Genomic DNA, 125,284 nt, shown 5'->3' with positions numbered 1-125,284 from the left:
CCCTGCTGACTGACAAGACAGAAATGGATAGAGTTTGTATGATCGAGTTCGTTTCAAAACTGTGTATGAAGGTATCATCTAAGAAGATGTGCCTTGAAAGGATTTTTCAAGGGATAATGTGTTATGTAAAGACATTGGAAAGATCTGCCAATGGAAATTAATTTAAATGTTTCACATTGTTTTTTTCAAACTGACCAAAAAAAGCCACTAAATAGTTAGTTAAACAGAAAAAAAATTCCGTTATTGTGAGAAAATTCAACTAATTTCAAAGTAAAGAGTTGCATGATGGAATATAGTCATTGTTGTAGACCGGGGGTCCCCAAACTTTTTCCTGTGAGGGCCACATAACTTTTCCCTTCTCTGATGGGGGGCCGGGGTCAGTTTGTAACAGAACAAGTGTGACGATTGCAGGGGTGCCTAAATGTATATATTTATTGTTTTCCAGAAAGCCACACATAACTAAATAACCCTTTCCGGGTTCTTCACAGAAAAAAAAGTCAGGAAATAAACAATAACACTATTAATGAAATAAAAAATAACTAAATAACCCTCTCTGAGTTCTTCACAGAAAAAAAAAAGTATTTTCTCTATTATATTGGTCAATAACAAATGAAATCCTGTCCCTGTTCCTCTTCCTGCTCACTCAACTTTTTTTCTGAACCATAAAAAATTATGAAACTTCGGGATTAGAAAATCAGAATAATCAAAAATACGTTGTTTTCGTTGAAGTTGTTTTTATGTGTTGAATTCGCGTTTTTAATACGTTCCGGTGACGATCTGAATGTTTACGGAAGTAAAAAATTCAAAATGGCGGACGACGAGGAGTTTCGAGAGGGAACCTGCAGCCAGACACTCTTAGGAGTTTCCCCGAGGGAATCCCGGGGAATTACGCGAAGCCATCCAATCAAAATGCATGTTTTCCAGGTAAGACGCAGCGTCACTGACCTTGAATGGGGATCACGAATCGGGAAGAAAATAGCGGCCGCGATCCGCGTCAAGCGTCTTCCTCCGGCGTTCACGCGAGAATCACGTGATCGCACTCTCGGGGCGAGAAATGGCGGCGCCCTGCGGTGGCATGAACTGTTGATACCAAGGGATTTTTGCCGAAAAAAACGCAAAACTATCGCCCAAAAAAACCCCAAACAAAACAAAAACTACTAGCTTGGTAGATGATTCATTTGCCCGAGCAAAGCATTTACTACGAACGTTTGGGCGAAAGTTATGTATTGAGCTGCATGTATTGGTCATCATCCAAGGAAAAAATAGATAAGATTTTAGAATGTTTATAGCGAACCGTTTCCAAATAAATCCCCAAAATTCTGTGAAAAAAATGTCTCATACAAAGCGGATGGGAGAGGCGCCTCATGGAGGAGATCAGAGGGGAGCAGCGTCTTTTGCTGTGGACGTGGCTTTCGTAAAAACTATTCCCTCGAATTACAAGACATTTTCAGGAATGATTTGTTCCATTCAATATTGAGAGCGACTGAGTCGAAGGTCAAGGTCGAAGGTGTGTACATCTGTGTCAAACAGTGATCACATTAACCAATTCAAACGACCATGAACAAATAATGAAGGCGTGCTGTGGTGGATCAAACAACCTTGTAATCCATTGGTTTCCATGGTGACAAATGTGGCGCTCTCCCGAGTGTCCGTTCTATATTCTTGTGGAGTCTTGCTTTGGATTTCATGTGTAGATTATCTGCATTCCTACTCCCGCTTCCCAGCATTGGCTCATCCGCAGACTTTATTTCATCACATCTGTAACCAACCAGGATTCAATAGCGTGATCTTGTGTCGTCCCTCTTCTGCCTCTGTACCGCTGACTGATCACCGGTGTACCGAACCCCTGCTGCTGCTGCTGCTGCTGCTCTGTGTGTGTACTCATTAAACTTTCACTGTGATTTTTAGAGCTGACTGTTTGTTTGTTTGAACCATGTGTTAACATTTGTTCTCATGTCTGACAAAGTGAAAACAAAAATCAAAGCATTTCAACAGTGAAATGCTATTGTCACACTAGTTTTATTGATTTTCCAGTTATTTATTTAAAAAACTAAATTAATCCGATATGGACAGTAAACTCATCTGATATAAGAACTTATCAAGATGACACTGTGATACTCAGCTGAGCCTAAACCCTTTATCATCCCTGTATTCATATCTTTGGTGTAAATGTAGTGTTTTAATGTGGTTCTTTCTTTTCTTTCTTTGTAGATTTCTTTTAATTACATTTTGTCTGAATGGGGCTTTTTACCTTGCCTTACCAATCGACCTCGCACTGTTCTTGGAACAATGATATGATATAATATGTAAGGTATATTTTTCAGACCTTAGATTATAATAAAAAAAATGTGTTAGTGAATCGTTGAATATCAGATGCATAGAAGCATATGAACTGCAGTTTAATATGTTATGTGTGATTGCTAAGTTCGGGAGAATTGGAGAAAAGTTTTAAACAATCCCCATGATCTCTCACACAACAAACATGGGGTTAAAATAAAGGGGTGAAAAGTGAAGAGCATTTTGACCGACTATTAAAAGCAGTTAAACGTTTTTTTGTATTATAATTGGTTGTAATATTAATTGGGTATTGCTTTACATTTGAATCACTGTGACCTTTTTAATATTAAGAGTACATTTAAAAAACCATTCATTCATCCATCCATCCATTTTCAACGCTTCTCATCATTAGTAATAAATAGGGTACGGTGAGTTTTGTGGCATCTTTAGCATTTCCCTTTATTGCCCAACAGGCCAGCCGAATCTGAATGGGGAGAACATGCAAACTCCACACAGAGAGGCTCATACCTTCTCCTTGTGAGGCGAAAACACGAAACACAGCGAGGAAGGTGATCCGAATATGAAGAATGTGCTTCGACCTTAATGGTGGGCAGCCGCCGTTCATTTGATATTTGGAAACTACATGTATTACAAGCGTATTATCCAGTGTGCTTGATTCACAATCTTCGCAGTGGAAATAATTAAGCACCATGGTGGGTTAAGTACCCCACGCAGCACATTGCACCCTGACCTTCACCTAGAAATAACTCGCAATCTATAACAGGGATCAGCACCTGTGTGTGTGTGTGTGCGCGTGTGTGTGCGCGGCTGGAGGGTCGCAGATGTCGTTGCGTGTCTCTTTAAAACAGTGACTCCTGGAGGCTCACTGAGGATTTGTTGCGGAGAGCCGGAGTGCGCAGCTCGGCATGTGCGCCGCTTCATATCTGCTCCAACTGACGCTGCGAGCGGCCGGTCCAGAGCGGAGAGAGGGGTTTTATTTATGATCCTGAAGTTAAACCTCCTTCTTTTTTCTTTTTTCTTTTCTTTTTTTGTTATTAGTCGGATCATCTTGGAAGGTGCGCGCGTGTGTACGTGTAGGTGTGTGCGCGACCATGCGGGCTTGGAGAAGTGATGCTGCTGACTTTGGCTGTTAGGTTTCTCCTCCGGGGCGGTGCTGCTGCTGCTGCTGCCGCCGCTGCTGCTGCCGCTGCTGCTGCCTCCTCTCCTCTCACCATGGCTTTCTCAGACTCGCATCAAAGTTTTGTCGGGGCCATTTAAGTCGCATGAAATATCCCGTCTGAGATTTCTACCGCTGAGCTGATAAGAGAACGTTTGCGCGCGCCGCGACGAGGCTGCGCACTCCGGAGGGTTTTTACGCACCGGGAGAGTGGAGGAGATGAACTTTGGACATTTACTTCTTTTGGTTCTCCCATTCATCACCACCACTTCAGGTAAATTCCTCCTCTTATATATGTATATGTATGTATATATATATATATATTTATATAAAACAATGTGCTGTCTTCCTCCCGTCTGTCCGCGCGTGTTCCCTGCGCGTCTCCCACAGCCTCGCAGCCCATATGGCGCTTCTCCCTCACTGTGCGTTTCGCTCGTCTTATCGTCTCCAGATGGATGGGAATGTTGTGTTTTGCTGCGAACCTCCTGACAGCTGTGTGGGAATTGAACGCACCCCCGCGCCCCCCCCCCCCCCCCCCTCCAAAAAAATGATGTATTATTGGGGAAATGTGTTTAAATACAAGGCAGAAAGATTCACATTTTACCAGCCGTGAGCTGAGGTGGAGGAAAAAGTCAAACCACTCAACTCTCACTGTTTCACCTCCCAGTGTCATGGCCAGACCCCTGCCTCCACCATCCCCGATCAGCAACGCTTTCAGAAGCTCATCTTTGATTACCTTTCACAAAGGGGATTATGTATATTTCGACCATTGCTCTAATAACAGATTAAATTTGCTTAATCCAAAATTACAAATAAAAGCCAGGCTCAGGGAAACAATTCATGTGAGTGCAGATTGTTCTGTGCATATCTATGTTAAATGAAATTAAATCCTGTTTACAGCCCAATTGAAAAGAGTCAACTGAATTTATTTTTTTTCAGGGTCAACACAGAAACAGTTAAGAATGATCATTACAAAGGTCTAAAATAATGTGTTGAGGCAAGGATGTATAACTCATTGTAGAACATATAAAGCCCATGATCTCATCATAATGTACCTTTAACAAAAAACTCTTGGTTTTAGGACAAAGACGAACAGGACCATGTGAAAAAGTCTCGATTTGATCCCATATTCTTGTACCAGGAAAAAATAACAGAATTTTTGACACTCTGCCATTTTATTGATGCCTCCTGGTGCAAAATGCAGCCTCGTGGGAATAGCCTGCCCTACACTTGTGGCTCATATTTGCTCATTGATTTTTTTGCGGCACCTAAAAATGCAAGAAATGACTTAATGTTACACTTATTCTTGCTTTCTTGCCCTCTGGAGTACAACAAATGACTCAACTTCGTGCTTCATTTGGCAAATCTGTCACGGGATCTGAAACCCTCCCTCGCCTCAGTGATCATTTTCTGGCTAATTTTGGCAAAAGCCTGAATTTCTCAAGGTGCATGTCTTCTGCAGCCGTTTCACACCTGCATGTCCTCACACTTTGATGCTAATGCTACTTTTCTGCTAATGTCTTGCAACGCTGCATCGCTCGCTCAGGTCTGTGTGTTGCATTATGTCCGCTATACAGTAAACAAGGTACTTTGACTGATTGGTCAAAATGATTAGTTTTTCTGTCACCTCATACTGTGGATCTGATTAGACCGTCTGGCAGGCCAGCTTTGGGCCCTGGGCCTTATGTTTCACTCCTTGCTGCTCTTCTCCATGAGGTGTGGCTCTTTCTCAGACGCTCTGGTGATCGGTTTGTGGGAGTAACAGAACTTGGCTCAATGTCACAGGAAATAAGTGAGAATAGTAAGGATGTAGCAAGATTAAAGGAAGGACACACTCTTGGATTTTCATTCTGCTGGAGGTTTAATTCCTGCATCGCTTCCGACCGCGAGTTAGTTGACTGATTGCGTGCGTTGAATACCAGGGTCAATGGTCGGGTTGATGTTTCACAAAGACTACGAATAAAACACTGCAAATAGATTCGTAAAGAAGGAAAACAAATAATACTTGAATCGTTTTCCGGAAATATACAATAGTACTTTTGAAATACCAGCCCAGACCAGTGGAGGAAGGGGCTGCAGAGCTGAAGGATTGTGGAAGAAAAATCAACACAGAAACAGAAACGCAACAAGTAGGTTCCTTAAAAAAGAGGTCGCACATATAAATAGAAATACATTAAATACAAGGTGGAATTAAATACAACACACACACGCACGCACGCGCACACACACACACACACACACACACACCATTATTTACAATAAATCCATCCATCCATCTCCTGAACCCACCTCATCCGGAGTGGAGTCCACCGGGAGAGCCTGACCCAGCTGACATTGGATGGAAGGCAGGAGAGTACATACAGGACTGATTGAGCATGCAGTCCATCTCCCTAATATATTCATATTTTCACGCAGCAGACCAACAAAAGCTGCAAAAAAACAAAATACAGGAAATGGAGTGGTGAGTCAAAACTCTGCAGAATTTAAATGCATCCATCCTTGATAAGCCTTGGTTTAATGTGTCCTCCTGAGAAACACTGAGAAGAAACATGGCTTTTTTTTCATTATTATTGACATCCCTGCTGGTTTTCTTATAAAACTACATAACAGTGCGGTTGCCCTACACGTCCAGTTGCTCTTGTTGACCGCATTAGCATTACATTGCAAAAACTCCTCCGCCTCCCCTTGTATGTTTGTTTAGTTTTTCATCAATGTCTTATAAGACACGCTTGAGTCCTAACAAGGAAGATATATGTGCTTGTTTTTCCAATCTGCACCGTATATCATCATAACATTGGCAAAAAAAAAACTTAAATCGGTTGAAAATCTCATGTGGTGTAATATTTACCTTCTTTTATTTTTTGTTTTGTCTCCACCAACTCCTGGTCTCCTAAAAACTTATTTGCTGACATTATCTTGGTGCTAATTTGCGCAGGGGCAGGCTCCAAACAGCAGGACTTTAGAGGGCAGTGACAGTGAACCGAATCATTAAAGTTGTGGGTCGTAAAAACCAAAACAATGAGTGTAATAAAGCTATAAACTTCTGCAGAGGCGGACGCTGATTCTCTGCACTACGGCCACGACGTAAATGAAAGCGACTTGGTCGCCATTGCATTTTGGAAATTTTTTTTTCTTTTTTTTAATCAAATACGTCTTGACGTATGTTGCAGTGTCTTATCAGGCAAACAGTTCTAGTTGTAGGGATTTATCTGAAATGAGATCAGCTCATACCGAACTGGGGCAGTTTGTAAGCGAAGCTCCCGTTTCGCACTCTCCTCAATGGAAAACGAGAGTTTCTGAGCTCTTTGGTCCCTTTGACTCCTCTCTCCATTTGCAGCATTCTTTATCATCATAAAATTGGCACCGCCTCTCAACATTACAAGTACCTTTCAGCACCCACACCATCTGCCTACATCTATTAATCTGAAGTGGGCATTTCCTCTCACTCCCACCTCCATTAGCCTGCACAACACTCCTGTAAGGAGACGCGTACGTTCATAACACGGCGGCAGGCAAACAGGTTTCACCGCTTCAGTGTCGGATCAATCCGGCCTGCAGGACGACCTTGTGGTAAGAAGGCAAGAGACGGCATGACGGAAACATTTCAAATGAATCAAACCTTACTGCTGTTTCTACCTGGTCCACCGTCTTTGCGTAAGAGGAGAGGATGTAAGGAAATACTGAGAGTCCAAACTGAGACGACAGTGTTTGGAGTGAAGGCATTGTTTTTGCAACACTTTGAAAACGATGTCCGTTTACACGTCAAACGCATAAACATAAAAAAAAAACTATGTCGTTTTCCAGTTTGGCCATTAGTAGGTGCGGTTGTTTGTTTTTGTAATGACACGCACACGTGCAGAAAACGATACGCTGTAAACAATAACAACGGGAGCACACAGACATTCTAGTGGACGGGTGACCAAGCTGCATTGTTATTATCGTGACTGTCAAAATAAAAGTACCAAATCCCAGGAGAATATGGACCTGGTGTCATGACACCATGGAGGAAATATTTTTTCGGATTGGTTCTACTGAGCATGTGCAGAAGAGCTATTTACTACCACCACGGACCGTGTGTGCAGTTGCAGCGTTTCTCTCGACGGAGCCCATGTAAAGTTCCCCCACCCCCATTTCCAAAATGTTTTCAGAAACTTGCATTTTCCGTGCCTCCAAGCACTGTTGTTTTGTATACTGACGTGAAAAACGCAACAAAAGTTTTTTTTTCCACGTAAAAAACAGCAGAAGGTAAAGTAGTGGAGGAACCTGTGGTGCGTCAGCGAACGTTTGCTGTCCAAATAAAATTAGCATAGACGCTAATGAGGGTGAGTTTGTGATAATAAGCATGGAGGCTCTGAGAAATAGCAGGCTTTTATTGACATTATTAGGAGAGCAGATTTCAGATTGCTCCTTTTTGATGAAAGAAATTTACTTATTATTTGTAGAAATACTATTTCTTGTACCTTTTTGGAGATTAGTATCATTATTATCATTTTACTGCCCCGACTCTTCTGTATTCCAGTGGTTTTGGGTTTAAAAAGAAAAGAGAAGAGAGAGGTATTGTCGTTCCGGAGTGTTGTTTGTGTTGTTGCACCCAGCCAATGAGCTCGTCTGTGTCGGCCTTGAGAGACACGGCGGAGGTCGCGTTCATGTTTTCTCCAAACCTCTGTGTGATTGTGAGCAAAACAACAACAGGAACAGTCTGTCTGGCAAATTGCATGTAATCCGCCGCGGCCGCTCGGCCCGCTCGCACACGGACACACCACATCTCAATTAACAGACTCTTCATACATCTCATTGAAATTTCACTTATCTGGAGCTGCATTGTCAGCTGCCTCGGCGCCCACTGTGGAACTAATCGATGCTGAACAATCCTGAGCTGGTGATTTGTGTCCACTCTGTCCCCGCGGTCATTACTTTGTGACGGACGTTGGCTGGCGGCGGACTAAAGCTTCCCGCATCCCCCGCTTGATGAGGAAGACCACGGATGATGAAACGACTGCAGGAGCTGGTTGGTGGTGTTAATGTGCCGCTGCCTTGAGTCATGTTGCCGGATGCTGGTGATGTCCCACTTCTGGTACGCTGGCTGATGTCATCATTTAGAGATGAGACGGCACTCGAGGAGGACGACCGCCGAAACAAAAGGCCTGCACACTCCCAAACTAAACCCAGAAAAAAAAAAAAAAAAACAGGATCAAACCTGATTTCTTCGCTTTGAAATTTAGTTTGCTGTGTTATCGTGCTCCCGCAGAGATTTCTTGGCGGTGTCACAAGAGCTCCTCTAATGTTTTCCTCCTCTAATGGGGAGGGGGGGGGGGGGGGGGGGCTTTTTAAGTATGTAAATGAATTGAAATTGAAAAAGACACGAGTAAATGTCAGCCTTCGGCTCCAGTCTCACTCTAACGTGAAGGTTTTGGTGTGTGTGCTTCCTGCAGGTAGGAAAGGAGATAGGAGGGACTGTTAGGAGACAGGAGGGAGGATGAGGAGATAGGAGAGACTATTAAGAGATATGAAAGACTATTAGGAGATAGGAGAGACTATTAGGAGATTGGAGGAACTGTTAGGAGGTAGGACGGACTATTATGAGATAGGAGGGACTGTTAGCAGGTAGGAGGGTCTGTGAGGAGATAAGATGCACTATTAGGAGAGAGGATGCACTATTAGGAGATAGGAGGGACTGTTAGCAGGTAGGAGGATCTGTTAGGAGATAAGATGCACTATTGGGAGAGAGGATGCACTATTAGGAGATAGGAGGGACTGTTTGGAGATAGGAGGGACTATGAGGGGATAGGAGGGAGGATGAGGAGATAGGAGGGACTATTAAGAGATAGGAGGGACTATTAGGAAATAGGAGGGACTGTTAGGAGATAGGCGGGACTATTAGGAGATAGGAGGGACTGTTAGGAGATAGGAGGGACTATTAAGAGATAGAAGGGACTGTTAGGAGATAGGAGGGACTGTTAGGAGATAGGATGGACTATTAGGAGATAGGAGAGACTATTAGGAGATAGGAGGGACTATGAGGAGATTGGAGGAACTGTTAGCAGGTAGGAGGGACTGCTAGGAGATAGTAGGGACTGTTAGGAGATAGGAGGGACTATGAGGGGATAGGCGGGAGGATAAGGAGATAGGAGGGACTATTAAGAGATAGAAGGGACTGTTAGGAGATAGGAGGGACTGTTAGGAGATAGGATGGACTATTAGGAGATAGGAGAGACTATTAGGAGATAGGAGGGACTATGAGGAGATTGGAGGAACTGTTAGCAGGTAGGAGGGACTGCTAGGAGATAGTAGGGACTGTTAGGAGATAGGAGAGACTGTTAGGAGACAGGAGGGACTGTTAGGAGATAGTAGGGACTGTTAGTAGATAGGAGGGACTGTTAGGAGATATGAGAGACTGTTAGGAGACAGGAGGGACTGTTAGGAGATAGTAGGGACTGTTAGGAGATAGGAGGGACTGTTAGGAGATAGGAGAGACTATTCTGCACCCTCTGTTCATGTTTCACTCGACACACGTTTGTGACGTTTTATTCTCACGCGATCACGTCGACTTGCGCACGCCGTGGGCTGCGATCCAGCTTGTTCTCGTCGTGTATTCTGCAGACTGCGAACTTCATGTCGTCTCCAAAAAAGTTCATGAGATCCGTGTGGTACAGTGTTGCTCGCCGTGAACTTATAAGATTGTTAGACTCTCACAGTTTGTAGCCGCCGTCAGCTGTAAAGCCGTGAGCTCATGTGTTCAGGTTCATGTTCAGGTTGCAGGATAGAAGACGAGCAGATCTGAAGCAGAGCAGGACGTCGACTCTGCAGCTCTGTTGTTTTCACACATTAGCGTGACTGGCACCCCCCCCCCCCCCCCCCCCCCCCCCCCGGGGGGAGAACGCAGGGTTAATATTTGTAAATACTAATTAATATGCCCTCGCTCCTCCTCTCTTATGTAACGCTGCAGCCCGGAGCCAAGAAATGACAGACATCGCCTGAATCAACAGAGTTTTCAAGACGTGATCTTGATCTCCCCCTCAGCTTTTCACCCGCTCGCTCTGTTTGTGGGATGAGGCAGAAGCGAGGGAGACGCCGTGAGCAAACATGTGGGCGTGTGTCAGAGTTTGCAATTAGGACCGATGCAGTAACTTGTCTGTCAGAGCTGCGCGTGGCACTAATGGGCTTTCATTTAACTGTGTGATGTTTGCTTTTCTCGGGATTTGGTTTGATTTATTTTTTTCTCATTTCCTTTGTGAACAAATGAGGGAGATTTTCACACATCAGATGCGGTCGTTACAATTACTCCGATCTAATCATCGCGAGACACACAATCGGCTCCTAATGAGTTAATTCTGTGTCTGCTCGAAGAATCGGCTCTACGCCTTCTGATTCGGCCCAGAAACAAGGAAAGATTTCTGTATGTGAAACATCACTTGCAGTCACTTTCTTCATGACGATTCCTCATGTGAAGTTCGATTAAATATGGGTTTCTTTGGTCACGCTTGTATCATCTAATGTGACCCAGCACAAGCTATGAACGTTGCTGGAGATGATCATACAGCTTTTAATTGGACTTTTGGTTTTTCTTTGCTGTAGTTGTCTGTGCATAATTCTAAGATTCGTTTCCAACGTTTGGCTACAACGAAAAATACGAGACCCAGAATTATTTCACCAGCTGGCAATGACGTGATTGTGTGAAAACAGTTCCACAAAAAAAAAACGAAAGCGACAAAAGACATTTTGTATTGTGTTTCTGTCCTGTTGTACAGTTTGTCACTCATTCTGGCTTTATTCTGCTCCTTGGTTTAATTTCAAATGACACTGCACTTTATTTAATGAGTTTAATGAAGCTTTTCTGCAAATTTTAACTCATTAGTCATTTGTCCGATCTACAATTCAGGCTGTAAAATTGTAGTTTTCTTTTTTGTGTGTGTGTGTATCTGCAACAGGCTTCTGTTTTGGATGAAAAGGTAATTTAAAAACTGTGTGCACAACCACATTCAGCATATTTAGTTAAACACACAAACATCAAGGCCAATACTGCTTGGAGTAATTTCTCTCCGGAGGTGGTTCAGACCAATGACAGAGATAAAGAAGGGAATGATTAGGAAATACACACGTGTTTAATGAACTTAATAACGCTTTTCTGCTAGTTTCAGCTCATTATTCACTTGTTTGGTCTATGATTGTGATTGCAGTGACATTTTGTGTTTGTGTTAGGCTGCGATTTTTCATGGAAAGCTCTAAAAATGCACCTTGTGGACAGTATGCCCTGGAACATTCAGCATCTAAACGCCAAGTGCTTCTCCAAAGAGGTGATTAACACCGTAAACAGAGGTGAAGGAGAGTGTGGTTGAAAATGCAAATTGTTTTGCAATCCTAATATTTTACTGCAAGTTTTAGCAAAGTATTAACTTGTCTGAACCACAGTTTCTATTTGATGATAAACGCACTGACGTGTTTAATTTACTCCTTTCGTCAACAGTCAACAAATGATCGGTGCGGTTGAATTCAGTTCATTGCGTGTCCCCTCCTGAAAAGTGCGCCTCGCTTTGACATATTCATTTGTACTGCTCGCGGCCCCCAGAGTGTACCGGAGAGTGATAACCTTGCGCGAGGTCGCCGCGGTCCCATTCTCAAAGCTGCCTCCATATTGGACGACAGCTCAAGGCTGGCTGCCGTTCACCATTATGGCTTATCCGGGCTCAATTTGGCTTCCTGTGCGCGTGGAAGATATCGCATTGATCCGTCAGCACAGGAATGAAGTGTGTTTTGGACGACGTGGGGGTCGACGGTGATTAAGTTTTGTTTGTATCATTCAGAGCAAGGCTCTTGAATCAATACTCGTGTTGAATTGAACCTTTTACCCCCCATCTCGTCTCATGAAAACCTGTTTAACACTGGACTGCAGTCACTGTGGCGCCCTTTTTTTTTTTTTGCACACATTTCCTGCTGTATTTGTTCGTTGCAATATATATATATATATATATATATTTTTTTTTTTTTTTTTTTTTTTTGTGTGTGTGTGTGTTTTTATTTGCTGCTGAGAAGCCACTTGAAGCACTCTGGCAGAACTCCAGGTCCAGACTTTCATGAATATGAGTGTGGAGCACATTGAAAATACGCTCCGATATCTGTCAAAGCTGTACAACAGATTATATCAGGCACGTCCACATGTTACAGCCCCGGGTCACATTTATATATGACCTCAGATGTTATTTTGTGAAAATGTGAAATTATTATCATTATTTTTTTAACTCGTGTTGGCAGCATGACTCTTTAGCATATGTACAAGTTGTGTAATATGTGGACCATTTATATCGTTTATGAACTCAATGTGATCAAAATAGCACATTAGCAAAAATTCAACATCAATACAACATTAAGAAACTATTTTATTTATTCGTGGTCAGGGTCAGTTTTTATTTAGAAACACAGCCTGATTGACCAAATATTCAGAATAGACCATGCTAAACTGCACATTCAAATAGATAAACATGAGCAAATTACGAGTGTTTACATGAGGGTTTGTGTGCTTTAAGATCAAAATCACATGGGAATGACCTGCTGAAAAAAAACTTGGAGTGACTGAAACGCCCACCGTCACAAAACGTAGAGTTGAGTAGGTTGTTATTTTGCCTGACGGGCAAGATCCTCAGGCCCTCAGGCATCGTTTTTGTTTTAAGAAAAGTTTAATTTATACATGCTAACTGTAGTTTTCGTGGTGGGCCACTAGTGGGTGCCGATGCTTGCTTTTGTAATGAAACCACACACATGTGCACAGAGAACAATGATGAACATCAACCATGGAAGAAGGCAGACATTCCAGTGGACAGACGGATAAAGTTGGAGTCCCAGGACAATGTGGACTGGGACTCATGACACTCTGGAGGAAAACGTTGTTCTTATTGGCCATCGACTGAGCATGTGCAGAACAACTACTTACTACAGCAGTGGCACGCAGTAGCAGTGTTTTCAAAAAGTTGTGTTTTCAGTGGCTCCGAGGACCGTTGTCATGTAAACGGAAACCCAAAACTCAAGGGCAGTTTTCAGTGTTTGTGTAATTTGCTCTGAATCTCCACAGCGTGGGCCGCCGCCGTTGCCTTTCCTACTCGTCTGTCCCTTGTAAATTTGAAAGTCATTTCACAGCAGAATGCCACAGATTCCATTTTACACAAATGTAGTCACACCATATGCACTTGGATTTTCCCGCAGATGCACCGTGGGCTCTAATGGGCTGCGTTTATAATCTCACTAAACAAAACACAAAAAAAAAACCTTCACAGAGGTCCCCATTATCGCCCCTGACATTTATTTTTCCGTGACACAAACGGGTCTGACAGAGTTTCTGTTTGCTGAGAGGTGCTTTCAACTGCCGCACCACAATCTTCCTGTCATGAGGCAAACATTACAGTGAAAATATTCCTTCGCGCACAGAAATTGTGTTGCTGTCGTGCTCAAAGTGGCCGAGACTTTTCACTGATTGCACACTTGTCACAGGCTCAGGTTGCTGCTTGTCACCCCCCCTTTTTCGACAAGACTTATTTTGTCCATAATACATCAGCATGGAGGCGCATTGACTCTTCTGCAGATCGCTGGAGCTGTGGCGAGAGTCCATTGACCCTAATTAATAATTCCAGTGGCGGGTCTATGAGTGAACAAAAGCCTTTACTACTGCCCTTCCATCACTCAGCTGGAATGCGTCTGCATATTCGGGGGTGTTAAAGTGGATTTCGATATTTTACCCAGGCATTTTTTTTTTGTCTTATTCAAACATGGATTTGTCAAATAAAGCGAACACCCGCTCATAGAAAAGAAAATCTTCATGGCAACGTTCGTGCTTCTCAGTTGAGTCACACGGAGTACAAGGACGGCTGAATGTTACGCAAACAGAGAGCCTTGTTTATAGCTGCTGTACGAACAATAATACAATTATAATGGCCGCCTCTTAATGATTAATGACTTAGTTAATGGCCGATTAATAGCTTTATTGGGTGGTTAAGATGGTGTGGGTGCCACTGAGACGAGTCTGTGTCGCTGTAAGTAAATGCAGTGTTATTTGTCTGCTCTGTGGCAGCTGTGGGTCAGCTGGTTGAGCGGGTCGTCTCGTCCTGTCCTTCAATCAAGATGCCGAATCCCCGAAGTCAAGGATCTTTCATGGCATTGGTGTGTGTGTGTGTGTGTGTGTGTGTGTAGCCAAAACAGTGAAATGCTCTATATTAGAGAATTCAGTTTTCCTTTACAGATAAGATCTTGAATTATTATTATTTTTCCTTGAAGTGTTTTAGGAACCAGATTTATTCATTTCAGGCAAAAAACAACAACAACAGTTCACATTTAACATAAAATGTGAACTTGAACAGGAACCCCAGTTTTGCCTGAAAGGGAGTGGGAGGAAGAAAACTTCACAACAGATCAGAAAAACTTCATAGAGAAAACAGTTTCCTCTCCTTATGTCCATCCAGCCACACTGTAAAAACATACATATTTTTCCACATTCAGTCCCGTGACGTCCCAAAGGAGACTCATTGCATTTAACCTGCGCTGATGTTGTTTTGTGTCGTTAACAATGGAGGTGTAATGTGATCGGAGTCGCTCTTTGTGAGAACTCTGCAGAGGGTTATCGCCCAGAGAGCTCAGAGTTTACTACTGTCATGCACAGGCTAATGGTTTCACCCCCCCCCAAAAAAAAAAAAAAGCAAAAAAAACATCCTGCCCACCTGCAGAGCACTGAACGAGGTTCTCCCCTGTAAAGGTGGAGGAACCCAAAGACTGAGCTAAAAGGAGGTTTGCTAACTGACCTGAACTGACATACAAGCGAAAACATAATCTGAATAAATATGAACTAATAATCCACATTCAGATGTCAGTGTTTATTACACCAACATGTGAGTAATCCCAAATATGGTGACGATTTCAGTAAATTTCTCCATAAACTTAATGTCAAACACTTTGGTTAAGTTTTGGCCCTGAAATTACTCTCATAGGGAGTGGAAAAGACATTTTTGATGTAAATAAGACTCTTCTGGCCTCAACTTCCATCCCGATTTATCTCTTGACCCAAAGTTTTCTTTCTTCAAGGCCTCCATCGTCATCACTGACCTGAATGATCTTCTGGTCCCTGTTGGTTCACTTCATTTATGCTACCTTTACTGTGTTGTTAGTTATTTCTCCAAACACAACATGTGGCTTCACACATTCTAAATGTTTTGATTGTGACCTCTGGTTATAAAAAGGTTTTTCATTAGATGAATTTTTAAAATTTTAAAATTTCTTTTTTAATGAATTTCTTAACATCCTATATTGTTTAGTTTGTGTATCATAAACATGAAATCTTGAAATATGAAGAAAAAAAATAGATTGTTCCCACTTGATGTGTTCCTCAGTTTACGTAATAAAATCTATCTGTATTTTCAAGTACATAAACTCCCAGACAGGCAACACTAAAACTCAACTTTCTCTCTCCCAGCATTTATTTGGGTGATAAAATCCAGTTATCACTGAAGAGGAAGGAAGCTCTGAGTGATGTAACTGTATTACACGGGCTGGGATTTGAAATCCTTTTGCGTGCTTAAAAAACGTGGTTCAGCACCGGGACACGACTGGACTGCAGAGATACTCTTTATCCAAATACTTGTGTGGACAAAACGCGGTCGAATATGTCAACGCGTGCTCTCTTGCACTGTCACGCAAACTGCACAGATGTGAAGAACTATAATCTAAAGAGCCACGCGTTCTGGTGTCTTTAAGGATTATTTTGCAAGCGAAAGCATGTAGTCATTTACACTTTCTCTCTTGTCAGTGTGTTTGAGCGTCGGGAGCGAACGGAGGGAGGAGCTGCAGTGTGTTTTAATGGCCCGGTTCGTGTTTTCATCCACGCCCTGCATTAGTGAATTCAGCTGTCCTGGTTTGTGACCCAGGGGTGTTAGCCGAGAGCCGGCAGATCGCTCTTTAGATGTTTACTCCAGGTTTATGCCGTGATGGCAACTCCTGGCCCCGGCGCGGATCAAATCAATTCACGAAAAAGACATAAATCTGCTTATGGCTGAAAAACTGAAGGGTTTATCTGGATGCCCCTGATTTAAGTGTAATGTCGTAGCAGCATGTGTGCCATCAGGTTACTCCTGACTGCTCCTCCGCAGTAATGATGGGTAGGATTTTCATGCAGTCTAGATTATGTGCTGGAAATAATGCCCCAGACAGAGCAGCATGATAATCAGTGGCACAGTGACCATTTCATTTTCTTTCCATTTTTTTTTTTTTTTTTTTAAGCGAAAGACCATCTGTTCCTCAGAACCAAACTAAAAGCAGCAGCATTTTGAATTATTCATTTCTCCAACTGTACCCACATTGTTGGAGACATTTGGTCGTGCTCTAAAAGCTTACCTCGGTGGTCCTGAAGCCGTGTGCCTTTCCCTTGCAGTCAAACGAACATTGTAATGGATCCCCAGAGAGACGGATTAGGAGTTATCTATATCTCTCCGCCTCGCTCATTTTTTTTGTGTGTCCCGTCCCCCCTCCTTCAACTTGGGTCTTTCTCCCCCACGTAAATGCAAAGCATCTTTGCAGGTCTTATTCTCAGCTTGAGCGCCAACTATCATCGCCACTTGTCCAAACAATCCTGAGTGACACAGAGATTTACCATTATCACATCACACGGGTGATTGCCCCCCCCCCCGGAGCAGGTGGTGGCTTCAGTAAAATACTGTGCACTCTCCGCATGCTGTCTGCAAAATGGAGGACGAGCAAATGGAAGTGAAATTTCTTTTTATTTTTTTGGGGGGGAATGTAGCTGAAAAAGACAGGTTGTCGTTGCCGCTATGAGAAAATGTGGCGTCTTATTTGGGATTGAGTGTCAACCTTCAAAAGTAAGATTACCAATGATTTGATGCTTCGCTTCACACGCATGTATCTGGCATCTGTGACGAGAGAGAGACGTTTCTTTTTTTCGCCCGTCCTGTCCTCTCCCCCCAAAAAAAAGATTATATGTTGTGGTGAAGGGTGGCCGGAGAGGTTGATAACATCTGTCTTCACCTCCGCCTCTCTCAGGGTCGCGGGCGCGGTTTGAAGACAGCTCACCTCGGATTGTGGAGGACCCCTCAGATCTGATCGTCTCCAAGGGGGAGCCCGCCACCCTCAACTGCAAGGCGGAGGGCCGCCCCGCTCCCGGCATCGAGTGGTACAAAGATGGCGAGCGGGTGGAGACCGACAAGGACGACCCCCGCTCCCACCGCATGCTGCTGCCCAGCGGCTCCCTCTTCTTCCTGCGCATCGTCCACGGGCGGCGCAGCAAGCCGGACGAGGGCGTCTACACCTGTGTGGCCCGCAACTACCTGGGGGAGGCCATCAGCCGCAACGCTTCCCTGGAAGTTGCCAGTAAGACTTTGAGTTATTGCTCAGCATTGTCCTTGGAAATGTGTGCGTGTGTGTGTGTGTTTTTTTTCCCATTAGATCTCGATGTGTGTAAACAAATGGCGTGTCCCAGATCTTTTTGCTGTCGTCTGGCAGCTTTTTTTTTTTTTTGGGAGGTCCGTTGGAGAGCTGGCTGTGCTTAAAAATAATGACATCAAACAACCGGACTGTGGGAAGCAACCCCTGAAAGATGGTGGTGTAGGTGGAGAGTAATGTCCTGTGGATTCTCTGCTAATTTTAGGCTTCGGCCTTGACAGTGATGCAGTTTATCTCTGGCTGCGTGTGCGTGTGCGTGTGTGTGTGCGTGTGCGTGTGCGTGTGCGTGTGCGTGTGTCAACTCAGTATATTTAAATTCATTGTAGGCGTGTGAGACTTAGCTGTCTAATTGAGCAAACTATAGATATGTAAATAAACCACATGAATATGGTTACAGCTCCCTGACATGCTCCGTGAGCTTTCTTTTTCTTTTTTTTTGTACTTTGACGTCTCTTCTCATTTCATGCCGCACAATCCCGTCTATAGAAAGTGGAGCAGCTGGCACGCAGTCGCTGCTTCACATCAAGTAAACATATATTTTTTTTAAGTATCATTATAAAACTACTTTTTTTTTTTCCGTCTTAGATATAACCAGTCCAGTTGTGTTTTATCTTTTTTTTTTTTTCCTTTTCTTTTTTTTAACAACCTTGAGTTTTCCTGTACACGAGAGAGAATTTTTGCATGAATGGTATACTCATCATAAACATTGCTGCTCTACTCTGTATAAGAAATGAGAGCTTCCCGTTACTTCCCTAAAAGAAAAAAGAAAAAACAGTTTTGTTTGTCACAATAGATCTGTTTGGCTGTGTTGCTCACTACAGGGATTTTACAAGAAGCTCCTTTCTTGACAGCCGACTTTCGGTCAAACTCAGAAAGTCAGACTGACTTCAGGAGGATTCTTGTCGAACTGAAAAGCAGTGGGAGGCTCGTTCTTCATGCCCTCAGTTGCCTCTTTCGAGCGCCAGTCTCCCAATAATAACAGCCGGGTTGACAAGTGCTGGCACATCATGAGTCTGTTTTTCCTCCGGAGGTGATCAGTGCCCCTCCCTCACTCATTCATCGTCTCTCAGGCTCTCACTCCCACCGGTCCCCATTAAACACCTTAGTTTTCTTTATTCAACACACATATTCACACATCCAACACCATCAAGATGTTCACACCTAATTTAGCTATTCATTAAATAAAAAAAACAAAAAAAACAAAACGTGTTTGACTCTAACACTGGTGCTTGTCTCCTCTTGCAGTCGCTATGGCTTCTGTAGTTTTCTTTTCGCAAGAAGATTCCTGTTTGATTTCATCTCTGTTTGGGTTTCAGGTGTTATTGGGGTGTTTTGGCTGAGTTGATAAAGCGGGTCGTATTCCAATCCCAGGATTGGTGGTTCGATCTACCGACTCGTCAGAACATCAAATTGCTGCCAATTGAGCCTTCGGTGTCAAAGGGCGACTGAGACTGCACAGTGATTGCACGTTGTGAAAATGTGCTATTAAAGAGCAGTGATTTTTATTTATTTATTTATTTATTTTTTAATAATTGCTTCCTGGAGTTTGTGTGCTTGCCTGGCTCTGTGTTTGCTCTGTGAAGGTCTGGCTGCTGCTTCAGGTTGTGTCACATGGGATCGGCTGCACCTCCCCTCACACCGGAAGTTAAATAAAGTGGTAACTTTCCTGGCTCTTTGTCTGGGCTATCGAGATGTGCAGGAACGAGAAGTTGCAAACAGAGAACATAGTTATTTTTTTGTGTTTTTTCTCTCTCTCCCATAAATCAATAATTGTGAATAAATGTAAACAGTAAATTGCGCTGTAACTCAATAACTGCTTTTTAGTGTTGGTTTCGGCTAAACTGCCACAGGAGCCACAAAAACGGCAAACATGCACTTCCGAAAGTCTTTTTGAGAAGATTAAGTAGAAAATTGGCCTGAGCGAGAAGCTCATGAGCAATTTAAATTTAAGAACTAAAGCTGCAGAGCATCAGTTGATTTAAACACTTACTCACTATTTCTAGCAGTTTGTCTATTTTTTTTTCTTGACGTAAAGTTTCGTCAGAGACGTTCTACAATGTGATTTCCAGTTGTCGGAGGTCTTTAACTGTCTTCTTCCACCAGAACAAAAACTTCTGCTGTGAGAAACTGCAGTCAATGATATCCGCATAGTCTATTTTCACGGTAGAAAGCATTGACTGCTTCATGAAAATTAAGAAACAAACAGTCACACTGGAATCGGCGTGTGAAGGACGGATGTTGACGTCGGCCGAAAGTCATCTTCGCTCTGCATTAGCAGCATTATCGGCGTGTGTGTAGCCTTGTTTTATTCATCCATCCAGCCTCTATAATGCCTAATCCAACTTAGTGTTGAGGGGGGATGAAGCCAATCTCATAAACTGGATCAAAGGCAGGGTGCACCATGGGCATGCCACCACTCCTTCAAAGAGCAAAGAGATCAGAGGTCTGCAACCTGCGGCTCTCCAGCCGTATGTGGCTCTTTAGCTCCTCTGCAATGACTCCCTGTATAGGTTTATACGAGTAATGTTTAAAGTAAATATCTATCTTATTCTCATTTTATTTGCACGTGGTGTTATTTTTCAAAAGGACAGATTCTATGGCTAAAAACGGCAACAGCAAAAAAGGCGAAAACAGATAAACTGGCTTAAATGTCAAAAAATGATCAAATACTTCAAAAGTACACGAAAAAGGGAAGAACAGACAACGTTTCTAAAAGAGTGCAAATGGCTAAAACAGTAAAAATACATAAAATGGCTGGGGGGGGAAAACCGAGTTCAAATATGAAAAGAAGCAAAAGGACAAAGAATCAAAGCAGTTAAAATAGATCAAGCTGCAAAAAGAGCTATACAGAGTGAATCACTTGAACGATGAAAAAATACAAGTAAAATCAACCACAATGACTGAAATGAGTAGAAATGGCTTTAAAAAAAAAAAGAAGAAAAATGACTATAGAAATATGTCCATTGTTCTATGTTAAACATTGTGGCTCATAACAAATTTGATTTGATAGAAAGACGGCTAAAGTGGCTCTTTTAGTCAAAGAGGTTAAACACACACACACTTGGGCTGTTGGAGGAAACACTGGAGAACATATGAGTGCTAACTTTTACATCACAGCGCAGCGTTTTATCTCTCCGTCCAGCCATCTTTACAAACCAGTTGGTCCAGCTGAAGGTCTCAGGATTGCTGGAGCCCGTCAGAGCTTAGAGAGTGAAGATACACCGATTGTCTCACTCCTCCTTCTTGGTCCAGGACATATTGTCTCCTGTCCTTCAGAAGTGTGCCGGCGTGGCTCGGCCCCGTGGCTGAAACGTGCCGCGTCTTGGCACAAGTGAACGTATTAGTCAGTGGCTGATGAGGCGAACGGACCATTACAGATTAGCAAGGTCGAATGGTCCTCGTTAAAAAAAAAACGCAATTTGAGCACGACCTTATCTTCCACCATGTTGAGCTTTCTTTTCAGTGTGTGTGTGTGTGTGTGTGTGTGTGTGTGTACGCTCATGGTTGGCCGACCTCATATCCAGCTCATGTCCAAAAATAGGGACTAGTGGCATCAGATATATTTTATATTCAGAACCATAAGCAGCTACAACTAATGCTGATATCCATGCTGGGGGGGGGGTGTATATATATATATATATATTTTATGTGTATATGTTTGCTCTGCCTCTTTCGAAATGGTTGATAATGACTTTTATCTGAGTGTGCGGCTGCAGATTACTGTACCGTCATGTTAGCGGAGCGATGATTCACCTGCAGGCGCCGAGTGACTAACGGTATTAATACGTGCCTGTTTTGTTCTAATCTCGTCGCCTGCAGCTTGCCAGGGCATATGCTAAGACAGCATGGTGGTGGTCTTCAACCCCCCCCCCCCCCCCCCCACCCCCCACACACACACACACACACACACACACACCAGCCATCCACCCCCCACCTACTCACCCACTCTGTTCTGTGTGAGGGTTGTGCTGACTGAGGGGTAAATACTGACCCAATTAGCTCTGGCAGGGAGGGAAGGGGGGGGGGGGGGGGGGGGGGGGGGGTTAATGAGGGGCCAGTTTTTAAGCTGGTGGTCTTGCAGAAGTGTGTGTGTGTGTGTGTGTGTGTGGTAGGAGTCTGAGGAACAACAGGTGGGTGGAGGAAGAGATTTAAACTCCCACCGAGCAGTAATTAATACCGATGCGTCTGTTGGACAGTTGTGTTGCTCATTGCGGGGACGGCAGTGGAGCCACTAACCTGCTTTTTAGCCACATTAATTACTCGTTTACTGCCAGTGAACGAGGCGCAATGTGTTGGACGGCGTGACTAAGGCTTTTCATCGTCAGCAGCGTGCCACTCGCGGTGCTTCAGCCAGAATCATTAAATACACTACCCCCCCCCCCCCCCCCCCCTCTCTTCCACTGAGCTGCGCAGCCCTGCGTATGAGAAGTCTGTGGACCACAGCAGACTTCTGTGATGCAGCGAACTCTTCTTACGTGACGTCTCGTCCGCGCTCAGATTTGTCGTGAACTTCTCATCAGCACAGCGGCACGATAATAATCAGCCCGCTGACCTTTTTAACAGTATTAAATCATGAGACGTGTAACGCTGTCGCCCTCTTGTGCAGTGTTACTACAAGCTTGGTTCTTAAAGAGTCAAATCAATTTTAAGCTTCTTCCATATATGGTATCACATGGTTGGAGGTTGTGTTTATTCCCTTATTTCCTGCGAGCTTTTAAGTGTGCGCCACAGTCAGATTAATGGTCTGCGTGTTGTCAAGCAACCGTGGGGTGTGAGGGCCACTTCAAGAAAAAAAACAGTGAAAGAGAGAGACTTTCCTTCATGATCAAGTTGCCGAAGTAACGCACGCATTCACAACTGATGCAGAATTTTATTTTGAAACCTCAAAACCTCGCGGTGTCTGCATTGGCCAGCCTGTGGCGCCTCCGTTGACCAGACTTTGTGTTCTTTCTCTGTTGACTGTTCAGTTTGCCCTGGTTTGAATGTCCGTGTCGTAGAAACACCGTGACGTCTTGTCGGTTGTGTGCGGCGTCGGCAGAAAACGTGCCACGGACCACCCAATGTGCAAAGAAACCCAGAAATAAATAAATTTTAAAAAAAAGAAGTGCTTGGCTGGCCGGTGTGGCAGGTGAAAGTGTTTGGGTGGGACTGAGATCTACATCCATGCTGGACACACTTTGTGTCCACAGGTCGTCCTACATACACACACTTCTTTTAAACTATTTTTCGCCAAATATATGATGTTTGAACACTACATCCTTTATCTTAACTGGATTAATGTGATCATACTCTGAATGCAACATGTGTTGTTAAATATGGACTTACAGCCGAGATGCTTTTTTTTTCCGGGGGGGGGGGGGGGTTCATCCTCTGCAAGCTTCATTTCTTTTCTTTTTTTTAACTTTCTTTTTATTTATTTTTTAATAACAAACATGAACATGAGAAATCACGTTACAGAACCTTCCTCGACAGCAAGACAGCATATACATGACAATGTAAGAAGAATAACAATAATACTATGACAACAGAACCGATATGAGACAAATACGTCAAAAGCTGGGCAATTAAGACATTACCGTATCGTGTAGGTGACCATTCAGTTCGACAGGTATTTTTCTATAGGTAACCATTTTCTCATGAAGATCTCAGACGCAAGCTTCATTTCTGATGGAACTGTGAACTGTGCAATTTCTTTGTGCGGTTACCTTTTATATATGCAGCTTCATCTCCACATCAACCTTCTGTTTCTTTGTGTTCAATTCAATCTATTTCAGTGTGACGGGCTTCCAAATCTGAAGTAGTGAGAAAAGTGGAGGGGCTGTATAACGCGTAAGTGGAAGCCGTGCTAATAACTGCGACAGGAACCGATGGGAAAGAAAGAAAAAAAAAAAGGGCTTAATTGTGGCCCTTCATAAAGTGAGAGGACAGCCATTATCAGTTAATTTGCATCGTATGGCTACCACTATGTGCTGCGGTTACTTGTAATTAATAGAAATGCATCAGAAAATGATGCGATGATCAAATTGAGGCACCAAGGCAATAATTGTCAGACTATTGCTTTTTGCATTATCAGATGTCACACAGCATGCAGTAACACATGTTCCACAATAACATCATAATGTCCATTTGAATTAGCAGTCGCTCACATACGGCATGTTCTCACTGTTTTTCCAACCTTGCACGGGTCCTAATTTCTACTAGTTTTAAACTTATTTAGTTTGTTTGTTTGTTTGTTGCCTGCTGAAGGATGCCACAGTTCCACTGGATGTGTTAAACCGCTGCCCATCTGCCACGATCCCGACCGTAAGCATGTGGAATGTTGCAGCACCGTGTAGCTTCTAATGAACGCGTACGATTGCTGAAGCGCTGCAGTGCTTTAATGAGTGCTGACTTCACGTCTGAGTCATGAGCTTTTTGGCAAGACGTACTGTAATTCCTCAACATGATCCAGAAACTCAGATTAGACGTCTTTGTTCAGTGCAGACTGTCCCCATTTGCTGCATATTTGCAGTTTAAGAAATGTTTTTCTTATGCTTAGACGTGTTCCTGCGCCCCGAGGTCCAGAAGTCATGTTTTTTAGTTTTTTTTTCCTTCGCCCTTTTTTTGTGGTGAGGAACCTGCGTTGCTCAGGAATGCCAGCAGCAGTCATTATTCTGTCCTTTTCTCTTTTGTTTTTACTGTGGGCTACCAGTAACCGGCTGACTCGACTGACTTTTATTTTTTTTAAACTGAATAATGAGATGGTGGGAGTAGACAGAACTCTTTTCCTCTATTCCTCCAAACTGAGGGTTTTCTGCTTTCAAAAGAGAACAAAAAAAGGAGGGGAAAAAAACAATAGTACCCCTCTGTTTCGAAACCGTGAACGTGTGTGTCTGTGTTTCCCGGCGAGGAGACGATCACATGGCCCGGCAGGATTAGAATAAAGTAGGACAAATCAAAAATAAAACTTGCTTAACAGGCTTCAGAGCCAGATGTTCCTCTTGCTCCTGATGAGGGATTAAAAAGGAATCGACGTTCCGGCTTGTTTCTCGGCTTCTTCTGCTTCGTGGTCTCTCTTCACAGGCTGCAGGTACAGGTTGACCCTGATGGATGGATGGATGGGGGGGGGGGGGCTACCTCTCAGTATTTGGGTTTGGTGGAAGATACATTTCCGCATGTATTTGCAGCGCCGCTATAGGAGCTGCCAAGGCTCCGTCAATTCTGCAAAGTGTTTCTTCCGTGTCTGCTCGTAATTGAAACATCATTGCAGTGGTGGGAAGTGGAGGAATTTATGACAGGGACTTTTTCATAAAGGGCTATTTGGCCTGGAGTGCCTTCTCACCAGCCCCCCCCCCCCCCCATCAACACAATCAGACAATGGCTGGATTAAAGCGATCTCTCTTCTCTGTAGGCAAAAGCTCCATTAGCTATGACAGGGCAGGATCACGGCAATGGGATTAAACCACCTCCCTGACGGCTCTACTGCACTCTAGACTAAGAGGGCAGTCCGAGCCAAGGCAGCGACTCACCTCGTCCCCTGAGAAATGTGCCCCGCCGCCGGCCTTTAACCTTACTGTTTGCCCTCTTACCTGTCAACCGTGAACAAAACGCAGAGCTCGGCGTGCGCCGGCACTCCTGTCCACCCGGTGCCGTCTGTTCCCCTCACCCGCCGTCCCCCCCCGTCCCCCGTCTGTCCCGCTCGGGGGGGGGGGGGGGGGGTCGGAACCGTATTCAAACTGTACGTGTGCCGTTGATCGCACCCTTTTTGCACGCAAAGGCAGAGTGTAAAGTGCAATGCCGTGCCTCTCCCACATGATTAATCTCTTCCTCTCTCAATGTTCATTTTTCCAAACCTGCTAACAGATGGCCTCTCTTGCCGTGGTTAGCTTCCTCCGCTGAACACTATATCGCACAGATAAATATCACTTAAAAAAACCAAGTGATGAATATTCTCTAGGGTTTTTAATCTCATAATCTGTATATCCCTGGAATATTAAAGTCTTAGAAATGAATGGGTGCTCTTGCAATGGTGCCCTAAATAATAATATTAATAATAAGAATAATAAGAATAATGAAATGATCTAAAGTCATCTCTGCCCACTGTAGCGCTTTTGAGAAAATGAGGATTTGCGTCTCCAGAGAAAGAGTGAAATCTTAGCTGCCCTGCAGCGGCCGCGCTGCCTGTGCCGGTCCGGAGTTGCTCTCGGAGATTGCTTGGCAGCAGTAGTCGTGTTCCGTCTGAGGAGTTAAGTTGGGGACGTCGGCCCCTCGGGACGGAGAGAACTGGCCTCTGTTTCTGAAGGAGATGGTTCTTGATTCCGTGGTTGGATCGTCGTCACGTGCAAACATCCGTGGGAAAAGGCCGTTTGGCACGGCAGGCTTTTAAGTCAGAGGAGGGGAAGGATCACATTAACTCGGAACACGGCTTCAAAGAAAATTTCCGAGCTCGCGCCGCGGCGTGTTTGCGGGTAGCGATGTCAGGAATGTATTCTGCTCTGTGGCGTGTCTTTCAACCCCTCAAAATGTCCCACTTTTCTGAGAGTCTGCGCCCGGGGACTCCGGGATTCAAATGCTAAAGGTGTGTGTGTGTGGGATTAGCTCCCTGCCCATAACTTTTTCACTCCAGTCACCATGGCAGTGAAAGAAAGATCTCTGGGCGACCGGCTCACCAGGCCTCACAGACCGAAGGTCTAAAAATAATGCAGCGCTTTCAATTAGCCCTTCAGCTTCGCACAGCATTTTGAAGCGAGCAGCCAAGTGGACAGGGTCCCGGCGATCCGGCTGATTTGGTGAACGGACCTCTGGGAGGACTGTGAGCGCCGTTATCGGTTCCAGACCAACCGTGTCTTTGCCATTACTCCTTAGCGGCGGCATTTTGTGTGGATTTTCTCCGGGATGATCTCCTCTCCTCTCCGTGGGAAATGTGGATGACACACGCAATATCGCCGTCTGCTCCGTAGACACACAGTCACCTTCTCCGGGATGTATTACACTGACTGTGAATAATCATTGAAATATCACCGCGGCTGTAATGAGAAATTTAATAATGTCGCAGGGGTTAGGAGCGTTCGTCTCAAATGTCCCGCTCGGTAAAGAGGGCAAACTTCTCCTTAATTTCAAAAAGGTTCAGTTCAATCAGGGATTGAGTTACAGATGGAAACCACATCGAGACAGACATTCACTCTGCCGTGCCACCGGGTTTCGGAGTATGTATCTTGAGTTCGTCCAATTACACCAACGCCTTTTCAAACGGGAGTGAGAGATGAGATTATCTGTCTTCAGAAGTGATATGAAGGATCTGAACAGTGAGGCTGTATTAAAGGCCGGGGCTGAACCCGGTAGGCTAATCAGTGGATAAATGACGTGCCACAGATTTACTTGTTTACTCAGAGTAATTGGGCGAGAAAGTAAGAGGTGCAAGTCGATTTAGGGCGGATTACACACGTGTCACTGAAGACTGAGTCAGATTACAACACTTTGTGTGTTTAGTGTGACAGAGTAGCATCACAGAAGCAGCTATACTCGGTGTTTCTATAATATCACACTTGATTTTCTTTTATCAATCAGAAGACTCTTGAAATACACTGACTATTGACTCATTTAATATAGCTTCTCTTTTCATTCATGACTTAAAATGAACTGTTCAGAAATCAATCCAACCTGCCAAAATCACCCCGATGCAGCCGGCTGCCATCTATTGGTCCTGTCCAGTTCTTAACATTTGTAATCTGCAGCAAAACTACCCAATGACCATGTGATGATGCACAATTGAGCTGCATTTAAGTCAACTGTTGATCCATTTGCTCAATATTTTTATCGATTGCATGTCAACACTTTTGTTTTGGAAATAAATCCAAACATTGAAAGTCTTTTGGTAGAGTGTGATGCGTTTAGTAATGTGTTAAAACTCTTCTTGCCATCTCGTCTGCCGCATAAAAAAAATTGTTGTTTTTTTAACTTGTTGCAGCTTATTTTCACCCGAGGCAGCCTGCAGGTTGCTTCCTTTGAGTTTGAAGCTGATACACATTTGAGAAAAATTAATTGCGCAGGTGATCAAGACACAAGTTTGTGTGGGGGAAAAAAACAAACACCTTCAGCATCTGATGTCAACAAGGAACAAACTGGTTAATTATGTGTTGCCAAATATGTCAATAGGAGGATGAGTCATGAATAGTGGCTGTTCTCATCAAAGTGAGTCACATTAAATCATCCTGATCTCTGATCTGACGGCCCATCTGTCCACCGCGGGCTCGAAATCTTTCATCCCTTCCGTTCCCAGACTTTGGGGGGGGGGGGACTCTCACAGGACATCCGACATGTCGACTTACCTTCGAGACCCGTCTTAAAGCCCACCTGTTCAGACGGACTTATGCCACCTAATCTCCCCCTCCCCTCTGTCACTGGCACTTCGCTCTGCTTTCACGTTGTCAACTCTCTCCATTGTGTGTTTTCTCGTCAGTGTTTGTCTGATGCCGGGACGTTTTTCCTGTATCATGTGGGATGACCTTGACAGTTTTGAAAAGAGGCTGTTATTACAATTGTTGTTGTGTATTTCTCGAGTATTCATCATCATTCATTTTTTTTTTCCTCCCTCACTACCTATGGAGATAACTGTTGCAGTGTTGAATGTCTCCACAATGTGAGATGGAGACACATTCACATTTGCCGTCAACAGGATCTAAACTTGTTTGCACAAAGGCGTTTGTGTTCCAAATACATCTTTGAAAGGATAATTCATGATTCTGACATACAGTATACAATTTCTCATAATAAGCAGGTCTGCCTGTATAGGACCATGCATCCAGCGAACCCACAGAGACCGAGGCATGGGAATTCTAGAGCCACCAATTGATCTAAAACACGTGTCTTTGCACTGTGGGAGGAAACCGGAGAAAACATGTGACCTCTGCACACAAAAAAAAAACCTCCTTGAATCGGGGGCTAGTCGTACAGCGCTAACTGCTCCTCCACTGTGCGCCAGGTACAAATACAGAGCCATTAAAGTCAGATATGTTGGCTTGTTTCTCATGTAATCTTCCACAAGAAAATGCACTATTAACCTTTAATGTGATAACTCTCAGGACGCCGTGTCCATTGTGGGGGAAAGTGCTTTACCAGCGCGTGTCTGTGCGCCGCTCACCGCCGTACACGTGCTCTCAGAAAGGTTTTTGGAACGACTAGAAAAGGATGCGCTGCCACCCTCTGAACACTGGACCTCGCTGACGGAGAGGGGTGAACGTGGGGCTAATGTTTAGTTCCCTGCCACAGATTGCGGATTGGTAGACGAACAGAGGATCTTTCATCTTTGTATCTGTGAAAGATGCTTAAATATTCATGAAAGCGTAAAGGGAAACTGTACTGATTGATTGTGTCGAATTAATAATATTTGAGTCACGGGGGGGGGGGGGGGGGGGGAGGAACATTTTGGGTTTTTTTTGTTAGTTTTTTTTACCGGATGTGGTTCAATATAATGATTTTTTTTTTTTCTCCCCGTTGTTTGAGGCGTCGGTTCACAGTTCACGCCGAGGCTTTCATCTGTCACTCACAGCCAAAGATTAGAAGATAGCAAAGGTCGGCGTGTCAAATTTCTCACGGCGTTGGCACCCGCCGGGTGGCCGGAGCTCAGTTCAGGGTCGGAACCACACAGGCCAGCTTTTTTTTTGCTGCTCCAGCACTGATTCTGCTGGACTCGGAGCTCCGCTGCACATTTGGTGAGATCGCAGATTTGAGCCAGAGACGGCGCTTTCATTAATGCAGAGGCCATCTTTTTTTTTTTTTTTTCCCCCCTCCCTCACACATCGTCTAAATTATGAATGCGCTGTTATTTGTTTACTCCGTGTTGGACTGAGAGATGTGCATTATTCATCTGCTCCGACAGGAGAGACAGTGGCGGCAGGACGCAGGCTGGGGAAAACATTAAAACCAAGTACGCTGGAATAAAGGCATTTCTGGGGATTTGAAGCAGCCGTGCACTCGCGAGCCTCTCTTTCAATGAGCTAATTTTCAGCCCACCCTCAGCAAAAAAAAGATGGTTCATGGAAAGAGCAGCGTGAATCATTTCCAGGACAAATTGCGCTCCCCTCTGTGGCTTCACAGTGCGTCTGCGCTTCCGCTCGCTGATCTGTGGGTCTGATTTCCAGACTCTGTTTTAAGCACATCAGACAGTCCCGGGCCTCCGAACCTAATTGGATTTCTTTGTGTTTTCTCCTCAGTCCTGAGAGACGATTTCCGTCAGGCCCCGAGCGACGTGGTGGTGGCTGCCGGTGAGCCCGCCGTGCTGGAGTGCGTGCCCCCGCGTGGCCACCCCGAGCCCGCCGTGTCCTGGAAACGCAACAACGCGCGCGTCAGCACCAAGGATGAACGCATCTCGGTGAGTACGCCGCCGGAACGCCGCCGGACGGATCAACTCGTCGGTGCTGCAGTGTTTTAATTGTTTTGCTCTGCGATCGTAGGCGGAACAACACCGGCCTGCCGCTGATTAAAAACACACGTAGACATTGAAAATCTAACTGACAAGTTGGAGTCATTTTGGAAAAAAAGTCACACAAGCACGCAATTGAAGTGGAGCCTGTCAGTTCAAAATGGCTGACTCTTCCTGGCCATATTTGTACTTGCTCACGTTTGATTTGCCAGGTATGTGCATGAGTGAACTTGTATGTCAGTTTTAGGGGTTTGGGGAAGGTGGATCAGTTTTACTTCTGGTTTTGGTTAGTGCCTGGTCGACTATGACTATAAAGCATATAAAATATCTGTCATATCTGTCTGAATGTCTGTGGCGTTTGTTATCTTTGTTAGTTTTTTGTGTGTTTTTATTTTATTCTGTTTTTCTCAAATCGCTCATATGGAGTACTTTTCTTTCTTTGTATTGCCTGTTTAGTTATTTTATTGGGTTTTGCGTGTGTCAGTGGTGAAGAATAGGAGGAGGACTTGACAAGCCAAGGCTTCTCCCTGGCCCTTTTCGAACAAGTCGAATGTGTATTATATTGAAATAACCTTTTTCAAATAATACTTTTTATTCCTTCTTTTCCATTTGGCTTGTCTAAATGTTATTGTTCCTTCGTTCGAAATAAATAAATAGAATTTCTCGGAACTTGTCCTGAGCAAACAAATGAGCTCCGACAAGAGTTAGAAAACACATATAGTAAATACACGTCGACTGTTCTTTTGCTCTCACTGCAGATCCATTACATGTTTGGTTTCTCTTTATTGTTTTTTGTTGAAACCTGAGAAGTAAACTTCCAATTATGAGCTAAACCTCCACCAGGTTTTTTCGAAGTGTTGTGGAAATTTCCAGTTACCCATTGGAATATGCAGTATGGTAAACAAACAAATGCACAAAGCAACTACATCTTGTGTAATTTCAGGTTATTTCATTTTTAAGAGCAAACATTCAGCGGCCATTTCTCTTAAATTTTTTGTTTTTTTTAGCCACAAATGACTGAACTCAGACTCCTTGCACATCGTCATGATATCACATTCAATAGATTCCTGTATTTTATGCGTTTGAAAACATGCAGTCCACTCCAGGACTTGCCGGGGGATTTTAGTGACAATACCTGTTGTTTTTTTCTTTTATACGTTTCTCGTTGACAATAAAAGTGGAAGCTTCAAAGCCAACAATGAACCAAGGCCAGTAATGAATAATGTCATTATTGTTATTCTTCTGCGCCTCCGGCCCACATGCACCTTGCTGATGTAAATACTTACCGGTGCATTAAATGTGTATGAACACACAGCTGTAAATAGTCCACAGTGAAGCACAATACACTCACTAAAGGCTACAACGCATCACTCAGCTGTAATGGAACATAAAACGTGTTTATCGCTGGTTTATCTGCAAGTATTTCACACTGGATTCTAATGAAATATTCAAAGTATGTACAAGTTTTTTTAATTTCTTTTAATTCTCGTGGTTTTGCCCAACAAAGGCATAATAGTGTTTATAAATGTACCATAGAATCTCTGTGTTTTGTACTTGTTTTCTTGGGATCCATAAATGTTGCGAGATTCAACAGAACTGCGCGGCACAAAGTGGGAGAGGAACCGATTCAGACTGACAATAGTTTCAGTGGGTCTGAATGCAGACTTGTCAGGATGCTACGAACCGAGAAATATCTGAGAGTTTGCTGTCACTTCACCGGTTTTGTTCTCAAGTGTATAAAAAACAACATCTGGACAGTCTGTGATTGTTGAAGTCAATCAATCAAACTTTATTTTTGCATTTTTATGCAGATCAGCTTGAAGTCGTTGGCAGACGGGAACAAGAAAACAAAACAACCAGACAGAAAAATATCAAGAAATTAAATGAAATAGAACTGTGTTTTTGTGATTACGGGATGTCAGAGCCTGACATATTACGCAATCGTGGTTTTGCATATGTTGACCTCTCCTAAATGCTAAAGGTTTAACCTCAAAGGGTTCATCCTGATCATTAAAGTTGTTTCTGTCTGCAGTCGGAGATAAAAAACTGTTCTTTTCTCCATTTTCAAGTTATAAGCATTCACTGCAATCTTTACATATTATAAGATTATGTGCAAAGTATCCCATCTACATGCACGGTAAACCACTTCCTCCAATAAATATCCCACAATAGCTGTTACGGTGCTTCGGACGTGGAGGGTTAATGATTATCTTTCTGCAGAGCCTATTCCAAATGTGCTGTTTTGCATGAAAGCCTGAGACAGCAGTGGGATCTGTCAATTTGTGTGTCTTTATTCAGGACATTTTTTTGGGATTAATCGTGCTGTTTTTCAGATGCGCGGGGGCAAACTGATGATCTCTCACACCAGGAAGAGCGACGCTGGCATGTACGTTTGCGTGGGCACTAATATGGTCGGAGAGAGGGACAGCGATCCCGCGGAGCTGGTGGTGTACGGTGAGCACAACGCGCTGCATGCAGGCGCCAGGCGCCTCGGGAGGAGCGTGAAACCGTACGTGGTGGTCAAAGCCGTTTTTTTTCCCCTCTTCCGCTCTGCAGAGCGCCCCGTGTTGGTCCGCAGGCCGGTGAACCAGGTGGTGATGGAGGAAGAGACGGTGGACTTCCTGTGTGAAGTCCACGGGGATCCCGCCCCGACTGTGCGATGGCGGCGGGAGGAAGGCGAGCTGCCCCGCGGGAGGTGAGCGTGACAGACGTGAGGCGGGACCAATGGAGAGGCAGAGCGCTGACGCACACTCACCGAGGCCCGGCTGGGAGCTTTCTCAGCTCGTGACCCAGAAAACATATGCAGAGCAACTGCTCATTAATTCATGCCTTTTTTATTAGTCTGCTAATATAAATACATTAATGGAAACGACCAAAGAGGATTCATTAGCGGGCTGAGTCGTCCTGGGTTATTTAAACTCATTGTAAGGTACTTTTAGTTAAGCTTATTAAATAATTACATTTAAATTATACTTTTTTTTTTCCATTTCACAAATTTATACTAAATAAATTAGTTTCTTTCACAGGCAATATTTTTATTAACATAATACGTATATTATGTTATTGGATTTTGTGTTAAATGAATCACAAGTTGTTAAACGTAGTTTAATGCAAACATTCAAATTGACACATTTTAGTTGCTTCAAGTGAAAAATATGTAGTTTTCATGTCGGGCCACTAGTGGACCCTTGTTGTTGTTTGTTTTGCAATGACACACACACACAAACAAAATGCTATAAACATTTAACAATGGGAGAACATTGGCTTTCTAGTGGACAGATGGCGACATTGGATTGTTATTACGGTGACTGTCAAAATAAAATGACCAAGCCCCAAGAGAAAATGGACTGGGAGTCTTGACACTCTGGAGGTGATTATTTTTGTTATTGTCCATCTCAATTATGGTGTCCATGGTGTCCATGGTGACCCTGCACAGTAGCCGCTTTTCAGAAAAGTTGCGATTTTCATGGGTTTCAACCGTGTCTAAGCCATTTTCAAAAAGTTCCCGGCACCGATGTCGTATAAACCGACGCCCAAAACACAACAAATGTTTTAAGTTTCCACGTGAAAATCTTATGTCACAAGCAACAATCATTTTAATTGACATGTTATGGAAATCTAAAATACCAAAATCTCATAAATCTGAATGAATAATTGGTGTTTTCGGCTCATTTGTACCAACAGGAAGCAGAAGGCACCGTCTCGCGTCGGCAACGATGACGATTGAAGCAATATAGAGAGGCAGACCATGTAGTAATTAAAAAGGTTGTGGGTTTGAAGCCGAGTCCAAAAACATACATTTGAAGTTGACTTGTTTTCCTTCAGTATGAATGTGAGTGTCTTTGTGTTTGTCCTGTGGTGGACCGGTGACCTCTGCTCCTCCTCTGCTTTCACTCGACACTCCGCTGGGATCTGCAGCTCCCTGCAAGCCTTTGTTAACATCGGGCAGAAGACGGATGGACTTTATTCTAGTTGTTTACTAAATTCATGCACATGCATTGTGGTGCGTTTCCTCAAGGACTTCGAAGTGCGAGGCTTGGCTGTGAACGGACAACAGAGGAAGTCCGACAGGCGAGGTTTTTTTTTTTTTTTTTAGAAATACTTGAAGCGAAACACAATACAGCAACAACAATATCTCCTGTAAGTTCAGCCAGACTAATAAAATAAACACACATTCATCCATCCAACGATCATTAATTCCTGCAAACTTGTAGCTCTTTTTTCAATTTTTATTCATGTAGAGAGGGAAGTCCTGGGACCTTGGGAGCGTCAGTCTTTGTTCCTCCAACACGTCAGATTGTCATGAGTTGTAATTATCAGGAAGACGCTGAAAAACATGTAAAGGCCGCGGCCTTCAAGGACCCGAACTGCCAACCTCTGATGTTGGCTAAAACAGCAGGGTGAGGTATTCCAAGGGAACAGACCAGACTGAAGCAGTGAAGGAATCCAGATCAAAACCAATCCTGGGGTCCAAGACTCCCTTTGGTGGCGTCAGAGATCACCGGGGGTCCGGCTCTGAGGTCGTTACATAACCACGAGTTTGCACCACAGTTCTAAAAGTGCAGGTCTTAACGAACCAGTTCAGGTTGACCTTTTCTGCTCGTTTTATATTTCAGTGTTTATCAAGAGGCCATTAAGCATTTATTTTAAATCTACACCGAATACTGCAGTTCTTTTTTCTTTCTTGTTACGCATATTGAGTGAACGTTGTGTATTATCTCCAGTGTTGCAAAGTGTTAGTTTTTTTTCTATCAGGAAATCAAACTATGGTCACCTCAGGGCAGCTGCAATCGGCTCAAAGGAAACGGAACAGAGAGAAGACTTGAAACAGGAGGAGAGTTAGTACACATTGCAGACTAGACACAAATAAACCAGAATAATGAATCTACAACATAGACGAGGCCAGAAGAATATCTCAAGGATGTTAAAACGAGGGATGAATGCATTAACATGGATTAATCTGTCATGTTGCTTACTCTGAGTTCTTCCTCCTACACTAAAGGTGTTCAGTAAACATGCTAAGTGCAGATATATTCCCTTCTTTCTTGAGCCTGATTGCAAAATGAAACACAATTCATATAGATTAAAAATGTGCTGTATTCAATCTTTATTAATCAAACTTGATCTTCAGCAACATTGTGATTAATCTGATTAAAAATTGTAATCATTTAACACCAGTTAAAACACAAGAATAAAGATCCGCTGACCAGACAAGACAAGAGCTGCTGAAAACAGAGAAATTGTTCCTTAGCAGATTGTTGTTTTACACCAGCCGTCCAATGTAAACCAAGTTCACTGAGTAGACGACTGTCCACACCTTGCAGGTTCAGTTCAGGGGAACTAAACCTGGCTGCGGTTGCTCTGGTTTGCTTGAACACTCTGTCATCCAAACCTGGGCGCACACCAAACAAACTGACGGAGAGCACCTCAAACATCAGGTCCTGGTCCACTTCCAGAGTCGCTTCGCTGTGTTTTTGTGAAGTACGAATGCATCACGGGGAAAAAAAACCCAAAACAAAACATCCAAACAAAGCACACATACGATGTACCAGCCTTCAAAACCATGAAGGATGCTTTTATGATCCCTCAGCGGCTTCAACTAAATCCACAATAAACCCACAAACGTTGTTTAGCCCGACACAAAGAATTGCTGGTGAAATTAGGAAGGTTTTGCGGCGTATTATGTGTTTTAAAAGTATCTAACACCCTCTTTATCGGCAGCTTTTGCTTGATGTCAGTGTTTATGTGTGACAGTGAAACACATCGTGACAGATATTTAATAAACATTGTTGAATGTTTCTGTAGAGACATGGTGTCGTTCTAAGGCTGCGGTGCAGATGGAGTCGGGGCCCCTGCAGTAAATATGCAGCTACAAACACGATAGTTTAACTCCGTTTGAAGGATCACACTGAATGTATTGTTTGATTATACGTGCAAAATAAAACATTTTTAAAAAGTGTAAATTGGGACAATTAACAGTTACTGTAAGGTGTATTTTTCTAATTTCCGGAAGAGCAGAGCTGCTAAAAAAAACAAAGCTGGCAGAAGACTTTCGTTTCATGTTTCTTTAATAAATGTTCCTTGTTTCTCGCTATGAAGAAGGTGAAGCAACAACAAAAAACACACGTCTGCTTTAGTTTACACACCAACGTTTTCAAGTGGAAGGGCAAAACTTTTAATGTCTTTTTGGGTGTCCCTTTACAAGATAGTGAAGGTCAGAGCCACTGACAACGCCACTCATTTGAGTAGGTCTCCAAAGGTAGAGCTTTTTGAAAACGGTCAGACTCCGTCTCTATATATACAGCAGAGATGCTGCTACTGCGCACCATAAGAAGTAGTTTTTACGATGAAGTTTATAAACAATGTTTATATCTAGAGTGTCATGACTCTCAGTCCATTTTCTCCTGGAACCTGGTGCATTTATAGCAGACAGTCACTGTCATCATTACAAAAACAAACAGCAGCACCCACTAGTGGCCCGAGATGAAAACTACAGCGTTCAGCGTTTTTACAGTTTTCATGTAAACTGACATTGTTTTCAAAATGTTGCTTTGGGAACATGAAACTTTTCTTAAGCGAAAACGCAGAAATGATGCGTTTTGACTTGAATAGTTGCGTAGGCCGGGCTTCAAGCCGACAAGGAGGTTCGCTTGAAGTATAATGACTTCCGGTGCGAGCTTAAAGGCGTAAATACATGTGGGAAACCAACAAGAAACAAGCATCTTGTAAATTAAATGCACTTAAGTACAAATGCAATGACTTTTAGCTAAAAAGCAAAACTTGGGTTTAATGAGGGTATGATGAGGTGAGCTCAATGGTTTGACCTCAACTCTTGTTTGATGCTGTTTTCAAATCCCATAAAATGTCTAAAAATAGCACGTTTTAAAGCTGCAGATGACGTGTATATTTTTTACTTCTTAACAGATCTGGATAAGAGGGGGTGAACACATAGTTTTCCTCAAAAGCCACAAAAGCTGGATCTCAAACCGTCGCCCCACTGGCCTTCAACCGCACATAAAGCATTTATAAACCTTTAATTACTTAAAAGAATTGCCATAAAATTTATGCCCAGCCGTGACAGATAAAATGTGATTTAATCAGTGCATGTATATCTCCTGCATCTGCTTCTTCTCAAAACTTATTGCACCTCTTCTGCTGCGAGCGTGAAACAGATGGTAAATTAGATTTTATGCGGCAATGAAAATGTCTTCAAAAGTCTTAAATTAAAAACTTGGCGATTGCTGCGGAAATCTTGTCTGGGGATGTTTATCTTTTTAGTGAGATTTAAGGTTTGTTGTGGGGGCCAATGCGCCTCCATGTGAAGCATTGATTGGAGACCTTATCATTTAATGTAGGTATTGAAGAGTCTGACCGGCTGCCGTGGCAACAGAGTCAGTGTGGTGTGGCGGTTTGTTCGTCTACATGGTGAACAGATACAAAATTGAAAACGTCAAGTGATCGTTTGTCTTTCGTGTTCTACTCTTATCTTGTACTTCAAAATTGTCTCTTCTTTGTGTTGCTTATGATCCTCAAAATAAAGTGAATTAGCACCATTTTTCCTCCGCTGAAGTGTCTGGAGTCTGTTTGCGCTTGGCGATTTTAAGTGATCTTTCTTCTGCACCGTAAAGATATAAAATGCTTTTGTTTAAAAAAAATAAAGCAAAAGTAGTCATAAGCGCTTCAAATGGATTGTGTTTGAATAATTTTTCCTGGGACTGGATACAACATTAAAGATAAGACACATTGTTCCACTTCTTTCCAGATAATGTCACCGGATTGAAAAAAAAAAAAAATCCTTGCAACAGGTTGATTGACAAGAATAGAACTGACATTATCTTGTCCTGCCTTTTTTGCGCTCCACAGATTAATATGGTGATTTTTTTTTTCTTCCCCCTTTCCGCTATGTCCCTGTGTGAGCTCTTTCATTATCTCCTATTTTATCTTCCCAGGTTCGAAATCCGCAACGGCAACAGTCTGCGTTTGTTCCACGTGAAGGAGCAGGACGAGGGGACGTACACCTGCACGTCTGAGAACAGCGTGGGCAAGACGGAGGCCTCGGCCATGTTGCAGGTCCACGGTAAGAAAAACCGCGTCATGCATATTGCATATGAGCGCACGCAGACGTACTTAGGCATGCATTAAAAAAAGAAGAAGAAGAAGAAGAAGAAGCAGCGGCTCTCAATCTGAACCCATGTTGTAAAAGGTGGAGCAAAAATCACATGGCAACAGCGTCGCACACAAAGCCTGTTCTCACGTCACGGCCAAAAGCGACGTGTTTTTTATATCGGTGCGTTTCGCTGGCGTCCCGTCCGGCGCCGCCGCCAGCAGCTTATGCTAAACCGTATGGATTACGCCATTTGACAGATGTTTGGTAGATGTGTGCTTTAACTCACTGCCAGAGAGCAGTCTCAGTATTAATAAGACATGACTCCCTCGCTCTTCCTGTCTCTTTATCTCCCTTCCGCTCTCTCTCGCTCTCTCTCTCGTGCCCTTCTTTTCCCTCCACGCCGGCTGTGTCTTGGTTTAAATAGTCTCAGACGACTTCATCCACTAATGCTTTTATCAGTGTAAATGAAATCCGAGCTGAGCAGTTCTCTCGTCACTCCTTTTTATTCTTTATCAGGAGTTCTTTTTCTTTCTTTTCTTTTTTCTCTCCATGTGATGCTTTTTTTTTGTTTGTTTTGTAGCCCAGCGTTTCACCCGTCTCATTAATTTTCCATCTCTCTCCATCATGTTTCAAACCCTATCATCATTCCAGTCGGACCGCGCCCTAAGTTCACTTCCCATCTAATTCATCTCCAGTTTATTCAGGGAAAAAAAAACCCAAAAGAGCCCGTGTCAGTTTGTTATTGGTATCCTTAATGGTTTTTAAAAAGCAACAATCAAATGCCTAATGGTGTAAATAAATTCCTCCATTAGGTGCTGACATGTTGACAACATGCCTGTTGCTGCAGTCAGCCATTCTGTAAGCCGCAGACGCACAGACTTAATGTATTCCAGATTAAAGACTGAGTCTGGAACACACATCTGCCGTGTTGAGGCGAGTGAGTCGGGATAATGTGACACCGTGTAAATCCTGCACTCGTTTGCAGCTACAGTGGAGCAAACTGCAGCTGAAAAGCTTTTAATTACAAACGGAAGTCTTGTTCGACTTCATGTCGCTTGAACGTTCAACCCCAAATTGTGATCGCATTAATCTGCTCTTCTTGCATTTCATTACAGCCATCAGTCGGGCTTGCATGGGCTTTTACCTTCTGAATATATAGTACATAGTGTTATTTTTATAGAAAGATCATGGGTTTTTTTTTTTAATGACTGAATGGTGTGGAGATACTCGGTCTTCGCTACAGGTGAAAGACCAACGTGGTTTGGATCCTTCGTTTCCCATGAAGCTTCTCAAAGAGTCAGCAACAACATTATATTTTCTTTCATTTTCATAGGCTCTGCTCGGTGATATGACTGCAAAACCATCAGGGCATATTTAAGGTCATGTGGGAAAAGGAACTTTTATCTCCATACAATCTCACCAGGTGTTTTTAATGTGAAGTTTACGAAATATGTTCCCGATAAAAATAATGAAAAAGTGGTTTTTCACTGCTCGTAGCGGCTCACTGACTCATGGGTGGATTTGCTGTACTGGATCTTCAGATGTAGATGTAGTCTTTGCCGTGCAAGTTGCTGCAGAGTAGCAGTAGTTACGCTTGTTTGTTGACTTTCTGATTGTAAAACCATGGATGTTGAGCATGGTTTTCCTCATGTCTCTTAACCACGGCGAGCTCCCTGACCTCCTGACCTGCAGCAGGAGGTGAGTTCAGCAGAACACATGATGAAGAGACCACCTCCTGCCCACACAGACCTGAAGACTGAGCGGCTGTGAAAGAAGCATCCTGGACCTGAGCTGTTAGGATCACGGGGGTTCGTTTATACTGAGAAACTATGAGAAAGTCTTTGATGGACCAACAGAAGGTGGTAACGGCGACAGAAACACCGTGAATACATCATTAACCTCCCCTCAGAGACATTTATATCAACGACACTCGGGAAGGAGATACTGACTGGTAAAAACCTAAACGTATAGATCCAATAGAACCAAACTCTACTTAAACATCTCAACAAATAAGTTGTTTAAACCCTTCAATCCCTTATCGTGTCCATATCAGTCATTTCAAAATGTTTAAAACCGTGTAAACAACTCCATGTGCCATTTTAATAGACTGTTTTTTTAACTGAGTGACACTTTTTTGTGATTGTATGATGATCATGTGACTTATATGCTATTATATACCATCTGAAACCACTAGATGTCACTGTATGACAACAGAATCCAGCTTCAGTATCACTAAAAAGCCCCATTATTACCGTATGTGTCGTAATGTTGACCACAAATAAAGCTACACCGCGGGATTTGAGTAAATATCCAGCAGACAAAGCAGCAGAAACAGTTTGGAGGTCCTGAGACCCTTAAGAAACTTTTTTAATAGATCTGACTTATAGTCCAGGCATTACGGTAGTAAACATTATTGGACAGTATTAAACTGAGAGAAAATAAATCACAATCTTTGCTTTAAAAATCCACAAATTTGAATTCTTTCCTCTCTGTATTCCAATAGAAGATTAGCTACACACTTTCGATTACGTACATACTCCTTTTATTGTTATTTCTTTAAAAAATGTCATATATATATGACTAACTGGCAGCATTAGCATTGAGCACACATATCACTTATTATATATATATATATATTTTTCATATTTTTGAAGTATATGCATCCTGTTTTGACTGGAAGGAAGCAACACTTTACTGAAGAAATAGTGCAGAATATTCCCTGATGACTATTTAATTCTGCATTTCTGACCGATATCACCTCATAAAATGTTGGTAGTAAAGTTTCTAAATATGGTTACTCTCCTCATTTATTCTCATAAATGTTTAATTTTCTCCATTTTTGGCCACAAACTTCTAAACACGTTCTTATTCTTTCTCAAACAATTGCAATAATGAGAGATAAGTCAGTGTTCTCAAGCTGAACTCATTAATGACACAGCAGTGTTATAACACTTGAATAAAGGAAAATGATCCATATTGTACAGGCGAAAACACACGTTTTTCTAAATGTGGTATTCTAATATAGGTCTCATCCGATGTTTCTCCCCGGAGCAGCAGATAAGAAATGAATTAGATACACGGCTGTGGAGAATGATTATCTTTCTTTCTGCAGGCACCATTTTTATCTGGAATTCACTAATTGGGAAAGAAAGCCTGTTCTCCAAGAAAAAAATATTCTCTCTCTCTCTCTCTCTCTCTCTCTCTCTCTCTCTCTCTCTCTCTCTCTCGCTCTCTCGCTCTCTCTCTCTCTCTCTCTCTCTCTCTCTCTCTCTCTCTCCTCTCTCTCTTCTCTCTCCTCTCTCTCTCTCTCTCTCTCTCTCTCTCTCTCTCTCTCTCTCTCTCAGACAGCAGCTGCTCGTCAGCCTCAAACAGACAGTGAAGATACATCTCAATAGTTCTTATGCAAATAAAAAAAAAAAAAAAAAAAGGTGATTCAAAATTACCCGTGAGAATTACCACAGACTCTCCTGATGAGAGTCGGAGCTGTAAACAAAACAAAAAAACAACAACTTGAAAACATATTAGGAAGGTCTCAGGAGTTAATGACGTCAGATTCTGTTTGGAAACGTTGCGAGGAAAAGGAACATCCACCAAGACGTCGTCACAGCATTTTGATCAAAGCGTGTCGTGTGTTCGGCGACACGCGCCCCGTGTGAATAATGAGACGCAGATGACTCAGATCTTCAGCTCTCGTGGGGGATCCAGGGAAATGTGAGCTCTGTGTGTGTGTGTGTGTGTGTGTGTGTGCTGAGATTTATAGGGAGGGTGAGTCCAGGCTGGAGACGCTTTGGAGGGAAAGTGAGAGCCGGTGATTGAGGCGGGGAGGAGGAAGGTAGTAGTCAGTGTGAATCTACAGAGGATATGCTGATGATGATGATGTTGATGTTGGATAACGCAATGATTTGACCCGAGCTGGAAATTGGCAGCTCTGCCTTTCTCAAAATAACTGTGTAAATGTCATCATGGATGGTGCTTGGCTTGTGCTGCAATGTTTTTCTTTTCCCTTCTGTGTGAGGACCTGGAGGTGATTCCTCTCATTAAAGAAGGCAGCGCTGTCAAAGTGCAGCGATAGATCAAAAAGCTCAGAAGGTTAAAGGCACAAGTCTTAAATCTCACTTGTTAGGAGCTAATGAGATCTTTATTGATGGAGATCCGGGTTACCAGCAGGGGCGCGAAGCCGCTAAACATATTTTACACCACATTTTAACACAGTATTCTTCATTTTATGACTTTTTACACCTCTGCGGCTGCATCAGACGGCGGTTTTTGACTACAGCGTGCACGTTCTGGCGGTTTTATACGAGCTGTTAAATACACCCCCCCTCTGAGATTAATTTAGTTTTTTTCTTCCCTGCCTGTCAAATTAATATTTTCTGGACTCTGCATGTTTATGCCTTAACCCGTTAGCAGGAATCACTTCACTTTGACTTCCAAACTCAGTTTGGTTGAAAAAACTTCAGCATTCGTGGTCTGAACCATCCCGTTACCACCGATGTTTGTTATGAGGAAACTATATAGCTTATATTTAGAGTTTATTGTAAAAATAAATACTGAGCAAACATAAAATTGTGGGTTTTTTTTTATTTAACCGACTTTCCGACAGGAAAATGGCTAAAAGACTATACAAAACTGAGATTATCAACATATTATATACCCAGACACAATTATATAATAATAGTAAAATTAGTCTGTAAACAAAACACAAAGGGAATGGTTTTGCACATTTATAGATCAGTGGAAGTTTTATAAGAGCAAACTTACTACAACAGATGTGCAGGATACTCAGGATCGTTGATTGTTCAGAAAAATTAAACTCTATATAGTTTGCACCCAAACTGTATTTTCTTTGCCTCACAATCATGTCACATAATTAACAAAAACTTACATTTGTGTTGGCAATAGTAGTATTTCTAGAATATTTAGTATAAACTTGCATTGCTTGAGTTCTTCACTGCATTTAAATCCATTATAACATTATTGAAACAAAAATTGGTATAAATAGGCAATAAAAACAAAAATTATTCTCTTACTAGTTAATTGCTTACGATTTGAAATATCTGATAAGTCCTCCTGTAGAGCCGGGGTGTCATACATACGACCAAAACCAGACTCCAGTCCATCAAACAAATTGTAAACATTTCAAAAACGTTGATTTAGTTTTTTTTACCAAATTTCTTTCAAAATACTGAGAGCCGAGCTGAGATGTCAGTGATGCTGCCATGAAATAGAGCAAACTAGTACCGGCCTCAAAGCCACGCTGTCATGGTGAGTTTATAGAAATACCCATAATGCAACAGTTTTTTTTCTTACATTTCACTGTATTTTGCACCAGAAGGCGTCATTGAAATTGTCGTAACGTTGCGATTATCGTCATTTCCTGTCATATATTGTTCGATTTTGTGAGAATGTAGACATTTTCATCACACTTACTCTGCTCCACAACAAAGAAAAACTTAAAAATTTAAATGTAAAGTTTATTACGGCACTATTTTACATATCCGGCCCACTGGAAATGAGATTGGGCTGCATGTGGCTCCTGAACAAAATGTATTTTGACGTCTCTAGTAGTGAATCAGATACTGTTGCACTCAACTGTTTGTTTTCAATTGAATAACAGTTTCATAATATACTTATGGATTGTTGTGATTTCTGCTGAAAATTGTAGCGAGGCAAACCCACGCTGTTAAAAGTCTTTACACTTAAACTCCATTGCGTCGCTCCAACTTTCACGTTTCATTTCACTGCCTTGTCGTAACCTTTGACTCAACGCCAGAAGTTTCTCGGGTTTGAGACTCAATGAAATCGATGTCATCCACACGCAATACCAAGCACAACTCTCCTTGTGCTTGTTGGAATGCAAATCTCTCCAGATGGTTCATGTGTCTCCAAAATGTAAACGTCGGGTGGGGGGGGGGGGGATCAAGCTGGGAAAAGACCGATCCCCAAATAACCCGGTAAAATGTTTCTTTTCAGATAATTTTCTGTTTATTGCCGCTTCCCAAACAATGAAATGGGATTACCGCCTGTGAGCATATTGTGAATCAGCAAGTGTGTTTTCTCCCTCTGGAGAACAGAAAAGAGAGTGCAGTTTTGCTGTCTGTGCAGTCTTCAAGCCAGGCGGGGGGGCAGGGTGGGGGGGGGGGTTGTTTTACTGTGGTGCTGGTGTCTCAAGGTGGTTTTACACTGAATTGTTTTATCCCTTCGCATTGTCAGATTTGATTGGGGATGTTGGGAATGCCGCGGCAGGGTTCCAGAGGTCAAGTGAAGTGGAGTAAAATGAACTATTCTTCTTCTTCCCGCCGTTAATTAAACAAGGAATCAAGGTCCTGGGGTTTTTTTTTGGCCGCGTGGTCACATGCTCCTCGTCTCTCTTTCCCCTCCCTCCTCCAGTGCCGCCGCAGATCGCCGCCAAGCCACGAGACCAGATTGCCACCCAGGGGAGGAGCGTCACCTTCCAGTGCGGCACCACAGGAAACCCTCCGCCTGCCATTTTCTGGCAGAAAGAGGGCAGCCAGGTAAGAGGACATCCAGAGAAAAATCCTCGTCTGCAAATCACGGGATGAGCGATTATGAATATGTTTGCTCCTCGATAAACTTCAGGTTTCTGGTTTTTGGGTTTTTTTGACGTGTTGTCGGGAGATTTTTCTTAACTTTGCTAATACTGTATTGTTTATCCAATCGGTAAGCGGACTTTCACACCTTCTTTGTTTTAAATGCGAGAATGACTCACTGCAACATGAGCAGGTTTTGTCTGATTTAATCGTCCTTCTTTTTTTCTTTCTTTTTTTTTTTTTACTGACACCTTTTTTTTTCTTTCTTTTTTTTTTTTTTGGGATGCCCACACTCTCCCAAACACATTTTTTTGTTTTTGTTTTTTTGTAACAGGCGAAACAGGCAGAAGAAGAGTTTCCAGCACATTTGCATTTGGCTCAGAGATATATGAGTAGAAACAAAAGTGTTGGGAGATATTGCTGCATTGCATTGGCGAGGAGCGCTTGTTCTCCCGTCCACGACTGCGGCGCTCCGGCGGGGGGGGGGGGTGTTGAGTAAAGTGGAAGAGAAAGAAAGGGGGCTCGTGCAGGAAGCACACCAGGTGTGGGAGCTGCTTCTCCGGGGCAAACCCTCCCTCCACACCCTCCCTGCAACTATACATACTGCCTTGCTCGACAGCAGCTGCGATGGCCGGCTGGCAGGAGCGGCTTGAAGATGGTTGGAGAGCAAATAGGAAGTTCAGCTACAGATTTTTTGTTTATTTATTTATTTATTTTGTGAATAAGCCTCAGTCTACGGGGCGGTTGAAGCGTGGCTTGGCTGTTTGTAGAGGGTTTTTTTTTTTTTGCTGTATTTGAAGGATTATCTGTAGCCTTATAACCTTGGTCCCTCTACTGGAGTCTAAGCCTCTTAGAGGAATGAAATGGATGGATGAATGGATTGATGCATCCACCCCACCCCCCCCCCCCCTCCCCCCTTGTCCACATCCATCTCAGTTACAGGAAAAACAGGATGGGATTGCAAAAACGTCTGTCAGTGGGCATCAACCCCAAAAACAACCAATCGAGTTCAGGTTCCTCATGGCTTTTGTTTACTAGCAGATATTTTCTATGTAAACACAAGAAAATTCTATTCTATTCTATTCTATTCTATAGCTGCTCACTTCAGTTCGTCTCATGTAGACCTGCGATACAGAAGAACCTGTGATAGTCAATAACTATGATTTTTCTTGGCCCGAACTGACAACAGCTGTCAGTCTGCCATGTTTTCTTTGTCTTTATTTTCATTTGTTTGGGTTTTTTTAAATTGTTTACAGACTTTGTGATCTGGGCAAGCATCTATTGACAGGCGGAGTATGAATGCACAGTACATGGAAACATTTTTTTATTGCAATGCATTACAGTACAATGACTTTTGAATTGACAGACTGTAAAATATGGCTAAGATGCTGGATGCCTCGATGCATACGTGTTAAAAAAAACAAAACAAACGTAAATATCAAAGTAAAATTACAGGCTCTCTCGACTGTTAGGTGTGGAGTTAGAGATAATTTAGTCCTTTGTTTAGTGAAACAACAAACAAACAACATGGAGCAACTGCTTCCATCATATTTTTAATAAACTGATATTTTAGCAATAATCAATCTATGGTGGGGGCGTTATGGTGGGGCAGGATCCAGCTTACACCGACAGAGGGTAAAAGGCAGTAACCCCCCCCCCCCCCCCCCCCCTACCAGGTCACCAGTCCTTTTCCGCCCCATTGAGCACACAGAGTCACGCCTCCAGGTGATTTAGACGAAACAAAACATGTCTTCAAACTTGTGGGTGGAAACTGGAGCATAAATATAAAAAACTCACGCTTGCAGAAGGTTGTGCAAACTCAAAATCTGGAATCGAACAATGTCTTGTGCCAGTGGGCTGAACGTTCACACCGCTACGCCAATCAAGAAATACACTTTTATCAATAACTCAGCTTAGTGAGAGGTGAGTGGAAGTCGGTGTCAGTGGGTAAAACGACGCGGCCATTCAATGGAATGTGACTAAAAAAGAAATCAAAACGATCTGTCTTCGTTTGTGTCTAGATGTTATTGTTCCCCGGCCAGCCGCCGTCACAGTCGGGCCGCTACTCCGTGTCCATGGGCGGCGAGCTGACCATCGCTGACGTCCACCCCGAGGACTCGGGCTTTTACATCTGCCAGGCCATCTCCGTGGCCGGGAGCGTGTTGACGAAGGCGCTGCTGGAGGTGGAGGGGGGTGAGGCTCGGGAGAGGTTTATTCTTTATTCTGTACCGTCGGCTAATGAGCAGAAAACACATTAATTACTTAGTAGGTGCACAACAATAAGGCTCAGAGAGAAAACACAGTTATTAAGCGGCCCCATGCTGGATGAGCAATGAACCCCAGGCTTAAGGTTCTTCCGCAGGCAGCTTGTAAGCACCAGATTTAAGCTTTTTTTTTTTTTTTTTTTTTTTTTTTCTCTGTATGCAGTTTATTGTTTTCTGCCTACGAAGCATCCAAAGTATTTTCACCTTTTGCACCCAAACGGCTGGGAACTTTTTAATCGTGTTTTCTGCAGGCCTTTTGTTTGACTTCCACATGTATTTTCCACCAATTTCTGCTAATTGGTAAAAAAAACCAAAACAGTCAACCGCCTCAATGGAATCTCCCGCCTCCCTTCTCGGCCCCCCAAAACTTTCCAGGGCCCTCGGGTCGCATCCCCCCGATCATCCGCCAGGGACCGGCCAATCAGACGGTGTCTCGCGGTGCGACGGCTCAGCTGCACTGCCGCGTCGTCGGAGGAACCAACGTGGGGATTTCGTGGGACAAGGACGGCGAGAGGCTGGAGGAGAAACAACCTCGAGTGACCTTGATGGAGAACGGCACGCTGCGAATCACTGATGTGAAGGTGTGTGTGCCTGTGTGTGTGTGTGTGTGTGTTTCGGAGGTATTTAATGGAAAAGGCTAATGAAAAGGATGGAGTTTGAAAGGCAAGTCGCTCCTCAAATGGAATGAAAAATAGCCTGATTGAAAATACCAAAAAAAAGTGTTAAACACTGTAAACATCCCCCGTCTGATCTCTGCCACCTCCGCCGCGGCAACTCTTTTTTTTTTTCTTTCTTTCTTTCTTTCTTCTTTTTCTTATTTACATCAAGAAACTCCATTTGCGCGTGTGTCAAATTAAGGTGAGACGAAGTTTCAAAGAGCAATCTCTCCAAGGCGGCGCATATCTCTCCAGCGCAATTATGTGTCCATGCGGTGTGTAATTGTAATGTTAATGAAGGTTCTTGTTTGTTAATGCTAATGTGTTCCACTTTTGACGGAGGGGCGGTCAGAAGCCCCTTTTGTGCTGCAACCCCACCTGGAGGTCAGCGGGGGGACGGAGCACAAGCGGCATAATTTTTTCTTCCGTTAATTGACTGGCGATAGACGATTAATCATCAAACCTGGCTTCTAATTAAATCTCTTGGCCGGGCTGTGCTTATTCACCTCCTCTCTCTCATCCTGTTCCTCAGCAAACTTGGAGCATTAGGGCTCGGTCCAGTGCGCCGCTGAGGCGGGGGGGGGCGGGGGGGCGGGGGGGCGGGGGGGGGGGGGGGGGGGGATCTGCCATGCCAATGTGTTCAATGGAACAGAAGAGATGCATTAGTGTGGCATCGAGGGGTTGACAAAGAAAAAAAATAAAAAGAGAGAGAGGGGATATGGAGATGACTAGTGAGGGAACTAAAAATATTTATCCTGCCGATGCCTCCGCCCGCCATCAATATTTCAGCGGCAGTCGGAGTCATCTGAAGAAGTTCACCTGCCCACACGCTGCGCTGTCTGTCAGCCAGAGGTCAGCGCTGCGGCGGATGATCTCATATGGTCTGATGACGGGCGCCGAGCCAGAGCAGCGCCAGAGTGTCGGTGAGGCATGCAGGCGTATGCACACTCCATAACGCAAACGGGAGGCGGAGGTGGAGCGTCAAGGTCTTTGAGCCGCTGAGGATGAAGGTGCAACTTCAGAGGAGGGGGCGGAAAAAAAAAACAACCCACTGGAGTCGATTATTCTGTCGTCGCAGGTGATTAAAGGTCTGTGTACTTTGCACGGCAGCGTGGAATCACGTTTGTTTGCGACACGGAAGGAGTTGAAGCAATTTTTTTTTTAAATTTCTAGCAATCATCACTAGTTGCTGGTCTGAACTCCTCTTTCCTGCACAGCCAGTGTCCTCACATCACTTCGGCTTCTGCTGTTGTGGGGGAGGAGATTTAAATATTAATCCAAATTTGTTGAGCAAAAAAAAAAAGAAAAAAGGACAAGGATGTGCAAAAAGGGTACAGGCTGCCCCGCCTCTTATTTACCTTGAGCATATGGAAAGATGAAGCTTCTATTGTTTACAGTGCAGCTCAGAAAACTCTTGAAATGTTACACAGAGTTGGACCACAAGAAAGTCACCAAGTAAATACATTTTGAGAGTTTGAAAACCAGTCGCGATGTTAAAATACTGGTTTTTACAGAAGTACATCAATATTTCCAGTGATGGGTTTGGGCTCATTGTAGAAAATGTACTGTATTTCCCACTATGAACTCCTCTCTGTATTTAGGCTCAACTATAAAGAGAACACATTACCTTTTTTTCTGAAAAGGTAATGAATAAGACGTGATCCTTTTATTTTTTTTGCTTGCCTTGACAATACCTCCCAGTCTTTGCAGTTTCCCCGAGCTCCCTGGAGTCTTTTAATGCCTCTCAGCCTAATTTTACGATCTTTAATGTCACTGTTTTGGCTGTTGATGTTTCCATGGGGGGGTAAAAAAAAAAAAAAAAAAAGCTCCAAAGAAATGCTTTGCTCCAGAAAGGCAGAATGAGTAATTTGGGAACTATTTGCTAGCAAGATTTGATGTCAGCTTTATTGTGTAAAGTGTTGTGTTGTTTACAGTTTGTTGTTTCTCTGCAAAACGTCTGTCTTTGCAGGTCTGAGTGGTAAATGTTGGTAGCTTCGTGAGGTTTTCAAGAAAATTGGCCTACAAAATAAGCTGCAGTGATAAAAAAAAAAAGGGGTCACCCAAATATTAAATAGAAACTATAAATTTGAAAAGAAAATTACTTGAAACTGACCAAAGGATCTGTCCATGCAAGTACATTGTACTTGATGAGGAATCCTGAAACTAGATTGAAGATTATATTGTAAAATCAAGGACTAAAAATAAGTAAATAACTTTTAAAAGAAGCGAAATGATCTATCATGTCTCGAAATGAGATTTAAAATATTGGCAAGTAATTTGCAGTAATTTGCAGTTCTATAGCTGTCATGATTAATGTGGCGACTTTAAACAGACTCAATCAGCTCAACCAGTTCAACTAATACAATTTTACAAAATCTTTGATTAAAGATCAACTATCTGAGCTTTAAAATCTCGAGATTCTCTTATTTATTCACAAAGTTGGACGTCACTTTTAAATGACCACCTTTTTTCTGGTGATCGTGGAGTGTTAGGCAGGTTTCTCCTGAGGGGGCGCCAGAGAGCTTCATTCGGAAGCTTTCACTTTTGGAGAAGAAACAATGATAAAAACAATTAAGCGGAGAATAAAACTGATAATTATTTCATCAAGACCTACATATGTGGTGCTGGGGTAATGGGAAGTGTAATCTTGATTAATTTAACGGATTCAATTACACAATTGGATTCAATTACAAATCATGAATGTAAGGGTTTTGACAGTTGTATTTAAACTGTATATATAATATATATTTTTCACACAAAAAAAGATTTTCCCCATTACGTATTCATCAATAATACATTTTGAAAAGCTTGATTGACTGAGGCATCAACGACATAGCTTGTAAAATGTTTTATTTGTTATTTGCTATATTTGGTGCAGAAGCAGGATTGAAAATGTATGCCAATTGAACTTTTTTCAGGAATAGAATTGAGTTGTTTAAATAGCTGCTGCTGTTGAGCAAAAGGACACGCTGACGTAAGTAAAGTAAGTGTTCAGGTAACAGAGTGGCTTGAATGTTGTGAGACACAGATAATAATTCATATTTAAAATATGATGTTGACTGAAACAAATGTTTACACAATTACAAGAGACATCTTTGGGGGGGGGGGGGGGGGGGGGGGGCATTTTAAATGTATTTTAACTGTTTCATTGGAGATGCAGTTTGGTCGTCAAGGGGGTGGGACAGGGCCAGAATTATATGTTAGGACGTACTGCAGACATATTTGGTATTTAACATTTTTTTTTAATCTGTTTCTCTCTCTTTTTTTTTTTTTTATTTGACGTCAGGACAAGTACAATTTACCCCAGAACTATATGTTTCAATATTTTGTACCTGGGTTATATGACATTTCATGGCTCCAATTCTGGAATGACCGTTATTTTTATAGCCTGTGGGTTACAAAATAAAAAAAACATTGTGAAAGGGGGGGAGGCTAGGTAATGTGATGGAGGCTTGTCCTCCCACACTTTGAAAGTCACCCCCGCAGCGTTCAAGGTAAATGTTCCTTCAAACACTGTCAGAAGGATTAAGGGGCGAATAGGTACAAACAGGATTTTGCCATAAACCCTTTCCGTCTCTTCAGTCGTTCAGTCATCCCGGCGCATCCCAGACATCGCTCAAAAAGTGAAACCGCTCGAAGCGTTTTCTCTTTGTGGCGTCTTCCTCAGAATCGTTGGCTGCTTGTCTCAACAGGACTCCGACTCCGGGATGTACACGTGCGAGGTCTCCAGCATCACAGGGGAGTCGAGCTGGAGTGGGATGCTGACTGTCAGAGGTGCTTAGACAAAAAGTGGCCGCCGCGCTCTTGTCGTGCTGTTACACTTCACACTCTGTCACTCACACCACACCTCCACACTCAAGGAGATCCTCGCTCTTCTAAAGAGCAGGAGCCTTTAAAAGGACAAGAATCCTCTCCGGTTTGACGAGGATCAGCCCACTTGATGTGTCTCTCTCTCTCTCTCTCTCTCTCTCTCTCTCTCTCTCTCTCTCTCTCTCCCCGACAGAAGACGGAGCCTCGTCGGTGTCCAGGATTTCTGAGTTCATCCAGCTCCCGGGGCCTCCGCAGAAACCCGTCGTGACGGAGGTGACCAAGAACACGGTCACCCTCACCTGGCAGTCCAACCCACACGAAGGCGGAGCCGCCGTCACCTCCTACATCATCGAGGCCTTCAGGTATGTGTTTGATTCAACCTCGTTGTTGTGTGTTGAACCACTGACTCATCTTATAGTGGAGCTCATCGTCATGTCGCATCGCAATTGGAATTTTGCCATTATTAAAAAAAAAAGAAGAAAAAAAACCAGTCCAAACATGCAGAGCAGCCTGCAGTTTGAAGGTTTCTGTCACCGTTTAGATTTTGGATTCAGTGTTTGTCTATTTAGGTCAAGCAGTAAAGGGTTTGTGGAACACATCTGGATGCACACTGGTGACATGCAAACTCCACACACAACCGCCCCCCCAAGCCTGAAATCATACCAGGGATGTTCCCGCTGTGAGGCGAGAGAGCTAACCACTTCTCCACCGTGTCGCTCAGTTTTCACAAAACGCACACATGGAGGCCACAGTACGGCTCAACACCAGGCTTCAGGGCCTGTAGTACACATGCCAGGCCTTTAGGGGCGCTGTGACTCACCAAACACACCAAAAACCCAGAAGAAGACAAAGCACATAGAACTTTAGAAGTAGATCCTGCTCAACAATTTCTATATAATTCTAGTTCTATAGATCCTTGGCCCTGCTCTTCCTGCTGTTTGCATCATGTAGCTTCTGCAACTCGACCGGAGCTTGTCGTCCCTGATTGTTGTGGCTATTTGATGACATCACAGACCGCGGTGGGGGGGGGGGGGGGCGATTACATCATCGTTTGTTCACAGATGATCGTTTTTGCCGACTTTGCCGTCCTCACCCCGGGGGGGTTGGACAGCATGAGCCGGGGTTTTAAAATGTTCCCACTCTGGGACAAGTGTTCAAGAAAACCCGTTTTCACGCTTCTAAAACCGCCTCATGTGGACGACAGGCCAGAAACGGCACGTTTAGGTGAACCGTTTTCAAGGTGTGGACGGCCCCAGAGTTACTGCGGACACACATAAATATGCAACACTAATCTCCTATTAAAATATGTCTTTGTAAGACCTAATAACAGACAATAGCTTGAGTCCAGTAGAAATACTAAAGCCTCTACGTCTCCTATTCCAACAACCTGCAACTGAATTCCAATCCAACGCCAGGGCAGAATTTACAGTGAAATAAAAATGTCAAGTCAAAAAACAAAACAATGGACTCTAATGGCGAACCCCTGCTGCACGGGTGCTTTGGTTTCTCAGAGAAATGGAAATAAATGGTAAGTAGCTGGTTCAGTTCACAGAAGGGGGAAAAAAAAATTCTCTCGACATGAAAATGCTGCTGCCGCCTTTGTTCTGATTGTTGTTTGCTTGTGGTGAGAATGTTTACTTATGATGATGGATGAAGGTGCTGCTGTCTGCCATGTGTGATGAGGCATGACTGCCTGTACGTGAAACTATGAAACGAAATAAATATGGATGAAGAGGAAGAAGCTAAGTGCATATTCGTGTAATAAATTGTTTTATACTTGATCAAATTCCACTCGTATTAGACGGAGCACAACTGGTAGAAGTTACAAATGGCCACAAGTCAAAGTTTTCACTTCTTTAAAGATTAACTTTTTTTTTTTGCTCTTATTTGTTCCCTTTGTCCGTGTGTTTATATCATAATTACAATTATTAAAATGCCCGAATTACAGACAAAATGTAGCATACAACCACGCCATTGAGCTGATTAATGGAAACAACACATAGACGTGGGTTCGGGTTTTTCCCAGAATGAAAGAAACATTTGATCTGACAAAGACTCGCTTTGAGAAGAAAGACAGTCAGTGAATGTGTTTTGTAGTTTTAATATGTTTTTTCAAGTGCAGTTAGGACTTATTCCAAAATATGCGTCCGTCTCACAGATATTGAATTTTCCCAGACGAAACTCCGGAATGGTACTTTTATTGCACATTTTTATTGCTTGAAATGTCTCAACATGCTTTACATGAGTCTCATTCAGCGATCGGCTCCCGTAATAACTCGCCGTACGCCGTCTGTGCGAGAGGGGATGGACAAAAACCAAAAAAACTGAAAGTACAGGTTTGTCCTTTTAAGTTTATTAAAGTAAAAACATGTATCTGAAATGTACTTAAATCCAGGGCCAGAAGTAAAAATACATTTTATATTTCGCCATCGATAAAACTGAAACATCAGGCTCACCGGACATGACAAGAGAACTCGACCAACATTCCACAACCTGATCGACTGTGATGTGAAGGAGACGTGTTGGACCACGTGAGACACTGATTGACCCTCCCAAGACCGTAAAACTGCACATTTGAGATTTTTTTCCTTTCTTTTAATTGCGACCAGCCGAAGACACACCTGTGCAATTGGTCCTGCAGTCTGAGGAGAACTGCTCACTAATACAGATTTAGGCAAATGAGAGAAATGGGCCTTTTGTGTTCATAGAAAATCTCTTAGATCTTTAAATTCAGCTCATGAAACGTGTGTTTGTAGTTTTTGTCGAGCGTGAATGCATCGTGCATGAGAGCAAATTTTTTATTTTGCCGTTCATGAAGTCTCTCAATAGAAATGTGGATATCAATTTGTGATATGTACTGTTGCCAAATCCACTCATGTATGAACGTGCACACAGAATATCCCTTTAATATTAGTCCCCAATACGTCTTAACATCGCAGCTTTTCCTAGATTTGTTACTCGTCGCAAAGAAAAAAAAAAAAAAATGTGTTCTCCTGCATTTTTATTGTGATATTGCGTCTCTCTCCCCCCCACCCGGGGGGTGAAAAGTTCAGCAGACACTTTCCAGTCCTGATAAAGGTCTCACCATCTGACTGACTATTCCCAGATAATGAAGTCTTCTTCATTTAGAGTCATTAAGAGTTTGGAAACGACTCGTCTCTCGCCCCGAGGGAGGGAGCGACGGCTCCGTTAAGTGACGCCGGGGAGAGAAAGACCGTGACACTCGGTGTTTCGCCGTGTTGCTCCACGGGAGAAGAGCCTCTGACGGCCAACCAGAGGCAGGCGGCGAGTGAAAAGAGGAGACAATTACTGCGGTGGTCAGCTTGGCTGCTCTGTCCTGTCCTGAGGCGACGGAAGGAGGGGATGAGCTGGAGAATTCACTCATTAGAGGCAGGAGAGAGCATGCAGGGCAAGTGTACACACACACACACACACACACACACACATATATACAGAGGCACATTTGTGCAGACTATAGCTCATCGTGGCAGACTTACACTGAAGATCCTCTCACGACTGCACGCTCCACCACCGTCAAATTACTCACAAATCCATTCCCGCGGTGTTTGTTTGTACGGCCGAATCCCGTACAGAACATTTCAAGACTCGCGGAGGCGCTTTTGTTTGTCAATGTTAATAAAACCTTGACGGGAGTATTTATATAAAAGTAGCCACTTTAAAAATCCATTTCCAGATGCTGCTTCTGACTCTACTTAAAAGGCAAAACTGTTTTTTTTTTTTTTTTAGGGTTTTTGTTTTTTTGTTTGTTTATTTCTCCCCCACATTTGGTGAGAAAGTGGCATTGAGGACAAGGTGGGGGGAAAAAAGAAATCTGTGACCTGCTTGGTGTGATTACCTCGCCATTTCCTTCTCTGAGGAGTTGAGAAAAATGTTCAACTGCACTCGCGCTGTTTGATGGCGGCCGTACCGTACCGTTAGGAAGCCGTCCGCACTAAAGGAGGGAATGGAACCTCAGACCCGTTATGTTTTCATGAAATGAGACGAGTCTCAAGCACCTGAGAGCAAACAGATGGATTATTTCACTTTTGGTTTTTTTATTTCACTCATTGAAGATTTCTGGGGAAGAAGAAAAAAAATTTGTGAATATCGTGTTGCAAAGAGGTGAATGAAGGAATCAAGCAAGTAATTTGTATTTAAATGTGTTTCAAATGTAGTACGGCAAACGTTAAAGGGAGAAAATATTTTCTTACATAATCAACTAACACTCAGACACATGTACTGTACATGTGTCAAATTAACACGTGCAAATATCCAGAGTGTACCACAAATAACACACAACGTGATAATGATCATTATATAGAATTTTACAATACACTTCTAAACAGTTGGGTAACAAGGTAGAACAATATAAAAAGTCTTAATTGATTAAAGGTAAAGTGACATATTGCCAATACATTACATCAATATTTGTGTAATTCATTCTCATACTCACAGTAATGTGCTTCTTGATTACCTGTTCTAGAGGCTTTATATCTGTCTTTGGTTCCATCCATCCATTCATCCATCCATCCATCCATCTCTAAAGAAGTAGAATATACTGAAGGTTGATTAAAATGTTAAAAGGGAAAAAAATTGAGAACAAAGAAAGAACAACGGGGGAAAAGAGAAAGAAAGAATGTTGACTACGATGTGGAGTTAAACCATTAAAGTTTAGGAGTAAATAAGGAATAAAAGCAGGGATGAAAGTAAAAGGCAGCTAAAATAAAACTCTATGAGAGGTTAAAATAGATATACAAAGATTAAAGCTTTGAACTATAAGATCATAAATTAAGCCACTTTAGCATCAGAGTCTCGGATCTCAGTTGAGTTTGTTTACTGAGAAAAATCCGACGTACCGTATTTCACCTTGAGATTCTGAGCTTCTGCTGGATAGTTTTTATGTGTGTGTGTGTGTGTGTGTGTGTGTGTGTGTGTGTGTGTGTGTGTGTGTGTGTGTGTGTGTGTGTGTGTGTGTGTGTGTGTGTGTGTGTGTGTGTGTGTGTGTGTGTGTGTGTGTGTGTGTGTGCGCGTGTGTTATTCGTGGAGAGAAGAAGGATCCCAGCTTCTCCTTGTTTTCACCCTTCATGCCCGGCGAACTCTCCGCTGGTTGTTGCTTCACATCCACAGACAGATGTGACAGTAGGTAATTATCTTCTCATCTGACTCCTGCAAGCCGGCGAGAGAGTGTCCATTTTCAACCATGTTGCTTCAGTCAGCAGAACACTAATAGCCTCTAAGTGTAATTAAAGGTCTTTTGTCGGGGCAAAACAATACAGATTATTCAGGTTCTTGCTCTTCGGTGGCTTTTTATTTGTTTTATGTCCTTTCAGCAGTCGTAGAATTCAATATATTGGGTTTATAGAGTTTTGGGCATCATTTTCCTTCTGAGCAGTGTGTCATTTATTCTTAAAAAAAATAAAAAAATAAAAAATCACAGCCCTGCTCATTTATTGTGGAAATAATGTCGAGCTGCAGCTCTCACTGATTTGCACCCTTGCTGTGAGATCTCACACATTGTTTGTCTGATTCCCGTGGCATTTGGTTAAAATGGTTTCTTCATCATCATTAATGAGGGTGAGAACTGTTATTGTAGTCGGTGTATTGTTTTACGTCAACTCACAAGATGAAGAAGTGTGGCAAACGCAAAGCTGAGAAGCGGCATTTTATTGAAATAAATGCAGATTTAGTTTAGAATATCGAAATTTAATACGGCTAAAGAGTTTGATCATTTAGCAACAATAACTTTGTCGTTTGATGCTTGAAGAAGAAAGCAATAAGGAGATTTTTTTTTTTCTCTCTCTGGTTAACTATTAATTGGTGGTTGTAACAGCCGTATGAATCCAGGTCAGCCTGGAGGTCGTGTTGTCGGGAATATCGGCGTTTCTTCACCTGCTCTTGAGCCTCCTGCTGTCGCCTCGTCGCTAAAACGAGAAGGTTTGCTGGTTTAAAGTGTTTCCTATTGAGCAAAGTTTCTGCTGTCTTCATTTACTTTGCGTTTCAGTGCGATTTGCTTTGTAACTTATGGAAACGTCTGTATCTGGTGGTTTTTATTGTTTAAAGCTGGGATGTTAAACTACGTGTAGTTGATTGTGTTCAATATAAATGGATCATATCTGATTGTTTTGAATTGGCTTCTTGGTTAAATTTGTGTTTTCACAGATTAGAACAGTTTTACTTGTTATTTGGGGAGTTCTAAATGATAAATAGAGCCGATTTGGAGGTTTTTGCTCATTTGTACTTAGTTTTTATTAGTTTACTGTTAATTTTAGGTTGTTTTGGAAGTAAGTTCACATGCAAGGTTCCAAATCGAGAATATTTTTCAATCGAGCGAGACGATGCACAAGAAAACTGTTTTACTGTTCTGACAGTTTTTCATCAGTAGTAAAGCCTCTTCAGAGCACCAGCCCGGCCGTAAAGAAACAAACCACACACACACACACACACACACACACACACACACACACACACACACACACACACGCACATCGGTTTTCAGCGTTGTGATAAACTAAAATCATTGTGGGAAGATGTACATAATGTCTTGATTGTCACTTTATCAAAAGACACTGCGACCACACTGAATTATTCAGCAAATACTGTTCATGATACTTTGAATTTTTTTCTATCACTATTAGTTCTTTCCTAATGGCTTGGTTTCTTTATTATTATATTTGGTTGGTTATTTCTTGTTTTGTTAATGTTCAGAATGAAATTTGTTTCCAAAAAAAAAAGAAAACCATTTTCAATAACAGAATATGCACAAAACGGCTCCTGCACTTTGAGTGCTGTGTAAAAGTCAACATATTAAAAGGGCTGAAGACAAACCGTTACGACAGATTATTGTCAGTGACACACTCTGCAAATCACCCCCGGAGTCAAAACATTGAAATCCCCGCTGAAAAGCGTCTTTTTAAGATCTCTGCTTAGTGTTTCATTGTTTGTTTATCTCTATGGCGTCTTTAAGCTTGGTTAGAAATGCTCTAATATCAAAATGTATTAGGATAGAGAGAACGTAGAGCTTTTGCCTCACAGCAGGAAGGTTGTGGGTTCAAATTCCGGCCAGGGTCTTTCTGGGTGGACTTTGCCATGTTCTCCCCGGGTGTGCGCTGGTTTCCTCCGGGTGCTGTGGGTGAATGTGAGTGTGTGTGTGTGTGAGTGTGAGTGTAGTTGTGTGTGTGTGTGGCGACCAGTCCTGCCTTGTGCCCCTGAGCAGGATGAAGATATATAGAAGATGGGTGGATGATAGCAGTGAAAGCAGGAAATGAATTAGACACTGAACGTGAACGTTTATCGGGCAGAACATCAGACATCTGTTCGACATCCAGCGGAGTCTCAGCAGGACGCTGCAGTTTATCTGTCTGAATAAAGGACATTTTAAATATAATCGTACTTGGTTCAAACTGGTTTTGTGATCAGTAACTCTTAAATTACAACAAACTCTCAAACTCTATTGAACTAAATTATTAAATTAAATTATTTTTAGTTTTATTCATATTTTTCTTTCGTTTTTTGGTAGCTCTAATAAAAAGCATGCCGTCGTTCAAACCCAGAGTCACTGTCAATCCCCTCATCTGCGCCTATAATTGTGTCAAAGTGCCCTTGGGCAAGACATCGGACCCCGATGGTGTGGGAGCACCGTGCATGACTGAGCATGTGAAGCGCTCTGAGGCTGTTACATAAGTGAAGTCCACTGTGTGTTTTTTTATTTTTTTTTATGCTTTAATGCAGGAGGTCTTCAGTCTTTTGGAATGCGAGTGCTGCTTCTTATGTACTTCCTGAATGTTTCTGCGGACCGCTCTCTGCTAATGCGAGCTGGACAATGTAAATATAAGAGAACAAAAGAACAATTTCCCAGGGAGATGTGATGTGTAGCAGAAGCCTTCAAAGCGCATATGTTCTTTACTTTTTTTTGGCTCCGATCGGCACAAAATCCCTTCGCATATGTTCAAACGCTCGCCTCGTTATGTTTGCATTGCGAACCAATCCCGCATTTCCATACTGACATATTTTGGTTGTGTTGTTTCTTCACACAAAATCCTTGTTTGGCCGCCCTGCAGCCAGTCGGTGGGCAGCACCTGGCAGACGGTGGCGGACCACGTGAGGCAGGAGAGGCACACGGTGGTCGGCCTCTTCCCCAACACGGTTTATCTCTTCATCGTGCGAGCGGTGAACTCGTACGGCCTCAGCGACCCCAGTCCCATCTCCGAGCCCGTCAGGACACAGGGTGAGTCACACGACTGTTCAAAATTTTTTTTTTTTTTTCTTTTTTACAAGAGAGAACTTATAAAATAAATTAAATCGTGGATGTGGGGGCGAGGCAAAGATAATGGGCGACATGGTTCAGAAGAAAAGTTGATTTTGCATGTGCAGCCTCAAAACTAATTGCTTTTTCAGCTCTTCTGCCATGAGCGAATTAAATGCTGAATTGATGCTATTTGAGTGCATATTTTTTTTCCACCCCCGCTTTGCTGTTTCAGACGGGAGTCCCACCGAACAGGGCGTGGACCACCGACAGGTGCAGCGGGAGCTGGGCGAGGTTTCCATCTACCTGCAGAAGCCGCTGGTCCTTTCTCCGACCGGCGCCAAGATTTCTTGGACCGTGAGTTTCGCCGCCTGGCACGTGAGAGGCCTCGCGACTTGGCCTTTAGTGCGCGGGAGGTCACGCTAACCTCTGCTCGTTCAAAACGCTTCAAAACGCTCCCCCCAATGTCGTTACGCGACGTTACGGCCGAACGCGAAGCCCTCGTCTCCCGTTTTGTGCCGCCACTCGTCTCTGCTTTCTCCAGGTCGCCCGTCAGTCGCGCTACATTCAGGGCTACCGGGTGTTCTACCGGACCATCGGCAGCTCCTGGTCGGTGCAGGACGTGGAGGCCACGTCGGACCACAGCGCCATGCTGGTGGACCTGCACAGCAACACGGAGTACGAGGTCAAGATACGGCCTTATTTCAACGAGCTGCAGGGACACGACAGCCTCATGGTGCTGCTGCAAACTCCAGACGAAGGTGAAGGAGTGCTTCATGTGGAGTGGTGGTCTGGTGGAGGGGGTCCGGGGATCACATCAATCTGAGGTTTTGTGCATGACGACGATCCAACGCCGTGTGAAACGTGAGCCCAAATGTAAGATGTAAACACGGAATTTGAGAAGAAGATTTGGTAAAACTGGTGAAATGACCTCTCCATGCAGCAAGTCGATTTTACTTGATAAGAAATCTTGAAATACATTTTTTTTTTTTTTTTACTCGATTTAAGATTATACTGTAAATTCATAGATGAGAAAGAAGTAAGCCAAATGATATATCGTGCCTAAAAATAAAAGTATTTGCGGTGAACACAAAGTAATAAATCCCAGTTTGTCTAACAGGATTAAAAACAAAGAAGTAATGACCCCAAAAAATTTAATTACCTACATAAAATATTAAAAATAAATATGTGAATTAATTATTTACAAGTACATGAAAAATCTAAGTTGAAAACTTACATAAAATATTAAGAGCTTAAAATAAGATTAATTGAAAGCTTAGTTAAATATTAACCAAAGTGTAGTGTGAGCTCATTCATGAACTTCACTCCTCACCCTTCTTCTCAACTGTCGTGACACTGAGCATCAACACACACGTCCTCAGCATTAACAGTCCAGTGTGAAAGCTGCTGTTCACCCCATCAGATGAAAACTTCATCCATTCGCGTCTTTTGACATTTGTGACGACGATGCTGATAAAGAAGGACATTCAGAGTTCACCGGCGCCACAAAGCACAAGGATTTATTCTCGTTATTTATTTTGTTGTTTCTAAACAAGACATGAGCAGAAGTGGCTAAAGGAGCACAAGATAATCGCAGCCGAGAGCTTTTCATCATTTTTGAGGGAGGGTTTCGAGCAAAGATGCACTTTTTAATATTGAGCTCTGCTGACGGGCAGATATTCTTATTCTCATTAGCGACGGGGGAAGCTGATCTTTGTGCTGTACGAAGCCGACTCGAGAGTGAAGTAAGCATTTCCCAAAGCAACAAGCGACTCCCAAATGCAGCGAGGCCCGGAACGACACGTGCGTGTTTTCACGTCGTGTCCCTCTGGAGACGCCGCACACCAACACGTTTTTAAGAGACGTCGTGGTTTCCTGTGATCCGTGTGCAAAGTAATGCTTGGTGATCTGCAGAAACTCGCGTGGGAGACGGTGGATTCACATCGCTTCCAGCTCCGCCAGCGAACAGGCACAAACAACACAAACAGAAGGAGAGTCAGCAGCTTCAACGCCAACAGTCTTCAATTCACGCGTCTCCGTTTGGAGGCACTTTTAATGAATCGGGGATTCATAAAGTCGAGTAAAATAGTAAATTCCGGTTGAATCCTGGATTTCCTGATCAAATTAGAACATATAATTGTTTGCGGATGTGGAGATTAGTGCTGCCAAAAGGTGGACGTTGTCTGGGAAGAGTCCCTAAATTTCGACGGGAAGTTAAGCTGGGAAATTTTGTGAAATGTTATTTTCTAATTGATTATGTTTCGTCGCTGCACCGGGAAGCATCGTAGAAACGATTGAATCAACACTCTGAATATTTCCATGTGATATTTGTAGTTAAACATTAGAAATACATGAAATGTGTTTGAAATATCACCAGTTTCTGTAATATCATCAAATCTTTCTTCACTTTGTGTCGTCGACAGGCTGAAATGTGTGGCTTTCTATAGTCCTTCTATAATCCCAGAAATCATCTGTTCAAGCAATTGAGGAATATCTGATGTTTAACTGTACTTGCCTGAAATATGGATTTTTTTTTATTGAGGATTTTAGTAATATATATATATATATTTTCCCAGATTATATTTTATTTCCCTTTTATGAGCCAAACTTCAATTTTGTAAATTGCCATTAATTCGTTTATTCCCCTGGAAAGTTTCCACCCTTGAATGGAATGCACAGTGCCTGTAGGGGGCGTGGTCTCGATTAGCCCTGCAGTAAGCTGCGTGCTCGATTGTGCGTGTGATTGAGGAAAGGCAGACATTCAATAGTAAAATATTTCAACAAAAAATATACGTATCTTCCCCCACTAAAATTTTAGTTCCCGAGGGGTTTTTTCCCCCATTAATTCTCATTTATTCCCACGGAAAGCTTCCAACTGAAAATGTTGAATATTGTGCCACCCTGGTTGCAATTCATTAGGAGTAAAACTATAATTGGACTATCTCGATTCGCTTATGTCACGACTCTAGTGCGTCAGTTACACTTTCAAGAGACTTCTAAAAAAATGTGTATTACTGAGTTACTTAAGTTGTTCTTGTGTTTAAAAGAGATTTAAAACAAGCCGTTGCCCTGAAAATCTTCGCTGCCCCTCGATTGCAGCTATTTCAAGTTGTTTTTTTGTTTTCTTTATAGTGTATTCATTCCAGGAAAGTTCTTAGGAAGCCGAAACAACGACGCTGTAAATACCAATACCTATTAATAGTGACGCCGACCTCGCGTCTCTTCCTCCATGTGTGTCTTCCAGTGGTGAGCGCCGCTCCTCAGGCCGTGTCGGTGGTGCAGCTCACCAACAGCTCCAGCATCAGCGTCTCCTGGGAGCCGCCGCCTCACAACACCCAGACCGGGATCATCCGAGAGTACAAGGTGACGCCGCCTCCCTCTCTCTCTCTCTCTCTCTCTCTCTCTCTCTCTCTTCTTTCTACCTTGAAGGCCGCAAAGTGGAACGGACTGTTCACTTTCGAGGTGGCGTCATGTGTTCACACGCGGGCGTGAGTCAGCGATGTCCAGGTTTATTGTGTAGATGCTTATGGGATAAAAAAAAGAAAGAAAAACAAAACACTGATTTTGATTAACAATTAGTCACCGGATCTTTATGTGCTGCCAGCTGAAGTGACCAGTTTGGTCAGTTCAGCTGAACGCTGCCTGTCCCCGTCATCTGTTTGTGCTGTGAAAAACAAGAAGAAGAAAAAAAGTTCTGATTATCTGTCTCTTAGCATGAACATGATTACTAATCGTCAGGCTGCGAGTCCAGTCGAAGAAGAAGAAGAAGAAGAAGAAGAAGGAAAGAAAAACAAAACAAGAAGCCTCTCGCTGTTTGCATTGTTTGATTTATTCTCTGCTTTTTGCAGCCGCGTGCGGAAAGTCACGAGTGAACCACACAAGTCTGTGCCTGAAAAAACAAAAAGAAAATCCCAATTCTTTCTAATGTGACGGCTCGTCAGCCGACGGCAAAGATCACACTTAATCCCCTTTAATGTTTGGCTTCTGAGAACTGAGCGCAGCGTTTTGGACGAGCCTTCAAAGGCAGTTTGTGACACGTTGACATCATGGCGCCGTTTGCCTCCAAACACAGAAGCCTTAATAGAAGGTTAATTAATAAAAAGGCTTGATGCATTAGGATGCAGTTTACAGGCAGAGGTGCAGAGTTGATGTCTGCACGCTCACTCCATGAGTCTTGATGATCTGCGACAGATTAGATTACAGGTAAACACTTTAAATCAGCCTGCCGGAGCACGCTCGCTCTGGAAACCAGCGAATTCTGATTTTAATTGACTAGATCAGCGAGAGAAAATATTGCATTCTTCTCTTTTTCGTTTGTTTGTTTGTTTGTCAGTTCATATATTTGAATAGCTCTGCTGCTGCAGCCTTGAGTGGATTGATGGTTATTAAACCCACAGTCTTCAATAATACATTCAGACTGAACAGTTCGCTCAGCGTTTTGTCGAAAAGCAAATCACTTCATAATTATTCTCATTTATTGATCCGGTTGGTGATAAAATACACATCTCAGCTCTGAAAATGTGTGTATATGAGGCATAAAAGCTTTGTTGCTCCTTTTTCATTACCTGTTGTGAACCAGCGTTTCTAGATATGAGGTATTAGACAGAAAATTGCTTTAAACAGGATATAAAATGTACAGTACTCCATTTTCTTCACGCCTCAATCGAAGGCACACTTGACTAAAACGGATATATTCTCATAATCTGTGGCGTCTCACGACGACGATGCGCCATACATTTTTTGGGGTACTTTTCTTGCTGTTGGGCGTCACAGCGTGTAAAAAAAAAAAAAAATGTCTCACGTATCCCTGGAGCCCAGTTTGGTTTTGTCACGTCACTAGAATATTACATGATCACTACACTATCTGTGGCGGAGTTGACTGTCTAGAGGAAATCCATATTTAGACTAAAAGTACCGAGATGGTGTGAAAAGTGAAGGAGGGGCCAGCGTCCCGGTTTGATGGCCTGTAAACGTGGAGCGGATTAACTGACTTTGTTTTGTAAACAGGTTCACCGTGACAACACTGGACAGGAGACGGGCGCTAATAGCAAAGACATGAAAAATGCTCTGGATTAAGACCAGATCTAGATTAAACATTAAGATTGTCACACAGCTGCAGAGCTTTTTTTTTTCTTTTTTAAATAGTGGCCAAAATACGACATTGTGAGTAGACAGTCTATTGATTCACGTCTGCAGACTGAAGCCCAGGTGTCAAACAAAATGTCCATCCAGTGGTTGAATCACTAAAGTGTCCTTCTGTTCCCGTGGTGGAAATGCCTGTCGTCTCCTTCAGAAAGCCAATGACCTGGTATTTATGCTGTTGATTTATTCTGTTAATTTTTTATTAAATTTTTTATAATTGTCCTCCTCAACTTGCATCTATGCAATTTTCAATTCAATCCAACTTTATTTATATAGCGCCAAATACAACGTTGTCATTTCAAGGCAATTTTTACAGAGAAAACCTGAGAAAGCACATGTGACTGAAACGGAAAAACTCCTGTTTTAATTGGGCACCAAAATATGCCATTTAGAGTTTATTTGTTTTTTTTACATTTATTTCGAACATACAAATATATAAAAAAAAAGAAAGAAGGAAAAGAGAAACGCTTACATTTAAATTGGTAAAAACAAGAAAACAACACATCCCACTTGATCCCCATTTGTATGTCAAAAAGGAGTTGGAAGAAGTAAAAAAAAACTATTAACTCCGACACCTCAAAAGTCCCTCATAATTTAACACCACAATTGTACATGGGATTGTGATTAACTGTGGTGCTTTTAATGCACTATTCTCTATTAAACAAGCAGACCATCATGAAGATAAACTGCTGTACTTGTCCAGTGTCAATGCCTGATTTCTTTTTTTTTTTAAATCGACTTATATTTGATGATTGTTTTATCTCAGTCCTTAATCTGTTCCACCTCTTTACTCCACGGAAGCTTTTTAGAGTCGTACGCACTTTAGGCGTCTTGAAATGTCGCTCTCTTCTCAACTCGTACTCACTCATACTGTCTCACTGAACATTTTCTGGATGTTACCTGGTAATAATTTATTCTTTGTCTTGTTTATTCAGAGAAATATTCTCATCAGGACAAACTTATCTAGTGCTATTCTTACAATGAAAGTGCTTAAACAAGTTAAAAACAGTGAAACTCAGCCTCCTGCCATGTCAGTGATAAGTAAATAAATAAAAAAAACAGGTAAAAAGGGGGGCATTATTAAAGAGGAAGTTCTCCAGCCTGCTTTTAAGAACACGACCGTCCACAAACGTGGGCACGTCCGAACACAAAGAGCTGTAAGCCGTCGTTCCCCCGCTGAATCGCCACCGTGCACGATTGTTATAGATTCTGTAATTGAGTTCGCCGATATGGAAGGAAGCAGCTTCTCCCTCAGTGAAAATATTTTTATTGACAGCTGGCCTCAATGAGTCAAATATGATAACGCCCGGAGGGAAGACTTGTGTATGAATCAACTCCTGCAGCTTAATATTAGCCTCTGTTGTTCCGCGAGTATCGGGAATGTGCATTAAGAGTTTCCCCTGTTGGGTCTGTTTATCTGCCTCACAACTCCTAAATGATAGACTGCATATGATACGTGCAATAAATGTCATGTAAGAGTAATAGTCAAATGTGGTGCATTTAAACACGCTTGGCTTCGGTCTTGTGGTTGGCAGTGTCGAAGGTTTCCATTCCATTCCATGTGAAATTCATCTTTTCCTTCCAGCAGTGGATCTAAATTCACCTTTTTATTGCTGCACATCGAGTTTGTTGCCTTTTGTCTGCCTCACTCTCATTTTCTATAACTCTTCCTTTTTTGGTTTTATCTATGTGCAGCTGTTAAACAAAAAAACTCAGATAAACCGGAGCAAAATGACATTACATGAAAAGTACATATGAACTGTAACCGTAAGCTGAGGGAACTATTTTGTTAAAACAATTTAATGTTACGATTCTACCTTACGCCTGAACCGACACAACAAAATCACTAAACGTTAAGTGAAAAATCAAGAAAATGAGTTCAACACAGTTATAATAACACTCGCATGTTTAAAAAAAAAAAAAAAAAAAAAATGGCTTCTCTATTCAAGGCTTGTATCTTCTTGCAATATTCATGCAACAGTCAAGACGAGTTAGAGACAAGATTGAGACATTTTAAGTCTCCATATGTTGTCAATCGTATATTCTTGATCTTTTACTGACTTATTAGAGTTCTTAATGTAAGTAAAATAACTTATGTAGACAGCATCAGGTTTATTGGAACCAGTCGATGCTTTTTGAATAGGATCACCGGTCAGAGGGGATGTGGTTTAAAAAAGATGTTTTCAAGAAGCTTAAATTATTGAAGTCAGGGACGAGAAACTGGGCCACAAAAATGTGACACTCGCCAGCCACTACAGTGCAGTGCAGTGACACAGATTTCACAATAAAGCAGGCTCCTAATGCAGATGAATTCAATGATGGCGTTGGAAATGAAAGGTTCTTTCCAAAGCGACGTGGCGAATCGATGGGAGTTTGGCTCGTGGCCCATACCTGACCCAAAATAAAACGAACCTTGACGAGGGAGTAAAGTGTAAAGAGGTTTGAAGCAGGCGCCGACAAACGGAAGGAAAACGAGGACCGGCCGTGTAAAAATGGAGAGATTTTTGAGATTCTTCGCCGCTCCAATTGCAGCCAAGTGAATTAAAAAAAAAAAACTGAAGGTTTCAAAGGGTTAAATCCTTTTTCACTGCGATTACGCTCTTCTTCTTCTTCTTTCATCTCTGCTGCATCTTTGTTGTCACTCTCTTCTCTACAGTGCCAGAATCTGAAAGGTTTTTTTTGTTTATTTATTTATTTCCGGCTGTGTGCGTGTGCGTGTGCGTGTGTGTGTGCGTGTGCGTGGCTCAGGTCTGGTGTCTGGGCAGCAACGTGGAGCAGGAGAGCCAGGTGAACCGGACGGTGGACGGAGCGGTGCTGTCCATCCTGCTGACCGGCCTGCTGGCCGGCGTCCGTTACACCGTGGTGGTGGCCGCCGTCACCGGCCTGGGCGTGGGCGCCCCCAGCCCGCCCGTCAGCCTCCTCCTCAGTGAGTCGCTCCAACTGTCAGGGATTAGCGCAGGTGAAATCTGCACGCAGGAGTGTCAACGTGAGAGTGTGAAAACGTGAAACGTGCGAGGAGCTTAAAAAAAAAACTGTATTCTGTAGATCTATAATCGTCTTTTTTTTTTCTTTTTTTTTTTGGTGTTAAATAAACTTTTGTTGGCTGATGATGATGAGGACTATTTCCAGCCTCCTTCGCTCCGTGTTTTATCATCTCACTAGTAAAGCGTCCTGTCAGTTACAAAGCCAAGTAATCCAGACAGGTTGTAGCCTGGAGGCGAGCTGTTCCTCCTTGTGTTTTCTGAGATATTCTCCCTCTCGCTCTTACATCCACTGCATTTAAAAAGGAAAAAGAAAGAAGAAAAAAAAGGGACTCACTCGGCATTTCTGGGAAACATACCAACTGGATGAGGGGCTTTGAATGGAAAGTAGCTTAGCTTAGCATAAAATCTGGAAACCGAGGAAAAAAAACAAACAAACTGTGTTTGTCCTAAAGCTGAGAAATTTGTTGAGGCGTTAGATCTTGAGCTCTGCGTCTGGTTTGTTTGATGAGAAGGGTGAGTATGTTCATTTTCTTTCTGCGGTAAAACTATACTTCTGATTAAACTGTGAGACAAAAGCAGAAGTGTACATTCCCATGGCTGTACGCCAGAACTGTCTGTGTTTTTCACGCACAAGCATTTGAATTACTGACCAACACAATTTTCCTCTTTCGTAACGGAGCTTTCATGAAATTCAGATCGTCTCAATACAGCTTCAGCCACAATCCTCAAAAAACAAGTTCATAATTACATAGCAAAAATCAAAAAAGATTAATTATTTTAGGAAAGTAGGGTTCATCCACTAATTAAATTTCACCGATGATCTCGAGCGAAGCTGAACATTATTTACTTTGTGAAAGTAGAGTTTCAGGCTGAGCTGTCGCACGACATCACATCTAATGATGCAAACCGATCAAATCAATTGATCCATTGATCAACCTCAGAAACCCTGGAGATTTTGGTGAGCAAAGGTCAGTACTTTCGAAAACTTGAGTCACGATGTTTATCACGATAGTTATCTTCACGATGAACGTGATTAACATTTTAACCAAAGCATCACGTTTCCATGACGACATAGGAAGCACCAACCACATTTTCCTCTTCTGCACCATCACTTCACAGTTAATAAATACAGCACTCAGTTTTTTTGCTTATTTTTTTTCTAAATTAAATTTTAATGCAGCACTTTTGCACGGAGTGATGGAAGCCCGTTTCTACGAGGTGCCGCTGAAACACAAGGACTCTTACGAGTACATGGAATCACAGGACAAAGTGTTAACGAGGCATCAATCATGGGTCGCCTCCATTGTGGATTATATGTGATATATTTGGACGTAAGTCTCTTCGGGCTGGTCTCAGAGCAGCTGTTTGGGTCCACATCCAATATCAGAGTACGTTCCGGCACTGTACCTATAATAACAGTGCAATATGTAATAATTTAATACATTTTCAACTCATTATGTAATAACCTGACACATTTTGATATAACAGTTGTTACAAAATGTGGGTTTGTAGAGTGGCATCATGTCATAATGGTGCCTTATGTAATAATGCAATATATTTTTCTGTTTTTATGCTTTGCATCATCTATAGTAATTACATAACATGATGCAGATTGCATATATTTATATCTTGCAAAATTTCTGTGTAGCCAAAACGTTTGTGTCGGTAATAATTAATGAGTGTCGCTTTTGTTTCTAGCTCGTGAACAAATTCTCCATTATAATGACTACAGTTACTTTTGATTTAGGCTTTTGAACAATAATACATCCTACTAGTTTTTTGTTGTTTTTTCTTTTTTAATAAATCCTAATTAAGCTGGAAAGCTTAATGTTATTCTGTTGGTATAACGGCTTTTCTCATTAAGGCATCAATATTTATGATTTATTACATAATGCACCAAATTATTACATAAACAGGAGAGTTGTTGTAATAACTGTTGCAATATGTAACAAGTTATTACAAAATGCCACAAGGTTAATACAAAATGACAGTGAATCATTACAAAATGAGTTGAAACTTTATTACATTATAACATATTGCACTGTTATTACATAAAGTAGTGCTACACAGCTGCATTTTGTAGGTAATAACTGTTAATAACTGTTGCAATATGTAACAAGTTATTGCAAAATGTGCCAAAGTTAATTACATGATGCTTTCAAGAATTGCATTACAAAATGCGTCACATCATAAAATGCGGCGTTATTACATGGAGTTGAAAATGTATTACATTATTACATATTGGGCTGTTAATACATAATCTCCGTATCGATTTCACACCTCTAAAAGTGAGTGTCTTGAATGAAAAGTGAAGATTGTTGTCGTCATGGCTACACCGTGATCAGGAAAATCCAATACTTGTCGCTGTTTGTTTCTTGCCTCGTATAAAAAAAAATCCTCATCCTCACTCGGGAATCTGGACAAACAACAACGTCCGCTGGGACGTCATTGACTTGAGGGCATCTTTCCACTGGTTACATAACCTAAATGATACAAGACGACGCAGAGCAACTGAGAAATGTTTTTCGGAGCACAGAGACTGACTTGCTGTTCGATGTCATCCGACTGTGGACACGACCTCACGTTCTCCTCCTTGCAGCGCCCCCTGTGGACCAGACCGTGACGCCGGTGAGGAACGGCGGCGACCTCGGCATCGCCGAGCAGATCGCCGGCGTGGTCCGGCAGCCGGCCTTCATCGCCGGGCTGGGCGTGGCGGCGTGGCTGGTGCTGATGGGCTTCAGCGGGTGGCTGTACTGCCGCCACCGCCGGAGGAAGCAGCTGGGACACTACACCACGTCCTTCGCCTACACGCCGGCAGGTGACGGCAGAACTCGGGGCCGGTCGGCTGCAGCGGGGGAATAAAATACCGACGGGTCGCAAACAGCTTGAAATCAGGCGACGTGTTCTGTCACTTTTTATTTGTTTCTGAGGGGAAAGAAAGAGTCCCGTTAGAGAGAAAACCATCAGATTTTTTTCCCTTGCAACCGGCGACAAAGTTGGTAATAGAAGCTCTCGGGCTATCTGCAGCGGTGATGAATGTTTTCAATTTTAGTTTGCAGTTTTGTGACGGCTGCGCTTTAATCGCACACTCGGTTAATTAAAACGTATTTATCCCCACAGGGTGGTTCTCACGGCAAGAATAAATAAAAGACACACGGAAGAATATATATGAAGTAACCACGACGTCGAGATTATTTTTAATATGCCTTTTGGCACAAACGCACATAAACACATCCGTTGTTTTGTGACTCTGAGCGATCTGCCCTGCGCTGCTGAAAACATTCACTTTTTTTTTTTTGCTGTAAATACTTCAAACTGACTGTTTTATTGTTATAAATTTTACTGGTAAATGCATTATCACCTTGTTAATTCAGCCAGAGACGACTCCCTGCCTGGATGGCGAAGACAATATTTGCCATGTACTGCAGGCAGACAGTGTAAAGATCTGTTGTGAGCGGCTCATCTTCATAAAATATCGATTCAGACCTGCTTCCTTAAACCCCGTGTGGGGATGAACTGTTTATTGGGTAATGGAGCATAATAATTCAGTCCCGAACATCTTTATCTTCCAGCAAATCTTTAGAAATAGGTCTTGAAGCAAAAAAGGCTTTATCTATTCTGCTGTGAAACGAGATTTACAAGTTGGCTCCTCTTTATACTTCTTGCAGTCGGCTTTGCTCACAGTGAAGGATCAGGAATCATCAATGGAGGGTAAACTCTGCATTACGCTTTCATCCAGACGATGCGCTGCTTCGTAATCGTGACGGGAAGCCTCACGGTCCTCAATGTCTCCGCAGGCCCGGGCTGCTGGGATCCAACATGGGAAACTACCCGTGGCTGGCAGACTCGTGGCCGACGCCGAACCTCAGCCACAACAGCAAGGACTCCGTCAACTGCTGCTCGGGGAAACTGGACTCGGAGCGGTACTACAACGGTGAGTCCTCACATCCCGGCGAGATAAAAACCCGGCGCGGTAGCGTAACGCCGCCGTCCTGTCCCCCCTCTCAGCCGTCGGCGTCACGAACTTCCCGAGCCAGCCGGAGAAGCGCAGCACGGCGTCCAACGACAGTCCCATCTACAGCACCATCAACACCACCGCCGAGGACGACCTGCTGGCGTACTACGACACCTACTCCAGCGCCTCCTTCAACCAGGGGCCCGACCCCTACAGCAGCAACCCCGTGCTGGCAAACGGCGGGCTGGCGGGTCTGGAGCGGGACCTGGACCAGTGGACCATCAAGTCCGGCCAGTCGGGATCCGAGTACGCAAAGCTGCAGTACGCCAAGAGGAGCGGCGGTGAGGCTTCGCTCGTTCCGGCAGCCGTTGGCGGCGCATCGCATTTACACAAAAGAGCAGTTTAAAGACCCGGACATGAATTATTCCTGCCGTCTCCCCGGCTGCGGCTCTCGCTACTCAGTGAAGCATCGCATTTAATGTTTCATGTAAATGTGATGGAAGAGCTAAAAGACCTCTCGACGTGACATTTTCCAATAACGTGAATTGATATCTTTGTCCGTATCGATTGCTTCAAACCAGGAAGCGCCACGGCGGCCGTTCCCGGAAGTGATGATCGATTGACCCCATCAACCTTTTTATAAGCTCCCGTTGTAATTATTTCATTTTGTCTCTCAAGACTGGCTCTCCAAATAGTTTTTTTTTTTCTTTTCTTTTTCCTCTTATGACTCCAGTGCACTTCAGTCGTGATGCTGTTTCATTTCATAAGACTAAATAGAAACATCATTACATCTAATGATGTTAGACAGTTTGAGGGTGTAATTAATTTCACTGTGTAATGACAATTTTACAGCACTAAAGTTTGCAGTCATTTGAAGGTACATGTGTTATTAAGGAGAGCTAATTTTGCTGTGGGTAATTTTAATTAATTATTCGTCGTTCAGCGATTTAGAAGAGTAGTTTTACTGTTGACCAAAATGTTTTACGGCATCGTGACAGTTTTTATGGCTGCCTATCAAAGTTGAAACCAGTTTGGGGACAGTGCGAGTTGCTGCAAGTGTTGTTGATTTGTCTTTCCTGTAGTTCAGGGGCCTCATTTGCGACGTGATCGTCTCTTCGAGTAAAGAAACTTGTGAAGGGACAATGAGGCTGATGTCAAATTACAAGCCCACGCCAAGCGAGCGAGTTGCGATGATCCATACAAACAATCTTGTGTTTGATAATTCACCTTTTATTTTGAAGGATGAATAGTTATCATGCAGTCATCTAGCTTTCCTCCTTTTTAGGGGAAAGCCCGATAAAGAGAAATATTTAGATGTTGGGATGACTGAATTTTCTGTGGGTGTAATGGAGATCGTAAATCAATACATATATCAAATAGAAGCAACACTGGCATTTAGTTTGGCTGCCTATATACTGTAGACATAAAGCATATTCTTATATAAACATGTTTCTTCAGTGTTGAAAACTCACTTTCCCATTTACTACCTTCTCCTCTGGACTTTATGCAATAGTGTTGATAAATACTTTGCAAAACCTTTTTCAAAAGATTTGAAGAAGAAGAAGAAAAAAAATAGCTGTAAGAGTATAGAAGCCTGCCGAGTCCGACTCTAAAGGCTTAATCAGTGCCATACACAGCAATTCTGAGGAAGCGTCAGGTGCTCTTGAAGTTACAAAGAAACAGCCCAACTAAAGGAAACATCCTTCAAGCGTTCACAGACGAAGCGAGGAGAATGAAGAGTTTCATAATCTTGTATTAACTCGGGAATAGTTAGTCACCGTTTCCTATCCGCCTGGATGGAGACGATTGCTGAACTTTTACCATCCAAATGGTGGAAGTTGAGAGGACAAAAAGCAAAAGGCTTCAATTGTTTGGGGGGGGGGGGGGGGGGTGCTTTTTAAAGTTATATAAACTAGCAGGCGAACAACAGACAAAGGAGCTGGCAGAGTCGCATTTCAGTTCCCAAGGGGTGGCGGCGTCATGTCGGCAGATCTCAACTGGAACCGTGACGCTTTTATAACATTGGATTTCAGACAAACTGGTGAAGCAGAGATCCACCGGATCCTCGTCCAAGTCGGCCCCGCTCACCTGGGTGGACGTCCTGTCGCTGCCGCTTCCCAACAACAAAGACAGAGGTCCCGCCAAGACGGACAAAGAGGCGCAGCACAGGTGAGAGCGAGGCGCTTCAGGCGCTTCCCGTTTGTCACACTCTGTTGTTGTTTTTGCTGCTTCACGTTCGTGCACTCAGGTTGTTTATTACTGGCGGCGAGGCTTCTGACATCACCTACATGACAAAGGGAGTTAAGGCAGATGGATCCTAAAGCTGCCCTGTAACTCTGCCAAGGCGGCGAAACCAAACTTGAGTGAAGTTTGGGGTGGGGGGGGGGGGGGGGGGGGGTCTGGGGAGTTTTCAAATTAACAGTTGTGTCTGCAGGCAGTGAGCAGATTGGTCTCCGGGGCTGCGGAGGGAAGCGTCGACTCTAACTAGTTCTGACACATCAGATTGTGGACATAACGGGGTGGGAACGTGGGGGGGGGGGGGCGGGGGGGGCTGTTCTGACTACGCCGTGTCTTTTGTAATGACATTAGCCACCATCTGACAGGCTGGATTAGTACTTTCCCTTTTCAGTGACATGTCCGTCGTTAAATTCGGCCTGACGGCGCTTCAAGTGACGGCCGAGGAACACGGAGGTGGTTCTCGTCCTCTCGGGCTTTTTAACAGACGCATTCGCTTTGTGCATTGTCTTCTGCTGGTTAATATTGTGGCCAGTGTGTCTCTTTAAACACAAATATCTGTACTTTCTGCTCCGTACAGTAAAAAAAAAAAAAAAAAGAGGAAAACGAATCAGTCTGGTGTATCCATGGTGACTTTTATTCATTGTTATTCTTTTTATGTTTGATTATCACACTCGTGGCTCATATCGACTGTTTTCTCTGTTGTCGTCACTTTTCTTCTCTTTATGCTCCAACAAGATCAGATCTGAGGATTATTTTTGTCTTTAGTGCTAATTAACAGTTTGCCACTGTGGAATTGTTGGCGTTTTAACTCGTTGACATTTACTGTATGTTTTTCACACGCATCATAACGGCGTGTCAACCGTTTACCAGGACCTCATATGGATCTCAACTATTCTTTATTAATGCAATATACTTCATTATACTTTGTGCCCAAGAGATGTTCCATAGCAGCCTATTAATTATCTAATTGTGAAGAAGAATACGTGTTTCATGTGCAGAAATTAGATGCATTTTGCATGTTGTTTGATTGTACATGTAGATGAAAGATAATGCATATTAAAAAAGGGGCTACACCAATAGTATCAGTCGTAAATTGCACATTAATCTATGACCTAGATAAATGTTTTTCTTGATGTGGGTTTGATCTCAAACGTGGTCAACAAGTATGAACACTGCAAATACAAAACAATTTAATGCCGTATGATGCTTAGAATTAAAACAAGCATATTTAAAAAAAAAAAAAAGATTTAAAAAGATCTGATGTGTTGTTTGCAGAAAAGGAGAAGTCCTCCTGTATGATTCAGGCTTGTGACGGCCTGGCAGTGTGTGCAGGGCTGCTTGGTGCTGAGTGTTGGCTGCAGAGGGTCACGTTTGGCAGCTCCTTCGCCCCAACAGATGGCTCAGAATCACAATATACTGTCGGACTGAGTCGACACGCAACTGATCAACACGCCACACTGAACGTGTTTCTATTCTAAACCTCGGTCTGTATCGACCTTTACATCTGTACACAGACGTCTGTTATTTTCTGTCGTTCAATAGCGCCTCCTTTGATTGCCACATAATGAGTACGGGGGAAGAAGAAGAAAAAGGTCCTGCACTTGAAGCTATGGCCGCCGCACAGCCTTGATCCGAACGTAATTAACGAAAGTCTCAAAGTAAAGATCTCAAACCAGACGACTAAACTGTGTGGGAGTGTGCCGAGAGGACCTGGCGCTCCGAAGACGTGACCCCGGCGTCCCCGCGGATCAGCTATACATCTATTTGCATCAAGTGATAAAAATACAGTATGAGCACATCATTTTTGAGAACATTTTCTCCCCCAAGCGTTAAACTTTTGCGCGGTGTAGAAAAAAGCACCAAAAAAAAAAAAACAGATTACATGATTCCATTGTCCTGCAAGTAACTGCTTCTACACATCTTCAATATTCAGCATATGAGCTCACCAGACATCCAGCAGATAAATTATTGATGCGTCCAGCACTTTAGCTTCAACGCTGATGATGTGAAGCCCAGAAATACAACCAATCGGGTTCTTTTAAGATCTTTTCGCTCAGCAGCCCTTCTCACTCCTGCGTGGATCTTTATATCTTTATTATGCAAAATACTTGACAGTGTTTTTTGTTCATTTTTTTTGTAGCTCTGGGGAGGATGAGGATGACGACTGGTGTCCTCCACTGCCGGCCAGGACCTACCTGATGGACGTGTCCAGGGAGGAGCTCTCCAGTCTGCCCGTCAGGCCAGACGAGCTTTCCTACTCGGCCACGCTGACGGCGTCGCCCCAGCGGGACGCGGCCCGGCCCGGCGACGGTCCGCGGTTGCAGCACTTTGACCTCCTGACCCGCCAGCACCTCGGCTCCCAGGTGTCCCAGTCCAATCCCGACCTCTTCATCAACGCCAAGGCTGGAGGCGGCGGCGGCGGCGGCGGCGGCGAGACGTACCACGCCAGCCAGTGGGCCGGCGACTTCAAGGGGGGGAGCCCGGGGAAAGGTGGGTGTGAAGTCACCCCGGTGCAACACATTCCTCCTCCAAACGGGCTGCGAGCAGCCACCACGCGCCGCCATGTATAATTCAGCTCGTGAGGCGACTCGACAGAAAGTGTTTGTGCCTGAAAATCGAGTTGCAATTGCTCAGAGAGGAAGCTGGTGCGTTGCCGCAAGTCGACCGGAGGATGACATCAGTGTGCTCTCTTGTCAGGACAATCTCCCGCTGCAGAGTTGAGCCCCGTGGCCTCGGCACACAGATCCAGGAGTAAGAAGAAAACGCCCAAGGACGGACAAAACCGAAGAGAGCCGCACAACGACTCGGGTATGACGCATACGTCCACCTCCTCTTTTAAACGTGCAACACGGAAATACGTGAATCTGTAGCGTGAAGAACTGGTCTTGGTTTAACCCATTGTAGGTATCATTACCCACGTCGTTATCAGCTTAAACTTTCACACTGTCCAAGAACATTATTCTTTAGGAAAACCACACTTTTGTTCACAAACTAGCCATTGTAAAAAGAACCACTTATTTTTAAGTGTTATTCTTGGCGCCAAAAAAATTTCTTAATTGAGCAAACCGGGTGAAACTTCTAGTTTTACGCTATATTTGTTTGTGGGGTTTTTTGGTAAGAGAAAACTAAGTTTTGATACTCCATCTCTGATATTAGTTTGACCATTTTCTGACATTCTAAAGATGGGGGGGGGGGGGGGGGGGAACTGTAGTCATCTTCAATACGCGTTTGAGAAGAACAATACAATTTCCAGGGTTTTTAATTAAAACGCAAACCAAACAGAATAAGTGGAGGGTAAAGCTATTATTATTATTATTATTATTATTATTATTATTATTATTATTTAGTTTTATTTTATTCATATATATTTTTAATTAAAATCAACTTTTTTTTGATGGAATTTATTGAGACAAAAGAACCTTATTGCCAGGATGGCAAGAAGGATAGTTTCAGACTATACACTTAATTTTTCTAAGGTCCCGTATATGTTTGAATGCGTTTTGCAGGTAATTGACCCAGAAAAACACTGATTCTCATGGACAAACAAGAATATTCAAACAAGTGTTTTTCCATGTATTAGACTGTGTTTGTTTGCAATCTACTGGAAAAGTAATCACTCCTTGTTTGTTTGCTTGCAAATGCAAGCAAACAAACAATCAGTGTTAGATCTGATGTTATAGAGTACGACATGTTGTAGGAGAAAGTTATGAAACAAATCACAGCATTGTGACAAATTAATCTGAAAAAAAACAAAAATATAATATGAGAGATGATCTGCCACAAAATCAAAGAGATTTATGAAAGATTAATATAATTAATCAGGGATAGAACACCGAAAATATCTTGGAATAAAGTCTGTAAATAAAAGCCTTGAGGAGGCGGCTGAAGAATCAGCAGCATGTTAAGGTGTTAAAAACAAACACAATCATTAACAAAACAAACATTATTTTGAGGTTCTAAATGACATTGCAGCCTGTAAATGTACGTATGAGCGTAAAGTATTGCAAAATCGGAAACACACAAAGCGTTTACTCTAGTTAACTTTTCTAAAATTGTTTAAATCTCCCTGGCGTTATTTTCACTGTTGATCGCTGCGACACAAAGAATAGTAGAAAAAAAAAACCCTAAACAATGGTTCCTGCAAAGCTGTGATATTTTCACTGTCACTGAAGTACGAAAGGAAAAGTCTGATATTTTCAGAAATTGTCTCGTTGGTTTTCCTCGCCGAGGGATTTATGGGGTTTTCTGCATTTGACCTTTTGTGGGACAGGACCAGTAACATCCAGGAGTTTCCACCGGTTGCCTGGCAACTGGTCACGGCACACGCAGCCCTCTGACAGACGGAGACTTGTTTTGTTTTTTTTTTAAACATGGTCCGGATTAAACAAACACCATTTAATACATTTGTGAGTGAACTTTCGAGGCGCTGTGAGGGTTTAGTTTTTTTGCTCAGGTCCAGCGTTCCCTGCTGTTTGCAGGCGAAGCCGCGTCTCCATATTCAACACAGACTGTGACGTCGTCTCATGTCACTCTCCACAGCTGCACATCGCAAAATGTCAAACTATTCCTTTTGAAATGAGGTTTCTCTCTTGTGTGTATTTTGTGTTTTGTTTTGTGTTTTTTTAATTTCCCCCCCCCCCAAAAAAAAACAAAAAAAAAAACTTGATATGCAGACCTCCCCCCTGCGCCCGCCCCCCCTCCCACAGACGACTCCCTGCAGCTCCTGGCCGACGTTTTGAGCCGCGGCCGAGGCGACGGCGAGAGGAAGGAGAGCAGCATGTCGCCCCCTCTCCAGAGGAGGGGAGAGCAATTCTCCCCGCCGAGCAGAGGGTCGACAAAATGGTTGTCGCAAGGTGGGTGCGGCACGTTCAAGCTCCTGTCGTTCACCCGTTGTTGTTGGTTTTTTACTGTTGATCTTATTTCGAATTGCGCAAATAGCAAAACACGTATTGCATTATGACGACAAACAAACAAAGAAATTAATTAAATTAGAGTAAGCAAATGAATAAATGGCAGACACTTCTAAAAGACAAATAATCTTGGGTTCAGGATAAGAGAAGTGACAAACAAATTCAGTACAGCAAAACATAGAAATGTACAAGAACCTTCCCCTTCATTTGTCCTTTCTATTTTTCCCTCCCTCCTTCTTCCTTTCCCCCTTTTTTCAGTTGTGAGGTACTTTAAAATGATTAATTTCCAGAGCCCATAGAGTCAAGAACAGACGCATTCTGCTGTGAATTCCTCCATTAAATAGATTGAATCATCCTCTCTTTCCATTGGGCAGAGTGGGGCCAAAACAAACTCATCATTTTCCTCCTAACAGGAGGACATGTCATAATTGTCCATACGTCTCCACTCGTTCACTTGTTCGGTCAAAGAAAGAAAAAAAAAAGGGTGGGGGGGGGGTTATCCGTCGACACGCCACAACAACAGCTGGACCTCAAGTAGACGTGTATTAATAATATTGCGAGGCTTCCGCCTAAAGCCCCGCCGGCTTAGGAACAACAAACTGCCGCCGGCGTTGTGCTCACTTTATTATCCCGCCGTTGTGGCTCCGCTTTGAGCAGCAGGGGGTCTGTTTTCAGTCTGCTCCACCACTTTAGGGTTTAACCTACATAACTGCATCGGCAACTCTTTGAGAGCGCTCTTGTTTTGTCGTGTGCAGATGAGAATGTAATCCCGTACGGACAGTCCAGCTTCCTGCCCACGGTCCAGATGTCGGGCTACGGCTCCCTGGGCGGGGGGGCGTTGCCGCGGCCCTCCACCGCCGGTCGCAGGAGAGACGAGGTGCGTGCACTTGGAAAGAATAATATGCCCCTCTTAAAACAAGACTTACTGCCAGGTACTTTTACCTTGAAGCAGGTGAAAAGGTCTGTCCAATAGAACAAGGGAGGACTGTCTCTAAGATGTCACGAAATCCGACATGATTTAGAATATTGAGAACTTATTTAAAGCTATAATATAGCAGTATTTTCGAGATTGGTGTGTTTAGAATAAGCCACAAGTGCTAAAATCAAGATTATCAAGCTTGTTCAAATCACACCTCAGCTTGAAAATGTTTCAAATGTCAAATAAACTGGCTGTTTAAATAGACTGTTTGACCTCAAAAGATATTTCTGACATGTCTGAAGTCCTTTTTGAAATATTTCTAGTTTGGTGAATTTGTCTTAAATTAAGTTTTAGCAGACATTTTGACAGAAAACACGACGAACGACTTTTTGCAGCATGTGGCACATTGTGATTCACAGTCGGATCAAACCAACTGAGGACGTTTACTTCACTTTTATTCCCTCTTGTTCTAATTACAATACACGTTACACATCACATTTACATAGACAAAAACCCAAAGGATCTGAGAATGGCAAGACGGAAAATGGAGGAAATTCCGAGGTTTGCAGGCTGATTCAGCTTCGACTGTAACGACCTGGAAACCGACCAGAACCAAACCTGAGTGACGCCTTTAGTTTGTGAAAAGTCCCCGTCCCGTCCCGTCTTGTCAAAACTCACTTGCATGAGAGAATAATCGGAGGGGTTTGGTCTATTTTTAGACGCACATCTGAGGAGGAGATTGTTTTTGTCTGCCAGAGAGGCAGTCCTCTCCTTTTTATATGGTTGAACAAGCTAGTCCATTACTTGACCTTCTGATTTGCTCTGGAGCTCCAGAGCTCGACAGTACAGCATTTAAAAAAACATCCCTACATCCATCCCTAACGTGCCAAAGTTCGTTGCCTTATCACAAATTCCAAATATTACCAAGACGTCTGCAGCACACGCCACGTCGTCACATTTAAAACCAACACATTTCACAGTGTATAACTGCTAAAATGATCAAATGCAGATTTATTATAGAGAAATTTGAAAAGATAAAATGCAGAATCTGCTACTTATATTACTATCAATAATATTAATGTGCATTATTTCGCTGTAAAAGACTTTAAAAACACACACTGATTATTTAAACCTCAGAAATTACGCAAAGAAACCAGTTTGGACATTTTTGGTTTTGTGTTTGGAGAGTTCAGTGGAATTGAAAGCTTGTTTTACCGGCGTTAAGATGTGTAGATTCATGAGAAGCCAGTTCACTGTCCGAAATCTAAACTCAGAACCACATGTGTACAAAATCGCTTTGCAATAAAAAAATTAAAAAAACATCTCAATTATAGGAAAATATCGTTGCTGGTGACCATAAATAGCAGACCAGGGACCTGCTATAAAACAACAACAACAAAAAGACTCAGTTTGGATTCACTCTGGCTCATTTACAGTTCTATTGTTTTTGTCTCTATTCATTGATGCGCCAAGTGAATAAATAAAACAGAATTAAATGAAAAATATATGAAGTAGTTATCTAACGTGGCGACTGAAATCCAGGGACTTTCGGTCTCTTCGCCGAATCTCCGCAGAATTAAAGGTCGTTTGAGTTGCACTGAAGAAACGTTCTGCCGAGACTCTGAACAATTCTCCTCTTTTATAAGAATCATTTTCATCACACACACAAAAAGTGTTTGGCAGATGATGAATTAATTAAAATGTGTTGTTTTCCACTCAGACTTGAACTCCGAAGTTGGATTTTCAGAGAAAACTAACAAAACGGGCGAGAAAAATTAGAACATTACTCAGTTGTTATGTAATCCTCCCACTGTTTTGCTGGTTTTTCATCATTTCTTGAAGCTTGTTCGACAGTTAAACAGAAACTTTCTTTACATTGCGAAAATCTATCTTTTAAAAACCTTTATGTGGTATTGAATGCAAAAAACATTTCAACCCCACAGTTTAAATTTATATTCTAAACCCTGAATAGGTGTTTATAACATAATACAGTAAGAAAGTTGAGGGACATTAAGCTGACAAAGCAAACTGATCACTTCGTGGTTTCTTTTGAAGGTGCAGAAGGGGGGGGGAAGCATCGATCCTCTTGAAGTGGTTGAAAAGAGATTTTTCTGTTGTTGTTTTGTAACGCTGTGTCGCGCCATCTGTGACACTCGAGGTTCCCTCCTCCTGATCGATCTTATTCTCATCGCCACAAACTCGCTCCGGATGACGGAGACGCGTTTCACATGGAACGCAGCGGCGTGATGATGAGAGCGGCGATGAAAACGACACGGGGAACCTCGTTATGCTGTCTTGTGTCTCAATACGACCTTTGTTTTTCTCATTTTGCATTATTCAAGACGTGATCGGTATCTTTTTAACCATCTGTTAGGCACTCGTATGTTTGAGAGCATTCAAAAGTTTTAACCCACCAATGATAAATACAGATGCGTTTCAATTTTTGCGAGTCATATTATGGAAATCTCTGTTGTGCTTTTAAAAACATTTGAAATGTATAATAATTAATGGTTACAATGACAAATGATTGAGATCAGAAATATTTAAGAAGAATAAGTTGGAGTAAGTTTTAGTTTTTCTCTTCTTTAATATTACTTCTGTTATGTTTTATCAGGGGTTTTTTTGTATCACTGGTGTCCTGGGTAACTTTAGATTTGTAACGGATGGGCAAAAATAAGTCTTTGCTTCAGCCGAGGCCCATTTCGGTGACAGAAATTGTAAATAAGAAGTGTTGTTGGAGGTTATTTCTATAATCCAACACATTAAAGTCATAAAGATGCAACATTACATGTCAATTATACCGTCACATCTAAAATCACACTTATTACTGTATTTTTAGTTAAAAATGTATCTTAAAGTTTAGCTTGACATGATTAAACACTGCCTTGCTATGGTACAACAAGTTGTTTTTAATACGTACACTAAAGATGACTTAATAATGTAATTTCGTTAGTTTTCTGTGTGCAATGATGGTCTTTAATCACCATTTTTTGGAAAAAATTTTGAGATGAATGTATCAGTCCAGTGCTCTAACTGTGCTTTGATAAAGCTAAGGGGCTAAAATATGTTTTATGTATGCTAATATAGGAAATATAAAAACAAAACTACGCATATCTCAATAAGAATTTAGTTTTTTTCCTCTATATTGTCGTATTTGCTTGAATTCACCCTTGTTAATTGTTGAGATTCACAAGTTGCCAGCTTAGTGTGTTTCTCAACTCAACTTTATTTGTAGAGCACTTTAGAAACAAACACAGTTGGCCAAAGTGCTGAACATCGACAGGAGCAGAAAAAAACCCCAATTAATTAACAACAAAGAATAAAAAATTATGGAGAGCCATAAAAACAATAATAAAAAAAACCCCGCCACAGTCGAGTCTTTACTCCCTGAATTGTGTGATTTTCTCTCCTCAGAACCTGATGTAGACAGACGGCGGCTCTGTGACGTGACGTCCTCCTTTCCTCCTCCCTGGTTTCCTCTCTTTGCCAACCATCAATCTGTTGCCATGGTATCTTGTGAAAAATAGTGAGACACAAAAGGGAAAGGAAGCTCCGAGACCTGCCATCTGCCTTCTCGCAAACTATTTGTAATCTTTTTATTTGATTTTATTTGAACGATTCAGTCTTTATTTGTATTTATTTTTTTGTGATTTCCTTCACCCCTCCCCTCTGTGTATATAGACATCTTTACAGTTTTTTAAAAGATGTGATCAGATATATTACTAAAAAAAAAAAAAAAAAAAATTTAATCTGTGAGGGGGGGAAATATTGTATTTTTAGGAAATGGGAAGCAGATGTAAGTATTCCATTAGTTGTACAGCAGAATACTGAATGTATCTTCTGTTTACTCCTGACCGTGAAACCATGATGTCTGACGAAAGACGGGAAAAGACACGAGGCGGAAAGCGTGTTAATTACCCATCATGTTAGTGCGTGTGTGTGTGCGTGTGCGTGTGTGTGTGTGTGTGTGTGTGTGTGCACATGTCAGTGCATGTGTGTGGTGTTTGTGTGTGTGTTACTGTTTCTGTTTTTATCTTTCATCTCCGTGTGGCTGTGTACTGTGGTACTCCAGTAGATCACCAGTGTGTTCATTTTTAAACTTATCAATAAAGCATTTGTTACAAAAAAAAAAAAAAGAAAAAAATGCCTCCATCCGTGTGTGAGAGTCACTCAATACGACGGCGGTAAAACGGCGAGGCGGAGCCGTTTAGGCGTCGCGGCTACGAGCGGGGTAACGTCGGCCTGTCGGGGGAGGCTTCTGTCAGTCGCTCGGCCGCCTCACTTCACAACAAAATGTCTCAAAAGCTCTAGTTTCCATAAAATTCGGCGCACACTTCCAAGGCCGCGCTGCGGGTGAACTCCAAATAGCTTCTGACTTTGAGTTATTCTGTGATAAAAGTATTTTAAGACTTTCAAAGTCCGTAAAGTCACCATAAAATACGTCCCGATTGATTTATAGACATAATTTATTTAGTTAATTCGCCGAGCATATATTGGCAGGCTGAGCTGTGATCTCGAATTTGAAGGAGCACAGCGTTTATGGGGTTATATTTGTGGGAAAATTTGAGCTCAAATTTTCCCATCGCTCGCTCAGAATTTTGGCACAAATATAACCCCATAAGCGTCACCATGACGACAATGTGAAAGAGGTTTGTTTGTACAAAGTTTAACAAAAGAACTCAAACCTGGTTCAGATGAAAGCACCAATTCAACTTTAAAAAGCACATTTTAAAAATAAAAAAAAAAGAGAAAGGCTACAAGTTATGAAGTACTCGTGCACAAATGTACTTTGAGGGGATAGAAAGGGAGAAGATGACAGGAAGGACATTGTGGGGAGGGATTCTATCATAAAAGAGTTTTGATCCTTTGTCGGGTTAATAAGAATTGTTGTCATCGATAAGACGGGGGGGGGGGGGGGTTCTGGAATACAAACTAGAAAGAAGACATTCATGTACCTTCTGTAGAGATTGTAAAGATCTGTTTTGACTGTGAAAGCAAGGCGGAGTTACCAGAGTAAGGCCAGGCACGGAAACACTTTGACAATCAAATCACTGACTATAAAACTCTGTAAAGACTCAGTATCAGACTTCTTTCCCCGCTGACAAATGATGACTCAGCACACAGGAGACAAACAAGCATATATTTAAACGTGTTCCATCCATGGTTTGTGGAAGGGAAAGGAAATCCCTCCACGCACAGGGAGAACATGCAGAAAACCAGAAAACTTGGGATGAGTCGCCGCGTCAAGAACAATAAAGTGTCAAAGGGACGTCTTATAAAAGTGTTTTAATTCATCCATTCGATTAAAAAGAGGAACTGGAGCTCGCCTCTTTGATTTCCTCTGGGAGATTCCACCAGGGAGTGGGTGCCCAAATTGTGATTAATGACCAGAATTATACCCCAGTCCAAGACCAAAACAAAACCTTATTACATCCCGCTTCCAAAGAAAAGTCAACAGGGAAGAAAAATAAGGAAGGCAGGTGGCATTGCTCATCTCTAAAGTTCAAGCGTTGTCCGGTGATAGACCGACCACTGGGTGCTGCTGGCTTAACGCCGGCTGCTGGTTTAATAATGATAGATGATCCTGAGTTTTACTTTAAAGTGCTGCTGTAAACGGCAGCAGGTGGGAGGAGGTTGGTTTTTTTAAAAGTGCTGTTTTTTGGGGTTGTTTTTTTTTTTTTTTTTGAAGTTCAATATACTTAAAGGAACAAACTTATCAAGAAGTTTGTCTGCGGTTAAAAAAAAAAAATGGTCCTGAGTTAACAAAACCCAGATTGTCATGGATGTGTGTAATAGGAGGCGGACTTACTGCCGTCACTGCTGCATAACATGAATAACAAGCACTTGATGTTCACTTTTGGATGTCAGCCAATTAATGACTGTGTTGACTACCTGGAGGTGTGGAAGCGTGTGTGTGTGTGTGAGAGAGAGAGAGAGAGAGAGAGAGTGTGTGTGTGTGTCTACCCTGTGATGAACACTAGTTAGAGGAATATCAAAATGGCCTTTTTTTTCCATATATGTTTAGTTTGTGAAAAGTTCTATTTTCTATTAAATATCATAAATTCAAATAAATGTTAATTCTATAGTGCCAAATACAACAGTCAACTGAAGGAGCACAAAAAAAAAAAAAAACAACCCCACTGGAGCAAGTAGAGGAGACGGTGGAATAGAAAATAACTTCCAGGCTCAGAGGTGGAGACTTTCTGCTGTTCCAATTGGTGTTGGAGGATAGAAGGAGAGAAAAGAGAGAGAGGGAGCAAGAAGCAACAAACAAATCCACTCACTGCAGACGGCTGAGAGGGGGGGGGGGGCAGCAGCAGACACCAATAGCAGCTTCACTAGAAAATGGTTCAGGTTTGCCTGAATAGAATACAATAGGTAAACAGGGGTAAATTATTCTAATACCTCCACACAATGAATAGAATACGTTAAAATATCGATGCGACCTCTGACTGAAGGCTTCATTGAAGAGAAAAGTCTTAAACAATAAAAGTAGGGACTGCATCGCCTCCCGAACTGAAACGGGGATCTGGTTCCACATGAGAGGAGCCTGAAGAGCTGAAATCTCTGCCTCCCTTTCTACTTTTATCTTGCACTCCGAGAACTAAGTGTTGTTCCGGGGTGACGTGGGACTGACAGATCTTTATGATATGAAGGAGCAGCGACTGATAACAGACAGTTACGATCGTCTACTCTGGAAGTAACAGACGCACAAATTAGTTTCTCAGCGTCACTCTGAGTCGACATGTTTCTGATTTTAGACACACACACACACACTGTCCATCGAGTGTGTGTGTGTGTCTTTATATTAATGTTGAACATCAGGCGAGTTTCCCAGGAACAGACGACATACTGGGAGGAGTTTATGCCGATATACAAATTGGTGTACAGTGTGATTTACTCACTGAAAATGATTGAAGACAGCAACAAGTTATCTCAAAAAACAAACAAAAAACAAAGTTGAGACAGAGGCAACAAATCTCATAAAAGATGAATAAGACACTGAATTTATATTAAAAGTTTCATTCTGAACATTGACACATTCTGTATGGGAGCAACACGCCTGCCTTCATGTGTAACATGTTCATTGTGTCTGGTTGGGCTTCAGGACTGCGCAACTCGCTCCGGAATGACTTGGTGACTACAAACGCATGTTAATGTCGGCCTTCATACCACCTGCAGGTGTTCTATTGAAACAAACAGAATACAGTGGGCTAAATATTGCCAGCGCCGGTTCACTGAAGCAGTAATGCTTTAAGCCCAGGAGAAAGAGCTGACCCCCTGCTGTCACTGAATAATTTGCACTCTGATAGTAAACAGTACTGCAAGAGCTCCACATCAGCATCTTAACATTGCTACTGTCAGCATGTTATCAAACAGCCACGTTAAAATAACGAAAACTAAAAAAAAAAAAAACTGCCAGCAGAGATGACTGTGCTGTTTAAAATAGTGAGGAGTGATCCTGCACATGTGGATGGAAATAAGTGAGAAATGCTCCTGATGCATTTCAGAAACATCTATTATCTGACGCCAGCGGCGTGACGAAGATATTCCCCCCTTTTGTGGCATGAAAAGATGTGTGATAATTCAGAGGCTCTTCCAGGACAAGCTGTCAGGAGCAGACTGAGGAAGAAAAGGGGAGGACAGAAGAGCGGAGCTCACGTCTATCCGGCACGACGGAATGTCCCTGAGGTCTGAATGAACTCTGAGTTTGTTGTATCATGTTCTCGCCAAAACGACATTGTCCGATATGAGATACTGTGCATGAGGAGGAGGAGGAGGAGGAGGAGGACGACGACGAAGCCTTCCTCTCACAGCACGAGTCCTGAAACCTGACAGCAGTGGAATATGACCGGCTTTTCTTCATGTCTGCACCGTCATCTGCCTCCTGTGTGCAGATCTTATTAGTGGAAGCTCTACAGTATATTGGCAGGGAGGCCCGTGGATGGTGGTGGAGGAGGGGGGGGGGGGGGTGTTGCGTTGGACTGTAGCGCCTTTGGCAAACGCCCGCCGGGTCCCACCAGGCTCGGAGGATAATGGTAATCCGATGCAATTTGAATGGGTTACGCAATTTAGAAGGGTTCTACGATTTGACGCTTTCAGGCCTGCAGCGTGGATTTAGAGCCTCCGTGGTTTTACTCACCCTCTCCCACACCACGCAGACGGCTCTGCTCACCCAGCCGCAGTCTGCTGCTGAGGCCGCCTCGCCGCCATCGACATACAAGTGTACACAAGCGGGTCAACCCAAGTTCTGGTTCATCTGACATGTTTCCCTCACTTACACTGCGTGTGGCTTTCAGGAGTGGAGTCAGAGGTATTTCACACACAAGACGGCTTGGCCTTCAGAAGCGGACGTGCCGGAGACGGGTGGAGAAGGAATCCATCGGTCAGGGACTGAGAGCACACTCAAGTGACCGTCTTACCTTTAAAGCTTGTGGTTGTCTACAGAAAGTCCTAACTTGTGAAGATGTTTGTCAGTCTGTACCGTGATCTGACTCGGGTTCCGCACATCTCTTGACTGGATCTTTTGGAGAAATGATGAGGGAAAACTATGGAACAGCGACATCGCCTCGTCTCACTGGTTTTTACTGTGCTTATTGTTTAATCTGAGTTTGAACTCGGTGTGTGAGCCAATTGCCCTTTAAAGCAACTCCTACAAGATGTTAAAGTGCCTCGTAAAAGTGGGAACTGGTCAGGCCAGAAAGACGATCATAGATCATGCAACGATCCCATGCAAGCGAGGATGCCTGCAATTAGTCAGCTCAACAATAAAATGTCTAGAAACTCACAAGTGGGCACTGGGAATATATTAGTCGGTTAAGCGTATTAGTATTTGGTTGAACTGTCTTTTCTTAGGGTTATCTTACGGCCTCATTCATCACCGGCGTGTAGAAACGTGCCTGAATTCTGGCTTACGGATTAATTTTAGAATGTGCGTAAGGACAAACAAAGTCATATTATCAAATGTGGTTATGTGGGTCCTACACACATCAGTAAGTCGTCAGTGTTGAGAAATCCCACTTCTTAGTCGCCACGCTCGAGCACGTTCAGGATCGTTTATGTTGAGAAACACACTCCCATTAACCAAATATGGCAAGAACACAATCACAATAATGTCTTTTTATATTAAGATATCAAAATATGTTTTTTCTTTTATCTAAAAATTACAATTCCCATATCTCATGAATTGTCTGGAATGATGATGCCCTTACATGCATCAAAACCTGTCATGAAAGATTAAAAGTCATCCAGACCAGTGGGAGAATCTGTGGAGCGCCTCACCCAACATGGCGGCCGCATTGACATATTCACAATGAATTAAACATTTCAAATCAATCAAGTGTAAAGTCTCCATAAATGGTCCCAAGGTTTCTAAACATACAATATTTTATAGGACAATGTTTTACTCTTCTTCTTTTTCAAAAGTTATGGCACAACTTTGGTTATTCTTTCATGGTATTGCCTAAAAATGACAAGTATAGTTCCACGCTCCTTGCAAGTCAAATTCATTTTGATATTATTTCTTGTTTGATTTGTTATTTTATAATAATTTATAACTGATGTCTTCAGAAGAGAACATGTGACAGTCATAACGAAATAAGGAGTTTCAACATAGTATCCCGAAAATGTGACATTTTGTCGTCGCCAAGGATCACGACCACAGTGAGAATAATTCTATATGCAAATGTTTTATGTGACGATAGCTCTTTTATATCAAATTACCCAATAGGTGTCAAATATATGTTGTACGTGAAATAACTACACTAACATGGTGACACGTGGTAGAAATAAAGGTGAGAAGTAAACACAAGACAATTGTGAAATCTTGAGCATTTTAATCTAAATATTTTCATGCTGTTGAAAGATAAACGACTCTGGAGGAGCCTCTCAGTCTACAAGCATCACCAGCAGAATGGACACAGCCATAATTCAGCTTTTTGTCCAAGACTTCTGTTTAATGTGACTCCATTTGAGCCGGTCATGTGTTGTTGAGTAATATGTTTGTTTCTTTGTATTCTGGAGAAAGAAGAAATAATTGATAATAAGAAAAATAATCGATGCAGGTTTTGCTGCATCAAGCATTAAACATGACTTCACAACAGAAATGATGCTTCGTTTGACTTGTGATTTGTGAAATAATCCTAAATTCCTTGTGCAACATTACAGCGACAATAGAAAGTGGTTGTCAGGCATCAGAACAAAAAGGCCCACGTGTGCAGGTCTGATGAGAAGCGATAGAAAGTTTCCCCCTCTTCAGCAGATGAATGTCAAAACAGCCTTCAATTTTCAAACTCCACACAAAATGTTCTGCTCACTGAAGGTCAGACTGAATATCAGGCTACGACGGGAGTCTCAGACACAAAGGCGTCAGGTTTGTGAGCGAAGAGGCGCTTTCAACATCGTGCAAGAAAAAAAAGAAAAAAAAAGAAAATCAATTCCACTGTAATTGTCAGGAGACAATCCTGATCAATGTGTTGGTCAGAAGACGTCCGAATGCAATGAGAGGAAATTAAAAACAACAGGGCTGTGTGTGTGTGTGTGTGTGTGTGTGCGTGTGCGTGTGCGTGTGCGTGTGCGTGTGCGTGTGCGTGTGCGTGTGCGTGTGCGTGTGCGTGTTTATGATAAACACAATAAAGAAGAGAGTGAATGAAAGTTCCACAAACAAACAGACACAAGCCACTGAGGAGCAGAGGAGCTTTAAGCGTCGTCTTAAAAGCAAAGTGAGGATTTCTGAGCCATGAAATAATGATTAATGAGTGTGGACGGAGATTAAATGGCATGCGGAGCTGTCATGCCGCATAAAAACAAGTATTTCTCAAATCTGTGGGCACTAATCTTTTAAACATGAGTCAAAGGTTCAAGCAATGATTCAGTGATTTGCAGCAGAACTAAAAAAACAGGCACCACCCAGTGGAGGAACCGGAGAACTGCAGAGTGACTGAGACTCCAGTCTGTCTTCCGGGATGGAAATAAAAGCTACAGACAATCAAGCTGTTTAGAAAGGTTCAAATGCTATAAGAGTTGATGAATTTCATTCACTGGTTTTCTTCTCTTTTGCACCATAATGTTTTTGTGAGGATAATGAACTGTTCTAATGAAAACAACTGAATTCAATTGATGCCTGTCGACACTGTTTTGTCCAACAGTCACACCTGAGAGCAGTTTGTAATGTAAAATGTAAATGCAAATAACAAAACATTAGCACAAACATTAAGGAATCCAGGCACACAACAGACGTGGCTCTTAAAAAATAAAGTTAAATTGGATATATTCAATATCGTCACAGTTTAAAACAAAAAAAAAGTCTCATAATGAATTTTTTTTTGCTGAAACTCACGAAACATGGATGATCAGGTGGATTGGAACTTATTGTTAAAACATGTCAGCGTTACACTTTATCAACAGCAAAGTTGAACGTTGCACTGTCAGCTCTTTTTCCCCTGTTTATATATATATATATGGGATTTATTATTTACATGTGGGAACTGATGTCTCATATTACTAATATTGGTCTCAGCCTGTTCTGTTTTGGGTTTTTTTACTTGATTTAAAAAAATTAAAATAGGTCACAAGCGTGATGGTTATTTTGAAGTGGGGTTTTTTTTTGTTTGTTTGTTTTTTTCATTAGTTTCACAACTGTGTGAAAACACGCTCCTCACATCTGGCAGTATTGATGACTGGGACCAAAACTCACTATCTGCAGCACTGTTACGTCAATACACCAGCAAACAATCTTATTTCACAGTAATAACACAGCCTTTCAGCCCCGGCGGCGTCGATGACGTGCAAGTACACGAACAAATCACATTTATTGCAGCTTCTTTCACCCAAACTCTCCCAAATCGCAGCTCTATTACACATCTACCTCTTTTTTAAACGGGTGCATGTGGCTCTCCTGTGAATTCTTTCTGTTTAGGCACAGTCGAGTACATTATCACGTGTGTGTTATTTTATGAATCTACCAGCAATTTTTCATCTGCAATTAAATGAATCCCTCCCGGCTTTGCTGAGTGCCAATTACAGGGAAAAAAGGAAAACAAACAGGGTTTAAAAACATGAACCTAAACGTAAGATTAATTATTGGTGTGAGTAACTGGGAGTCATTAAGAGTGAGCACGGCGTCTGTAGTGGCTTCATTTATTCCATGCATCTTGACTTTAAAGTGGATTGATTGGAAGTTAATCTTGACAATCAGCTGCTATGAGAAGTGTGTTCAAAGGCTCTGCTGGCAGGTGCACAAATGACTATAATTGGCTTCTTAGAAACCTTAGAATACAATGGAAATTAGTCATACTTACAGTTGAAATGCAGTAAGTGCTATAGGGTCTACTATAATAGCATGGGTGGACATGGCTCGGATGGTAGAGTGTCTCCCAGTCGTGAGGTTGCAGGTTCAATTCCCATCTCCGCCTGTGTGAATGACAAAATGGCAGCCTTGCTTTCATCAGTCTGCCCCAGGGCAACTCTGGCTACCTACATAGTTTACCCCTGTAGTATGGAATGCATGAGTAAAGTGCTCTATAAAACCAATGTGTTATTTTCATCAACAGTCTGTGCCTTTATCTTTAGAAAAGCGCCTTCTTGTCACATAGTCCACCTCATAGATGCATTTAGCTTGAAAATATAAACCACTGTGATTAAAACATTCGCAATGAACAGAGAACCCTGCAGCAAGGCTCCCAGTAAGTCATTTTTATTGCGATTTCTCGGTAAATAACACATTTTATTGGACAGTAGTTTTCCGTGCACTCGAGGCAAACTTGATTGAAGAGATAAAACGCATTCAGAGAATTGTTTTTAATACAAATGTGTAACTCTATTTTCAGTTTGACACCACTTGACTACACATTTGAGCGATCGTCCATCTTTATAGTGACGATAAAGCAGGAGTGTCAAAAACTCTGGCCCACGGCCCAAAACAGGAGGTTCAATCTGGCCTGGAAAACAAGGAAAACACTTTTGTTTTTAATTTGCCTGCTACAGTTTATCTTCTTTCACTCAGTAATGATTCAGATTGCACTTTATTTTGGAGAGAAAATGTCAAGATTCTGTTAGAAATTAGCATTACATTACATGTTACATGAACTGGAATTGGAATATATATATATATATATATATATATATATATATATATATATATATATATATATATATATATATTGGACGGGACCTCGCAAAAGACTGCCCGTCGGGGGGGTGGCTATGAACGGTTAATAATAGTTTTTTAAGTGTAAAAAAATATATATTTTGTAATGACTTTTATTTTGAAAAATCGGCATCAAAACCAGCTAATTAGCTAGTGATTTGTGATCGCAGCGCCCCCATTAGGCCACTTACCAAATTTCAGCTCAATCGGACAATGTTTGTTAGCATGGTAACGGGCATGGTAGGCCGCAAGCTAGCCGATCCACCTGAAAATGTCTGTTGGGTACTCCCCAGGTGCCCCCGATCCCGAATCTGGTCTTACTTCAATTCTAGTGTGAATGACACAGCACTTATGGAACAATAAAGGTTTTTCAAAAACATCCACCGACATGAATTTGAGGGCCTTTAGCCAGGCCTCCTACAGAGGTCAGTGCGATACATGACAGTGACCTGGTGGAGTGCCGGGCCTAGGAGGCCCGGCTTTGTTGGCGGTGTACAAATTACAAAAGAGACCTGCCGCTGGCCTTTCACAAAGTGGCACATATGCCAGCAGGTCAGTCCATAGAGCAGCTCTGTAATGTTCCTGCTATCTAGGCTGTCAATCACAAAGCAGTGATGAACCTGAAGCTACAGGAAGCTGCCCATATATGGAGTGATGCACTGACCAATCACAGTGGAGAATTTCACAGCTGCGTCAGGCGCAGGCACTCTGAAGTTAGAGTGCGAGCAATCGATTTTTATTCCAAGATTTTGGAGACAACTGCTCTGAATCCATACTTATCGGGGGAGTATGTGGATAAAATACCATAATTTTGTAGGAATTGTTGTCCTCTTTCAGACTGTGTGGGTTTGGAAGTAGTCAGAGGTAAACTTTGGACACCAGGGGGCGCTGTTTGGTGCCAACGCCCGATTTTTCCCATCAGGAATCAATAGAAATATCTCGGACGAAAAATGTTTTACTCTGTCGCTTTAACTCATCATAAAGGTGACTTGCTTGCTTTTCCCCACATATGTTACATCCTCTTGTTCGGCAGGGTCTCATGGCCGTGACGATGCACTCGGTTTGTGGCTGAGACTCACAGTTTGCAAAGAGTCGGGAGTAGTTCGGGGTGTTTTAAATCGTTGATTTTAAAGGAGAATTTTCCATTTCCCCATGTTTCCTGGGAGGAGGCGGAAAGCCGATTTCGGGGTGGGGAGCTCTGACGGCTAATAAAAACGAAACTGGACTAGTTAAGAAAAATTCCCTCTAGAGTTTTGGAGTAAACAATCTCCTCTATTTTTGTATATGTCAATTTACCCGAGACGACCTTCGCCCTATTTCAAGTTAAATTTGCCGTTTTGGCCTTTTTTGGGCGAAAACCTTACATTGAAAGGCAAATAGCGGACTTCCTGTTGGAGTTAGGTCAAAAGTTAGAGCACGTGAGTTGTAGGCCTCGAGGAGACGAACAAATTTTGTATTCGCTGCATTTCTCTACGACATTCCTACGGACCGTGGCGGGCGATAAAAATCTTTCTAGGTGGCGCTAGAGAGCCAGTTTTGGACTTTTTGGAGATTTGTTTAGATTTTATTAAATTTTTCACCAGTTTTGACGAGTGTGCCAAATTTGGTGAGTTTTTGAGCGCGTTTAGGGGGTCATATTTGAGGCGATTGACGGCAACGACGAATTACAAAAGGGCCCAGCCGTTGGCGAGGTCCCTAATTAACCGACCACAGATGTTTGTTGGTAGAATTGGATCCAAAGAGAGAAACATACACTGTTAATCGGAAGCACAAACCTCAACAAGCAATGACAAACACATCAACGTCGTAAGTGCTTGTCCATGTTTCACACATATGGAGATCATAATATTATCAAATGTTTTAAGGAATGTCGTGCTTTGACTGTCCAGGGTTTCTTACTGTGATTACTCCTCAGACATCATATTGCTGATATGGTCCAGTTGAGGTCAAATGATTCTGTAAGTGACCCTTGAACTACTTTCACACTGTTGTTTTAAGTTCATAAAGTTGCTGCAGAAAACTCCTTTAGTGAAACTATTTCAGTGAGTGTCCGGTCTGGGATTCCTTGACTGTTGGGTTAATGCGTGTTGCTTTTTTTTTTATATATATATTTTAAAAATAAATAAATAAATAAATAAAAAAATATATATATATATACACCATTTATAATAATCTCTTCTGCAGCAGTACTACTGCGAGCCGTGAGTGCGCTTTGTGCAGTCGCAGGGCAGTTTGAATGCAAAGCCCTGTGTCATCACTCTTACCGGGTTGTGCGCAGCGCTTTAACAGTTTTTGTATTTTCAGCAGATTCCCCAAAACACAAAACTCATCCTCTGTGATTGGCTGTGGCTCAGCGTGCCTCATTGTTCCAGCGGGCCGCTTGTTCACTCGGTTTCCTACGTGCAAACAAAACTTTGCCGGCCACCCTGGGCAATATCGGGGCTCTTCTGCGCTTTGACAACCCCCGTTAATATTGGAATCTCTGATATTTTGTTCTTTTTTTTTTCAATCCGGAGAATAAAGACAAAAGGTAGGTAATCAATACAACTACAAGAGCAATCTACTCACCTCTGCTGTGTTCCGTTTGGAAAAACTCATATTATTTATTGATTTGGGTGTAAAAGCGTCTTTAGACTCGGAACTTTCTCCCAAACAAGTTTAAAAAGAACTCACTAATTCGAAATTATTCGTGTTTAATGCAGTTGAACTGCTCATACAGTCCAGCATCTCAGAAAGATCCAATGTTTATATTTGTAAGTAATAAAAGCTTCTTTTTTTTCAACCTATTTATAAGGCACTCACTAAAAGCAGTGCACCTTAAGGTGTTGTTGCAGGATATTTCTTCACTTCAACACTCCAGATCGATATTAATCCGCCAATATCAAAGTGTAGGAGGAAAACACCTTCTGATGAGTTCGAAACACGCTGTGTCCCCCTGAATGTGTCATCTTTTTCACATGCATTTCAATTGTAAACGAGTGTTGAGATGCACAGGCCATAAAAATAAGCATAGGTGTTCCCACGACACTTTCACACTAGAAATCTTACAGTTCTTCTGATTCAATTTGCCAGATTATGTGGGGGGGTTTCCTCCATCTGATCACAGACTCTTCTCAAAAGTTCAAAAGGAAATCAAGCGTGCTGAACCACAAAGCCAAATACTGAATATCAGGAATTTGTTTGAATAGCATTTCAACCGTAGTGTTTGAGATGAAGAGATAAAAAGAGAAATAACACATTCAATCATTCATTCATTCATTCCTTTCATGAAAGCAAAAATTAAAACAAACTAAAAAACCCGTACACTTTAAAATGATCAAATCAAGAACTTCACGATTGGAAGGAAACAGCCCCCCCACCCAAATATTTAGCTTCCCTCTTGCTTGAAAATAAAGAAAGTAGAATATATACAAATAATAAATAAATAAATGAAGGTAATGAATATACCTTTCCAACAACAAGCATGCCTGCTTTGTTATAGTCTCGTTTTTACTTCCTGTCAGCTGAGAAGAAAACCTCAAAAGGAGCACGTGAGCGAATCCGTGGCGACTTTGGCCGACAAAGGGTTAAAGATGGCTGCTGCCCTCCAGTGTGTGTCAGCGCTGGAGGGTAATGACTTGTCAGCCCGGGCTGGATTCTCGTCCGTGTCGTCTAATGAGTAACGCTTCTATAATCAGATCTGTCAAGCTCCGAGCACGGCTTTTGCTGGGACCCTCCTGAATCTTGTTTTATTCATGCATTCCCAACTCTGTCACAGGAAGCACTTACTCTAATTGGTGCACTGCCGGGCCAGATGTGGCCGGCGAGGCCCTGACCTGCTCCTCTTGTCCTCCGACATGTCAGTCCGTGTCGGCTTGTTTGTGAGGGGTTTGTGCTTTATTTTCTTTCTCTTGTTTTTCGGCAGGATGTACAGCTTCATGGGAGGAGGGTTATTCTGTGCAGGAGTTGGGAACATACTCCTCATTGTCTCCACGGCAACTGACTACTGGATGCAGTATCGTCACTCCAGCAATTACATGCACCAGGGACTGTGGCGGTACTGTGTGCCCGGGAAATGCATGACACACACAGACAGCATCGGTGAGCGCGGGGCCTGGCCTCTCCCTCCTGCTTGCACTGGCAGGCACATCCTCATTTATATGTATTAGTTTGCTGACACTTGGTCCGTGACCCTGATCAATGGGGGGGGGGGGGGGGGGGGGGGGGGGGTTGCTCCCCTCCGGGGCTGTTATTGGGCTTACAGAATATGACTGACACCCTCAAGTGCAAAAGAAGAGTGAAAGTCTACAACCGTCGCGTGAATAGAAATAATAAATCTATGTTTTCCATGGCTGTTGTGCAGGGGAGGCCTCTTTGTAGGTCAAAACATAATTTTGGGTCTTGTTAAAAAGGCTATTTTGTGGTTGATTCGCTCAAATGACAAGTGTTCGGCAGGGTCTATTGCCAAACACTAGATGGCGGACTTGAGCTGTGGGAGAAATGAGGGTGAGCGTGACTAAAAGTGTAAATAAATCAACAACCCACATTCTACACGGCTGTATGTGACGCATGGCTGTGAGGTGCTGGAGCCACACAGTCACACGTAGACACTGTAGATCTTTATCGGTGAAGCTCAGACATCATGTCCTGGACTGTGGGAGGAACCTCATGCATGCACGGGGAGAACATGCACAATCCACACGTGGCTCTCTTAACTGTATGGCGAGACGGCTAATGACCGACGAGTGTGCATGCCCCCGCCAGATCATCTCCACTTCAGTCCGTCTTTCCTCCCTCCTGCAGCTTACTGGGACGCCACCAGGGCCTTCATGATCCTCTCCCTGCTGGCGTGTTTCATTGGCATCGTGATCGGGGTCATGGCCTTCATTCACTACTCCTCCTTCGACGGCTTTGACAAAACGTTTGCAGCCGGCATCCTCTTCTTCATCTCCTGTAACGATCCCCTCCACCACATGAAACGTACTGTAGAAACAGGCCTCGGCGCTGTCGGGTGAAGCCGTATCTCCCTCCCTCTCTCTCTGTGTGTCCAGGCTTCTTTGTGTTGCTGGCGATGGCGGTCTACACCGGCGTGACGGTGAACTACTACGGTAAACGCTATGGCAGCTGGCGCTTCTCCTGGTCCTACATAATGGGCTGGGTAGCAGTGGTGCTCACATTCTTCTCAGGTATGCGTCTTCTGACTGGGATTCATTCCTCCTGTGCTTGTCTCACATACGTGTATTTATTTTTAAAGGTATCTTCTACATGTGTGCCTACCGGATGCACGAATGCCCGAGAAACTCCAACTCACGCTGACCTGCCGAACGCCGCTGAGACACATTTTTCCACATGTGCGCGACAAGCGCTGCCCCGTAAATGTGTGAGACGAGGCGGGGTGGGGGGGTGAAACCGGTGAACCATGAACCTTCCAACCACTTCCTGTAAACATTCATGAACTTGCAAAATAAATGAGAAAAAAAAAAATGGCTACAAGTTGTCAGTATTTGTCCTGTGGCACTGGAACTCCTCCCAATTCTGAAAGACGGCGAATGGAGAATGAAGGCAAAACTATCCTACGGGCGTTTACGTTGGTCTCGTGCTCGAGAAATGATTGTAACCACATCCAGAGTCCAGGGCAGGCAAGTCCTGATCAGAGGCTCAACAGGCAGCAACATGCCCTCCTATTGACGCCTACCAGCAAACTTTGATTGTTGGAACAGAAAAGCCACATACAAGCACCCAGGAAACGTCAAACCGTCACACAGAGACACTCATAGCCAGACATGAACTGGCTATATTCTCGCTGCAAGTCAGAAGGGAAGAAATTCTCCATCTCGTTTAAATTTCGTCCACAAATCCATCCAAGTTATTTTTATATTTGCAGGAACTAAACTCTCCTAAGCTTTTCACACGGACAGATCCTGATGCAGAACCCGTATTCAAATACTCTCCATTGTTGTGGACCAGGATATTCAGTCCATCATGGCAAAAACACAAATCGCTCAGCATGTGTAAGCAAACTACATCCATTCATTTGAGAAGTTTGCAGCTTTATTTCCAGCTTCTTAGTTTGGATTATTGGACTACAATATTCAAACACTAGTTTATTTGAGAACAGAAATGAGCATATACCAGCAACCACTGTTGACAATTTGGATGAGACCAACCAGGGTTTGTCTGGAACAGCATTTGCTCAAAGGAAAGTCAAACAGAAGAGTTAAAACCTTTAAATGGAGCCAAGTGGACCAAAACCCCAAAAATATTTTATTAAGTCTTATTTCAGAAATTTTGTGTACATTTGTGAAGTAGAAACAGTTTCAGCAACCAAAAGAAACCCGGTGTGGTAATGAAAACAATTAGGTTAATTGCTCACCACCAAAGTGACTGTGAAAAGTGCTTCGTTAAGCCGGACTTACAGAGATTACAAAATTAAGAAAGAAAAACGTTGAGACCCAAACCCTTTAAGGAAATACTGCTGCGACAACACCAAAGCTAAAACTCTCAAATCAGCCTCAGAGGAGCAACTTGTGTTCCAGCTGTAGTTTAGTCGACTTCCTCAATGGTGGGTCCAGATGAAGCTCCGCCTCCCCCGGGAGCGCCGCCCGCTCCGGCGAAGCCGCCGGGCATCCCGCCGGGCATCCCCCCGGGCATCCCGCCTGCACCCTGGTACAGCTTGGTGATGATGGGGTTACACAGCTTCTCCAGCTCTTTCTGCTGGTGCTCAAACTCCTCCTTCTCTGCAGTCTGAGGAGAAAACGATAAAAGAAAGAAATGTTATTGATACATCCCAACATTTACATAGAGTTGCTGTAAAAACAAAAAACGTCAGACTTTGCTCGTTTGCCCTCACCTGGTTTTTATCCAGCCAGTTGATGACCTCGGTGCACTTGTCCATAATCTTCTTCTTGTCCTCGTCGCTGATCTTGTCCTTCAGCTTGTCGTCTTCCACCGTGGACTTGACGTTGAAGGCGTAAGCCTCCAGAGCGTTCTTGGCGGAGACCTTGTCCCTCTGCACGTCGTCCTCGGCCTTGTACTGCTCCGCCTCCTGCACCATGCGCTCAATATCCTCTTTGCTCAGGCGACCTGCAGGCAGGTTTTGTCATCAAAAGCCGCAAGGTTGAGTGCCGCGCATCACATTTTAAGTATTTCACGCCTCGGTGTCGTTGGGTTACCTTTGTCGTTGGTAATGGTGATCTTGCTCTCCTTGCCGGTGCTCTTGTCGGCCGCAGACACATTCATGATGCCGTTGGCGTCAATGTCAAAGGTCACCTCGATCTGAGGAACGCCTCGCGGGGCCGGGGGGATTCCGGACAGCTCGAACTTCCCCAGGATGTTGTTGTCTTTGGTCATAGCCCTTTCACCTTCAAACACCTGCCGACACAGTGTCACAGCCACTCTTTCAACTCCCGACGGCGCGTTTCTGCCGGTGTTGTGCAAGAACAGACGCTGGTCTCACCTGGATGAGCACGCCGGGCTGGTTGTCCGAGTAGGTGGTGAAGGTCTGGGTCTGCTTTGTGGGGATCGTGGTGTTCCTCTTGATGAGAACCGTCATGACGCCGCCGGCGGTCTCGATGCCCAGAGACAGCGGGGTCACGTCCAGCAGCAGCAGGTCCTGCACGTTCTCAGACTTGTCACCGGACAAGATGGCCGCCTGCACGGCTGCAGAACAAAACGCACAGGGTCAAAGTTTAAATGCGCCACTGACGCGTTGCTATGAAGTGACCTCTTGCTCCGACATACCTGCGCCGTAGGCCACCGCCTCGTCGGGGTTAATGCTCTTATTCAGCTCCTTTCCGTTGAAGAAGTCCTGCAGCAGCTTCTGGATCTTTGGAATGCGAGTGGAGCCGCCAACCAAGACCAGGTCGTGGATTTGACCCTTGTCCATCTTGGCGTCGCGGAGAGACTTTTCCACGGGATCCAGCGTTCCTCTGAACAGGTCGGCGTTCAGCTCCTCGAACCGGGCCCTGGTGATGGAGGTGTAGAAGTCGACGCCCTCGTACAGGGAGTCGATCTCGATGCTGGCCTGAGTGCTGGACGACAGCGTGCGCTTGGCCCTCTCGCAGGCCGTGCGCAGACGACGCACCGCCCGCTTGTTGTCGCTGATGTCCTTCTTGTGCTTCCGCTTGAACTCGGCGATGAAGTGGTTGACCATGCGATTGTCAAAATCCTCACCGCCCAAGTGTGTGTCGCCGGCTGTGGACTTCACCTCAAAGATGCCGTCTTCAATAGTCAGGATGGAGACGTCAAACGTGCCGCCGCCCAGATCAAAGATTAGAACGTTTCTTTCTGCTCCAACCTAAAATAAAAAATTCTTTAGATTTCACACACACACACACAAAACAACAACAAATAAACCCTCATCTTGAAGAACACTGCAGTCTGAGGAGTTACCGGACCTTTTTGTCCAGGCCGTAGGCAATCGCAGCAGCCGTTGGCTCGTTGATGATTCGGAGGACATTGAGCCCAGAAATGGTCCCTGCATCTTTGGTGGCCTGACGCTGGGAGTCATTGAAGTAGGCCGGCACAGTCACCACAACATTTGTCACAGTCTGCAAGGAGGAAACCATTATGACAGCTTTATGAGACAGTAATGGCCATTTTAAACCGTGGTTATGCAATCAGCACAAGTTAATCTACAGGAAACCTGGTAAACAGGACACAAATCGCCCAGCATCAGATTTACCGCTTCACTCAAAAGAGTGCGGACATCCACGCTCACAAAGAAAAGAATTGATGTGAAACATTTTATTTGGGGAAATGAAGTGTACCTTGCCAAGGTATGCCTCAGAAATCTCTTTCATTTTCAGCAGCACCATGGAGGAGATTTCTTCTGGGTAAAAGCTCTTGGCTTCACCTTTGTACTCTACTTCTACTTTGGGGCGCGTGGAATCATCGATGACTTTAAAGGGCCAGTGTTTCATGTCGGCCTGGACCACAGCGTCGTCGAAACGACGTCCGATGAGACGCTTTGCATCTGGAAAGCAAGAAATTGTGCAATGAGTAAGCAGAAAATCAAAGGATTTTTTTTCTTTTTTTTTTATAATTTTGATTCTTTATAAGAGAGGGAGAGAAAAAAAAAAGGTTAATACCGAATACTGTGTTGGTAGGGTTCAAGGCCACTTGATTCTTAGCTGCATCACCAATCAACCTCTCGTTGTCTGTGAAGGCAACGTAACTGGGGGTGGTCCTGTTCCCCTGGTCATTGGCGATGATCTCCACTTTACCATGCTGGAACACGGCGACGCAGGAGTAGGTCGTCCCCAGGTCAATGCCAACTGCTGGTCCCTTGGACATGTTTCCTGCAAGAGTTCAAGGGATTCACTGTCACGCATACGTTGCCACTATGGTGACAACCTGGGTCTGCAACAGATGAGCAGCTTAAGCGCTCTCTAAGCACTGTGGGTGACTACTGATGCACAGTTGTAGTGTGGCGTAATCAGGCTATTATCAGTTTGAGTGGCTCAAACAGAAGTGGAAACAAACTGTCAAAGTGAAGAGAAGGTCCACAGCACCTGTTTTCAAGCCTCTTTATTTCTGACAGCTTGAGAGAGGCCGGCTTCATCAAGGCACAAACAAATACGAGGGAAACCGTGGCTTTAAAAAATAAAATAAAATAAATAATAATAAGGCTTACTTATGTGAACACTTTTCCTACATGTAGGCAAGGCAAACTTATTTATAGAGCACCAGTAAAACACAGGGCAATTTGCAGTGCTTTACAAAGAAATAATCTAGCCATACGTGACGGCAAACAACCCATTAACTTTAATAACCTGGATTATACTACGACAAAACTGTCAGGAGTGTAAAAACCATCTGAAAAAGGCTAAACAGCGAGTTTAGGATCGCTCAGTAAGCCTCGACTTCTCGGAACAACCATGTTTACTGTTGCTGGAGCAGCGGATCATCAATACACTGCAATGTTAGCCTAATGTTAGGCCACATGGGAGGTCATTAGGTCTCCACTAAGTCGTGCTCCTCGTGTAGGCCGGTGGGCTTTGCTGCAATAAAAGTGGGGTGAATGTTACTAATATTAGCAGGATATGAAAGCTGACGTTCTATACAAATGGCAGCATTGTCAAAGATCCACTTGACAAGCAAAATGCTGGTGAAAATACTATTTAATTGTTTGTGGTCAAGAAGCATCACATGTTGTCAAATGGCACTTTGCTATTTTTTTTTTTGGGGGGGGGGGGTGAAAAATACGTTTCCAAGGTGCAATTTTCTTCATGTCTGGGAGGGTGAGTGTCCACAACAGAGCAATACGAAAGTTATACCATTGATCTGCAGCCATTTTTAGAAGAAACTTCCATCTGAAGTTTAGTGGAAGTTAGATGGTGCTTAAGGACAATAAAATAAAATATTTCAGATTTTGAGATTAAAAAAAAGAATGGGAGTGTTAAAGTAAGAGCCCAGGCCCGAATCTAAACAAATATAGCAGGAACTGCTAAATTGTGCTGTTCACATCAGACACTCCTTCAAATACTGCTGAGCTGGAGCAGCTTTGATAGGAAAAGCTATCAGACGTTCTCGCTGCCAATAAATCTGGAGCTACTTTGCGTTTAGTGCAGCACTGTTAATTATTTACAGTATTTTTATGGTCGTCAGTTCAGCACATAGGGTTTCATCGACAAGCTACTTGTGACTCAGGGCTTCTCTTACACGGGTCCATTTAGAGCAGGTAATATTATAAAATAATAAGAATATTAACGTTGAACATGATGGGGATTTTATTTTCAGGAACCATCTAACTTCATCCCCTCAGTCTCTGAACACTGAAGCGTTTCCTTGCGGAATATGGGCGAAGGCCGGCTAAATCCGGAAGAGGAAACACGGAGACACATTCACAGCTTAAACAATAAAAATTTAAAATGAGAGTCACCAATTAATTTAATCAGGTTTTCGAGGCTTGCGGGTGTAAAGTGGAAACACAAACGGGCACAGGAAGAACATGCAAACTCTGCATCGACAGACACGCCATTTATGATCTCGTCACGGAGTAATGGTGAGACTGCGTGGAGAACCACGAGGCCCTGATCCGACTGCAAGCAGGTCTGAGCCGGAGGGTGTGCCAGCTCATACTTTAGGAGGGTTGGGAACTTTCTGGATCTTTTTTTTTTCTCTCTCTTTCTTTCTGATTCATTTCTGCTCAAATCCAACCCTACAGGGAGAGGCACGCCGACATGAGCGCAAGAAACTTTTCATACGTTTAGATTAAAGAAACGACATGAGGGGGAGGGGGAGGGGAAGGGAGAGAAAAAAAACCTAATAAATTGCTCTCAAAAGCAATACGTTTAAAAACAGCGTTAAAAGGAACGAACATTATTAGCCGCTACGTGACAGTATATATATATATATATATATATATATATATATATATATATATAGTAAAAAATAAATAGATAAATAAATTTAAAAAAGGAATAAGTGGTTACGTCGCTCGACTTACCTCCGTGATATTCTCAAGCTCTCGTAGGAAAAAAACGCTCGCAGCAGTTTGTTACTAACTGCAGGCTGGTTCTTCCACCTCGAGGTCTGTAACGGCTGCTGCTCGTCCTGTTCCGGGGCTCACAGTCGCTCGGAGTCGGTCGCAGAGAGAGACGCGGGAGCGGCCGCCCTCCCAGTTTAATGCTTCCGCTCAGAAGCCTCCAGAACACGGGAGGAGCACTGCCGTCCAATCACGGCTTTCCGATATCAACCGGCCAATTAAAAATACCACGCATGCCTTTGCACGTCTGTTGCTACCCGGAATAAGGACAAACTTTTGGTCAAAGTGAAGCCTTTTGGGAACGACCACACACGAAACCCGTTTAGGAGTCGTTTGACGTTTTTGTTTTTTTTAAGTCACTGGTGGAGTCACCTTGGGCACACATGGATCTTTAGGGTGGTGTCTTCTCTTATAGTCTTTTTTAATGTAATTTTTAACAGCTGATGTTATACACATTGATGATCTACTAAAGGTTTGCGCTTATACAAAAGGGAACAAAGGTTAAGCTGCATGTGTACGGAAGCCTATTTGGGCCATAAAAAAATTCAGAGGTTAAAAAAAAAAACCTCATGCGCTTTAGAAAAAGTAAAAAACCCACAGAGCAGCACGCAAACGGGTAGATGAATACCAGTGTGTGTGATTGTACTTTTCCTTCATGGACCCGGTGCGGAATTGCTCAATCTCAGTAAGACATCTATTTTTTCCTCTCGTCACAAGCTCTGAAAACCACCTTGAATGCATGAGGATGGAAGGATTGTGACACACAAGACCACATCGTTGTGAGGGTGATTTCATGTGTTAACTTTACTGTCATTTTTATCATAAAGGCCTTTCGACCCGAAAAAAAAAAGAAAAAGTAAAAAAAAGTCCAGAATTTTTTTTCACGGTAAAAAAAAAAAAAAAAAGGTTTTATTCATATATTTAATTTTATTTTTGTATTTTTTTAAAAAAAAATGTAGGAAAAAAAGTATTTCACATAGTGGAAACGTCCACAATCCACATATCTGCACATGTGACTACTTCTACAAAATGCATTGCAGGCGGTTTAATGAAGTGGCCAAATGATGCTTCAGAACAGGCTTGAGCTCATAAACACCATGCAGTTATCATTAGTATTCGTTGTTCCTATTAGTATTTTGTTCGTCGAGTACCCTGATCAAGGCCCTGATCCCCGGGTGCTTAGAAAATTTATTATTATTAAACCAAAAAAATCTTGTGTAAAATCAGATGTAATCAACCCTATATAGTCAGAATTAAATGATTTAATGTGATTTCATATCCATGGGCAAATGATGAGGGATGGACAAACGTCTCCACTTTGTATAAAAAAACAAACAAAAAAAAATTTTTTCCATGAAAAAAATTATCTCAACTTTGATTTTCACATTTTTTTTCTGAAAGCCATGAGGTTTTTTTTTTTTTTCTTTTTAGCCTCCAACTTTTTTTGTTCTTCTGTGGCCATAATACTCTTCTCCTTAGCATGTGCACACAAGGATGCTGATCCACTAACTGGCCACAATAAAGGGGACATATCATGCAAAATTCACTTTCTATGGTTTTCCTACAGTAATAATGGTCCCCATACCTGAATGACACTCCAGACATGAAGAAAGTCTGCCGTCTCTTTCTCTGGCTTGTTTAATTTTTTTCTAAAGTTTGTGCTCCAACGAGCGAATCAGAACACAAACCCTCGGTTGTCACCAAAGTTTTTCGCAACAGCAATCCAGGTAGACCCTCCGTTTCACCCAATGGCATTTAGAAAAATGGTGGTTTTGTCGGAAGGTGGGTCAGTGCACTTTAGGCCCTCGTGGCTCGCAGCTGGTTTCGTCTAATGACATTTTGTTTTTCTTTAGTTTAATTTGATGCTTCTACTTCTACTTGAGTAGTGAGAGTTTTGACATCTCTGTTGTTTAATATGTGGAATAAAAGTAAGGCCATAGTCTAAAATAATAGTACAATGTGAGCTTCTGAAAATCGTCCTTATGAAGACATTGTTGTGTAACTCATCAGATTTTAAAAGAGCTGATGACACAAAGCAACATTTTGCTGCAGAGTAAATATTTATTATTCATGCTGAAATCCAGACAGCAATGGCGGGTCTTTCAGTGGAGTCCATGCTGAGGCTGGACAGCGCTGATTCTTCAGCAGCATCTTTACAGGTCCATGGTACAGAGGAACGCTCTCAATTCAGAACACTTGTCGTCAACAGTAAAGTCCTTTCCTGCAGAGAGAGAAACAGTGACTTTGTTAGAAGCGTATTGAAACTGGACAGTTCAAATCACAGAAATGTGGTTTGCTGATCAGACCCGAACCATAATACTCAGAATTGGAGTTTCCCCTCATGTACATTCATCACTTAAGGTGGATTTCTTCATGTCATTGGAAGAACACGTAGAGTTCTTACCTAAATGGAATAACCCCAAACAGTGCTCATTGGATCCAATGTTATTGGGTTGCTGATTGCCCCAGTTTTTGAATGTGAACTTGCTGCCGTCGGACCATTGCCACTCTTTCTCCTAAAAGAAACAGCCCCAAGAATCAGTTTACCCCGATAAGCAGTATGATGCTTTACATCATGTGGATCTTGGAGTTGTGATAGTGGTGGGTGGGGAGTGAGAATGGGGGGGGGGGGGGGGGGACTAAACTTAACGACAGTCCCGAGGTGTATTATCTTATTTAACCAGAGCGACCTGGAGCTAATATGAGTTAACACAGATGTTACCATGGGAGCTCATGAGTTCTACATTTAGCTGTTGATGAACAAAACATTGAAGCAAAATGTAAATGTCTTGCAAAAACTATATTTTCACATTTACTCTTAACCTGAAACATTCTGCTATACCAAGGAACTGTAAGTTAAAAGATAATCCAGATGCATAATGGGTCAAATGCAAACCAATAGATTCACTATGGTGTATGTTATGATAATACTTTTGATTAAAGGATATTTTACTGTAACTTCTGAAGCCACGATACACTACTACGTTACTTTTGAACCAACTCACCTCCACTGCATCATGCCCTCCAACCCAGGATGGGATCATTTTGCCAGCCATCGTTTGAATCAGTTTCTTGACAAAAGCGTACTCCTTATCATCGCGAATGGACGCCAGGTTTCCTCCTTCTTCAATGCATTGTTTCTGAGGAGAAGAGATAGAGTGTGGCAAGAAAGTTACAATATGATGGAAAACATTCTGAAGCAACTGTAAAGGGCTAACTAACATCAGAAACACGACCACACAAGTTGCTCCATCTGACTCTATGGTAAATGTCGCTTCATATCGCGGGTGGAAAAAAAAATGTTTTATGGCATTTTCCCCGCCGATACGATATTTGACCTCAGAGGAGATAGTGTTTGCAAATCTTATTTTGAAAGACAAATTGCAGACTTCCTGTTGGATTTAGATCAGGGGTATCGGTACTTGATTTTTAGGTCGTGATGAGTTTTGGTTTGATCACTCTAAGACATTCCGACGGGCCGTGGTGGTCATTTTAGTGTCTCTAGGTGGCACGAGAGAGCACATTTTGGCACATTGGGGGTTAATTTTTACATTTACTTAAAATTTTCGCCATTGTTGATGAGCGTGCCAAATTTGGTCAACATTTGATTGTGTTTAGGGGCTCATATTTGGGCTCAAAGAGGCATCAAGTGTCAAAGAAAAAAAAAAGCATAACAAGAAATTTACGAAATACAATAGGTTCCTAGATTCCTGCGGAGAACTGGCCTTTCGGGGTCGGTCCCTAATAATAATAATAATAAGAAGAAGAAATGTTACAAATACAATAGGGTCCTGGCCTTTCGGGCCCGGTCCGTAATTATATCATTATTAAAATAAATAATCAAAAAGAATATTTCATTCATTTCAATTCAGCCTTGGGTAGGCACTGCCTACCCTGCTCACCCTGACTGCACATCACTGCCCTTCTGTATAATCAAGACAGATGCAGGCTTGCCCTTCTGTTGTTCCATGTAAATCACACAAACATTTTAATTTGTGAAAATAAGTCTGGAGGCAGTGGCAGGGTGATGTTCTGAAATGTTTTGGCACAACATTCCTTTATAGGATATTAATTCTCCCTATCATAAGTAAGGTAATGCCATCCATCTATCACCCGACTGCAATTTCTGCCATTAATGGCTCTTAATTTGCATTGACCACCTGTTTTTGTTTAGGAGTGATGTAAATTCCTAAATAGTTACATTTTACTACACTATTAAACATACCACATTATAGCAGAAATGACTGCTGTTTTAAAACGTACCTCTGCTTCAATCCAGCTAAGTTGCTTGAGATGGAAGAGATAACACCGCTCGCCAGACTGTGTCCACATTGTTGGACACGTCACACAACAGTCATCTGCAGAACAATTTCACATCATGAGATCAATGGTAACGCCATTTTTTTTTTTTTGAAAAGCCTTACTGCACAGCATTAGAAGTCGAAGTTACAGATCAGAGATATACAAACCAAAACTGTTGGCGTTCTGTGAAGAGAAAAATACTATTATCAGAACTTGGATCGATAGGATTCTGTTTTATTTAGCTCTTTATAATGCAAATATTAAGAAATATCAATGTGATTCCGTAATGTAGCTGCTCAGTCTTTTTTTTTTTACATGTTAAAAAAAACATTTCACGACATCTTACTCACCACCGATGAGGCCAAAAGCCCGACGCTCGTAAGCAGCATGAAACGAAGTGCTGCCGCCATCTGTGTGAAAATATACAACACATCACAGTTTAGATGTGGATGAAAATCAATAGAATAAAATGTTGTTTCAGATTTCAAACACAGGGTTTGAGCTGGACTGACGTCACCGACTCTCCTGAGGGGAACAAGACAGTTTCATGAAAAGATAAATTGGTGCAATGTTGCACCACACAACCTTTTTGTGATCTGATGAGTTTGGATCTGTTGAAGCTCTGTGTCGTCTCTCTGGGAGCGCAGAGTTTATATCCCACCATGGGCTCTTTGCCTCCAGTATGTACTTTCGTCTGTCAAACTTGTCCCACAGTATACGGTCATTTAGACAAATATACAAAATCATGCATACAAATGCTGCATATCCTAGGGACTTATGGACCTGAAAAACTATGAGCAGTTAAATAATACCTTTTCTCGGTGGTGGGAGATAAGATAAGATAAGATATGATAAAATAAGATAAGATAAGATAAGGCTTTATTAATCCCAACAGTAAGAGATTGCAGTTTCACAGTAGCATAGTGGACACACAGAGACACCGACAACCAGGGCCGTAGCCAGACATTTTGAAATACTGAGGTCCACCACTCATCATCCTCCTGCACATGAGTTACAAAGTAGAAAACTAAATAAAGACCAAAATTCATTCAAAATGGATTAATTTATTTAAAACACAAGTGACTTCTACTGTATGTGTGAATGACGTGTATATGTGTGTGTAACAGTGTTATGATGAATGAAGACTCGTGTGCCAACTTTTACTTGGAGAAAAATGGAATTGAAATACAATATTTACAGTGAGTAGCCTCTGTTACATTTCACCATAAGCTGCACTCTTATTCATGGCGTGTGAATGGATGAACGCTACCAACATTGTAAAGCTCTTTGAGGGCTGTTGAGTCGGTGGAAAGACTCCATCCAGAACTCCATCTGTAACAGCAGGTTTCTGCCTTAACAATAGTTAAAGTACTCCTGTAACAACACAGAAAGAAATATGTGTTTTGTTTTTTTTTAATTGATGAACCTTTCCTGTTGGGGCTAGAGCAGCCCGACAAACCACTTTGACATTTGAGATTCCATCATTGCTGCTGAACAGCACATAGTAAAATTCAGGGGGGGGCCTTAAATGGTGCATTCTAATGCATTGTGTACTACTAAATGCTATATTGTGTCTGACTAAATACTACATTATGAAGTGACAAATTGTAGGACTAGACCAGGGGCCGGCGGCGCACCCCAGGTTGAGGAGCAACCTGCACCTCACGTCCGTCTGTACTGTCCATTGTAAATAAAGACTTGATTAAACACACCCTGCGTCAGAGTCCTGCAATTGGGTCCCGTCTGCTACCCGTGACACCAAGTCTAAGACTGTCGTGAAATGACTCAAATTTGTAACATGAAAATTGATTTTTGCTACATATTCAATAAATCGATCAAATGGATGTTTTGCTCAGCCCTCGTGTAAACTGGTGTTTGCTCTTGAGGTACTAATGTACATACGTTTGCATTGCCCTTTAACGTGTGTTCATGACACAGTTGTGCCTCTCAGTACACTCACGAATGTTTGAATACAATTTAAGTGATTTGCTCCAGGCATCCAGCCATTTCTTTTCTTTTTTTTTTTTTTGGAAACTTTGTTGATTGAACCGTTAAACCTTTCAACAGCCCATGTTCAAACATATACGGTAAGCATAGTGTAAATAGACACCCTGTCCCCAATAACTCAACAGCCATTTGAAAAACAAAGAATGAGTATTTGTATCTCAATCCCACCTTGGTCACATGTCGTTCACTTTCAAATATCTGGGTCACTTTGATGGAACTAAATCTCTTTAACATACTGAAAAAAGGTGCCCAAATATTGTTTGAATTTATTAGATTAGCCAATAATTGAGAGCCGACTCTCTTCCAGTCTGATATATTATAAGATGTTCCTTATCAAGCATGAGAGGCAGCTCTGTTCGATTTCCTTCCAGCCACAAGAGTTGCAAAGGCGATGTAGGTGAGCACCCACGGAGTTTATGGCTGTGGACTGTTGACGTTCGCTTCTGGGTGTCGGTCCGGAAACACAAACTGGATTCTTGTATTACTTCTTTTATTAAAGTTAACAGTCGGTATAGTACAGGTAGGCTTCAGTGGGTATATGGTGGGTGCGAGCATGTCTTCGTGTGTGTGTGGTTCTACAACAACAAAAACAACAAAAAACTGTATTGGCGAGACTTGCACACCGGAGTCCCGAGTCAGTTTTACTTCTTCTCCACTCTGGTATTATCACACTGGGTTAACACATAAATCTAACGCTCCTACCACCTGGTGGCATAGCAGCATAACTGCATGAACTGGCAGTACTTTTCAATACATCTTTATGGACTTTGTGTGTGCAATAACTTGTTCTGCCGCTCTGATAGTCAATCAAAAACAAGTCATTCTTGCCTTTTTCTTGAAATAGGTCCATTTCAACTTTTTCCCATGGTTCTTGTGGCTTGTCATGTGGCATCATTGGCTCCCTGGGCTATTGGAATTGATGGCGCTGGCAGACATCACAGCGTTGCACCAGTGTGTGAATGTCTCTGTTCATGTTCGTCCAATACAGAACATAGCGTGCACGCCTTTTATAGTATTCAATGCCAAAGCGTCCCTCGTGCACTAACTTCAACATTTGTGATTCCATGGAGGCGGGAACTCCAATGTGTGTGCCCTTTAACAAAACACAAGACAGCTAACCCTTTCAGTGCTGGTACGGCTTTGCTAGTTTCACTTCCCAAGGTGAGCTGATCTGTTTGATCACACTGAAGTGTTTCGTCTTCCTGAGTTGTTCAGGCTATTTCAGCCCATTTCGCCTTAAATCCACATCCTCACCAGTAGTACTGTTGTCTCTTACTTGTCAAAGTAACATGCCAGTAATTCACTGCACTTAACTCGTGCCTCAGTTTCTTTGCAGCTTATGAGTCACAGCACTGTATAAGTTGGCACATTTCCAAACTGTGGGTGAAAAGACGTGTTTAACCACACCTGAGCGTGTGAGAATAAAGTTTGGTGAGTCATTTTCAAAGCATCACGGACACTGAAGTACGCTGCTACCTGCCTACCTACATCTAATACGCAGCCTGAGGAGCAACACCCAAACGTCAATGTGAGAATTGATACTGAGATCAGGGAGTAATCCTAAAAAAAAAAAAAAAAATACAAAAAGTGCAAGTGGGTCACAGATTATCATGTTTTTATAACAAATAACAAATACTGGGGTTGTTTTACCTGTTACAATATACAGGTCCATGCTGAAACGGTGTCCTCATGTGACCTTATAAATTTCTCCTTTGTTAACGTCTCAACACAATATGGTACAACTCAGTTTCAAAGAACACTTCAGCATCCTGCACTTTAATCAGCTCTTTGATATCTAATTTTAGCATTTTAACACGAGTGGAATACGTTTGGTCCCCTGACCCTTGGCCTGTATGTTTCATGATCCACTGCACTGTTTCATTGTTTTGGCTTTATTCTTTTTCTGTCCTATTGTGTTTTCAGGGACACATTGCACATTACACTCTCTGTAATCACTCCTCCTGCTCATTCTGGCCATGAAGGCAAACTGGTTCACTGGCTCAAACACATATGATGCACGTATATAGCATTAATAATACAAACGATATACACAAGTGAGTTCATTTAACCGATAAGGCATATTTTATGTTATTGCAAGAACATGACTGGGATTAACTCAGTAATTTATTTGATTTAAAAATAAATCCATATGAGGATAGAACCGAAACACTTAGAATATACTAAAGTAAATAAGACTTATTATTTTGTTAGAAATCCTTTGTATTAACTGTGTCAAGCTTGTGACTCACTAAAATCATTCAACATTTTCACCCTTTTTTAATGCTTTTCCAGACCGTCACTGAATCTTCTTTCAGTTGCACTTTTTGGAAGGTTATTCCCCCGAGTGTCTTCATCCGATTAAATCCCCAAAAATGTGACAGGCTATAGTCAGCATCGATATGAGCTAACCGTCATCATGCTAGCGATGCTAGCGCGGTTCAAGAAACAAACGTGGCGTCTGACGAAAGTTTCACAGACCAACTCTTATATGTGGAATCATGAACGGATCATTTCTTCCTCCAAACCTTTTCATCACACTGATAAAGGTCAATCTTTGTCTCATCAGTCCACACAACATCTCCCAGATGTTCTGATGTTTGCGTCTTCTGTTGGAGCCTCCATACTTTTGTTCACGGAGTCTTCTGCGGAGAGCAGATTGTGCCATATACCTTCCCTCCTGCCATTTCACGGTTGTTGCCGACATCTGTAACAGTCGATTTGGGATCTACCTGTTCAACATCTGTCGATTATTATACCAGTGACGTCTTTTATCGTCAGCATGCTCCCAACTCTCGTTTGCACAATGGTTTCCATTTCTTCTCAGCTTCTCAGTTGGTTGTTTTCCACCCATAAACAAAACGTACACATTGAGCGCAATTCATTATGATAAAAGAACACACCTAAGCAATTGTCAGTCACACGCTCACAAGACAAATAGGTGTGGTTGAACTGCGTATCAGATCCAGACGTAAACACCGAGAAATTAAATGTTGATTTTTTTTTTCTTTCTCTAATGTTGATTTTCTGATGTAAAACCAACAATAATAGGGACTGGGCATGTGGGGATGTTTGTACCTTGATGTTTGCCCAGAGATGAATCGCCCACTCGTCTCGGATGCCTGTTGCCTTTTGTCAGTCGGGATAAGCAGCGACTGAAGTTGAATGATGTGGATATAAAAGATAAAAGGACAGATGACAATGAAAGGAGTGAACATTGAGTGATATGTGATATAAGCTCTCAAATAACTTTCTCCCCCTATCGAGTCATGAATCGAGTTCTGGCATGCGTGCATTGCGTAAATGCTGAAATTATGAGAGCGACACCAATAACAAATTACATGAATGTATTACATGTCCGTAAAAGATCCTTACGTGGATATGCATTGAAATAGCGTTTATGTAAAAAGCCGACAGAGACAAGGCACGTGTACGCCTGCTGACACTTACATGCCTACTATTTTCACCCGTAAACATCCATACATTCCATACAAGTGAAGAAGAAACACGACTCGTTGATTGGTCTAGACCAAAACCAGAAGTCCCGTCGCTTTAGCCTGTGGCGGCGAGACATGTTAGCTCGTGGCTAATGGGTAGCCACAAACAACCACAATATATAGTCTTCAAGATTCAAGGTTTTTTACTTGTCATTTACGTTGTAATGAGTACAAGAAAAATAAATAGTGCACTCCTTGGTTAAAAGCAGTGTAAAAACAGGGAATAAATACATAAGAGTACAGGCAGACAAGAATAAATTAGAAGTAAAACAGTGTAGTCGTCAGTTAAGACCAATATAAAATCAGGACATAAAAGACAGAAAAATAGTGAAGGCAAGTCAGAATTAAATTTAACAGTCATTTCACGTGATAAAGAGCAAAGGTGCAGCCATTTTTCACCCAGTGCTCTTAATGCCTGGGGGAAGAGACTGTGTAGGACGAGACCAGTTATCAATGAGTCTTCCTCACTACTCCACGTCTAGATATTTCCAGACTTTGTTTTTCTGTGTCTGCTTCTTCTGATTCACGTGGCGAGCTTTGTTTGTTTGTTTACTAACCAAGCTCATGTTTTGAAGGGGACCAAAGACCTCTTGTTAGCTCCAGTTCAGAGTTTGTGGTTGTGTCACCCAAACAAAAAAATTTTTCCCCGAAGAGAACTCTGATCTGGTTCAAACAGGGGGATGTGAACAGGCCCTAAGTACATTGAAGACTCTGATCGTGACACTGTTTGGGTCCTTGCTGGAGAGAAAATAGTTCTTGACCTAAATATGCCACAGGAGTGGCCACAGTCACTGATTCGGAACCCAGTTTTTTAATAATGTGCCCGTAGTATCACTTGTGGCGTTGCTAGCAGACAAATCCCTATTTTGACAACAAAGGGGAGATTAAAACTGGCATTTGACATAGGATCCGTCTAAAGTAATCTATCAGGCACCTTTTTCAGGCTGTATCCTCGTCCTGTATTATAGTGTGGTCCTTTAGGGACTCGGGAGCTTCTTTCGTGTCATGATGCTTCACAAAAGACTTTGGATCTCTCTCAGATAGGTGTGTCTTTCATTCACAGCCCATACAAAAACAGCACTGGAAATTGTCTATTTACAGTTTTCAGCCTGGAGCCATAACAACAAAAAAAATAATGATCCATTACAGAACATGCACCCTGAAGAACAACAACAGTGACGCTCTTATCACATCAAACGATCTCAGTGGAGAACACTTGTGATCAGATCACTAGTCTTGGCCTTTTCAAACAAAACATTGTGTTTAGAGAGTGTGGTCTGCTGTGGAGCACTCTCCCTGCTCTTACCCAAGACAGCAATTAAGTGTTTGTTTGGTTTTTTTTTGCATTGCATAACATTACTAATAAGACTAAATTATCCTCCAGGTTTAGTCCCATCTGATGGAAACCCAAATCTCAACAGGAAGGCTGTGAATGTCGCTCTGAGGCAAACTTCCCCGTTGTGATGATAATTCAGAAACAATGTACAAAATCCATTTTCCTCTCAAGGACAATAGACTAACTTTTCATTGTCCTCAAATTTAGTAGAAACTAAAAGGAAAGCTCTCTTTTTGCTGAAATCGATAACAGTACATCCATAATACAATTGAACTGCAGATATTTAGTAAGAAGAAAATAGTGAATCAACAAGGTTGCAAAATGCCTTTCTTTGTTGTGACTGTGTGTCATGATTTCTGACTGATATTAATGACCAGATACAGTGATTTTGGGGAACGTCTACTTGCTTTCAGAACTTAAAATTTCTAACTGTATTAATTACTTTCCAAATTTTGTCTTGTATGTTTCGACCGACTTCTACTAGTGCCAGACCACTCCGTTGTTGTTAAATCCTGAGAATCTCACCAAAGTAAAACAAAGTTAAATAAAATCAAGTGTATCACTTTGTAAACAAATCTCACATTCACACTTATATAAAATAACTGAGATATCGCCCCCCACGAAAAACTTAAAATACAATTCACCGTCTTGTTTTTACCTTTGCACTAAAGATATATGGTGAAGGTTTAAAAAATAAAAATAAAAGATACCCAATGCCCAGTTCAAGTTACCGGCACTCTATTGTGTTCCCTCACACGCCCCTGTGGGGACGGATATATAAAGAAGGGATCTGGTGGCCAAGAGCAAGACACCAAAGGAAGACTTACAGGTGAGTCCCAATAGAACTTTATCTCCAGTTTGTATTTGCTTCTATTCAACGAGAATATCAGGAGTTTAACCCCCCCCCCCCCAAAAAAAAAATCGAAGTCAATGGCTGACATATGCTGAACTAAAATAAAGTATTTTGCTGATTTTAACAAATCTTAATGGAGTTAAAGCTGAAGACATATGTGCATATTTGTCACATATTTGGCTTCAGTATCGTAAACTGCTGTGACCTCACATACAGGATGGATGTTATAGAAGTTTTTTTTTTCTTTTCTTTTCTTTAATGCACTATTCTTTTGGGAAGAATTGGTGAAAGCCACAGTTTCCAAAGTCTGGTTATGTTCTCACAGGTCCAATTGTTGCAACAATGAGGCTTTTCATTATCGTGGGATGTTTTGCCCTGATACTGGAGACGACTGCCCAAATACCCGCTGAATGTGTGACAGACGCTACAAATAGACCCCCAGGTTAGTGATGTGCCCCGAAATGTTCTTTGCTTGCTGTAACTTTCAGATCTGCTCTGCTTTGATTTACGTCCTCTACTTCTGCTTCCGACCAGAAAACTCAGACCTGACTGTGAATTGCAACACGATGGACATGGAAGTCCTCATCCTCCTATGCCCGGTGTACAACGCCCGATACAACGAGTCTCTGATTGTCCTCAACAACCAGATCGCCACTCCCGAATGTTACGGGACGCCCAACTTGACTGCTTCACCACCGGTTCTGATGTTCAGATTCCCACTAAATGGAAGCTCCTTCTCCATCTGCAAACATGATTTCAAGGTATCTTACAGCGGCTTTTCTTTCTGCTTTCAAACGTTCGCCGTCACTGCAAGCATCCACCAAGCAAACAATCAGAATTACATTCAGGAATTCCTAAATTCTCTCTCTGTAACCAGACGACCAATGCAGTCGGGACGGGAGTGTTCGCCCAGTATTCAAACACCCCCTTTGTCAACATCTCCGGCAACATTAATTCTGTGGACCCCTCTGCTGGTCAGATCACCTACCGTGAGCAAGTCATATACAAGTACTCCTGCAGCTACCCCCTGCAGTACCTGCTCAACAACACTCAACTCGCCGTGTGAGTAAACTTCTGGAATCCGGCCAAAAAAAACCCCCTTCTTCGTCCGGTTCCTACATGTTTTACTGTCCCTTTGTCGCTCAATGCAGGTCAGGTGTGAAGCTCGCGATAAAAGACAACAACGGCAGCTTCATCACCACTCTGAGAATGGGTCTTTACGCTGTAAGCTTTGTTCCATCTTTTGAAATGATCTGTATTTACTTTAATTTTCTTGATTCTAACTTGATTTCGGGTTTACGTGGAATAGACAATTGATTACCTCACACCACTGTTGATCCCACAAAATGGACTCGACCTGAAGACCAAGATCTACGTTGCAGTGAAAGCGACAAAACTGACGAATAGGTATTTCAATTTTCACTCTGGACATACTGCAATCATTTCCCGCGTTGACCATTGTCTTTCTGTCCGTCTGTCCTCAATAGGTTCTACCTGCTGCTGGACAGATGTTACGCAACAACTACTCCACATCCAACAGCAGCGAAAGCATATGACCTTTTTGTGGGGTAAGGTGCATTGAAAAATGCCACTTTTCACTTCACGCTCACTTCAAAGCGACTCCCATGCATTCCTTCTTTTTCTTTTCTTTTTTGCCCCTAGGTGCCCGAGTGACTCGCAGACTAAAATTGAAATCAACGGGGAGGCACAGACGGCACGCTTCTCCTTTGAGGCCTTCAGATTTGTGGAGCACAAAAACCTGACAGTTTCCACGTTCTACCTGCACTGCACCACCAGACTCTGTGAGGCGGCCAAATGTAGCTCGCTGAAGCCTGTGAGTCAACTTCACTTCTTCTTCTTCTTTTTTTTATATCCTTACACGTTCCTTTGACCGTCCTCATTCAGCTTTGGACAGAATCAGAGATAAAATTATTTTTGCTCCAATGTAAATCCTATAGCCTTGTCCAAACCCATTGAGGAGAAGGAGAGAGGCCCCTGACGAAGAAGAAGACGAAGACGAAGAAGTACCATCTAAGGCGACCATCACCTCTGGACCTATCAGTGTTGGCAAACAGACCACAGGTAGATGCTACTTCCATATTATCACAGACGAAATAGACAATTATTATCTAACCCCAGAATGAAGGGTGTATCTGCAATGCCAATGTTTACATGCGTCAAGCAAAGTGTGGAACCTGCAACTGCGTCGACACGACACTTGAGGGATTCAGTGGACTGCTGCTATGAGGCTGTCAATGAGCGTATGAGTTATACTTAAATCACGCGTAATGGTAAATAGATCTCACTTATAGAGCACTTTTCAATTCAAATCAATTCACCTTTATTTATGTAGTGCCACATACAACCCAGTCATGTCTAGGCCTTTTCTTTTCTTTTTTTAAATAAAACTTTATTTGTACATTTTTCAACATATGGACAAAAAAAAGCAAAACACAAAGCACAAAATATAACAAAACACTGATTAAAAAAAGACTCAAGCAAACGGAAGTTAGATGACAGATGCAATGGGACAAGTGCAAGTGTCCACAGGGTCACGATGTCCAAATAATTTTCAATTGTCATCCACTTCATCTAGAAAGGTGAGAAATGGCTCCCACATTGCAAGAAACTTTATTATAGAACCAGTCCTTTGAGATCGAAGTCTTTCCATCCTGATGGCTAAAAGCATTTTGGTCAATCCATGTTTGAAAACAGTGGGACGACGGGAGACTTTCATTCCCTCAGTGTGAGTCTCAACTATTGTCAAGTCTCATACCAGAGATCTTTGTACAGATTTGGAGAGAATATCAGTTAAAAGGGAGCAACCAAAGATTTCAAGCCCTGCATCTGGCTGGAATACTCTTTTAAAGGCCTTGGAATAAAAGTCAAAGATCAAAAAAACCCTGCTAATGAGGAACAAATCCAGAAATTTCTAGATGCTTTTAACAGAGAGAAACTCAATAAATCCAACTGCTTGAGCAGCACCACAGCGCTTTACATTGCCAGTCAAATTCACACACCAGTGGAGGCGGCCGCCATGCAAGGTGCTCAAATCCACCCGTTGGGGGCAGTTGGGGGTTCAGTGTCTTGCCCAAGGACACTTCGACAAGCGGCGATTAGGAATCAAACCTGCAACTTTCCGACTGGGAGATGACCGCTCTACCGAACCGAGCCACAGCCGCGTCGCATGGAGCGTCGCGGGTGCGTGAGCCCCGACGCTCTTTAGCATGTAGCATGTAGCATGGCGCTACTGCATCCACAGCTCAAACAAGTGAGCGACATCGGGCTAACTCTGCTTGTCTAAAATGTCTGCTGGCATTGTACGACAGCTATCTTTCACCTCATTTTGATTTTTCAATGCAAAATAATTTACAGTCTGCCTTACTTTCGCCGTTCTCAATTATTTCTAAAGAATCTCCGAACCACGGACATCGCTCCTGCGGCGTAGCGTACATGAGGGCGGGTCGGTGTCGAGACAAAGTCGTCGTCCCTGATAGAACTTAGATGCCCTGCTGCAGGGCGCGTGTGCATTAAGAAGGGTGGAGCGACAATTCTACGTTTAGATATCAGATCAAATTATTAATCTGTCAAAATGTGCATCGTTGAGATCAAGCTTCATTGTCAAACACGTTTGTTAAAGCAACACGTGACATTTCTAGCTAAATAAACGCTTTTGCTAATCTCTTTGTCACACGTTTTCCCCCAATTTAATGGGATTCATAGTACTTCTGAAAAGCACTTATCACACCAATAATTTATATAAATAATAACACTATCACTTACCAGTTGTTTTTGTTCTGGCAGGTGCACTAAATCAGGCTGAAATAACGTGTATCCCGATTTTACACGATCAGAAATTGATATTTCTATAGTATAATTCTATAGATAGAATACGACACGTTATTACTATAATACTATAGTATTATATCAAGCTAAGGTAACCAAACTCGAGAAAGAAATGTCCATTGTCAGGTAATACTTGAAATATGTCATTTATAAAAAATGTTAGAACTATAAGAAGTAATTTCTGTCAAATCTTAATAATTGTGTTTGATTCTTTCAGCGGAGTCTCAGCTTCCCCCAGCTGGTTATGGTAAGGACCCCCTCCACACTAAAACAGACCTTTGAAAAACTACCTTTCTTTAGTTCTTGCTCGGATTTTTAACTCCAAACAGTATTACCGTCTGCGGTCTTACGGCTTTACTTCCCTCCCGTTCAAACAGGTTCACCACTCGAGGGCTACAGTGGGCCTGTGGTGGCGGTGATCATCTGCGTCGCCATACTCGCCATCGTCATCACGGGCCTGGGCGCTGGCCTCGTGGTGTACTGGAGACGGAGAAAGCAAAGCATCTCGTAGCGTCGCCTCCAAGTGTGTCTGGGGCCGAGCGCCACCGACAAAGCCTGTCCGACACACTTTACACAACTCATGAGAAACAACAGTGACAAGAGGGATCGTTTGTGGCTGCAGTGTGACGTCGGCATGAAACAATCATGGCGTCGTGACCTGGCGGTCAGCAATGCATGCGACTTAATAATCAACATAAATCATGTAGTTCATTGAAGTGGCGACAGGGACTGGAAAATATGTAAAACAGTGTTTTATATTAAAAAAACAAAACAAAACTATAGGTTATTCAGGGATTTTATGAGAATTATATTGAAAAAAATCCTGATTTATGCTTTTGTAAAACGATGAATTTGTGCTCCCTTTTTGGTGGAACAGATCTTTTTCAGGGGAAGAAAAAAAAAGATGTAAAAAGTTGAGAAACTGTTTTCTGATCCCACAGTTACATACGCGTATAGACACGACTGAATTAAGCTACATTTTATGGGGTGTTCTCATGTAATGCACAGCTTTTACATTTTCCCCAAAATGTCCATACCAAAGGTTTTCGGTTTTATCTGTGTGCCATGAGAGTTTTGACAAATGTCCACTGTTCAGATCAGAATCAGTAGAATCTATTATCCAAGAGAAACAAATTAAAAACATGTAGAGAAAAAAACCCAACACGTTAATCTGTCATTTCTGTCATTTTTTTCATCACAATAAAAAAACGTGAAGTCAAAAGAGATGCATTTCATTTTTTTTTTTTTATGTATAATTTCAGTTTACTATAATTGAGCGCAACAGAACTTAAACTACACACCACATCTGCTGTGTGCAGCAATGTTGTCAAAGTATGTGATATAACAAAAAAAAGTTTAAAAAAATTCAGGAGATCCAGCTGCTGGCATGAAGACCAATGAAAGTGTTTTTCCTAAAGGTCAAGTGTGGAATTTTTACACAGAAATCAACACCTGCTGCATTTAAGCCAGTTGGGTTGATAAAATTCGGATTATTACCCATCAGTACCTGGTAATCTGTAAGTGTATATAGCACTTAACTGATGTTTTATGTTTAAGTATATGAATGCTTCTGGAGGTGCACAGTGTGTAAAATATATATGAATTAATACAGTGATGTGGCTTTTCTTTTTTTTTTTAAACACTTGATCACACCAGATGAAGAAAATGCCTGCACACATATATTTACACGAGAATTCTGTGGCTTGGATGAATGTGTGCAGGATTACCTACATATGGACTTACCAACTGATGTTTAAATAGCTTATGAACCTGAATTGTTTCACAATATTCTACTTGAAAACAATCTACAGTTTTAACATAGCCAGCTGATCTTGTCTCCTCCTTATTTTTACTTTGACATGGCGACTAAATGTGATTTTTTTTGTTGTTAATATGAACTAAAATACTAAATCAACCATAACCTTCAATATGTGGATCTAGGATGAGATACAACCCACAGTCTAAAGATTGTCGTTTGTATTTACATAAGAACCTGAGGCGGTTCGGCTTCGATTGCAACATTCATGTTGTTTATTCCAATTTTTTCATTCAAAAGCTTTTCCGGACTGAATTGCAGTCGGTGGATTGACCTTCTGAAGCCGTTTCCCAGGGTCTTTCTCAGAGTTTGGTTTTGGAAGAGTTCAGCACCCTCAGCGGCAGCGCGTCCTCCACCCATTCATTGGGTGACGCTGTCATGCGCTCCCACAGCGCCACCTCAAAAGGACTGGAGTCCATCCAGTCCACTGCTGCACCGTAGCTTCGGCCTGAAGAGCAAACACAGTCACAAACACTGAAAATCTACTGGGCTTTTATAATACAGGCTGTGTATTTTAACACTTAGCACTCTGCGTTTCCGGTGTGATGGACCGGAGGAGGTGTGCCCTGTGATCAAGGTCAAATCTCTGCTGCTTTAATTTTGGATGAGCGAAGCACATATTGAATTATGATTTCGGTGTTTTGCACACTACATACAGGCTTCTTCGTACAATCAAGAAACATCCCTGTTTGTTTAACCATAGATGTGAGTGTGGATGATGATGTGTTACTTTGAGCCTTGAGAGTCACACAGATGATATTATAAAAGCTGTTGTCTAATAGTATATACAGTCAATATGACGGATAAGGTTTTCTGAGCCTTTCACCAGATATGTCACCTCCAGACATCTCTTCTCACATCGAGTCAAATGCATGAAGAGCACAAAGCTGCGACTCCTCCACCTCCTCCACACGGAGGCTGCATTGACTTAAAGATTTTGTGTGGCGCGTGCTAAATTCCATGCTCACGTAAAACATTCGCCAAGTGCTCAAAGTCTCTTCTACCTCCGGGGCGCTTCCGAATCGTCCCTCCCATCTCCTTTCCTATCCACCTTTCCTTAACTCAGTTGATGACGTCACTGGGTTGAATGGAGGTGTTAGGAGGCTTCCTAAAGGAGTTAGGGAAAGGCGGTGGCGTTGCTTTGACAGTCAGGCCACACTTCCACTCGGTGATGTAACAATAATCCGACGGCGGTGAAGGTTAGTGACGTCAGCCGCTCCCCACCGTGGCCGCCACCAAAACACTTCCAGGGTTAAGGGAAAGTGGATAGGAAAGGAGATAGGAGGGACTATTTGGACCCCCTCAAGCTCCCTCGTATTAAAGATGGCTGGCATGGCGTGCGGCCGTACCTGTTCCCGCTCCGAGCCTCAGGCCTCCCAGCAGGTTGCTCGCCAGCCTGTCCCGGTCCCAGACGGTGAGCTCGACGCAGGCTTCCGTCAGATCCACGTCCCGGATGCCGTCGTACACCATGGTGTGGTTGAACACCGGATCCACCGTCCTGCGCAGCACGCGCGTCTTCTGGCGGCTCTTCCTGCTGGTGTCCGGCAGCATAAAACTGACGAGGAGATTAAAACAAAACACGTCCAATGACAACAAGCACTTACAAAATGAATCTTCAGCTGGACACCGGTGCGTACCACTTCACATATGGATCAATGGTGGCCCGGATTGGAGGCAGGTTCTTGCATTCTTTGACCCAAATGTGAATCTCGCTGGTGCTGGGGCCGTCTTTACCTGTGGATTTACAGAGATGACAGAGAATAGTCAAGAATCTGACACCTGACAGGAAAAACGATATAGCCTATAAAGCTGCATTATGCTGAATAAGCAGTTTAAGCTGATGGATTATAGCATTGATGTCAAGATGAAATAAAAAAACACAATAAAAATGAAGCTGCCTGAATGGTGGCCGTTGTTGAGATCTCAGCAGAATGTGAATGTGAATTGATGTGGTTATTGCATCTTTAAAATACACCAAAATCACAGATTCTCCATACGGTCGGTGCAGCATGAAGAAATGCTGAACTGAGAGTTTACTGTCTCGGACTGAACGAGCTTTCCTGGAGGTTTGATCAAGTTTGAAGGTGCAATGTGGGGATTTAGTGACATCTAGAGGTGAGTTTGCAGATTGTAATCAAACGATTACTCTCCTGCACACCCTTTTCAAGGATGGAAGAGAATCTCTGTCTAGAAAAACGTCACAAAGATATGAACTCTTAGTTTTTTGCGAGGAAAACAAAGCCCTGGATATTATATAGAATTCTGACAAACATTACAGTTTGAGTGATCGTGAGCAGACCTTCACTGTGGATGATCTGCGGCAGGAAACGTATGGCTACTCTCATCTCTCCTCGCCCATTGGATGGAGCTAGAGTGGGCGTGGCCTTGACACAGAGGAAGCAGTGCATAAAAAGGTCATCCTCCCAAAAAAATTTTTAAAACTCATCATCGTCATGTGATATAATCAGGACAGAAAAAAGAAAGAGCAGACTTAAATTAGCATTGTCTATTTGATGGGGAAATAGTGCGTGTATGTGCACCGACCCTTGCTTTCAGGGCCAAGTAGTTCATCTGGGTGTGGTCGAAGTCCCACTTGGACAGATCCACGTCCGCCTCGCCCAGGAAGCTGTTCCTGCCAAAGGTGTCGTGATGCCAGACGGAGAGAATGAGCGTCTGGGTGCGGAGATACTCCATGCGAACACGATACTGCGAGGACAGAGAGGAGTGGGCTGCTTTTGTCTGTCGCCAGGCGAAGCCTTTTGCCGGGGTGGGAAAGTGACCGCGCTCTTACTCTGAGGATCTCGTTGAAGGTCGGATTCAGCGTCTTCTTTTTCACCGAGGTTTTCTTCTTCCCCAGGTTGGCCTTGTCGGGAACCAGGTAGCTCTTGACGTACCTTCAGAAACACGAGGCTTGGGTGTTTTTTTTTGTCGACGCGTTGAGACGAGAGGATCCCGAT

At 42.7% G+C, this 125,284-nt stretch overlaps 4 protein-coding genes across 4 annotated transcripts; 3 read left to right on the top strand and 1 right to left on the bottom strand.

Moving 5' to 3' along the window:
* Nucleotides 1–3,673: 3,673 nt before the first annotated feature.
* Nucleotides 3,674–88,323, top strand: LOC308141017 (roundabout homolog 2; the record flags this gene model as incomplete). The annotated part of the gene is given in 26 exon segments (XM_080511019.1): nucleotides 3,674–3,728; nucleotides 17,483–17,809; nucleotides 30,073–30,230; nucleotides 32,615–32,735; nucleotides 32,838–32,976; nucleotides 38,231–38,358; nucleotides 44,779–44,903; nucleotides 46,961–47,132; nucleotides 47,579–47,784; nucleotides 51,552–51,633; nucleotides 51,863–52,031; nucleotides 59,727–59,893; nucleotides 60,147–60,268; nucleotides 60,456–60,672; nucleotides 63,156–63,274; nucleotides 67,802–67,979; nucleotides 70,637–70,855; nucleotides 71,706–71,748; nucleotides 71,835–71,971; nucleotides 72,046–72,333; nucleotides 74,026–74,161; nucleotides 76,371–76,725; nucleotides 76,948–77,038; nucleotides 78,904–79,083; nucleotides 79,896–80,017; nucleotides 88,222–88,323. Coding segments are annotated over 26 exon segments (4,158 nt in total).
* Nucleotides 88,324–97,111: 8,788 nt separating this feature from the next.
* Nucleotides 97,112–98,501, top strand: lim2.3 (lens intrinsic membrane protein 2.3; the record flags this gene model as incomplete). Its single annotated transcript, XM_080514356.1, has 4 exons — nucleotides 97,112–97,286; nucleotides 97,989–98,138; nucleotides 98,237–98,371; nucleotides 98,440–98,501. The coding sequence occupies 4 exons, from the start codon at nucleotides 97,112–97,114 to the stop codon at nucleotides 98,499–98,501; spliced, it is 522 nt and encodes a 173-aa protein (XP_080370482.1).
* A 901-nt stretch (nucleotides 98,502–99,402) lies between these two features.
* hspa8b (heat shock protein family A (Hsp70) member 8b) lies at nucleotides 99,403–104,790 on the bottom strand. Its single transcript, XM_080514198.1, has 9 exons — nucleotides 104,635–104,790; nucleotides 102,275–102,484; nucleotides 101,954–102,159; nucleotides 101,582–101,734; nucleotides 100,926–101,481; nucleotides 100,642–100,844; nucleotides 100,358–100,556; nucleotides 100,036–100,268; nucleotides 99,403–99,929 (listed from the first exon to the last, which is right to left on the bottom strand). The coding sequence occupies exons 2-9, from the start codon at nucleotides 102,477–102,479 to the stop codon at nucleotides 99,729–99,731; spliced, it is 1,956 nt and encodes a 651-aa protein (XP_080370324.1). The 5' UTR covers nucleotides 102,480–102,484; nucleotides 104,635–104,790; the 3' UTR covers nucleotides 99,403–99,728.
* Nucleotides 104,791–117,231: 12,441 nt separating this feature from the next.
* LOC308141010 (zona pellucida-like domain-containing protein 1) lies at nucleotides 117,232–121,022 on the top strand (the record flags this gene model as incomplete). Its single annotated transcript, XM_080511008.1, has 9 exons — nucleotides 117,232–117,426; nucleotides 117,543–117,727; nucleotides 117,817–117,889; nucleotides 117,975–118,072; nucleotides 118,153–118,233; nucleotides 118,328–118,499; nucleotides 119,737–119,866; nucleotides 120,729–120,758; nucleotides 120,889–121,022. The coding sequence occupies 9 exons, from the start codon at nucleotides 117,232–117,234 to the stop codon at nucleotides 121,020–121,022; spliced, it is 1,098 nt and encodes a 365-aa protein (XP_080367134.1).
* Nucleotides 121,023–125,284: the final 4,262 nt, after the last annotated feature.

The sequence above is a fragment of the Blennius ocellaris genome (assembly GCF_963422515.1).
Source record: "Blennius ocellaris genome assembly, chromosome: 2".
NCBI classification, from domain to species: Eukaryota; Metazoa; Chordata; class Actinopteri; order Blenniiformes; family Blenniidae; genus Blennius; species Blennius ocellaris.
Note: the sequence above shows the minus strand (reverse complement) of the source record. Positions and strands in the feature narration are given on the sequence as shown.

Bases quoted from the DNA above. Each gene is read 5' to 3' on its own strand.
- hspa8b (XM_080514198.1), bottom strand. From the start codon at position 102,479: ATGTCCAAGGGACCAGCAGTTGGCATTGACCTGGGGACGACCTACTCC. The intron at 102,160-102,274 runs GTATTAACCTTT...CTTGCTTTCCAG, and splicing joins CCCTACCAACACAGTATTCG to ATGCAAAGCGTCTCATCGGA. The intron at 101,482-101,581 runs GTCCGGTAACTC...TTTTTATTTTAG, and splicing joins CCTACGGCCTGGACAAAAAG to GTTGGAGCAGAAAGAAACGT.